At 40.7% G+C, this 144,179-nt stretch overlaps 5 protein-coding genes and 3 long non-coding RNA genes across 8 annotated transcripts; 5 read left to right on the top strand and 3 right to left on the bottom strand.

Moving 5' to 3' along the window:
* The first annotated feature begins 3,068 nt into the window (after positions 1-3,068).
* LOC124266508 lies at positions 3,069-5,574 on the top strand. Its single transcript, XR_006895782.1, has 3 exons — positions 3,069-3,411; positions 4,020-4,504; positions 4,682-5,574. It is a non-coding gene; the product is annotated as an uncharacterized LOC124266508 (long non-coding RNA).
* Positions 5,575-12,096: 6,522 nt separating this feature from the next.
* LOC124266493 lies at positions 12,097-15,423 on the bottom strand. Its single transcript, XR_006895778.1, has 2 exons — positions 13,752-15,423; positions 12,097-13,422 (listed from the first exon to the last, which is right to left on the bottom strand). It is a non-coding gene; the product is annotated as an uncharacterized LOC124266493 (long non-coding RNA).
* Positions 15,424-23,984: 8,561 nt separating this feature from the next.
* LOC124266492 (inositol-pentakisphosphate 2-kinase-like) lies at positions 23,985-32,364 on the bottom strand. The gene is made up of 7 exons (XM_046701290.1): positions 32,290-32,364; positions 30,288-30,379; positions 29,295-29,440; positions 27,660-27,798; positions 26,795-26,900; positions 25,823-25,896; positions 23,985-24,831 (listed from the first exon to the last, which is right to left on the bottom strand). Exons 1-7 carry the CDS (start codon positions 32,347-32,349, stop codon positions 24,654-24,656), a joined length of 795 nt encoding a protein of 264 aa, XP_046557246.1. The 5' UTR covers positions 32,350-32,364; the 3' UTR covers positions 23,985-24,653.
* A 9,624-nt stretch (positions 32,365-41,988) lies between these two features.
* Positions 41,989-46,733, top strand: LOC124266528 (protein mono-ADP-ribosyltransferase PARP14-like). The gene is made up of 5 exons (XM_046701323.1): positions 41,989-41,995; positions 42,778-43,034; positions 43,626-43,847; positions 46,106-46,222; positions 46,713-46,733. Exons 1-5 carry the CDS (start codon positions 41,989-41,991, stop codon positions 46,731-46,733), a joined length of 624 nt encoding a protein of 207 aa, XP_046557279.1.
* LOC124266490 (protein mono-ADP-ribosyltransferase PARP14-like) lies at positions 46,670-63,431 on the top strand. Its single transcript, XM_046701289.1, has 10 exons — positions 46,670-46,756; positions 50,711-50,947; positions 51,798-52,007; positions 53,435-53,519; positions 53,746-53,801; positions 54,410-54,643; positions 55,892-56,113; positions 60,252-60,312; positions 61,886-62,029; positions 63,295-63,431. The coding sequence occupies exons 2-9, from the start codon at positions 50,777-50,779 to the stop codon at positions 61,906-61,908; spliced, it is 1,062 nt and encodes a 353-aa protein (XP_046557245.1). The 5' UTR covers positions 46,670-46,756; positions 50,711-50,776; the 3' UTR covers positions 61,909-62,029; positions 63,295-63,431.
* Positions 61,919-64,653, top strand: LOC124266527 (protein mono-ADP-ribosyltransferase PARP15-like). The gene is made up of 3 exons (XM_046701322.1): positions 61,919-62,029; positions 63,295-63,469; positions 64,364-64,653. Exons 1-3 carry the CDS (start codon positions 61,919-61,921, stop codon positions 64,651-64,653), a joined length of 576 nt encoding a protein of 191 aa, XP_046557278.1.
* Positions 64,654-76,218: 11,565 nt separating this feature from the next.
* On the bottom strand, positions 76,219-89,555 carry LOC124266491. The gene is made up of 3 exons (XR_006895777.1): positions 89,361-89,555; positions 81,333-81,338; positions 76,219-76,231 (listed from the first exon to the last, which is right to left on the bottom strand). It is a non-coding gene; the product is annotated as an uncharacterized LOC124266491 (long non-coding RNA).
* Positions 89,556-110,285: 20,730 nt separating this feature from the next.
* Positions 110,286-143,453, top strand: LOC124266526 (protein mono-ADP-ribosyltransferase PARP15-like). The gene is made up of 15 exons (XM_046701320.1): positions 110,286-110,333; positions 111,277-111,345; positions 113,653-113,877; positions 114,304-114,557; positions 115,733-115,787; positions 117,599-117,835; positions 118,689-118,898; positions 119,994-120,078; positions 120,305-120,360; positions 120,969-121,202; positions 122,511-122,732; positions 128,441-128,501; positions 134,313-134,455; positions 135,713-135,887; positions 143,068-143,453. Exons 1-15 carry the CDS (start codon positions 110,322-110,324, stop codon positions 143,355-143,357), a joined length of 2,328 nt encoding a protein of 775 aa, XP_046557276.1. The 5' UTR covers positions 110,286-110,321; the 3' UTR covers positions 143,358-143,453.
* The last annotated feature ends 726 nt before the right edge of the window (positions 143,454-144,179 follow it).

The following is a 144,179-nucleotide window of genomic DNA, read 5'->3' as shown; positions in this document are numbered from 1 at the left end:
TAAGAAGACGTCCTGGTGGCAGAAGTGGACCTGGACGCAGGCAAACTGTCAGACATATTCCATATGCAGATCAGGGAGGCTTGCAGACTGCCAAGAAGACATCCCATAAACAGAGCGGCATTTTACTACTAAGAAGACGTCCTGGTGGCAAAAGTGGACCTTGAAATCCTTCAATAGCAGGCCAACAACCAAGAAATTATTCCACAGGCCGATCTGGATCAAGTACTCTTCTGGAGGCTTGCCGACTGCCAAGAAGACATCTCATAAACAGAGCGGCATTTTACTACTAAGAAGACGTCCTGGTGGCAGAAGTGGACCTAGAAATCCCTCAGAGGCAGGCAAACTGCCAAGGAGATATTCCATATGCAGATCTGGATCAAGTACTCTTCTGGAGGCTTGCCGACTGCCAAGAAGACATCTCATAAACACATTGGCATTTTACTACTAAGAAGACGTCCTGGTGGCAAAAGTGGACCTTGAAATACCTCATAGGCAGACCAACTGCCAAGAAGATATTCCATAGGCAGATCTGGATCAAGTACTCTTCTGGAGGCTTGCCGACTGCCAAGAAGACATCTCGTAAACAGAGCGGCATTTTTCTACTAAGAAGACGTCCTGGTGGTAGAAGTGGACCTTGAAATCCCTCATAGGCAGGCAGACCGACTGCCAAGAAGATATTCCATATGCAGATCTGGATCAAGTACTCTTCTGGAGGCTTGCCGACTGCCAAGAAGACATCTCATAAACAGAGCGGCATTTTACTACTAAGAAGACGTCCTGGTGGCAGAAGTGGACCTAGAAATCCATCAGAGGCAGGCCTACTGCCAAGAAGATATTCCATATGCAGATCTGGATCAAGTACTCTTCTGGAGGCTTGCCGACTGCCAAGAAGACATCTCATAAACAGAGCGGCATTTTACTACTAAGAAGACGTCCTGGTGGCAAAAGTGGACCTTGAAATCCCTCAGAGGCAGGGCAACTGCCAAGAAGATATTCCACAGGCAGATCTGGATCAAGTACTCTTCTGGAGGCTTGCCGACTGCCAAGAAGACATCTCATAAACAGAGCGGCATTTTACTACTAACAAGACGTCCTGGGGGTAGAAGTGGACCTTGAAATACTTCATACACAGACCGACTGCAAAGAAGATATTCCATAGGCAGATCTGGATCAAGTACTCTTCTGGAGGCTTGCCGACTGCCAAGAAGACAAACCGTAAAGAGGTTGTCATTTTTCTACTAAGAAGACGTCCTGGTGGCAGAAGTGGACCTTGAAATCCCTCAGAGGCAGGCCAACTGCCAAGAAGATATTCCATAGGCAGATCTGGATCAAGTACTCTTCTGGAGGCTTGCCGACTGCCAAGAAGACATCTCATAAACAGATCGGCATTTTACTACTAAGAAGACGTCCTGGTGGCAGAAGTGGACCTTGAAATCCTTCAATAGCATGCCAACTGCCAAGAAGATATTCCATATGCAGATCTGGATCAAGTACTCTTCTGGAGGCTTGCCGACTGCCAAGAAGACATCTCATAAACAGAGCGGCATTTTACTACTAAGAAGACGTCCTGGTGGCAGAAGTGGACCTTGAAATCCCTCAGAGGCAGGCCAACTGCCAAGAAGATATTCCATATGCAGATCTGGATCAAAGTACTCTTCTGGAGGCTTGCCGACTGCCAAGAAGACATCTCATAAACAGGAGCGGCATTTTTCTACTAAGAAGACGTCCTAAAAAGAGCGGCAGAAGTGGACCTTGAAATCCCTCAGAGGCAGGCCAACTGCCAAGAAGATATTCCATAGGCAGATCTGGATCAAGTACTCTTCTGGAGGCTTGCCGACTGCCAAGAAGACATCTCATAAACAGAGCGGCATTTTACTACTAAGAAGACGTCCTGGGGGTAGAAGTGGACCTTGAAATACTTCATACACAGACCGACTGCCAAGAAGATATTCCATAGGCAGATCTGGATCAAGTACTCTTCTGGAGGCTTGCCGACTGCCAAGAAGACATCTCATAAACAGAGCGGCATTTTACTACTAAGAAGACGTCCTGGTGGCAGAAGTGGACCTTGAAATCCCTCAGAGGCAGGCCAACTGCCAAGAAGATATTCCATATGCAGATCTGGATCAAGTACTCTTCTGGAGGCTTGCCGACTGCCAAGAAGACATCTCATAAACAGAGTGGCATTTTACTACTAAGAAGACGTCCTGGTGGCAGAAGTGGACCTTGAAAACCATCCTTCAGAGGCAGGCCAACTGCCAAGAAGATATTCCATATGCAGATCTGGATCAAGTACTCTTCTGGAGGCTTGCTGACTGCCAAGAAGACATCCGTAAACCAGAGTGGCATTTTACTACTAAGAAGACGTCCTGGTGGCAGAAGTGGACCTTGAAATCCTCCATAGGCAGGCCAACTGCCAAGAAGATATTCCATATTGCAGATCTGGATCAAGTACTCTTCTGGAGGCTTGCCGACTGCCAAGAAGACATCTCATAAACAGAGGCGGCATTTTGTCACTACTAAGAAGACGTCCTGGTGGCAGAAGTGGACCTTGAAATCCTTCAATAGCAGGCCAACACCCAAGAAGTTATTCCATATGCCAAGATCTCTGGATCAAGTACTCTTCTGGAGGCTTGCCGACTGCCAAAGAAGACATCTCATAAACCATAGTGGCATTTTACTACTAAGAAGCCGTCATTGGGGTTAGAGATGGACCATGAAATCCTTCATAATAAGGCCAACTGCCAAGAAGATATTCCATATGCAGATCTGGATCATGTACTCTTCAGAAGGCTTACTGACTGCCAAGAAGACATCCCGTAAACCATAGTGGCATTTTACTACTGAGAAGCCGTCATTGGGGTAGAAGTGGACCTTGAAATCCTTCATAATCAGGCCAACTGCCAAGAAGATATTCCATATGCAGATCTGGATCAAGTACTCTTCTGGAGGCTTACTGACTGCCAAGAAGACATCCCGTCAACCATAGTGGCATTTTAATACTGAGAAGCCGTCATTGGGGTAGAAGTGGACCTTGAAATCCTTCATAATCAGGCCGACTGCGAAGAAGATATTCCATAGGCAGTACTCTTCTGGAGGCATGCCGACTGCCAAGAAGACATCCTGTAAAGAGAGTAGCATTTTACTACCTAAATCACGTCCTGGAGGCAGAAGTGGACCTAGAAATCCTTCATAAAAAGGCCGACTGCCAAGAAGATATCCCACAGGCAGAAGTGAAGCAAGTACTCTTTTGGATCCAGACTACTGCTAAGAAGACATTTGGAGGCAAGTGGACGTTGAGGTTCCTCAGAGGCAGGCCAACTGCCAAAAAGATATCCCACTGGCAGAAATGGTGCAAGAACTCTTTTGAAAGCAGGACGACTGCCAAGAAGCAGACATAGGACTGGGCAGGTAAGATTTTTGAAACACCCCTTTGAGGAAGACATGCTTGTTCCCGATAATGTTCTTTGTATATATGGTGCACACGTATTTCCTCAAAGTATACAGACATGTTGAGATGGATGGGTATGGTGGATCGCAAGTATTCAAAATTAACACTATTTCTGTCGAAGTCTTTCATAAATTAATTGGCAGATCGCACTATTTCAGCAGTATTCACAGCAAAAACGGCTGTACCACTCAAACTGTATGTAGAGGTGAAGAAATATAAACAATATATGACATCATATATCAATTCCCTGGCACAAGGTGTCACAGGTAAAGATTTTTGTTGTCTTTAATACCTCACTCAACAATATTATCTGCCAGTATATGGCGGTACTATTTCCTGCATATAAACGTGGAGGTGGTGTTGACTGGTGGTTAAGGTGTTGACTCGCCATGCCGAGTGCCAGGGTTCGATTCCCCACTTAGGTACTATGTGTCACGCCCACTTCTGAGGTCCCCAGTTGGAATATTGCTAAAGCGGCATAAAACCACATTTACTCACTGTTATTAAACAAATCTACATACCTGCGAAGTGTGATTCCTGATGATTATGCATGACTCATTTCTTTCAGACGCGGGAACCCTGGTACATTCTGGATTTGCTGTTGCGTCCCTCCACCCACGGACTTCAGTACACTGCTTTTCCGAGAGACTGATGGGACGAGTTTTTGTCTAATGGTGGCTCCACAGTCTCTCCGCTTTCGCGTAGGTCCCCGCCGACTGTACTGTGGAGTAGGTTCGGTGCTAGGGCCTGGCTGTCCAGTCAGGAAGGTTGTTGCAGCAACATACCAGCTAGTTAGGGCTGTTACACTCTGTGGCTCCACGTCTTTCTCAGCATCCCCCAGTAAGCCAAATGCTGACTGCACTTGACTGGTAGATTTCAGGTGTTAGGCTAGATAGGGACCCCTCATGCATGCCCTGCATGATGCTGTCATACAGATGACATAACTTAGTGCTTACCCACCATCTATTCCTTCAGTAGGTAGTTCCCAGACAGAGCAAGTCCCGCATGGTCACTTTGGGATGCAGTGTACTGGCCGACTGGGGCCGCCAGCTGGTAAAGTATTGCAATATTTCAGTTCGATATTCAGGTTAAAACTTGTTTTTCACGAGCTAGGATTTCCTGTTATAATCAGTGTAGTGAGTATCAGTGTGAAATATTCTTTACCTTTACTTGTAACACCTCTACATAAGTGAGAAGTTTAATTCATGATGCTTGTCCATGATGTTTCAGACACATGGACGTCTGTATGTGCGCGCTGGGCCCCTCCCTCCTCCGTGACCATCTCGCCAAACGGATGCTAGGTGCTCTTGCAAAGGAGGACGCAGGCATGGAGCGGTCCACTTTAAGGAGGACGCAGGCGTGGAGCGGTCCACTTTTAGGAGGACGCAGGCATGGAGCGGTCCACTTTAAAGAGGACGCAGGCATGGAGCGGGCATGGAGCGGTCCACTTTAAGGAGGACGCAGGCGTGAAGCGGTCCACTTTAAGGAGGACAAAGCCTGGATCCAGGATGAAGATGTGTGCACTCCCCAACTCTGGGAGCTGGAGTTCAATGAATCTGTAGCTGTATCCATCTCCGGCCATGTACACACATGTATATCCTCTGTTGTGTATGTGACCCATGTGTCCCACGTGTACGGATATCAGGAAAGGATAACTGGATTTTGTACAAGCAACATAGCTGGTTATGCAGTGTTCTCATTGTTCATCACTTATCCATGTCCTGTTTCATGGGAAGGAGTGGAAATGCTGCTCACGTGTGTGTGTTCGTTGGCTGCATTATGTGTATGTTTAACTGTTGATATATTTTGTGACAATGTATTGTGTGTGTCTGCTACTGTAAACCCTCCAGTAGAGGAGGTAGTGATGCATACGTTGAGGGAACACGGTTCCAGAGTTTTTTCTCAAAAATGTTTTATCTCTGGTTTTACGTGTCGGGCTTCAGCTACCATTGACCGTTTTCAAATGTACGTCTAAAATATACTTACATACTGTGCAGCAACCGCCAAATGTCGGTGGTTTTTCGCAGTGTGTGTTGTTTATGTTCGTGCAAATAGAGAATTTGGTATTGTGCCATGTTGGGAATGATGACATTAAAAAGCCGTGAACCGCACAGCTGATCCAATTGTACTTGTTTTTGTTTTGTTTTTGTTGATTATGGGAGTGTTATGCTTTCTAGGAGAACTGTTTTGTCAACGGAAATGGGATGTGCTGGACCTTATCGTGGTGTAGGTGTCCAGTTTTTGGTTTTGCCATACACTGCCAACACAACAAAACGTCTCACTTTTGTTGCAATATTGTAACCGTTTAATATTCAAATTATTATAAAGGGGAAATAACGTACATGTATACCGATGCTAAATACAAAATGTTCAACTGGACAATTCATTCCACCTAATTTACCCACCAAAAAGGGAAATAAGACAAGACCAACATTCAAACAAAAATACATCATCAAAAGGACGTATTATGATATCAACAAACCAACAGTAACAAGACATAATACTATCAACATTACCAAATCACATCGCATAGACACTATCATTATAAAGCGATTTCTTGCTGTTATGTGTCCACATTAGCTGATTAGATGCTCATTGTAGAAAAGAAATTTTAAAAATAAATAATGAACATCTTTCATTTGCTGAACTTTCGACATGGTAGTGAGTGACATACATGCTATATATCTCATTCCCAGTAGACTATCCAGTGACGGAATATTTCCACTGATCCATAACTAAGGTCGAAGGACGCATGTCCCCATTGGTTTGGGGACCACCTCACCTGGACATGATATACAGTTTATCACGTACAGTTTTAATTGCTGTCAACTCCTTGTCTGTACTATCTTTTTTATACATTGTTCAAACGTCACATATGCCATCAAATCTATCGACATGATCGTGCAGAACAGTAAATACTACTTTACAGTGTCACAAATCGTGTTATTTTGAGTAGACCCTCGTTTAGTGAAAAATGTAGCTTTCCTTCACTTCCCTCCTTCTCCTGTTTGAAAAATTCTATGACGAACATTTGTGCATGCATTTCATGCATTAGAGTTTCATATAATATGGCCTCTATCGAAAGTGTGTTAATATGTGGTCTGTCCGCATTGAGTGAATGTGTTTAGTCTTACGTCGCTTTTAGCAATATTCCAGCAATATCACGGCGATGGACACCAGAAATGAGCTTCACACTCTGTACCCATGTGGGGAATCGAACCCGGGTCTTCAGCGTTACGAGCGAACTCTTTAACCACTGGGCTACCACACCGCCTCCTGTCTCCCTTGAACCGGACAGTTAAACGTTTCTAAAATCACACGTGTGTCACGATTGTATTTCAGGGCAAAGTCGGACTGAACACTTCTGATAGTTTTGCGTATAGGTAAAATGGCTTGACTTTGAGTTTTATATACCACGATCTTTGTCACTGAGAACACATTTGATAATGCAGCTGCGACGTTTAAGCTGATTATCACAGGTCAAGTTGGACCAAACACGTGACAGATTTTCCATAAATCTTCAGTTTATTCACAGTCGCCTCAGGCTGTGCTGCAGTGATCTAAATGCTGATGAGTTTAACAATAGACACATTTCCTAAACATCTACCTCTTCATGTTGTTATCACTGAAGACGCCCTAGATTATCTATTCACATGTCGGAAATATCATGTTATTAGGAAAATATGTCTTTTTACATTGAAGGTTATAACTCACTGACGCAGTTTTATACGGAAATACTTCGTTGCGTAACTCAAACAACATGGACAGTGTTAAATCTGCACACGAGTTTATCATAAAAGCCAAACATTTCAAGGATACTTATACTTTTTTTCTTATCGGCATTCACCCGTGAAGATCCGGGTTAGAATTGATCTTCAGTAACACATGCTTGTCGTTAGGGATCGGGTGGTCAGGCTCGCTGACTTGGTTGACACATGCCATCGTATCCCAATTGTTTAGATCGCTGCTCATGCTGTTGATCACTGGATTGTCTGGTCCAGACTCGATTATTTACAGACCGCAGCCATATAGCTGAAATACTGCTGAGTGCGGCGTAAAACTAAACTCACTCACTCACTCACTTTTCGGCATTCGCTGAACGCAAAATGAATTCCAGTCTGCAAATCCGCTTCACGTTGGCACCTACTAGTTCAAAGTCTTACATTTGTTGACTTTCATTACTTGAGTAAGTAAGTTTAGTTTTACGCGGCTTTTAGCAATCTTCCAGCAATAGCACGGCGGGGAACACCAGAAATGAGCTTCACGCGTTGTAGTCATGTGAGGAATCGAACCCGGGTCTACGGCATGACAAGCGAACGCTTTTAACACTGGGCTACCCCACCGCCCACTAATGTCACTTACGATGATTCATGTATTTTATTATTTTGTTCACAAACATAATATTCACAATACAGCTGAAGATGTGTCCGAGAAACACTCATACATTTTATACATTTACATTTTCGGCAATTTTAAAGTTTCTTATACCTGGTTGCTCTGGAGTAATATTTAACCCGATTTCAGGACAAATGTATAATTAGAGACCCAGCGTAATTTATGTACACCATAGGTATTCATATCCTGTATCCTTTCTGTTTTGCGTGAGTGAGTGAGTTTAGTTTTACGCCGCATTCAGCAATATTCCAGCTATATGACGGCGGTCTGAAAATAATCGAGTCTGGACCAGACAATCCAGTGATCAACAGCATGAGCATCGATCTACGCAATTGGGATACGATGACATGTGTCAACCAAGTCAGCGAGCCTGACCACCCGATTCCGTTAGTCGCCTCTTTCGACAAGCATGGGATCAATTCTAAATTGGATCTTAACGGGTTCTGTTTTGAAAGGATAACGCAGGATTCAATTGTACAAAAGACATGAGAATTCAGTAATAACAGCTGCAAACTATTATTATTATTATTATTATAGGATATTTACATAGCGCACATATCCAGGCAACTAGTGCATGCTCAATGCGCTGGAAAAAATTACATTTACAAACTATCACAGGGGCAGCGATGAAAACAAACAGCTGATTTGATGTTTATGCGTGTTATATTATAGTGAAAATATGACAAGGTGATCCTCAACGTAATTGAAACATCTAAACAGCACGTGTATTTTACAGGGGGGGAACAGGTTTGGCAATTTTCAGTTGTCGCGCCGTTTCTCGTACTTGACTGATATTCGTCACATTAAATGTATACTATTCACACTTTGCTAAGGATCAAAGAAAACTATGATGTGGGTTCAAATTTGGTTTAAATATCTAAGCTTATTGTAAGCATGGATCCTAGGTTTCAGTATGTCATTGCATCTTGTGGAACCCATACCTGCTATTGACAGGTGTTGTGTACTTGTCAATGACTCATTCCATGATTTCCAAATGGTTGACTGGTGCCATGAAAACCATTTTGATGGTTACTCATGTATCAGGTGCATAAGGCTAGATTAAAGTGACTGTTTGCCTAAAGAGGGGTTACCACAGTATTATTTATCCAGTTTTAAGTGGAAACAATTTCTCAAATTATGAATCTACGTTAAGTAAAGTTGTGAATTTTTGTGATCCTTAGCAAAGTGTGAGTAGTATATATTCAATGCATTTCTGCCAGTTAAGCCAGAATTGAGTTCTCAGTTTTCCGCTGCAGACACAGCCTAGCTCCTCCACACCTCTCTGAGATGTTGTCAACATATATGCCTGCCCGTTCTCTCCGCTCTCAGAATAAAGATCAAGATCATTTAAAATTTGAAGCATCAACCCTGTGGAACAGTCTTCCTTCTTCCATCAAAAATGCTTCGTCCTTAGAAGCATTCAGGTCGGGACTCAAAACTTACCTCTTCAAAACATTCTACAACCAATAACTGCCAAATATTCTGATGGTATTTTTGAGGAAATGTCATATTGTCCTCATGAACTCTGGAGACTCTTTCATATGTAGCGCTTTGAGCATGCTCTGGGTGGACCATGGCGCACAAGAGATATCCATTTATTATTATTTATTATTATTGTCGTGTCGTATTTATAAGTTCAGAATACACATGATACTCGGACGTCTTAAGTAGATTTCTGTCTTTCTTTACGCTACCCGTTCATGTCTATGTGATAAATTTAGACAGTTTATAAGTTAAGAGTCGGAAAACATTATTCAGAGATAACTCTTAACATTCCTCGATAGTGTGCATGCGCAGGTGACTATTTATACCTCGTATAATGTCAAAATATACACAATCCAGTAAAAGAACCTTCCAAGAATCATGGGTTTATTTTCAGGATCCACGCCCAGACAGACAGACAGAAATCCAGTCAGTCAGACAACCAGCCAGCCAGACAGACAGAAACCCAGTCAGTCAGTCAGACAGCCAGCCAGCCAGCCAGACAAAACCCAGTCAGTCAGACAGACAGACAGACAGAAACCCAGTCAATCAGACAGACAGACGGTTTATTCATTAAGAAAACCATACGCCTATACTACAGGCAATGTTTGGTTACATGAATCATGCATACGCCAGTGAAGTAATTGAGTAAGTTTCTCGTAGCTGTTGGGCCTTACATAAATATAGACATGTGCTATGTACAGCATCAAAGAATTCAGATTAAAGAGACCCGTGAAGGTCCGGATTAGAATGAACCTTCAGTAACCCATGCTTGTCGTAAGAGGCCACTAACGGGATCGGGTGGTCAGGCTCGCTGACTTGGTTGACACATGTCATCGGTTCCCAATTGCGCAGATCGATACTCATGCTGTTGATAACTGGATTGTCTGGTCCAGACTCGATTATTTACAGACGCCCGCCATATAGCTGGAATATTGCTGAGTGCTGTGTTAAACAATAATCCAACCAACCAACCTTGTCTGCACCTCACACTGGGTTGCCAAAATACCACAGACATCCTACCCCATTGTGACCACTCACTAACCTGGCTGACATTGTACCATCATGGATCTGGCTGATTGTGTGACATTGTACCATCATGGATCTGGCTTGATTGTGTGACATTGTACCATCATGGATCTGGCTGATTGTGTGACATTGTACCATCATGGATCTGGCTGATTGTGGGACATTGTACCATCATGGATCTGGTTGATTGTGTGACATTGTACCATCATGGATCTGGCTGATTGATCTGGCTGATTGTGTGACATTGTACCATCATGGATCTGGCTGATTGTGTGACATTGTACCATCATGGATCTGGCTGATTGTGTGACATTGTACCATCATGGATCTGACTGATTGTGTGACATTGTACCATCATGGATCTGGCTGATTGTGTGACATTGTACCATCATGGATCTGGCTGATTGTGTGACATTGTACCATCATGGATCTGGCTGATTATGTGACATTGTACCATCATGGATCTGGCTGATTGTGTGACATTGTACCATCATGGATCTGGCTGATTGTGTGACATTGTACCATCATGGATCTGGCTGATTGTGTGACATTGTACCATCATGGATCTGACTGATTGTGTGACATTGTACCATCATGGATCTGGCTGATTCATGGATCTGGCTGTGACATTGTTATCATGGATCATGGATCTGGCTGATTGTGTGACATTGTCTGGCTGATATTGTACCATCATGGATCTGACTGATTGTGTGACATTGTACCATCATGGATCTGACTGATTGTGTGATTGTGTGACATTGTACCATCATGGATCTGGCTGATTGTGTGACATTGTTCTCTCATGGATCTGGCTGATTGTGGTGACATTGTACCATCATGGATCTGGCTGATTGTGTGACATTGTACCATCATGGATCTGGCTGATTGTGTGACATTGTACCATCATGGATCTGGCTGATTGTGTGACATTGTACCATCATGGATCTGGCTGATTTTACCATCAATCACTGGGTTTTCTGGTCCAGACATTTGATTGTGTGACATTGTCATGGATCTGACTGATTGTGTGACATTGTACCATCATGGATCTGGCTGATTGTGTGACATTGTACTGTCATGGACCTGGCTGATTGTGACCGGGCTAGAACTGGTCTTCAGCAGCCCCTGTGAAGATCCGGTTAGAACTGGTCTTCAGCAACCACTGTGAAGATCTGGTTAGAACTGGTCTTCAGAAGATCCAGTTAGAACTGGTCTTCAGCAACCCCTGCTTGTCGTAAGAGGCAACTAACGGGATGTCATCTTATCCCATTTGATAGATCAATGCTCATGATCACTGGATTGTGTGGTCCAGACATGATTATTTACAGACCACCGCCATATAGCTGGAATATTGCTGAGTGCGGTGTTAAACAACAATCAATCCATCCTGGCACAGTGAACGATGACAAAGACAATGTATGTATATTCATATAGCTAGAATATTGGTGAGTGTGGTTCAGCAAACACCCACTCTTCCTGTGACTGTTCCCATGACTGTTCCAGTTTAGAATTGGTTTTCCACAACTCCTGCTTGTAGTAAGAGGCAACTAAGGGGGTGTCATCATATCCCAATTGCAGTAGAAACTTAGAGCGTAGAGCGATGCTTATAATTACTGGATTGTCTGGTCCAGACATGATTATTTACAGACCGCCACCATATAGGTAGCTGGAATATTGCCAAGTGCGGTGTTGAACAATCAATCCATCCTGAGACAGTAAATGATGACAAAGACAATGTATGTATATTCATATCTTTTATTCATTTGGTGAAAAATAGATCAACATTGGTCAAAATATGCCAGAAAATGAGAATTGGGCTACAAAGAGGCAACATGTAGCGGACACAGAACACTGGTGTTTCTCAACATCAAACAAGCAACCTTAACTCTAGATAATCAACAACACATGGAACTACAGAGAAAACAGTCATGTTCCGATGGAATAAATCTGGAAACAAATCCTAAACAATAACAGTAAGTCCTTTTCAAATGGTTTTGGATTTATCATTTCAAAGTATCATTCACCCATATGATATACATATACTGATCAAAAAATGTTGCGGTCATGAATATTTTTGGGTCATTTTTGTGTGTGAACACAGCACACAGCTTTATGGAAATATACTGAGAGAAATAAATAAAGGAACACAGGGCAAAATTCACGTGTTCCTTTAATATTTTCCAGTTTCCATCACCAGCTTATTTGTTTACCTCAGTATATCCCCAGCTTTTTTTTTCTTTTGTTTGGAACCCAGGAACATGAGATGACTGACTGAGTTTGGTTTTACGCCGCTTTTAGCAATATTCCAGCAACATCATGGCGGGGAACACCAGAAATGGGCTTCACACATTGTACCCATGTGGGCTATCGAACCCGGGTCTTCGGCGTGACGAGCCAACGCTTTAACCACTGGGCTACCCCACCGCCCCGAACATGAGATGTATTAACGAAGTAAGGTTGATGCCTTGATTTTAATGTAGTTGTTGCTTTTTGTTTAATTTAAAACTGTCAGTTGTCAAGTTCTGACATGGAGAACTTGGTGTAATATAATGAATACAGGAAGGCAGTGCTGTGTGTCTACTGTGTAAACCTTCCAAAACTTTGGTAGATCAGCTGAGACCATATTATGGGCAAATTATTAGAAATATTTGATTTTACATTTAATAGGTTGATCAAGAAATCCTGTATAACAGAGACAACTGACCATCTGTCATGTCAAACTTTCTCACAACAATAATCATATAAAATGTATTTAATCCGTAATTTTACACAACAAGTCTGTGTCAGGAATATATCTGAGAAAGGGGCACAAATATATGCCTGTAATGTAAGTACCGGTATCTTCTTTGGTGCAAGGAAAGTGAGGCTGTATCAAAATAGACATTAACAAATTATACATACAAATAACTTGGCGGTGACGCCATTATACACCGCTTTTAGCAATATTTCAGCAATATCGCGGCAAAGGACACCAGAAATGGTCTGCACATATTGTAATCATGTGGGGAAACAAACCCAGATTTTTGGCACTGAGCAAGCACTTTTACCTCTAGGCTACACCATCACTCCAGTAGGTGGGGAAGTAATCTGATGTCATGTGTTGTTACAGTATGATCCACTGAGACATCAACTGGAATTTTAAGTCTGACACCACGAGGTGAAAGTTTCGGGATTTCATTCCTCGGTTTGAAGTACAGGTTTGAAGTACAGGTTTGAAGTACAGGTTTGAAGTACAGGTTTGAAGTACAGGTTTGAAGTACAGGTTTGAAGTACAGGTTTGAAGTACAGGTTTGAAGTACAGGTTTGAAGTACAGGTTTGAAGTACAGGTTTGAAGTACATGTTCTCGTATCACTGTCATAATTTTGTCAAACAGACTGTTATCATTGTTCCCACAAGTCTACAAATTCTGCAGGACATAAAATTTTGATACTGGAATCAGTGAACAGGGGTGAAGACGACTCGCTCCTCTTTGTGTTGCTAAATGTCCTCTCAGACACATAAAAATGTCTATTAGAGGAAGTCTCACCATGTTTTCACACATTTATGACTCACAATCACACCCTGGCATTTATTGTTCCACTTTGGTGTCTTGAGAAGTATGTGTGTCAATTGGAGGAAATACGGTAAGCTCCCCCAGTTGAAATTAATCATACAGTTTCAAATTGTCACATATTTCTGTGAACTGCAATATTCTGAAAGTTGATAATTTCAGCCTACAGGGTCCATCTGAAGGCCAGTTTAATCCCATAATACTTATACCTCTCAAGGAAGACAGGAGCTATGATCTACAAACTTCTAAACAGGTTGTGATATTGAGTGTATTATGGTGATGGTGACATTATGCCAAACATCTCTTGAACCATTCAGAACCGTTGTGGAGAAATACAATCCTGTATGATATTTGCCAGTACAGTTAACAATTCATCACGATACTGCTGACATCTGGCATACAAGGGAGCATTATTACAGCTTTTCTAGTTAGGCAAAACAACAAAACAGTATAGCCCAGCAAAGTCTAGCTACACACTTGTCAAAAGGGGAAGTCCACACTCAAAAATCATTTATTTAAGCGTTTGAATCAAAACAACACAAAAAGGTTGATTTTCGCGTAAAACTTCCCCTTTTATGCACCATGGTGATAACTTCTAGAAATACAAAAGGGATAACACACTGTGAAACCTCATTAATCTGGACATGAGTGCCCCAGAAACCTTGGAAAACCAAACAGCAATATTCCAGCAGTAAATCAGACACTGAAACATAGAAGGAATTACCCCAGTCACTTCCATGTTTGGTTAAACCAAACATCCACCTCACATAGAGTTTGTATTGACATATGTCCACTTTAAAGAGGTTTCACAGTTTGAGGTCAGCAAATACAAACATACAAAATATAGTTCTGTACATTAAAGCTCCACGTAATAAGCATCATTATTTGATATGCAAGTAGCACCAAGCTAAGCAAGAATAGTGAAACCCTGTTAGCCCGGACCCTGACAATCTGGAAACCCTGCTTTCTGGACAATCTTGGTCCGGTACTGCTTCACACATGTATATATACAAAAGACATGATTCACTCATCCTGTCATGATCCAGGTTGGATCTGGTCAGTCACCCATGCTTGTCATGACTAACAGGATCAGCTGGACAAGCTCACCAATAGCATGTCATCGTATCCCAATTCAACAGATGGATGGTCATGCTGTTAGTCACAGGATTGTGTGGTCCAGACTCCATTATATAAAGACCACCATATTGAAACTGAAATATTCCACATTCATAGTCAAACAACAAAGATGATTCATTCATCCATACAAAATCTACTAATCAATATATATTAAGTGGGTACAGAAAAGACTGGATTAACAGGGTTTCATTGTGAATTCAACCACGATGAATTACTGATTCACAACAATGACTAGTTCAGACTGAATACCACATATACACAAGGAAAATAGTTAAGCATCATGTATGCCATATATTAGTATTCTCTATTTTCATAAACGTCATGGGTTACATGAAAATATCTATGTAACATATTGATCTCATTTTGATAAGTGTCTGCGATACCAGGGGTGGAAATAACTTTAAAATTGCTAGTGTACTTCGGTACAGTGGCACATGTAAAATCACTTGCCCTGATAATTTTTCCACTGTACTGGCCGTTTTCTTGTTGATTTTTAAATTAACAACATAATTAATATTGGAAAGTCAACTGGACACTGGTACAGTGTGATATACAAATTTGCTTGCCCGACAGAAAAAAACACTGAACTCGGACGTCGGGCAATGGGTTATTTCCACCCCTGTATACAGGTGCTGAGTGTTTCTGGGACTTGAGTCCTCCACCAGAACTAAGCACATGTGACAAATGTGATCTCACCTTAGGCGAGTGAGTTTGTTCATAAATTGCTTCTGTTCACCAAGCAGTGAATGGGTACCCGGTGGGACAACTCATATGACTGTTAGCAAGCAGCTTGGGTTATCCAAGGTAATGTGTTAGTGTGACTGAGCATGCAATGTGTTGGAAACAGTGCCTTTATAAACAGCCATTATTATACCGACACCATCAGTGTGGGGTACCCGGTGGGATTAGTCATATGACTGTTAGCAGCAGCTGCTAATCCAGGGTATGTGTTAGTGCACTGAGCATGCACAAGTGCATGGAAACAGGTGCTTTAGCCATCAGTGACTCCAGGGGTGCCGGTTTAGTTAATGTGTATGCACTGAGCATGCACAAGTGCATGGAAACAGGTGCTTTATAAACAGCCATTATTACACCGACACCATCAGTGACTCCAGGGGTACCCGGTGGGATTAGTCATATGACTGTTAGCAAGCAGCTTGGGTAATCCAGGGTAATGTGTTAGTGCACTGAGCATGCACAAGTGCATGGAAACAGGTGCTTTATTAACAGCCATTATTATACGGACACCATCTGTGTCTCCAGGGGTACCCGGTGGGATTAGTCATATGACTGTTAGCAAGCAGCTTGGGTAATCCAGGGTAATGTGTTAGTGCACTGAGCATGCACAAGTGCATGGAAACAAGTGCTTTATAAACAGCCATTATTATACCAACACCATCTGTGTCTCCAGGGGCTAAAGGCAGTGAAACAAGTCTTAGATTGTATTGTCACTGAACACATACAAAACCTGATTACCTGATCAATTTCTGTATGTTAATATTGGTAGGCACTTGGTAAACAAACATTGAATTTTGTCAGAGAACAAATCCAAGATACAGCTTAAAAATTCCATTTCAAATGAAATACATAGTAAGTGATACTTAATCATTTCCCACATGTACATTTTACACAACTGACATGAACTGTCAACAACTGTCTGAAAAAGGAATACATCTTCATATTTCTAGGCTCACTTGACATCCTTAATTTGATTATGTTAAATAAAACTGTTTCAGAGTTTCCACAGCCGCTTCAGTGAGAAAGGGACAAACAACTTGTATATCCATGTTTGTTGTACATTTCAAACCTGCAGCTCACATCATATGTATCACACTTTAAACCTACCACCTACCAAGACACTGAAGACAGCTGATACACTGAAGGGCAAAAGAAAGTATACGTCCATGTTGGATGATGACTACAGTAGACAAACAAGAAACAGTTATTCAATGGTTATGTAGTTGATATAGGTATAACAGCTGGGTTTTGATCCTTAAGTCACCAACTGTTTCAGCCTGGTTAAGTTTTCATAATGGCTGTAATTTATTTTTGTCAAGTCCAATTTTCCGACGTATATTTTCCCTTGCCAGGCAGTTTAGTTCATGCATGTCAAAATAAAACTGTAAATCTTATATTTTATTATGTGAGCATGAGAATTTGATTAATCATTAAATGCAAGAATTGTCTGTAAATATCAGCACAACACACTGAGGATATCACATGACACTGAAAAGTATTTTGATCACAAACAATTCTGTGTCAATTTCAAATTGAAATGTACACATCAACAAAAAATATTAAACTTTGTAACAAAACACAGATAGAACAATCACTAATCTAAGGTGTTGGGCACTGAACATCTATTTATCCTTTGCTCAAAACTGAAATTAAATTTAAACTGAACTGATTTGAGAGTCAACATTGTCTGACGTATTTTTTATAAATATTTATATTTTGCTTTTATCCAGTAATCTTACGTGATGTAAATCCTACTTCCTTCATAGCATATATTACTATTATTATTATCATTATTATGTTCTGTGAGCAATGTGACATGAAATAAACAAGTCAGAGCATCCTTCCCATAAATATTTGACAACCATGCACATGGAAATAAAACAACTAATACAAACATATCAATCATATAATAAAATATATATTGTGAGTATTACCATTATTGGAAACAAATGCCACATGTGTATTATGCCAATCAAACAACTTTTCACCCATACATTCTGCATGAAAATTATCTGTTGATGTAAATCATGTAATTAATGTTTCAATAACGAAATGCAACAGCGTGATGACAAATTCACAAAATTATTATTATTATTATTATTATTATTATAGGATATTTATATAGCGCACATATCCACACAACTAGTGCATGCTCAAGGCGCTGGTTGTTTTCCTCAATCATTGGATGTCAATTTCAACAGCACATCCAATTATCAATCTCAACTCCTTGGGGAGTATACAACTCTTGCAGCCACTAGGCACACCTCCAATCTGGTATTCATACATTGTGAAAGAGAGATTGTTGCTGGACACTGTCAGTAAGATTCTGGATATTTCACAGCACCATTTAAATAATCACGGGATAGTCGAACCACTGTCAAGGGGTGATGGGATATGATAATAGTGAGTGAGTGAGTGACTTTTGGTTTAACGCCGCTTTTAGCAATATTCCACCAATATCACGGCAGGTGGACACCAGAAATGGGCTTCACACATTGTACCCATGTGGGGAATCAAACCCGGGTCTTCGGTGTGACGAGCAAACACTTTAACAGCTAGGCTACCCCGTCGCCCCAGATATGATAATAATTTCTACATACAGACACAAGTATTACGCAGCTTCTAGTTAGTGAATTTGGTTTATTTCAGCTGCTTTTTGGTTCACTTATCATTGTTGGGATTTACACCTGTCTACTTAACGTCCATTGTGTTCTCACTGAAAAATATATCGACTAAGAATGAAGGTTATATTAATATTCTGTGAGGTTGTGTTTGTAATCTGCATTTAGAATAAACATGCAACAAGCCCAGTCACACTGCCTTACCACTCACTTCAACATCGTCCTTCCCTGCAAGTACTACATACTACATTCCTGACAACCTATTCTAACCCAGTCACACTGCCTCACTCACTCCAACATCATCCTTTCGTACAAGTGCTACACTTATACACTTAAAACTTATTTTAACCCAGATCTCCAGAGCATGTTTTGACTGAATGGAGATTTTACAAGTGCTTCAAGCTGATTCTGATTCTGAAAAAGAAGATCTTTTAACCCGGTCTTGATTTCAATCAAAGAAGTGAGCTATCAAGCCATTTTGGACGAGCAAAAATAGCAAAATCTTTACGGACACAACTTGTGACAACGTAAGCTAAAACATGATTTGATAAAGCATGTTAAACCTGAGATGATACTTTTGACAAACCTAGTTTACAGAGCCATAACATATAAACTATCTGTTAAGTGGGGAAATATAGTCGATGAAATTAAATCCGAAAATAAACAGAGCAAAACATGTTGGTTTTTTCATTTCATGTTTTTTCTATTCGTCCCAAAAGTTTGGTATCCTGCTATTATCATGACGCTTTTCATAAAAACTTAGAGATTCTAAGCTCCTCTTCATTCGATGTTATTAAGATACTAACTTACTGATCAGGATCCGTTGTATCATTGCTTCATTAACTAATGTCAACATTAAACCCTAATGGTACATTAAATCCTTAATGCATCATTAGTTAATGGCAATGTTAAAAACGGTTGTATCAATAACTTAATAGCGTATCATTATCTAATGACGTCCTAATGTAACTATTTTCATTAAATTCGGGGATTCCCCTAAATATTTCCCACAATCCGCGACGTTAACACGTAAGCGTTACTCTCGTTCGTCCGTCAAAATAGCATCTTTACGGCTAAACCTCGGAACAAAAACAAACATTTCGACTGCTGTGAAGAAACACATCTAAATAATTCTGAAACGTCGCCGATAAACCTAGAATCAGTTGGGATGTTTTGGAAAATACACGAACACGAACGCCGAAGTGAGTTTTCCGCCATATTGGATAGTGTTTACAAAATCAAGTTTCGCTAAGGCCGGTCATATGACGACTATTACATCACGTATATTTCATATTCAGTTGTGACAAATGCATCGCTGAATTCCTCATACATTTTAGAATCAACTTACAAATGGTCTTTGTCAGTAAAACCAAGTGTCTAGAAAAAAACGAAACATATTGGGTGTGAAAACGGAGCGTTGTGCTCATAACACAGCGCTTGCTAGAAAAGTAAACAAAGCGAAAATTAGATTTTATACTGGGCAGCATTTTCTCAAGTTTTAGGACATCAGTTTGTCTATTCGTAGCATGCATGAGCTCAATACTTTTAGAATATGCACGGAAAGAGTATCGTAGCAAGAACTAGAAAATTAAAAACAGATACAATACAGAATTTGATACACACCGTGACGCCATGCCAGACGCAAAATCATGGAGAACAACATAGGCAATTATCGGCATTTCTAACTTATTCAATGAAAACAATAAAAACAAATAACCATACGCAGATAGTCAGAATGTTTCCGATTACTTACATCATACATTTATGGACAAAGGTTCCCTCGCAAAATCGTGAGCACAGATATCCACAATGCCGCCAATTTCATGAGAAATCGGTCATCGGTAGTGATGTCATTACGTCAACATTGTTGGACATATGTGGCATATTTCTTTGAGGTGAAGGTCGGTTGAATAAGAATAAACACAATCACACTGTCCTGCGGATTACACTTTTATTATTAATGTACACTTAGCGTATCGTTTACATATGGTTTCATGAAACTAATTTCATTATCAACATTTAGTATTTAAACCTAAGTAAAACTGACATAATAAATAAAAATGATTTATTTATTTCATGAAATGTATATATGCACACGTTTTTAAAGGATATGTCTTGTTCATTGAATTTGTTTATGTTGTGCTATAGAGAAAACAATGGCGTATAATCATTGGCCAGGTGCACGTTTGTCACAAATGTTTCGAGTATCATTGTTTTCGATAATTCCGTGAACAAAACATCACGAAAACTATAGTGTCCTTATTCACAGCAAATTCTCTCCAAGTGATCTGAGTTACAATGACTTAGTATTAAGCATAGCGGAGCGATGCCCCCTTATCTTTATAAGCGTATGACCTTTTTGTAGCCATTTGACGTCATAGGGGAAATCCATTTTCAACACATATTGCGAGTCATTTTTAAGATTGAGTGTATAACGATATACATAGGCACACACACTAATTTAATACATACCTATGTCGTTCAGGTATCAGGCAGAATTTTGTTCACTCACACTTTCCATAAAGATGCCAAATTGAAAATATAGTACCACAGTACTTTTTATCAGTGCACGATAAAAAGCAGAGAAATTTACTGTTTTTAACGCATAAAAAAATTAGGGGTAACATTTGGCAGTGTCTACTTTGCAAACTGAGTTTATACCATGAGATAGGACATTTAATACTCTACATTTCTGTGTAATTTTATAGCTGTAGGTAGATCCAGTGCTGAGCAAACGAAATTCTGGCTCAACATTCACTTTTCCAGGAAGTTTAATAACGCTCTAATGATACCCCAGAACCTTCATTATAAGTGAATGATGTGCCAATGACAACACGACGTCATTAAAACGTTAGTACAACAGAATTTAACGATACATTAGTTAATGAACGTTTTATGTCACGTTATTGCTTCATTAAAGTTTGATACATCTGGGTCCAGGATAACAGCCTATCTTACACCATTTACACAACAAGTAACCAGTCTGTATCCATAGAGTATCCCTATGAAAGTTGAGCAGTATATTGACAAGCCACTATTTAAATTATTTTACAGGACTGACTGACTGACTGAGTTTGGTTTTACGCCGCTTTTAGCAATATTCCAGCAACATCACGGCGGGGGACACCAGAAATGGGCTTCACACATTGTACCCAAGTGTGGATTCGAACCCGGGTCTTCAGCGTGACGAGCCAACGCTTTAACCATTAGGGTACCCCACCGCCCCTATTTTACAGGAACTATTTAAATGACTTTACAGCATATATTCTCAAGCCAAGCTTCTCTCATCCTTCCAAAGTAAGGGAATTAACTGACTATAGAATAAGTTATCTCCCTTGCCCAGGGAGGAAGCGCTTCTCTTCACAAAACTTTAAATTACTTTGATTATTTAAATTGATTGGTGGGGATCACAAATAAGTGATGAACTCGATCACATTAAACAGTCAGTATCACAGATTTACATGATCAGGGTTCGAAATACCCCATATATTAGTGTGCCATGGCACGGTAAATATTGAAATGGCACGGCTAAAAAATGTTCACGGTGCCCTTTTGACACGCCTGATTTTTCAGAGACATAACTCACATTTAGTCATTTAATCCCCAAAACAATTATTTTTTTCCAAATTAAATAATACCATACATATTTGAATGCTCATAAACCCATTTCTTTATTTAACAATAAATTTCAAATGATCATCATCATTGTCATTTATTCTAAAAACATGTGGGCATACTTGATTTCTGAAAGGCACACCTAAAATATTTGTCTGGTGCCCTAAGGCACACTTAGAAAAAAAAGTATTTCTATTCCTGATGATGCTGTTAACGAGTTGTTCTAATGCCTATATTTCCACAGGATTATGTCAGCAATAATCCACATCCATTCATCCTTCCATACTGTCATGTGATTTGCAGTATTAGACTGCTCCTGTTGAAGAATAAATAAAATATTGTTGAAGTTTCAAATAAATATTTGTCATTATGTAGCCCGGAGCAGCACTACATTCGTTGTTTCCAAGTCTCAACATAAGTACACAGCCAGCCATTGTTGAGTATTCAGTTTCACCTATCCCTTAACCTGAGAAAGATTATATTCTTGAATTTTGATTAGTTTTATATAAATACATACCCCCTAACAAATCACACATAATTAAACAGGGGACATTTTCCATAACTTAAATTATCTCCCTTGTTCATCATACTGACTTCTGGATGCCATTTAAAGCAATCATTCACACAAAAAACTAAAAAGACATTTTCCTTTTTCACCAAGTACATAATTGATCACAAACTGAAAAAATGACCGTGACTATTGTGGTTGTGGAGAAATATGGCACACAGAAACACTACCTACTTACATATAAAGATAATAAAGCACATCGAAGGTCAAGGACAGTGACATGTTTACCAGTTATGGCACAAACAACAAATAACTACCAGAATCTCCACCAGAGACAGTTTGTACAGACTTTGTATTCAGTGGCACTGTGTTAATCTGGAGAATCTCGTCTCTGTGAACTGATCCAGATTAACAAATTTCAGGTATTTATTTATTTTTTAAACATTTTCTTCAGTTCAGAGGATCTACTAAGCATTGCAATAATATCAAAATAACCATTAAAGCTGCTTCCTGTGCATTTCTCTGCACTGGTCCTGTTTTCTGTCGCACACAATTTCCTCAACTGAGCCGTATCATTGGCCAGAATTTCATACGATATTTACATAAACTGAATTTTGGAATTTGAACTGACATTTGCTCTGGAGTTGAACCTCAGCTTCTGAGCAGGTCAACCTAAACCCTGTATTTCAGCATGACACAACTTTCCTGCAGTTTAATGTTGTCTGTCTGTTCAAGCGGGTTTCTGGATCAACCAGACAAGTGTGGACTGCTCTCACAGTCAGTTAACCTGAGGGTTCATTGTTTAAACACATGTAGCTGGAAGATTTGGTTTTGTATTGATACACAGAATCGTAACAGAAATACAATGATACAAATATGACACAGATTATTCAAGTCCACATTCAAAGTTCTTTCATTCTTCACATAACAAGATTATGACTTTCTACAACAAACATCAAGTTTGACACATTTTTGCATTGAAACTGTTTACATCTCACACCAGACTACATTTTCTCATCTCAGTATTCATTCATTAAGGTGTAGCGCTGACATTGTTGTCATGACAACTACAACTTGTATTCTCTATGACTGATCATAACCAGCCATGGTCTCAGAAAAATGCTATCATTTTAATGTATGTTCACAGTGTTGTAAACTCCCCAAAATTTCAGCCAGACAACAGGTCTGGTAACTCTCAAAAGTTACCAGACCGGCTGGAAAATTGCCAGTCCAGAATTTTCTGGATTAAGAAAAATATAAAGAAGGTTAATAAGAGGAGTTTAATGTCAGGTTATTGTCACAATAAAACACGTTTTCAAATGTTTTTCAGTCAAGGCTAGTTTATAACGATCTAACAGCCAGACCATCGGGCGTGCAATTTTTAAAACTGACCGTCCAGTCGCAAAACAGACCGTCCCAGACGGTTGGGCAGGCGGGAGTTTGCAACGCTGATGTTCATCATCAGTTACAATATGGCCAAAATAACTGCCAATGTGACATTAAATTTTAACTCACTACAACCATTTTAGTCCTAAGATCTACTCGTGCACAGTAAGATTATTATTACATACCAAAACCATCTCTAATGATCAGTGGTAATCGTGCACAGAGTGTAACTCACTGGAATCAGAACTTTGGTCTGGAATTCATAAACAGGAAACCAGTAAACATCTTTGCTTGATTAACTTTAAGATCAGATTTGCAAACATATTAAAAACAAATAATAAAATCATGTACCCATTGACTGTGTCAGTTGAAAAGACCCAAACAATTAATTCAAATTACGGAACTTGTAGGGGAAGAGCTTTAGAGTGATATTGTGTCCTTCACTGCGATTCTTCTCCTCCAACGAGAAGAAATGTTTAACATCACCCATCTGTTTGATGCCAGCATCTCCAATCTGGCATCTCCAATATGGCATCTCAACCCAACATTTGTTAGACGTTGGTGTTCACAACAGGAAGTACTGCCTTGAAGAGAAGTGTGAAGATAAAGTTACCCAAGTCAGTGAAGTGCTGTTGTTGACTTCAGTCCCCAACCAGGCCGTCGTCATTAGCAACCAATCCCAGGACAATCACAGAGGCTTTCAGATATGTAACATTGAGGAAGGCCTCCCAACGTCGGTGTCATACTGACTTGGTCCGCGACTTGCCGATGGTTTCCTGATATGCATGGACAATGTCCATATCCTGTCGGTAGTACTGCTCAATCTTGTCGAAGGGCTTGGGGTCAAGGTCGACCAGTTCGATGGAGTATTGGTAGTAAACGTCATTGAAATGTATGACGCTGTTTTCCTCAGACACCCTGGAAGTGGGGAGAATGGTTTGGTGAGAAGTGTGGTAAAAAGTCTGCTTTATATGAGACTATGAAAGTTTTGTCAAAAGATAATTCGAACGAGATGCGAATAGTATGTACAATTTCTTGGAGCAACCTTTCATCAGGTTTTGTCAGTTTCTTTGACACATAAATCAGAATCATGTCACATGTAAGCATCTGCCAAAGACACAAGTTGGGGAAACGTGAGCATCAAGAAAGGGTGATGCTTTACTTTTTTCCAAGTGTATAGTTGACTGCCTCAGACTCAACATACTTACCCTTGTTTGACAGGCTGCAGTGCCACACTGATCTCTGTATATAATCTATAATCAAGTCTGGACCTGACAATCCAGTGATTGACATCATGAGCACCTATCTACCACTCAACATACTAACCCTTGTTTGACAGGCTGCAGTGCCACACTGATCTCTGTATATAATTTATAATAAAGTCTGGACCTGACAATCCAGTGATTGACATCATGAGCATCTATCTACCACTCAACATACTTACCCTTGTTTGACAGGCTGCAGTGCTACAATGCACTCTGTAAATAATCAAGTCTGCACCTGACAATCCAGTGATTGACATCATGAGCATCTATCTACCACTCAACATACTTACCCTTGTTTGACAGGCTGCAGTGCCACACTGATCTCTGTATATAATCTATAATCAAGTCTGGACCTGACAATTCAGTGATTGACATCATGAGCACCTATCTACCACTCAACATACTTACCCTTGTTTGACAGGCTGCAGTGCCACACTGATCTCTGTATATAATCTATAATGAAGTCTGCACCTGACAATCCAGTGATTGACATCATGAGCACCTATCTACCACTCAACATACTTACCCTTGTTTGACAGGCTGCAGTGCCACACTGATCTCTGTATATAATCTATAATCAAGTCTGCACCTGACAATCCAGTGATTGACATCATGAGCACCTATCTACCACTCAACATACTTACCCTTGTTTGACAGGCTGCAGTGCCACAATGATGGAGCAATCCTGGACTGTCTTGGAAATCAGGAATCTCTTAACCTGAAAAGAAAATACATATGAAAAACAACTGTTCATAAAAAGTATACTACTTTCTTTCAAATACTGTATATGTTGGCAAAATCATAAAAAAACCTGAAAATTTTCAATGTCACAGTTTCACAAAATTATGGTACAAAAACCCACTTAACATGTTATTGATTGTATTCTTTCTTTTGAACACAGCATTATGATTTGGTTAGTTGGTTAGTTTGTTGTTTAACGCTGCACTCAGCAATGTTCCAGCTATCCCTGGGGCGGGGATTGGGTTTGGGTCAGGGTCAGGGTCTGGGTCTGGGTCTGGTCTGGGTCTGGGTCTGGGTCTGGGTCTGGGTCAGGGCTGGGCAGGGGCAGGGTGGGACTGGGTTTGGGACAGGGGCAGGGGGTCAGGGGCTGGGGGGTCTGGGGCAGGGGGCAGGGGCAGGGGGGGGCAGGGGCTGGGGGCAGGGTCTGGGTCTGGGTCTGGGTCTGGGTCTGGGTTTGGGTCTGGGGGTTTGGGACTGGGGCTGGGGCTGGGGCTGGGATTTGGATTTGGATTTGGATTTGGATTTGGGGCTGGGGTGGGGTTGGGTTTGGGGTTTGGGCTGGGGCTTTTGGCTGGGGGCTTTGGGGCAGGGTTTGGGGCTGGGGCTGGGGCGGGGCTGGGGCACTGGAGCTTGGGATTGGGCTGGGGTGGGGTGGGGCCTGGTCCCGGGCTGGGGATTGGAAGGATATGGGCACTAGGAGGGTGGTTAGAGGGGGTAGGGGGTGTCTGAGGACTAGGAAGTTTGCACTCAACACTAATCTCCTGTAGACCCTACCACCCTGACTTGGACTGAAACACCTGAGGAAATGATGAACAAGTGATGACGACAGAGGACAAAACTAAACACTGAACATGTTCATCTGTACATGTACTCACCTTATCTACAGCAAACTCCAGACTAGCTACAGCAACACTGGCCTTCACCTCTGAACCCATCATCCAGAGGTCACGAGTGTATGGACCATCTAGTCCCCAGTGATTTCTGAAACAGTCACAGATATTCTGGTCCCTAAAAAAACATACCAGACTGTTCAATATCTATCAGAATGACATTAATCTCGTGTTTTATGGTCCACATTGTAGTGACGGATCATTATCACAGGGTAGAAGGATGCAGATGAGATTAAGGAGTGGGGGGTGGGCTCTAGCTCGGTGGATAAAACCTAACACTGGACCCATAAAACCATGTATACCCCTCATCACAATGCTACAACTTATATTACATCAGGTGGCGATGAGTCTTATCTTACCCTTCTCCACTTTTGATTGGTCGAAAAATGTCACTGGGTATCAAGGTATGTAAATTGAGATCATGAGAGCCAGGTTGAGCTAAATACAAGCACTGGAGATACAGAGTATCAGCAGTTCTTGAGAAGGACCTTAACTGTCTGTGGGGTGGTCCTGGCACTGATTCACCTGTCTAAAGGTGGTCCTTGGGGTGGTTCTTGACATTGGCCTTATCTGTCTGTAACATGGCCTTGAGATTGGCCTTACCTGTCTGTGGGGTGGTCCTTCAAATGGGCCTTACCTGTCAGTAGGGCTGTCCTTACCTGTGTGTGGGGTGTCCTTCAGATGGGCCTTACCTGTCTGTGGGGTGGTCCTTCAGATGGGCCTTACCTGTCTGTGGGGTGGTCCTTCAGATGGGCCTTACCTGTCTGTAGGGCTGTTCTTACCTGTCTGTGGGGTGGTCCTTCAGATTGGCCTTACCTGTCAGTGGGGTGGTCCTTCAGATTGGCCTTACCTGTCAGTGGGGTGGTCCTTGAAGTGAGCCTGGAGTCTTTGATACAGGGGGTAGATGTTTTCTATGTCCAGGTCGTCCAGTTTCTGGATGGAACAGATCCGCTCCAGCACACAGCCATGAGGAAGATAACTGAGGGCCACTGTCAGACATAAGATGAACAACACTCAGACACATACAACAGTGTGGTTAAACATAACTGTAGAAGGTGTCCTGGTAAATTGTGCTTTAAAACTATTTAGTGGATCAGTAAATTTTAATGCCTTTAACAATATCACGCACCATGTGACAAAGAAGTGCTAGTTTGAGGTTTGATACAAGACTAAGTCAATACCATCTAGTTTGCATCTGAATACAGTAGGTCTTTTTTTGATAAGTCACAGAGCTCCAGATAAGATTTAGCTCATGTGGGTACTGTACCCACTGTATTTTTTTGGAGTGGGTATTATGAATGTTGAGTGGGTATTTCATTTTCCGTTACCCACTGCTTTCAAATATGTGCATATTTCAGTCATTTTACTAACCTAAGTATTATGTCATTGAGTAAGTTTACTAAGCAGGTATGTTCTGCCTTATGTCATACCTAATCAAAACCAACTTAAATATAAGGGAAATGATTTCATAGAAAATCACTCATCCTTTACTGACAGTACAACACTAGTCCTATACTAACAGTACAACTTGATAGCAATCGATGTCTTTTCAGTACACGAGCGATTTTTATAAATATATTCCGTACGCATTTGTTTTAAACTTTTTGCGATATCTAACATTTTAAATGCGTAATTGGTACGCAACAATTATTTTTCAATGCGTAATTGGAAATTTTCTATGCCTATTTTACCCGGATACGCAGCTTATCTAGGCCTCTGAGTCATTCATTTTAATTCACTAGCTCACACAATGTTATATTACCTTTCATAATAAAACAAGTGACAAACAAGCAAGTGCACTTAAAATATACACACTACACCATTTTACGACTGCTTCATCTAATACAGTTGAAAAACATGATTACTTCCCTTAGACCATGGTCATGCCCCTCGGAATAGTTGTTTTTACTTATTTCTATGAAAAACAGAGATGTTCACTGTGGATCAGATTAGCAGTGACACGTTTTTAAGACAAAGAGTTAATAAGGCATGAGATTTGACAAATAACACTGGTCAACTAGACTTCAATGTTTCATAACATAACATTTGTCATGATTTACTTCTTGGAATCAATGCATAATATTCTAACAGAAAAACAATAAATCCCAAACAGATATATAGTGACATTACCAAAACACAAGATACTACCCAGTTTTAACATGGACGCAATGAACTTGGCTGTCCATCATGTAGAGATGTTATTCAAGAAGTTTCTATAACTAATTCTTTAAACAGATTATCCCTCCATTTCAGTTACAACATTCCATGTCGCCATCTGACAACAGCTAATGCACTTCACACTGCTAATAAATCTGCTGACAAGGCACAAAAAGGAATTCCCTTAAAAACACAAGTAGCAACACAACACCTGTCATGTACACCTGATGCATAATTGTACTGGGACGAAAAAATAACTTATCAGTGACTCAAATCACAGATGGGAATAATGATCTTGAAAATGTTATGCATCAATAAACACACAAACCATCGCCATTGGTGTGTTCAAACTTGCTGTTCTGACATCGTTGTGGTTTAATGTGTCGAGGTGAGTTTGTGTGTGAGCAGTTACCTCCCCTTCCTCCAGGAGCAAGAAGGATTTTTATGACTAGATCTAATAACATATACTCAAATCTGAAATGGAAAAAAACAATTAATTAGCATACAAGAATTGGATTCATTAGGTACATATACCACATAAAAAAGTTCAGAACTGCACCAGAAGTTTTTCAAATATAGCCATACCACACATGGAGTGGTGTTAAGTTCCTTTGAGTAGCATATCTTCTATACTGTATGAATTCAAGTAAGGAGTCAATGTCTGCTGCCTGTATTCTTGCTAGTGAGTCTTTAATTATTAAAAAACATTGAGTACTTTGTATTCTGTATTGACAGTGTTTAGATAGTTATAAAAACACTGGAGTTTTACACAGGCTATAAATAAAGTTGGTCTGAGCCTGATTGTGACTGACTGACATGTAAATTGTTGTTGATACTCAAAAGTAGGGTGAGGTGATGAAAGGCTGTGGATCATAATCAGGTCGTACATGGGATTCAAACCCATGACCAGATCCTGGCATAGATAAGGGATCTAACTCTGCATGCATCATAATTGGAGTGAGTGAGTTCAGTTTTACGCCGCTTTTAACCCTATTCCAGCTATATCATGGCGGGGGACACCAGAAATGGGCTTCACACATTGTACCCAGGTGGGGAATCAAACCCGGGTTTTCGGCATGATGAGCGAACGCTTTAACCACTAGGCTACCCCACCGCCCCCATCATAATTGGGAGCATGACATACGAATACAGAGTCATGACTGCAGAGAAATAATACCACCATCTACCACCTTTGTAGGCCTTCCAGCCATACTGACATCAAAACGACATTTCTACACCCCATCAACATGTAATGGGGGAAACTACAACATCTACCCAGGTGAAAGACGAGGGTGAAGATGCACCTCTTCCATCCACCTACCTATGTTTCTTGTGTTGGCTTCCCTTGAAAAAGTCCTCTAGATCTTCACTGATGTCCTGCTTGACGCAGGCGCCATATATCTCTTGACCATTCTGGGACAGAACAAGTATAGAGTCAGTGACCTTGGGATAACTCTGGGTGTCTGGGAAACCTGGACTAGACAATCGACTGATTGGTGTGGGCATTGATCTACACAACTTGCAGACCATGTATCAAGCATTTCAGTGAGTCTTACCACCCCATCCTGTTAGTTGCCTCTCATGACAAACATAGTCCCCTGACACCATGGTTGTTGTAGGCCAGATATAACCCAGATTCTCCCAGATATTCAGTCACCCTCTGATGACAAACATAGTCCCCTGATACCATGGTTGTTGTAGGCCAGATATAACCCAGATTCTCCCAGATATTCAGTCACCCTCTGATGACAAACATAGTCCCCTGATACCATGTTGTTGTAGGCCAGATATAACCCAGATTCTCCCCTCTGAGATATTCAGTCACCCTCTCTGATGACAAACATAGTCCCTGACACCATATTCAGTTGTTGTAGGCCAGATATAACCCAGATTCTCCCAGATATTCAGTCACCCTCTGATGACAAACATAGTCTGATACCTGATACCAGTTGTTGTAGGCCAGATATAAGTTGTTGTAGAAGCCAGATTCTCCCAGATATTCAGTCACCCTCTGATGACAAACATAGTCCCCTGACACCATTGTTGTTGTAGGCCAGATATAACCCAGATTCTCCCAGATATTCAGTCACCCTCTGATGACAAACATAGTCCCCCATTGACACCATGACAAACATAGTTGTTGTAGGCCAGATATAACCCAGATTCTCCCAGATATTCAGTCACCCTCTGATGACAAACATAGTCCCCTGACACCAGATTCTTGTTTCAGTAGGCCAGATATAACCCAGATTCTCCCAGATATTCAGTCACCCTCTGATGACAAACATAGTCCCCTACCAGTTGATACCAGTTGTTGTAGGCCAGATATAACCCAGATTCTCCCAGATATTCAGTCACCCTCTGATGACAAACATAGTCCCCTGATACCAGTTGTTGTAGGCCAGATATAACCAGATTCTCCCAGATATTCAGTCACCCTCTGATGACAAACATAGTCCCCTGACACCATGGTTCTTGTAGGCCAGATATAACCCAGATATCCCAGATATTCAGTCACCCTCTGATGACAAACATAGTCCCCTGACACCATGGTTGTTGTAGGCCAGATATAACCTAGATTCTCCCAGATATTCAGTCACCCTTTGATGACAAACACAGTCACCTGATACCAGTTGTTGTAGGCCAGATATAAGCCAGATTCTCCCAGATATTCAGTCACCCTCTGATGACAGACATAGTCGCCTGATAACAGTTGTTGACAGCCAGTTCTAACCCAGATTCTCCCAGATATTCAGTCACCCTCTGATGACAAACACAGTCACCTGATACCAGTTGTTGGCGGCCAGTTCCAACCCAGATTCTCCCAGATATTCAGTCACCCTCTGATGACAAACACAGTCGCCTGATACCAGTTGTTGGCGGCCAGTTCCAACCCAGATTCTCCCAGATATGCAGTGAGCATGCAAGCCAAAGTGATTCAAACCAAGAACACAATCTGGATGAATCACGTGATACATACTGGTTTGTTGTTTTATTCGCCAATATTCCAACTATAATATCGCAGTAGTCTGCATATAATCAAGTCTGGATTAGACAATCCAGTGATTGACATCATGAGCACATCATGATGGATGTGATGACATAGGTCAGGTCCGTGAGTCACGACCTTGTTAGTCACATGTTACGACAAGCAATGTTTGCTGATTGTATACAGGGATGTGATGACATAGGTCAGGTCCGTAGTTTGTATACATGTTACGACAAGCAATGTTTGCTGATGACAGATCAATATTGCGTGAACAAATACAAAATAGACAACTACAAAATCGAATGTGAATCCAAGCATCCCAAGTAGTACTTACTTTGCATATCTTTAGATTATTCTGTGGAGTTTCCACTAAGGATAAGAGAGCATGTTTCATCTGATGGGGGTTTCTGGAAAATAAAAAAAGTGTGAGCTTAGATAGCAGTTCAAAATCCAACCTTGTGTTAACATCCTGATGTACATTATATAACTCTATACACTCTGTATTCTTGAAATACTTGACTTGACTTGAAATACCTCTGAAACTAGAGACATAATCCAACAAACAGGGATTTGAACCCAAAATGATCGGATCCTGTCCTGCCCAAGGGACATAACTCTGGAAAGCAAACTGTGTCAGATTAGACAACTGGGCCCCTTGTGTCTACTTTCAACTGTACAATAAATGAACCATATTTTGTGTGACAGACAGTCACTGTCATAGATTATAACATATATGTACCCCACATCAGATAACTGCCCAGCTATTGCCGACATCTTTGCCCTCATAGGCAATATAAACTACATTAGCTACAACTCTCTTGATCCATTTCAGAACATTTATCACTTCTGGTAAAAACAACATTTTAACTACTGCCCCCATAAATCCTGTGAGAGAGCTGACAAACAACCTCCCAAACAAACAATCAAATCAAATCCAAGCTAATTAAACTCTTGTGGTAGTGACTTTAAATACAGCCTGGCTATATGTTTGCATATATGCACTTTTCAAAAGGAAACTGAAGAATAATCATTTTGTTTACATTTACAGTCTCTTACCTTCACTAAAATGAAATCTGGTAAACATTGTAAACAGCAAAAGTAGAAGTTTTAATAAAGATAATTTATACTGTACAGGGAGGTGTTGGTACAGATATGTCACATTGTATGAATAAATGCATAATAGAGGCTAACTGATTATGCAAATATATTCAAAATGTTACTGTATGTGAATATCCACATATACTATAACTAAACTGACCCAAATCTATCACAAACTTCATCCAACAAATATTCCAAATGAATAACTACACAGTTTGTAGGGAACACTGAATAAAGACAAAAATCCCTACATTTGTTGTAAATATATTTCTAAGAGACAAGGTGTCTACAGTGACACTAGAAACACACATTGATCCAAATTACACTCAGTTATAGATCAAAGAATGTAAGACATCTTGGTCCCAAGAGTGAGGGAGTTCCATTTACGCCACTTTTAGTAATATTCCAGCAATATCACGGCTGGGGACACCAGAAATGGGCTTCACACATTGTACCCATGTGGGGAATTGAACCCGGGTCTTCTGGTCCCTTCAGCACGAGGCAAGCATTTATAACTGACACTTTAACCACTAGGCTACCCACTACAAATGCCACACATCTTGGTCCCTTCAGCATATATATATATATATGTATTAATGGCAAGCATTTATAAACATTTGGTATATAGAGTTACATTTAATAGTGAAATAACTTTATGAACTTTATTACTGATTAAGTACATTTCTGTAGTATCCCACACACTGACTCCTTCAGTGAGTGAATTATGTTTCATCCCACTGACAACGATATCCATTCCAACAATATCACCACAACCTTTATTATCAAGTTTGAAGCAGGCAAACCAATGGCTAATAGCACGAGCCACTCCTCCTGCCATAGAACACTTTGACCAAGTGATACTGCTCACGTGATACAGGCATTGGAGTTTGGCACTGTTGTAGGTGACTGGAGACCTTTCTGTCTCAGACATCCATTGGGGAGAACAATCGTTACTAGGTTATCATTATTATCAAGGTTTGAACCACACAAACAAATGGCTGATAGCACGAGCAACTCCACCAGCCATATCGTACACTTAGACAACGTGATACTGCTCTGGGCACTGGAGTCGGGGACTGAAGACCTTCTACCTCATACTCCTGTTGGGAAAGCAATGGTTACAAGGTCATCATTATTGAACTATTTCAGGCATTAAGTACCTCTCTGGTCTCTGTCCTTGATGATTACCATGGCAACCAACATGAATCCTGTCTGAACATAAGAGGTAACTTCAAGGATCGGGTGGTCAACTTCGCTGACTTGGTCATTGTGTATCATGGCCTCCCATCTCCATGGACAGATGGACCGGATGTCATAACTGGACTGTCTGGTCAACACCCATTGTTTTCACAGACCATCATCACATAATGAACAAATAAAGTTAAGGATCATGAATCTTTGGGGAAGGCTTGCTGAGTATTGGCAAACCTTTATCAAAGAGTGTTGATGTAGTGGATATCGCCTGGGTTTGATCCTATTTAACATCCATAATTGTTTTCTGTGCTGAGTGTAAAAAGAAGCACTAACAGCCTCACTGGCAGTGAGATTAGTGATGTCATGGTAACCAGTGATGTCATGGTCACCTGTGATGTCATGGTAACCAGTGATGTCATGGTAATCTGTGATGTCATGGTCATCTGTGATGTCACAATGTGATATTATCTCATTACAGTCATACTTGCTTGTAGATATGGTTTCATCTCACTAACAGTATCCCCAATGGGAATCAGTTCCGGAAGATGAAATGATTTGTATTCTCAATTTATCTGACAAATGTCCAGAAGCCACCATGCCCACGGGCTTAACCAAAGTGGTACATCTCATTATCAACTTGCTTATTACGTCAGGAAGAGTGGCTGATTCCAGAAGCACATCTCATCATCAACTTGCTTATTACATCAGGAAGAGTGGCTAATTCCAGAAGCACATCTCATCATCAACTTGCTTATTACGTCAGGAAGAGGGGCTAATTCCAGAAGCACATCTCATCATCAACTTGCTTATTACGTCAGGAAGAGGGGCTAATTCAGAAGCACAAGCACATCATCATCATCAACTTGCTTATCATCAACTTGCTTATTACATCAGGAAGAGGGGCTAATTCCAGAAGCACATCTCATCATCAACTTGCTTATTACGTCAGGAAGAGGGGCTCATTCTAGAAGCACATCTCATCATCAACTTGCTTATTACATCAGGAAGAGGGGCTAATTCCAGAAGCACCTCTCATCATCAACTTGCTTATTACGTCAGGAAGAGGGGCTGATTCCAGAAGCACATCTCATCATCAACTTGCTTATTACATCAGGAAGAGGGGCTAATTCCAGAAGCACATCTCATCATCAACTTGCTTATTACATCAGGAAGAGTGGCTAATTCCAGAAGCACATCTCATAAGCAACCAATTTACAACTATTCCACACTGAGACCTCCAACACTGAACCAAGAAGCATGAAGATCAATCTCACAACTTTTGCACCAAGAGGCAAAGCTCAATCTGGTGCAATCAAACGCCATCATAAAAGAAAGACAGTAAAAACAATTTCTTCGTCCCCTATTTGTGAAGGGATAGACATTTTCTTATAGTGGCTGCACTGACTATCACTAAAAGAAACAGCGGACGTCAAAAACCTCGGACACTGTCAACAGACATAGAAGGGTTTACAGAAGCATTTGCCCAAACTCCGTGAAGCAAACACAGACCGGGTGAGAATCAGGGTGATCTAAATAGTTGGATATATTCAAGGAGTTGACAGAGGTAGGCATGCATTCTGAAGCAGCAAAAAATGTACTGAGTTTATTTACATCTGGTCCTGCCACTTCGGTGTTACGATGAGCCAACACGGCGCCTTTCATGTCGGAGAAACACGTTCAAGGCATTGGCAACAACAGGACATTTTTCAAACCTGGCATATATTTGTCAGGTGTACGGTTTAGCCTCACACAAACAGTTCACACCTGGATATCAGTTTGTGATTATGTCGGGGGAATCAATACCGGGACATTTATTGGGTGTCATGTTCTTAGATATCAGAACTGTACCTGATGAACAAGGATCATTTTCACCATCGACAAGCTGGACATTGGACTTCAACATGGCAGGAGCCTTGTTATGTGTTGAATAATAAACCAGAGAATTATGTTACCCTTGCATCATAGATGTCGGTGGACTGGTTTTGTTCAGATGTATCTGACAATTGTTTGTGCATGTGGAAATGGGTGTCTATCTTTGACAAATGTACCCAGTGGACTGAGATCTTCACAATCATGTGAAATGGGTGTCTTCACATTTTGACAAATGCACCCCCATGCTAGAGGTCCCCAGTTTGAGTGTAGAGGTACTGAGATGTCTTCACAATCTGAATGTAGATGTACCCAAATGTCCTTCATATTTTGAAGACAAATGCACCCCCAAGCTAGAGGTCATCCCAGTTTGAGTGTAGAGGTACCCAAATGTTCTTCATATTTCAAGGGCAAATGTACCCAGCAGCCTGAGATCTTCACAATTTGAATGCAGATGTACCTAAATGTCCTTCATATTTTGAGGGCAAATGCACCCCCAAGCTAGAGGTCATCCCAGTTTGAGTCAGGAGGTACCGGTACCCACCAGCCTGATCTCTTCACATTTACTGTGTAGATAGATCCCCAGCCTCTGACACGTGACAGTAGTCTTTTTCCCTTCAGTGGACTTCTTGGAATTATCCTTTTCAAACATTAACTCTATCCTACACCAAATAGTACAAATCTCTGTGTAAGCCTAAGCTGAACGCCAACCAGTTGATCTCTGTGTAGATTGTGCTGTCCACTACACCCCCGGTGTGACTCAGCATCCACAATGGACCAATATGCCAGATTTATACACAAAGACAAAACCCAGAACTTTAAGTTACCATTTAATATTTATACTCCTCTCACAAAGGCAAACTATTTGTCAGACATATTTACATGTTCACACTTATGGTGTGAATATCTATTTTTACAGCCATACAATTCAAAAATATTTATCCTTAAAGTTCCTCCTTTATGATATTTACCTTATATAGAACAAACTTTATGGATAACAACTTCTTTATTCGTGAGTGCGACGTTTCGATACAGATTCTAGTACCGTTGTCATGCTTGACAACGGTACTAGAATCTGTATCAAAACGTCGCACTCACGAATAAAAAAGAAGTTGTTATCCATAAAGTTTGTTCTATATTGTACTTTCCAACTTCTAAAATGCCACTCAAAGATGATATTTACCTGTTCGATAACGAGTTGATATTCAAGGTGTGTTGTTGTTTAAGAAAGGTATACACAACTTCATAAACCTATTTTCAGCTTATCAAATATGTATCTCCCTCCATCCACATGAGTCTGGCAACACCTGACCCAAATGGCAAAGCTTTGAATGTTAATATTCCAATAAAATTTCAAAATTGACCTTCCATTTCAGCCACAGATGTGTATGAAACGTGAGATTGGTTGCACATTTCTCTGAATGTTTGTCTTGTATATTTACAACATTGTGTGTGTAGTAGCAAAAACTGTGTGTCATGAAAATATGTAAATCACTTAGAATTTATCAAATATGTACCAACAACTTGCTTTGAACTTCATGAAAGTGGTAGAATAAATGTGCATTACAACTATTAAATTCGTATTCCCTATTAATGTAAAAACAGCTATCATATAGACTCCTACAGCTGTGTATGTTTGTTTGCTGTTTACGCAGCACTCAGTATTATTCCAGCAAAAGGGGCCAGCGGTCCACAGCTGTGCTGGTTCTGTCTAACATGCATGATTGATAGCATTCAACATAGCTGCACTTTAAATATTAATAACTATATTATTGGTAGAGACAGTCTCATCTTTGATGTGGACAACTCATATGATGATTCCAATATCACTTGTTGATAAAACTGTGCTTCCAAAAACAAGTATGGCTTTTGTTTGCAGATACGACAGTTGAACAGTTAAATGAAACTCTTGGATTGTACCTTTTTTATATTTAACAGAGCATATAATAGAATTTTACTTTACTAAGAAGGTGTAATCCCAAATATAACATATGTTACGTCATAAATATTGCAGTTGTCTGTGTTCAACAAGTCACCCTAAGTGACCCACGTCCCTGTAGAAGTTCTATAATGTTGGAGACATTAAACCCCATATAATCTCACAATAAGGACATTATTCTGGATTAATTCTTCAATTTCAGTTTAAAACTTTAGTACTTTTTGGGGTTGAATCCCATCCGGGATTCGAACCCACACCCTAAGAGTCAGGCACCAAATCAAACTGAACTGGCAGTCTAGACTACCAGTTGTCCGACTTCCATTTTTGTGGAAGTAGCGGTGGCTGAACAGGTTAGGCGGCTGACTTTGTGTGCTGGCGATTTGGTGCCGGACTCTGAGGGTGTGGGTTCAAACCCCGGATGGGACTCCAGCCAAAAAAGTACTTGAGTTTGTACTTTACTAAGAAAGTGTAATCCCAAATATAATATATGTTACATTTGACCACTTTCTTAATGGCATTGTGTAATTATAACTGCAATATTCCTATGTAATGGACTTGAGACTAGACAATCCAATGATTGATCCATGTGTACATCCACACAACAACCACCAAGTCCCACCATCTGACTCATTCAGTTGCCACTAACACCATCATAAGGTAAGGATCAGTTCTAACTCAGAACACCAAAGTTTCCAGTTGACCAAGACAACAGGATGCAACAGGCCCAGTTAGGGGATAAGCTTAAATAACACTGTACGCATAGCCTCAAATTTCAATACAATAATCTTCAGTCTTGTTTTTTATTGAACTCCTACTGAAAGATTTTCACACAACACACACACACACACACACACACACACACACACACACACACACACACACACACACACACACACACACACACAAAACACACGCACACACACAAAACACACGCACGCACACACACACACACACATATATACCATGAATAAACTGAAATGATACACATGGTTAACAAAAACTATTCATAAATGAAAGCATCCAATTCTAATCATAAACAACCCAGAATTAAAAACATGTTAATTGAAAACACAACCTGTCCTGCTGGCAAACAGATACAGAGAACTTCAGTTCAAAACACAGCTACATCATCGGAGTCACCGGAATCACAAGGTACCCTACAATCCTTCATCAATCTAAAACTTGGCTAAACTAACAGCCAGGGCAATCATCCACAGCGGACAATCAATAGGGTGTGTAGGAATACCGCCATAGTTAGCGTGTTACGCCCGGGATAAAAACAATCCAAGTCAGACTTAAAGCCACAACGCTGCTGTGGTTGACGCTGCAGCTGTTGTCGTTATGGAGCTGTGTACACACTTATGTTTGTCATCCTCTCTGAAACAAAGTCCGCAGCAGCCCCAAGTCCAATAACTGACTTGTTCCAGAATGTTGTCACATTGGGCTTAATGTTATTTTCACATTGTTGTTAGCTATAGATCTGCTGGCAGTGGACACTGTGTACACAGCTTTTGCATAATTCAAATCACTGGGCAGAGGCAAAAAATGTGCATGTTTTTTACCTGTGTTTTACAGGGTGAGAATTATATGCCAACAGGTATGATGACTTTATATCTGTTATTTATTTTCTAATTTATTTTTTTGTGATCTGGGGTTTAAACTTTAAGTCAAAGAATGGCAAAAAGTCCAAGTCAAAGAAGAGCCAGAATTCAAACCAAACAAGGACAACTGTAAGAAATTGAAGTAGAGCTAGAGTGAGAGGCAAAGAAGGGCAAAGGAACAGAAACGTACATCGCAGTTCATTCAACATGCCTTTTTAGCACAGTTATTTCCCTTAAGACCATACTTACATCTTTCATTATAGCACAGTTGTATTTCCCTTAAGACCTACTTACATCTTCCCTTATAGCAGTTGTATTTTCCCTTAAGAACTTACCCACATCTTCCCTTATCACAGTTGTATTTCCCATAAGACTTTACATCTTCCCTTATAGCACAGTTGTATTTCCCTTTAGACTTACCCACATCTTCCCTTATAGCACAGTTGTATTTCCCTTAAGACCTACCCATCTTCCTATAGCACAGTTGTATTTCCCTTAAGACCTACTTACATCTTCCCTATAGCACAGTTGTATTTCCCTTAAGACCTACTTACATCTACCCTTACAGCACAGTTGTATTTCCCTTAGACTTATACACATCTTCCTTTATAGCACAGTTGTATTTCCGTTAAGACCTACTTACATCTTCCCTTATAGCACAGTTGTATTTTCCTTAAGACCTACTTACATCTTCCCTTATAGCACAGTTGTATTTCCCTTAAGACCTACTTGTGTGTTTCCTTATAGCACAGTTGTATTTCCCTTAAGACCTAATTACATCTTCCCTTATAGCACAGTTGTATTTCCCTTAAAACTTACTTACATCTTCCCTTATAGCACAGTTGTATTTTCCTTAAGACCTACTTGTGTCTTCCCTTATAGCACAGTTGTATTTCCCTTAAGACCTACTTTACATCTTCCCTTATAGCACAGTTGTATTTCCCTTAAAACCTTGTTTACATCTTCCCTTATAAGCACAGTTGTATTTCCCCTTAGACGTGCTTCTGCATCGTCCCACTTAAAAGCACAGTTGTATTTTCCTTAAAACCTACTTACATCTTCCACCTTATAGCACAGTTGTATTTCCCTTAAGACGTACTTGCATCGTCCCTTAAAGCACAGTTGTGTTTCGCTTAAAACTTCTACTTACATCTTCCTTATAGCACAGTTGTATTTCCCTTAAGACTTGCACGCACATCTTCCCTAATAGCACGGTTGTGTTTCCTTTTAAGACTTGCTTCCTTATAGCTTCCCTTAAGCACTTATGGCCTCTCCCTTATAACAGTTGTATTCCCTTAAGACCTACTTACATCTTCCTTAAAATAGCACAGTTGTATTTCCCTTAAGACCTACTTACATCTTCCTTTATAGCACAGTTGTATTTCCCTTTAAGACCTACTTACATCTTCCTTATAGCACAGTTGTATTTCCCTTAAGACCTACTTACATCTTCCCCTTATAGCACTTTGTTGTATTTCCTTTAAGACCTACTTACATCTTCTGCCTTATAGCACAGTTGTATTTTCCCTTAGGACCTATAGTATGATTTGTCAGAAATTATTGAGAATTTTAGGAATATGTTTAATTCGATTTCTAGCATAAACAACCTTGACCAGCTATCAAGTGCTTGGTTTTATTCAAAGAGACATCTCCGTTAATCCTTTTCATTCGTTTGTGAAGAGTTATCCCCTGCTAGCAGACGACATTTTCAGAGATGCCTCAGTATGGATGATTTAGAGAGAAGAGGAAGTTGATTTTAGAGTATTATGACAAGGGACATCAGATCAGCTAAAGTGATTTCCAAGTAGAACAGGCATCCCTTTGTTCCACTGTTTATCGTGTTTTGAATAATATTGCAAATGGATATGGCATTGAACACCAGGGAGGCGCAGGTAGGCCCAGAAAATTGACTGTCGGTGACAGGAGGCGGCTTGGTATTCTTGTTTCTAAAACAAACGAAGGAGTTTAGAAACTTAAAGCTGGATGCATGATTGATAGAGGAACTGTGGCTGTCTGTAAGGAGACAATTAGAACTGAGCTGTATGCAATGGGTTGGCAGAAAAAGTCGAGGGAATTCCATCACCAATCATGAAACCTGAACAAAATGAGCAAAGGTTGAACTGGTGCTTACAGCATAGAAATTTTAACTGGGACAATGTGATTTTCTCAGATGAAAGTTCTGTGTGGCTGTTTCCTAATACACTGAAATTCTGGACCAAACAAACTGAAAAATCTTGGTATCAGCGCCAAAAGTACAGTCTGAAAATTTAACGTGGGGAGTGGCATATCTATCTGTGTTAGGGGCAATGCCCTCTGTGTATTTAAAGGGAATATGAACAGTGAGCGGTCGCAAATATTCTCAAAGGGACATTTACTTCCATCTGCTCACATGTTATATGGAAAGTTTTGGATTTTCCAGCAGGACAACGACCCAAAACATCGTTCAAAGCATTCACAGGTCTGGTTTCAGACACAAAATATGACATTATTAGATTGGCGAAAATATAGTCCTGACCTTAAATCCAATAGAAAAAATGTTTGGGACTTATGAAGGAAAGTGTCAATAAGAAAAATCTGACAAATATTGCTGAAATGAAAGAAGAGGTGGTCCGATATTGGGACAGCATGGACCACGACTTTTAACTTCTTTGATCAGTAGAATGCCCCGCCGCATTGAAGCCTGCATTGCTGCCCATGGTGACTTGACAAAATACTAACTGTCTTTTTGAATCTGGAGTTATGTTCTGCTAATATTCACATTTAATATGTGAGTAATGGTGAAAAAAATATATATAAAATTACAATCTTTAAATTCTAAATAATTTCTGGTTGTACTGTACTTGCATCTTTCCTTATAGCACAGTTGTATTTTCCCTTAAGACCTACAAACATCTTTCCTTTGGACACAGTTGAATCTACTTGTAAGACCTACTTGCATCTACAGACACACCCATCCTTAGCACACATTTACAATTAACTGTAAAGACACAGATACATCTATCTCTCTTAACATTGGGGGATCAAAGGGTGTGTCAGGGTGTTCAGGGGATTATATCAACACTTAACACACAGTTTCATGTACCATTAAAGGTGAGAAATGTGTAGTAAGAATGCCTTCAAGTTTTTGCATTTCCTAATGTGTGTTCTCTACAGGTCAGTGTCCTGGTGAACACAACAACAAAGGACCTGAACCTGTCATCAGGGCCAGTGTCGAAGGCGATCCTCAGCAGGGCGGGGCAAGACATCCAGCAGCAGTGTCAGCATAACTGCCCCCAGGGGATTGGCTTCGGGGAGATCTGTGAGACGGATGGGGGCAGTCTCACCTGCAAGCAGATCTACCACACCTGTCTGCCTAATTGGGGTGCTGATGCTGAGCAGGTAATGCTTGGGCATGGGCATATGAACCAGTACACTAATGCTTTATCACCAAAAATATATCACTCTGAGAGAAACTAAGAACTCCATTAACGCCCCAGTGAAGATTCATAACCTGAGGTATTGACTTAAGCAAGTAGGGGATAAGTGTTGAAGAATTTGATTGTTGTTGAGGGTAGTGGAGGATAAGTGCTAGGAAATATTGACACAGGAGAGTTTTGGTAGATGTTTAAACTGATTAGGGATAACTGCTGGATGATACTGTTGAAGCAAATGTTGGATAAAATATTGACACAGGATAGTTTTGGTAGATGTTTAAACTGATTAGGGATAACTGCTGGATGATACTGTTGAAGCAAATGTTGGATAATATATTGACACAGGATAGTTTTGGTAGATGTTTAAACTGATTAGGGATAACTGCTGCATGATACTGTTGAAGGAAATGTTGGATAAGTGCTGAAGAATCTAGGATGATGTTAAACTTGATGTGGTATAAATTGTGATGAATATTGTTTGAGTTAAAGCAGGTGTTAGATGAATGCTGAACAAGTCAGAATGAGTTATAATTTTGATAAATTATTTTCTGTGCAGGTGCTGCGGAATCTCATTGAGATGTGTCTCACAGAAGCAGATAGGTGTAACTATGCCAGTATAGCTTTCCCTGCTGTTGGAACAGGTGTGCTGAAGTACCCCCCACAGACTGTCGCCAAGGCATTCTTTGAGACAATTCTTGACTTTGTCAATAACACGTCAAATATTAGCCTGACCCTAGTCCGAGTTGTCATTCACCCCTCCAATGATACAGTGATACAGGTGAGTCAGCGCTACTCTGGAAGTAGAAGCTGGTGTGTTGAATGGCAATGAAGTGCCTTGGTGTAACTGTGTAACTGTGTTTCATGTGGTGTGTACACACTATGGCATGAGGAAGTGGTGGTGGAAACAGTACAGCCATTCTGTCATTTTGTCCTGTGGTGGTCTTTGTCAGACCCTATCCAAGTATTGGATGTTTGGATGGGTGGGTGAGTAGATGGATGGATGGATGGGTGGGAGGGTGGGTGGATGGATGGGAGGTGGGTGGACAGATGGATGGATGGAATGAATGAATGGGTGGGTGGAGATGGATGGATGGGAAGGATAGATGGATGGATGATGGGTAGGTTGAAGGATGGATTGATGGGTGGGTGGATGGATGGATAGGTGGATGGATGGATGGATGGATGGGTGGATGGATGGATAGATGGATGGAATGGATGGATGGATGGATGGAATGGATGGATGGATGGATGGATGGATGGATGGAGTGAATGGATGGATGGATGGGAGGATGGGATGGATGGAAGGATGGGTGAATGGATGGATGATGGATGGGTGTGAATGGATGGATGGATGGAGTAGGTGAATGGATGGATGGATGGGTGGATGGATGGATGGATGGGTGGGTGAATGGATGGATGGAAGGATGGGTGAATGGATGGATTGATGGATGGATGGATGGATAGGATTGATGGATGGATGGAAGGATAGGTGAATGGAAGGATGGATGGATGGAAGGATGGGTGGATATGGAATGGATGGATAGGTGGAATGGATGGTTATGGAATGGATGGGTGGAATGGATGGATTGATAGGAATGGATGGATGGATGGAAGGATAGGTGGAATGGATGGATGGATGGGTGGATGGATGGAATGGAGGATGATGGATGGATGGACAGGTGGAGTGAATGGATGGATGGAAGGATGGATGAATGGATGGATGGATGGATGGATGGATGGATAGAGTGGGTGAATGGATGGATGGATGGAATGGGTGAATGGATGGATGGATAGGGTGATGGAATGGATGGATGGAAGGATAGGTGAATGGAATGGATGGATGGAAGGATAGAATATGGGTGGATGGATGGAAGGATAGGTAAGAATGGATGGATGGATAGATAAGGTGAATGGATGGATGGAATGGATAGGTGGAATGGATGGATGGATGAATGGATGGATGGAAGGATGGAATAGATGGATGGAAGGATGGGTGAATGGATGGAAGGACGGGTGGATGGATGGAGTGGAATGGATGGATGGATAATAGGTGGATGGATGGATGGAAGATAAGGTGAATGGATGGATGGAAGGATAGGTGAATAATGGATAGGTATATGGAAATGGATGGATGGAAGGGATAGGTGGATGGATGGATGGATAGAGGAATGGATGGATGGATGGATGGATGGATGGATAGATAATGATAAGATGGAAGGATGGATGGATGGATGGATGGATGAATGGATGGATAGATAGATGGACAGAATGGATAAGATAGAATGGATATGATGGATGAATAAGATGAATAAGATAGATGGATTGATGGATAGGTGAATAAGATAGAATAGGATAGGAATGAATAAGATAGATTGATATAAATTAGATAAGATGGAATAGATTGACATAGATAGAAATATGTAGGATAGAATGGATAGAATGAATAGATAGATGATATATGGAAAGATAGGTGAATAGATAGATAGGGTGAATAGATGGATGGATAGGTAAAATTGAATAGATGGAATAATAGATGAATGAATAGATGGAATGGATAGATAATAGATAGATAGATAGAGTACATTGGAATAAGATAGATGATAGATGAATAGATGGATGGATAGGATGAATGGATGGATAGGGTGAAATGGATGGATACATTGAAGAATGGAAGGATGGGTGGAATGGATGGAATGAATGGATGGATGGATGGGTGAATGGATGGATGGATATGAAGGATGAATGGATGGATGGATGGAATGGGTGAATGGATAGAATGGAAGATGGAAGGATATGGATTGATGGAAGGATGAATAGGTGAATGGATGGATGGAAGGATGGGTGGATGGATGGATGGAAGGATGGGTGAATGTATATGGATGATGGAAGTGAAGTTGAAGGATGGATGGATGGATGGATAGGTGAAAAGGATAGATGGATGGGTTGATGGATGGATGGGTTGATGGATGAATGGTTAAACAAACAAACAAATAGATAAACAAATACATAAATTTCATTCCTTTGTTGACAATGAAGGCATTTGAGACTGTGAAGACCAACTTTGCTCAGGAACTTACCATCAGCCAGCTCTCTAGAACAAAGTTCCAGTGTCTCAAGTTAAACCACAACCACAACCTCAGGCATCAATGTTTGGTGAGAGTCTCAGTTCACATCAAAGCCAGGCTGTTAGAAATACAGTTTATTAAGAGACAATGTAGTTTAATTTGTTACAAACTGTTCTCTCATGACAATGTAGTTTAATTTATTGTGCCTCAAATACATATAGCATAAGACTTCTTTAAAAACCAAATTTTATAGCAGTGTTCTGATTCTTTTAAATATATAGAGGACTTGGATGAGAGAGTAATTTTGAACGTTGATCCATGTCAAATACATTTAAAAAGTTCTGAGAGAGAATCACTTTGAAATAGATGGTTACAGAGTGTGATATAATGAAAAAGAAAGAGGGACAAAGTCACATTATATCAGAAATAAAGCTGTGGTGGTAAAAAGGTTCAGGGTACATCACATATAGATAGAATGATGATTAAGATGCCGGGCACCATTATTATGCCCTGGATAAGTGAAGATGATCTTAACGGTAAACTGTGCACCTGGTAATTGTTGACTTGCTTCTTTTCAGCGGTGGTGGTTTCCCAAATAACAGGGGACATTGAAAAACAAACAGTAAGATGTTATTTTCTCTCCAATACTATTGAAGTGTTTCACTGAATCAGAGACCATTTACCGATATATAGTATGACCAGAAATTATTGAGAATTTTAGGAATATGTTTAATTCGATTTCTAGTATAAACAACCTTGACCAGCTATCAAGTGCTTGGTTTCATTCAAGAGAGACAACTCCGTGGATCCTTTTTCATTAGTTTGTGAAGAGTTATCCCCCTTTGTTTACTTGCTAGCAGACGACATTTTCAGTGATCCTCAGTATGGATGATTTAGAGAAGAGGAAGTTGAGTATTATAACAAGGACATCAGGTCAGCTAAAGTGATTTCAAGTAGAACAGGCATCCCTTTGTCCACTGTTTATCGTGTTTTGAAAAATATTGTAAATGGATATGGCATTGAGCACCAGGGAGGCGCAGGTAGGCCCAGAAAATTGACTGTCGGTGACAGGAGGCGGCTTGGTATTCTTGTTTCTAAAAACAAACGAAGGAGTTTAGAAAACTTAAAGCTGGATATGATTGATAGAGGAACTGTGGCTGTCTGTAAGGAGACAATTAGAACTGAGCTGCATGCAATGGGTTGGCAGAAAAGTCGAGGAATTCCATCACCAATCATGAAACCTGAACAAAAAGGAGCAAAGGTTGAACTGGTGCTTACAGCATAGAAATTTTAACTGGGACAATGTGATTTTCTCAGATGAAAGTTCTGTGTGGCTGTTTTCTAATACACTGAAATTCTGGACCAAACAAACTGAAAAACCTTTGTATCAGCGCCCAAAGTACAGTCTGAAATTTAACATGTGGAGTGGCATATCTGTGTTAGGGGCAATGCCCCTCTGTGTATTTGAAGGGAATATGAATAGTGAGCAGTACACAGATATTCTTAAGGGACATTTACTTCCATCTGCTCACGTGTTCTATGGAAATGTTTGGATTTTCCAGGAGGACAACGACCCAAAACATCGTTCAAAGCATTCACAGGCCTGGTTTCGGACCCAAAATCTGACATTATTAGATTGGCCAAGCTATAGACCTGACCTAAATCCAATAGAAAATGTTTGGGGACGTATGAAGGAAAGTGTCAATAAGAAAAATCTGACAAATATTGCTGAAATGAAAGAAGAGGTGGTCCGATATTGGGACAGCATGGACCACGACTTTCTAACTTCTTTGATCAGTAGTATGCCCCGCCGCATTGAAGCCTGCATTTCTGCCCATGGTGACTTGACAAAATACTAACTGTTCACCTGTCTTTGAATCTGGAGTTATGTTCTGCTAATATTCACATTTAATACGTAAATAATGAGTGAAAAAATAATAAAAAATTACAATCTTTAAATTCTCAATAATTTCTGGTTGTACTGTAATATAATATATATATACCAGTGAGCTATCTCCTCTACGTCAGTCTATGACAAGTGATTACAATCTTTTCATGTCAGTTGTCGGTGATTGTGATATATGAAATTTCACTTTTGAAACTGCTGAGTCTTTGGATATCCCATGGAGATCATATCATGTATGACTTTATTTAGGATTGAACGTTTATTTGTTGTCGTGCCTTATGTGTGCAAATTCTATACTGCCATTAAAGGGAGGTCACTGGTGGGGGTAGGGCTAGCCTACAGGTTAAAGGGTTCACTCATCACACCGCTTGTAATGAGGAAGACCTGGTTCGATTCCCCACATGAGTACAATGTGGAAGTACACATATGTGGTGTCCCCTGCTGTGATATTGCTGGAATATTGCTAAAAGCGGCGTAAAACCACACTCACTTGTAACAGGGTGTACATGTATATTTCTTATCTACTGTTTGAAGCCTTAGATGTTTTGGTTTAAAGTAGACTTGCATTATACCTGTGTTTTCCCCAAACCAGAAGGGATATCCTTCATCTGGAAGTTATTTTATCATTATGGTAGCTGCAGGTTCTTTGCTGGCACATGTTTTCCTGACGTGTTTACATGGGACGGGACCCGTAAAGTTCCGGGTTAGAATTGATCTTCAGGAACCCATGCTTGTCATAAAAGGCAGTCTGGCTTGCTGACTTGGTTGACACGTGTCACCATATCCCAATTTGTGTAGATTTATGCTCATGCTGTTGACCCCTGGATTGTTGCAATATACTAGTAGCTGGAATATTGCTGAGTGCAGAGTAAAACTAAACTCACTCACTCACTACAAGCTTATGTTTGTTCCAAACTTCCACTCCATTGGTCAGATGTTATCCCAAACCTGGAGATGATTTGAGACATTTAACCACAAGTAATTTTGATTTTAATAATATCCAGGAATTTAGTTATTTTCATCCAACAGTGAAAGTTGGGTTTTCTGTGTTCTTAAATTTGACTTTTTTGTACACTGAGAGGTAATAAATTTAAATATTACATGTATATATACTGAGTCAAAAAAGAAACTTCACATTCTTTCTTCAGGGCACTATAAAAGAACAAGAGATGGTAAGATGGTTAAATTGTTATTATTTCATTGCTGAGATCTGTGTGATGTACTCGATACACTGACAGTGCCATAATCAGTTCCATTAGGCTACACCGCCATTCCAAAACATGGGTATACAGAATGTCAAGTCACAAGAATAAAAATGCGAAATTTCTCAGTTCAATATCGTGTATGGCCGCCCCGCGCATTCACCACTGCCAAATACCGTCTCCTCATCGACTGCCTGATGCTTGTGAACACGTGGTTGGGGATTCTGCGCCATTGCTCTTGCAACGCAGCGCCAAGTTCCTGCAAATTCTGAGGTTGGTTCCTAAGACCACGAAGCCTTCTCCCAAGTGCATCCCAAACGTGCTCTATTGGATTAAGGTCAGGGGACCTCGATGGCCAGTCCATGACGTTGATTCCAGCGTTTTGAAGGAAATTCCGTGTCAACATCGCGGTATGCAGCCGAGCATTATCATGCTGGAACTGTAGACCTGGGCCATGAGCCGCCATGAAAGGAACGAGTTCAGGGGTGAGCACCTGGTCGCGGTAAGCAGCAGCTGTGAGGTTTCACGAATGACCAGAAGTCGGGAACGGTTGTTCCCACAGAAAGCACCCCACACCATGCAACTTCCGCCCCCGAATCTGTCGACTTCCTGTACACAACATTGGGCATACCGTTCACGACGTCGTCTCCAGACTCTATGCCTGCCGTCCGCGAATCTGAGGGTAAACCTGGATTCATCGCTAAAGACGACTCGAGTCCAGTCACTCTGGGTCCATCGGAGGTGACGTTGGGCCCACAGCAGACGTTGACGTTGATGAAACGTCGTCAATATTGGCCCACGATATGGACGTCGAGAATGGAGATTGGCAGCCCGCAACCGATTTCGAATGGTCTGTGAGGACAGTCGACCTCTAAACATCTCAGCCCTGGTTCGTGTAGCCTGCAGAAATCTGTCACGTAGGTGACGTAGGACGATTTGACGGTCCACTGCTCGTGACGTCACACGTGGACGACCCGACCTTGGGCGATCAGAAGTGGTGCCAGTTTGTTGTAGACGACCTCGCAAGTCATACACAGTACGACGGCTGCATCCCATTGCTCTTGCGACGTCAATAACTGATCTTCCCGCTTGCAACATGCCAACGGCACGTTCACGTTGCGCATTTGACAATCGTGGCATTTCAAGTACCGTTAGAACTGTGGTTTAAAAGTGTTTTTTCAATTCTTGAGGCCAATGCAAACACGTGCATATGAAGAAAACTTCGATGCGAAGATCACGTGATCGACTGCATTTGCACGACGAATGGATGGGTTTGAGTGGGTTTTGCTAACGTTGTTCTAGAGTCGAAAGATTGGGATCCCATTTCGGATACATAGATGTATCATCAGAGAAAAATTATTCACTATTTTTCAAATTACATTTTGTGAAGATTCTTTTTTGACTCAGTATATATTTGTATGAACATTTTTTTAAAACTAAAATAATGTTGATGATTCTATGTGTTTAGACTGATGTGATCGTCAACACAACCAACCCAGGTCTGAATCTGGCAGACGGGGTAGTGTCCAAGGTCATGCTGAAAGCAGCTGGTGATGACCTTCAGGATGAATGTAAAACAAAGTATCCCTCAGGGGTCAAGGCCGGTGAAGTAGCAGTGACAGGGGGAGGTAATTTGTCCTGCAAGCAGGTGTATCATATCACGCTGACAGATGGCTGGAGTAGTGATCAGCCAGGGACTGAAAAGGTATGCTTTTATTACAGAAGGATTGGCATGTCTGCAGTATTCCTGTCTTAAAAATATATTTGAATTTAAATAATGTTTCGATCATTTAAGTTTGAGACCTTTGAAGATTAGAAATTTGAAAATAGTCCTCAGCAAACCATGCTTGTCGTAAGAGGCGACTAACAGGATCAGGTGGTCAGGCTCACTGACCTGGTTGACACATAATATCCCAATGGGGTAAATCGATGCTGATCACTGGTTTGTCTGGTCCAGACTCAGTAAGTTACCGACAGCGTCCATATAGTGCTGCGTTAAACAACCAACAAAACAAATATACATTAAAGGTTGACTCGGAGGCCCCAGTTAGTGCTGAAACATCATTCCAATAGCAAAGGAATGACTGGATACGGATTAGTATTATACCATTAGATACATGGCCCGCTAGCCAGTGGCCAGTAAAGATCCAGTTTTGCCAGTAAATCTCTAGTCACTGGCCTGACTAGTTAGTGTATTTTCATGGGGTCATTTTGTAAATATATCACTCTCTCCGACATGTTAAGGCCAAGATTATGGCCTGATAAAAATGTTCATCATATTAGCAGCTTAATAATGAAACCTGTGTCATGCCAACAATATCTTATTCTCATCATCTTTTGTTTAGCTTCTACATTCGAATTTCGGGCTAGTGAATTATTATGGGCTAGTAACTTTCAGGCATTTCTAGCCTGACTGGCTATCAAAATTTGGAAACTATTTGGCACACTGTACATTATGTATGGTGTTGAAGACCTGGCTTATTAAGTGTGGTATTAGTATCAAGCACCCGGTGTTAAACACAGAATGCCTGTCTCACATCATGATGATGTTCCAGCTGCTGAGGGGCACTATATTAAAGTGCCTGAAGACGGCCGACGACGCCGGACTGACCAGTCTCAGTTTCCCGGCCCTTGGAACAGGGAAGCTGAAGTATGACCCAGCGCGTGTGGCCGAGCTGATGTACAGCGTCTGTCTCAGCTTCAGGTCCAAAGGACTGAATAAGGTCATCCTCGTGATGCATGCTAGCTCCCCTGGAGTCAAGCAGGTACAATCACTCATAGTCCACTTACTATAGGTGACCTGTGAGTGAGTGAGTGCACTCAGCAATATTCCAGCTATAGTTTGGCATGAAATGCATGTGGACCGGGTTTTTTGTAAATATCTCTTCATCCAATGACCCAATCGATCTTAAACTGTGCAAGTGGATGTTTTGTCAGACAACCTAATCACATTGTAAATCACCGATTTCATGCATTTGTATTAAAGAATCTGTCTATGTAACTGTCAACAAAATAAACAGCAGAACGCAGAATGCGTGCAGAGGGCGGGAGCCAGACCCATTCTAGGTTGTCTGACAAAACATCCACTTGCACAGTTTAAGATCGATTGGGTCATTGGATGAAGAGATATTTACAAAAAAACAGGTCCACATGCATTTCAAACTATATATGGCGATGGTCTGTTAATAATCGAGTCTGGACCAGACAATCCAGTGAACAACAGCATGAGGATCAATCTACGCAGTTGGGATACGATGACATGTGTCAACCAAGTCAGCGAGCCTGACTATGACAGGCATGGGTTACTGAAGATGAATTCTAATTCTACCTGTTGATATATCTGTGTTAGAAATTGTCTTCAGCAACCCACGATTGTCATAACTGGTCACAGATGATTAGGTTGATGCATGGGATTGTATTCCAGTAGCAAGATGTTCATGTTGTCAAACACTAGATTGTCTGGTCCAGACACAAATATTTACAGACCACCATCAACCTGAAAACACCTTTTCACTAAATACTGATGGTAGTACTTTATGAGGTCAAGTCTCATCTGGGATTCAAACATGGAACATACGTTGCTTTTGACTACTTTTTAAAAGACATTGTGTATTCTTAACTTTCAACCATGGAAACCGTGCCAGTTTAAATTGCCAGAATGTGTTGGTCACCTGGCACGCCAGTTAAAGGCCTGTGTAGGTGTGTATAAAGATGAAATGAGTTAGTGAGTAAATACTGATGCAGGGTGATTAATGGTAACTATAATAGATTATCTTGTCAAAAATAATCAAAATTTGATCACCGATTCCCAGTTTCATTTTCAATATGAGCTCCACTATGGCCTTCTTGAAAATCCATTTAGTGGAAATCCCTTTTGTTGAAGTTACAGTGGCTGAGTGGGTAGAGTTGCTGACTTTGTCTCTAACCAGATTCTGTCAGTGTGAGTTCGAATTCTGAATGGGACTCAACCCCCCAAATGTTCTAGAATCAGTACTTTTTTCGAGAAAGTATAATCAGTGGAATGCATGTCCTTACTTAGTTACATTTGGGGGAATTTCAACTTTGATGCTTAAAACCTAAAACTTAAGTGGCACAAAAGTGATTTCTTATCTGAAGCCAAAACCTGAACCTTTGATATAAATTATTCCATACCTTTATTACTGTTAGACTTGTTGCTCGTAATTTTTTCCAGGCTTTCGATAACGAGTTGGCCAAACGAAAAAATGCCAAGTCAGCCAGATCATTCAAAGTGACCCCTTCACTAGCCAAGACAATAGGTAGGTGTAAGGATAGTAGTGTTACTCTTCGCTGCTTGCCACAACAATAGGTAAGTGTGAGGGAAATAGTATATTTCTGTTTCCAAGAAAACATGTATGTCATTGGTGGGAGGAATGAATAGTGCATAATGTCATTGCTGGAGGAAACTCAAGGTAGGTAAATCTGTATGGGAAAAGATAATGTGATAGTATCACATTTATTAACAAATTTTGGACTATTTTCCAGGGCAAGCGTCGTCTGTGAAGATCACCCTAGTGATTGGCAACGTTGTTGATCAAAAGGTTTGTCCTGTGAACTTATCTTGCTTGCCACTTAATGGTTTGGCATTTTGCAGATATTTCTCGCAAACATATTTTCAAAATTATTACCAAATTTATTGAGTTATCATTCATGTTCTCAAGTACAGTATCTTTGAAATGGACACGTCTGTGTTACTTAATAATATATACAGGTGCAGCTGAAGTAGAAATGGGCTTGTCTTCAAGGGTGCACCTTGCACTCACTAAATATTTTCTTTTGACAGCAGGAATCTATTTTGACTTTGAGCTGATTTTAACCATGATTTTAACCAGTAGCACACTGATACAAGGATATATATAGTCTGGCCGAAAACTTTTCGTGATGCTGTTTGGTCACTTTACTCAAAACTACAAGTACATTTGTTTTCTCATTTGGCATGATGCAATATAATTGTTCTACCATTGTGAATTTTGACTTTCATGAATTATGATTTAATAATAAAAAAGTTGTCTATAAAAGCTATCATATGAAAAGTTTTCTGCCTGACAATAAATGATGTATAAACTGATCAAGGGGAAATAACCCTGATTTCACTCACACCAGTACTCTCTATAGAGAACATATGCATACCTTTGTTCTCCAATTTCAGGTAGATGTGCTTGTGAACTCCTGCACTCCAAAGTTGAAGCTGTCCAGTGGCCCACTGACGAAGGTTGTATTGAAGGCAGCAGGGGAGACAATCCAGGATGAGTGCAGACAGAAGTACCCCAATGGAATCAAGCCAGGAGAGGTTGCCGTGACGAGTGGAGGCAGGATGACCTGTAAGCAGATTTTTCACATCACACTGACCGATTGGAAACCAGATGATGCAGACGTGGAAAAGGTAGGATGTTTGTGTGTGTGTTGGAAAACTTCTCATAGCATAGCCTCATTCTGTCGACACTGCAAGCATGGAATTATCTTTCAGATCCGAAACTCCTTTTGTTCTGCAAAAGAAGTTGATATCTATTTTTAGTCAATACCAAGGTGGGAGTGTCTCTTGTAAGTAGTGGTGGGTATTGCAGAGAATTTTCATATTGCGATATATTGCGATGCAAAAGAATTGTGATATGTATTGCGATATGTACCAAAAACTACTTATAATCAAGTTCATGCTTGATTTATAAAGAAAAAACACAACAAAATCACTATGCTTGACTAAATTTAATAAAAACAAGAAAACGAACAATTTAAGAAATGGAAATATCCGAAGATTTCCGAGCGTAACGAAGTTTTCCGAATACATGTCAAAATACTGTTTTTTGATCAGTGTATCGCAATACGTATCGTTTTCATGTCTGAACTGGTAAATAATGGTAAACCGGTTATATTGCTCGGCTCTGCTTGTAAGCCACTGGTGCTATACATGTATATTGTCTAAATATAGAGGGGCAGTAGGGTAGCCTAATGGTTGAGCGTCCGCTCGTTACACTGAAGATCAAGGTTCGATTCCCCACATGGGTACAATGTGTGAAGCCCATTTCTGGTTTTCCCCGCCGTGATATTGCTGGAATATTTCTAAAAGCGACGTAAAAGCATCCTCAGTCATTGACTCTAAAAATAGGTATCACTCACTTTTTGTGAACAAATGTAATTATTTAACAAATACCTGAGCTTGGAGAGCCCTTTCACTTAAAGCTTGATATCTGTTTACATTTTTCAGTAGTACATGTGATTTTAAAGATTTCACAAAGACACTACAATTAGGGCTGAGACCACACTATGTCACGATACGATACATATCGCGATATTTTACCTGCGATACGATGTGTATCACAATACATACACCTTGAAAGAATGACACAGTATTAAGATTTAAAATGATTTATTTTAAGGTATTTGTGTATAACAATAACACTACTGTAATAAACAAACAAGTAACTCTATCATGAATGCATATTTTTCTCTAAAAAAGTACTTTGTTTAACAAGTTTAAGATAATACTGTTTTGAAAAAATAGTGGTGTATCATTTTGTATCGATACACCAGTCAACGATATGATAGCTGTATCACACTTATATGTATCGTGATGTATCGGTGCTTCGGTGAATCGTCCCAGCCCTAACTATGATTGATGTTTCCCCTGATTTAGGCATTCAGGAATGTGATCCACTTATGTCTGAAGACAGCATGTCTGGGAATCCACTCGAGTATTGCCATTCCGATGCTTGGCACTGGAGCTTTGAAATATCCTCCAGCATCTGTCACAAAATGGATATTTGAGGCTATACGTAACTTTGGTGCCCGTAATCCAGCATGTTCATTGGCTGAAACCAGGATTGTTGTCAGTCCTACAGATCTGCTAAATATACAGGTGAGGCATTACATGATGTTGAGTTGTAATTACAGGTGGGCTACACTATGTTGAGGTGTAATTACAATATGTGTTTTGAGGTAAATCAGGAAAGGGACTGACTAAAATCACAAATATAATCCATGATCATAGGTAACACTAAGATGTATTTTAGCATTACAAACATCTGTTAATACTAGAAGCAGATGTATTAAATAGTGTATTACATTAAAGCAATACTATTGACAGCTAGGTGGAACTCTCACACTAACTCCCCCAACCAAGACCATGACTAGTACCGATCGCTGCGGAGGTACTAGTTGACAGTTTAATGAAGCGTGACCCTTTATTCAAAATGACATCATCAACTCGGAAGTGACGAATTATTGGCACAAATACTAGTGGACTTGCTGAATGTGAGAGTATAAAGCTGAAGGACCCAAGTGACATGATGACTGCTCGTTCCTGTTGCTAAGAAACCAATGATGCTATATACTTAACAAAGCTGAACTACCACTGATAATTTGTGACTGAGGACAGTTATGGTACTCAGCTGCAAAGATTTGAGAATAGACATAATTTGTAACCACTATAAAGAAGGCAACACTTTCTTTTATGATGTAACAATTCTGGATCTATCTCAATATTCCAAAAGCAAGTATAAAGTGCCAAAAAGTTCACTTCAAGTCAGGTGCTGGTTTTTCTCTCAAGGAAACAGTTGTTCAGGGGATTCAGTATATGCAGATAATAAACTACATTGTATTCCTCCAGCAAATTCAGGTATTTTCTAACTTGGTCACTAAAAACTTGAAATTTGAGGTGTGACATCACGAAACACAATGATCTACCATTTAAAGGGCCACTGATCCAGAGCGATTAATGTTTCTAGCCAACAGTCTAATTACGAAACCAAGCTGCAGGTTGATCACTATCTGCTCCCTCGATCGTGACAGACACGGGGACTGGGCTACTGTTTACCTTGGCAGAATTTCTTCAATTTAATTAGTGGGGCATTAGGAAGGGTGAATGCCCAACAGATGCCGTTATTTGAAAATATCGCCGGTAGTTCTTATCTGATTGTAATAAAGTATCCCAGCAGTGTAGGCTTTTTCAGATTTTCAAATACTTGGATGGTATAGTGACTGATCCAATTTGATCCTATTTCTGTGTTTTTTACCTCGATATTTGATGCTATGATATAAAAAACACACATTTGATATATTTGAATCCATAAACTAAACAACCCTACTTTGTCATTGCTAAAAAAATCTGAAATTTTACTTAGGTACATAGGTATATACAGTTTTTAACTAAGTACACAACAAATGCTTATATTTATTTCTTATGTAACAATGAAGTTCCGTTCATATCCTCAAAACAGTGTCCGCCCATAAGTTTTATTTTCAGGCAATCAAACTTGCGTGCAATAGAGTGATAACTACTCTCTGGCTGTAACCCTTGTTTGGTGGTAAACATACACATGTTATTTGTCATCATTCACTTGATGGTCAGTAAATGAATTTATAACAGGTATAATTAGCGATAACACCACTCTGATTACCGACAAAGGTTCCCATTTGGCATTTCTTGTGTCTGAAGTAAATACCCATCATTATAAATTGAGGTCTGATGTGGCAAATGTATTACATCTTATGTAATATGCGCATGGAAGTGCAGCAAGAGGAATTATCAGCTGAATTATCAAAACAAACATCGATCAAAGGATTAACCGATAACACGCTGATTGATTAATTGCATTTATCCTGCACAGCAGATTTGTCAAAAGGTAGGGTTTATGTATGTAGATTTACTAATCTATACTGAATACACCCTGTCGTAAAGTCTCTTTGTAAAAACGACGTCCTTCCTTCAAAGGATTAACCGCCAATTCATTGATTGATTGCTCATTATTGGCTAACGGAATTACTTTTTAAAGAATGGCAGACGTCATGCAATTAGTTGCCAGGTGCGCTATCTTGGGTGACCAATCGGACTAAACACCAGTGTGAAAAACCTGAAACGATAGATCACTTTTTCGCATATTAGATTGTTAAAAGACACATGACTTGGAACAGGATTCTTTGTCAGCTACAGATGAATGGCATCTCATTCCTTTATGTGGATATTGTTGGATACATTCCCCAAACAAGGTAATATCCTGATATCGTTGCTATAACTTTAGTCTGTTTTACTTTCAATATTTGCATTTTGTTTTTATATCTTTGTTATGGCATTCAACAGAATTAGTTTTTTTTGTGTGAAATATGATTCACGTTGGCAATCTATAAGATGCCTAGATATTACAGACATGTTATAAATTCACTAAGTGTAATCAGATCGTGTGCATTTATTAAGTTTCAAAATGCATACAACTATGATAATAAACTAATTCCAAAATAAATGGACTTGAACAACATCCCAGACTTATCTTTGACTATCCATCTCAGCTACATCATCCCCGGAACAAGAGTAGATAGACAGATTGCCTAGAGAGAAGGGTATCACCCAGACACCCTCAGGTAACAATTATAAGACAAAATATAAAGACGTACATTGACTTCGTTATTTCAGTCCTAACATTTTTGACCACTGGCAGATGGTTAAACTTACAATGTTTTCATTTGTTATCAAAATAATGCCATTTAATACAACATTCAGATTGACTAGAAGTGAACCCAAGCTCACTACTCTCCCCAAGACTCCCCATGTACTTCGTTAGCCTTACTTTCAAAACAATGCAATTGTATCAGGCTTCTCACCAAATTCATGGTCAAACTATTTCTTAAATCAAATTCTACATCCATTTACGTTAACATTTTTATAAAGTCAACATTACTATGAAATCAAAGTTTTTATCAGCATTTTTCTTAAAGTGAATACTTTTTATAAGAAACCAAATTATTCATCAAAGTCTACATAATTTTACAACAAAATCGACATAAGATGGAAATATTATCGAGTAAAAAAGATTTCATCTTTGTTGATCAGTCTATATTTATACAATCAATTGCACATGAGGGTGGCGCCTCAGAGGTAACGAACCAGTCATGAATTCTGGGATATCATCTGGGTATTCACGGGAGAAAAACAATAACAAAAGCAACAACCAGTACATGGAAATTGCTCTGGATCAGTGGCCCTTTAAGTGATAGCTTCTTGCGTCACAGTGTTAGTTTGTGAATAAAAATGTGTAATATAGGGGCTAGACAGTGATGGACAGTGGGGTTCTATATGTGTAATATAGGTGGCTAGACAGTGATGGACAGTGGGGTTCTATATGTGTCCTATAGTGCACAACTGATTCCTAAGTGTCAACTTTGGAATCAACATGTAACAATGTCCTGTTGTGCTAGGCATTGTTATACATGCAGAGATTGAGATTACAGTGTGGGTTGTCTCATTACAAAGCAGGAAATAGAAATCAGCTGTACATGTTTCCTCCTTGCTTAAAGCACCCAATAAATAACTTCAAACAAATTTGCATTGATCGGAATTTTTTATCATTAACTATTGTTTTAAGCAGAAATAAGACATTCAAGTATTGAACAGTTATTTTAGTTGTAAAATTCAATAAAGAACATTTAAGATAGTGATATGTATAGCACTTTGTTCAGCTGACCATTTGTTGTCAGATGTTTTACTTATTGAATTGTCTTTGGATGTTTACATGGAAGAAAGTACAGTATACTACAGCTATAAGTGACGACTAATTTTAGTTTATTATATGCATTTTGACTAAAATATACAGCAAGCAAAAAATATATAAGCTTTTTTATGAGCAATTTTGTTATAAATATAGTTTACTTTATATAAAATATCCACTTGGAAAATAGAAGCTGCTTATTCTTGAAAAACTATTCTTATGTTTTTGACAGCATGTTGGTTACAAGTGTTTCAAACATATTTTATTTCAAAAGAAAGAAAAGGGATTGACAAATAAGTCAATGGGCTTATATAAATGCCTCTCCCGAACATGTACATATTTCCAGAAGCTATTTACAACAAATCGATTGCCAATAAAGTAATAGAATGTATTGGTACCACACATTTGCTCGTTGAATAAAATATGGTATTTAATTGTTTAACTTTATGAATAATTTCTCAAGGTCTGTTACGTAGTTACAAGTACAAGTGTATGCTGCTGTTTGTGATGTTCCAGGCACTGGTGGGAGCCAGCAGTGCTGTCTGTCAGCCTGCTACAGCCACATCCTCAATTACAGGTATGTAGAAAGAAAGCCCAGAATAGAAGACTAGACAACTATTCATTTGAAACAAAAATCCTTTTATCATGATGATCTGAAGACAGAGTCTAAAGTTACTTTCATGAAAATGTCATCCAGTTATATCAGCTGTATTCTTGTACCGTAAAGGTTGTTGGCCATTGTGTGAAGGATAAATCTAATCAGATGATTTTTATGGAAAAGCATGTACAATGACTGTATGACACCCCCACCCCCAAATTTTATGTACAAATTAAATAACCCCGCTCTGCATGTCATGTACAAGATCAATAACCACCCCTCCCTTCTCATAATTTTTAAGCTTAATTTTTAAGTTACATCTTACAAAACTGATCACACACACCCTCCCCAGAACAAAATAGGTGCCCCTTAAAATCAACATCATCATTATACTGAAGATGGGCCCATTTGGATATGCTCATCAGGTCCTCGGTGGCCCATGATGTTGGCTGTGACACATATTTCTGGTATACATAATGATGCTTAGCAATTATTGGGTGTAAAGATGAAAAATAAGGAGAGTTGTATATGGAAACAGGAGTGTAACATAATGTAAATAAAGTAAACACATTGAATTAAAATGATTTAAAATGAAATTATAAGATTTATCAATGGGGTTCAGGCTACCTAAAGAAAAAAGTCAATTAAATTTTTTATCTGCTCAATCAATTGCCTTTAAATACAGTATGCGTCAGTTTCTTTAACTTAAATGATGATTTAAACTAATTATTTCACAATATATCCACAATGCAGCATCACAGAACTAACAATGCATATTTACCAGTTGAAGGCCTCCAGAAATGTAGTGTCGTCTGCTCTTTGAATATCAGGTGAAGCTATCAATGATGACAAGTTTGGTATTCAATTTCAAGCAAAAGCACTGTAAAATTCACCTCATCATAGTTGAAAAACATTGCTAAACATGGCCATATGCTCACTGGCAATGGGAGGGAAAACTCTTTTATTCTCAACATTGTGCCAATTGTGTGAAATAGATATAAAGTCAGGGAAATTAGGCAGAGTTTTGAAATGTTGGCCTACTGTTTGACCAATGTGTCCAAAGCCACCGTTACTTTTAAGTCATTAAGATAACGTTGGGCCAATGTTGTCAAACTGTAGGCCAGCCGACCAACCATAATATACCAATATTGGCCGAAGAAACCTTTGTTATCTGGGTTCCTGAAACTTGGAGCAGTGGGCTGCAATGTGTGAAACCTTTCAACATCATATTAATGGTCCCACACATTGACCCCTTCTTGAAATTTGGGGCAGTGGGGTAGCATTGAGGTTAAATTCTTTGCTCATCACGCCAGGTTCGATTCCCCAATGGGTACAATGAGTGAAGCCCATTTCTGGTGACCCCCGCCGTGATATTGCTGGAATACTGCCAAAAGGGGCATAAAACAAAACTCACTCACTCACTTCTTGAAATTGGTCCCCTGCACCTTCTGGTGGCCATACTTGTGACTTTATGATAAATCTGGAATGCCTCTGAAACAGGCAAACATTGTGGTATGATTTGAAAAACATCCCATGTTTCCTGTGATTTAAGAGAACCTGCTGCCCCCCTCCTGAGTGGACTCCCATGGCACCGGACAGCTACTTCGAGGTGATCCCGGTCAAGCCGGGAAGCCAGGAATATTACGATGTGGCGACTCACTTCGGTCAGTCGATGGGACCACATACCATCGTGTCTGTGAGTACAAAATAAAATGAATGATCAAGCATATCTTGGCAAGAGAATACAATAATAGACTTTACAGAGTGAGTGAGTGAGTAAGTGAGTATGGTTTTAAGCCACATCAAAATCACAGTATGGTGGACACAAGGTGGGCTTCACACATATTCTTAGGGGAATGTAACCAGGGCCTGTAATGTAAAGTGCAGATATTTCAGTCACTAAAGACAACCCACCAACCCTCGTACAGGTTGTATACTGTAGATACATGAAGATCCAGGTTTCCAACAAGCCCTGAGTGACGAAATAGGTAAGTAACAGGTAAGTAACGGATCGGGTGGTAAGGCTTGTTGATGCACATCATCATATCCCAACTGACCCAAGCAGCGATGCTGATACAGTACCGTTAATAATGATAATTCATAATAATTGTCCATTTGTATGGCGCTGTATCCATACACTAGTGTATGCTCATGGAGCCCCGTGTGTACAGCTAGAAACTGCAGCATTTGTACAAGTCACACGTAATATTTCCTGAAAAGATGTGTCTTCAATGAAGATTTGAATGAGTCAAGGGAGGTTGCTGTTTTGATGGTTATGGGAAGACTGTTCCACAGTGAAGAAGCAGCATAGCTGAATGATCTGTGACCATAGTTCTTGAGATGGACAGGGGGTGTTGTTAGGAGGAACTGTTGGTGTGATCTCAGCTGTCGTGGTGGTGTGTACACTAAGATGAATTCAGAGAGGTACTGAGGTGCTAGGTCATGTAGACATTTGAACACAATGGTCAAGGTCTTGAATTCGATTCTGGCTTGGATGGGCAACCAGTGAAGAGACGTTAGGACAGGGGTTATATGAGATCTTTTAGATGTTAAGGATACGATGTGGGCTGCTACGTTTTGGATTTTCTGGACTTTTGTCAAGTGTGCAGAGCTGAGTCCAAACAGAATGCTGTTTGAATAGTCCAGTCTAGATAGAACGAAAGACCTGACGAGAGTATGGGCTGCATCTGTTGTTAAATTGTTAAATATAACCAACTGGCTTGTAATCTCCAGATTTTCACCGAAAGGTATATTACAATATTAGCATCATGTTTAACAACATTCAAACAAATAAATCCTAAACGATTTTCAAGTGTGTTTTTTTTCTCATCAACAGAAAAAAGAAGCAGTAACCCCAAAAGACTGATGGATCTGTACATCAAAGAAAACAGACATAAACTAAAAGTAATAGGGATTTGAGCAAAATGGAAGATGAGTTTATCAGATTATGTAATGTTTCAGATTGAGCGGATACAGAACCAACACAAACACATACAATACATGGTGGAGAAACAGTCGATCGAAACAAAGAGACCTGGTCAGCAGAGTGAGAGGATGTTGTGGCACGGCACCAGTGAGGATGCCACCATCAGCATCAACATTAATGGATTCAACCGCAACTACTGCGGCAAGAATGGTAAGGCTACACACACAATAATAACTTCAAAAGGAAGTTGCAATTTTCAATGTGCTGCACGTTGTAAACATATCTGTCCTTGGATGCTATTTACCCATCAGAGATTTTCTCACCTCCACAAAATTAAAAGCTTTGAAATAATACAAGCAATTGCCTCATTATAATTTGCCTAAAGCCTTTTATCCTGATTATAAAACATGTCTGCCCTGTCCGCCATATTGAAAAATGTCATTTTCCTATTTTGGCCCTCTTTCAGCCATTCTTTACTGTAGCATTATGAAATATGATAAGGCCAGACCAATTTTATTTCTTGTTTTATGGATCCGTCGGATGTATTTTTTCAAGAATAAGAAAAAAATAATAATTAATTTTCCCTACTTAAAAAATAAAATCCTAATGTTTGTGTGATGTAAGTGAAACCTAAACTCACACAACTTATTTTAGTTGATATAAACAAACCAAAAGAGTTAACATGGAACTTACGTGGGTTTTTGCTTTGACTTGTGCTTTTATTTTTATATTTTTTTCCCTCCGGCTTTAAGATTTTCTGAGGACAAAATTCTGTAAAACAAGAAATAAAATTGGTTTGGCCAAAGCATTAAATATATGATATACCATTTAGGATGCCATTTTGAAAATTATAAACATTTATATACAGTTAGCTTTGTTGTATTAGTGTATAAATCCTTGTACATCTTCAAGATCATATTTTGCAAAAACAGTAATAAATATGTAGGTGAGCTACAGACTGCCCTGTCAGGTAGCCAACGGATTCACAAATCCAGGAACAAGAACAGTGTTTTGTGTAGAACTAACAAGTGATGTCGGACTAATGGTTTTCTTTAGATGCTTGTGCACATGAACGACTTGCTACAGTCTCCTATATTCTTTCAGCCGTGATGTATGGTGAGGGCGTATACTTCGCTCTCAACTCGAGTTACTCGGCCCAAGACACTTACTCAAAGAAGGATCAGCAGGGACACAAGCGGATGTACCAGGCTCGAGTGCTCACTGGGGAGTTTACCGCGGGGAATCCAGGGATGAAGCACCCTCCCCCTAGGGATCCCAAAACACCTCATGATACCTTCGACTGTGTGGTCAACAATGTCAGCAAACCAGAAATATTTGTGATATTCAGTGATGTACAAGCATACCCAGCATACCTGGTCACGTTTACTGACTGAGGTGGAATTATCGTAGGCACGTGTCTGGAATGTATAAGGCTTACAAACAAACAAATGTCCCAGGCAATGGATTTTGAAAAGAAAGCTGCAGGCAGATAGGGCTGGGACGGGTCCAAATTTTCCACCTGGGTACCCCACCCCCTATTACAGTACCCTTCCCCGGATACCCGTTATGTTAATTTTTTACATCAAATTTGTAAGGAATGGCAAGATATTCTTCAGCTCGGAGGCTACAATTTCGAGTTTTTCAATATCTTAACCATGTATCATAGTCAAAACAGGTGACTGTAAATTATGTCTAAAACTCAAAAGACAATACAGCCTTTTCATCATGAAAGAATAACATATTACATTGTTTAATCTATTAGTCACCTGATCAGAACGGGTGGTCACCATGGTAACTAATCTGAATGGGAGACCAAGGTTTCATATACATGTAGTTGTAAATCACACAACTAATTTCATATTATCCAGTGCATATATTTAGTGTGAACTATAAATATACAATGTATTCATATCTAACAACCAGTTAACCAGGTATGTGTTCTTAAACAGCAGATGTTCATCCATTTATACAGTCATCTTTGCTGAAAAAATTTAACATCTAGTGAATTATGTTTTATTTTATATATGCTATTGTACAATCCCAATATATAACAATGATTTTAAAAATGTGATCATGATCCCAAATTCTCATGGAGGACATATATTCCCCTAAACTACAAACAGGGTATTCTAGTCTACTAGTACAACACGGAAGGCGTTAATCAAACTGTAAATAGCATGAGAACAGAGTTCACTGGCAGACACATATTAGTCCTGTTATTTTCCTCTCTGCGTATTATGGGCCTGTCATCTGCTGTTCTTGGTAATATATCACACTTCAATAGAACACAGCGAAGTTTGTTATAAGTGGGAAAATGATGCAAACCAAAAGATATTTTTAAAAAAATAATGATAATGAGAAAATAATCTAAATTACCAAACATTATTCAAGTACTAAGATTAATCATTTGCCTTCTTTGCAAGATTTTCAGGGTTAAAAGTTAACGCAGAAAAAACCAGGCTAATATGGATAGGGTCAAAAAAAAGATCTAGGTATAAGATGTGCAAGGAATGGAATCTGGATTGGACACAATCAACTTTTAGGAATAGTTTTTGATGTTGAATTAAATAACATTGTAGACCTAAATTATAATGATAAATTTGAAAAAATCTACCAAGAAATGAATATTTGGTCTCTGAGATATTTGACACCAATGGGCAAAAATGTTATTCTAAAATCCTTGCTTTTACCAAAGTTAAACCATTTATTTGCATCCATCCCGAGTCCATCTGAAGACACATTACAAAAGTTTCAAAAAAAGTGTTTTAATTTTGTTTGGCAAGGGAAAATAGATAAGGTAAAGCGAGAAATTATGTATCTTAAACCAAAGGATGGAGGAATAAGTGTACCCATTGTAAGAACTACTATAATTGCTAAAAAAATAATGTGGATTAAACGGTTGTTGCTCAACAGTTCAAAATGTACATCTATTGCAAATGAAATCCTAGACAATGCAAATAAATTATGGTATGCTGATGCACAATATGTGTGCAATAATATTATCCCCCATCACAAATCATTTCTGGAGTGATGTGTTAATGGCATGGTGCCACTACTTAAAAAGGTGTTACACAAATGTGCAAGAAATATCAGATATTTTGAACCAGTCTCTATGGTTTAATAATAACATTAAAATAGAGGGAAAGTCAATCTACTATGAAAATATGGCAAAAAAAGGAATAATGTTAGTATGTGATATCTTAGATCAGAATGGAAACTTCTTACATAAAGTTGATATAGAAAAAAAATATGGAATTGCAAACATAAACTTCCTCCATCTAGAAGGTATAAAGTGTACTGTCTTAGCATATTGCAGACTCAGAAAAATACCCGATACAGCTTGGACCTATCAGGTTAAATACCCAACATTACCGTTTAATATATCTTGCATCTGCGGACAAAACCAAAGGAGTAAATCCTTTTATAACGTACTTTTACCTCTAGTTGAAAGTGGACCAACAAGCCAAAAAAAAGTGGGAACACATCCTCAACAAACAATATAACAAAGAAGACTGGTCTAACATATATTTAATGGCAAATAGATGTACAGAAAGTGTACAATTAAGATGGTTTCATTTCAAGATTACTCACAATATTTTAACGACTAAACATAAGTTACATTTGATGAATTACACAGACTCTTCAATGTGCACATTCTGTGAATCTGCTCCTGAAACAATTATTCATTTATTGTGTGAATGTCGATATACCGTGAAAGTATGGAAGGAGGTATCCGATTGGCTGGATATACTGTCTGAAGGAAATATTGATTTGTCACACGAAAATATTATCTTTGGTTTCAAAGGTAAAAACAATAACCCACTTAATCTGGTGTTTCTAATAGTGAAATACATGCTATATAAAACAAGCCGAAACAATATAAAGCCAGATTTTAGAGTGTTTCAAAGGGAAATACTCAACTACTATAAAGCTACCAAATATACAGCATTTTCTAATGCAAACCCAGCAAAATTTTATGCCTTCTGGTCTTCCTTCCATACACTTTTTGCTAATTATACCAATCTAGATGTTATATAAGTATAATAAAATTTGATAAGTGCATCTGAATACAAGTACTGGTATACACATTAGCCATGGGCAAGGATAACAGATACATTATAGCAAATTCACCCTGAACATACGATGATGTTTCTGTATTGATGTATTGACTGATTGTATTGATGGTGATGTTTGCACAATGTTTGATGACGAGGATGTGTTGTGTATGATGCTTTTGTACTACAACAACAAATGTACTCTGGGAAATAAAAATATTTAAAAACAAAACAAAAAAACCCATGAAAACTGGTATGCAAAAAGTAACAGTCTTTATCTTGAGAAAAGTAACTGGTTCTGCTGTCATTATCATAGACACATGATTTGTGACCCAAGAACCATGAACGAGGAGGATGAGAAATGTTGAAACCAGATTTTAAAAGTTGAAACCAGATTAAGAAAGTTAAAACCTTTAAGTGCCTTGCTTTAAGCTAACATAATGAATAATCTAAATGTTTTGGTTTACGAGTTTTGAGGATATGTCTAAGGAAATATAGAGCAATATATAAATGGCCTGGGGGTTTTCAGTCCAAAATCATCATCGGCTCTCTGAGAGAACACAAACTGATAACTTCAAATTAGAAACTCCAATCTTCTGGAGAAACTTGCAAGCATGTGCTGTTAAACAACACCGCTGCCAGTTTGTAAAAAACATGTTTACTGCAGGATGCTTTTCATAAGAAACTCTTTTGCCTTGCTATCTCCATAAGAAAGATATAAAATATGTACTTTCAGGTTTAATGACATTCCAGTTTGGAAAAACAAGTATTACATGGCATGGCATCTTAAAGTAGACCATTAAAGATTAATATCAACATAGGAATCCAGTGCTCAGGCACTGTAGCTCATCGTGGTATGGAGTTGATAGTTTAAAATGTCAACAATGACAGCCACTTCAAAGCAGTTCCCTTCAAGAACAATTCAAATACACCTGTGAAGATCCGGGTTAGAATTGGTCTTCAGTAACCATGCTTGTTTTAAAGATGACTAACGGAATCGAGTGGTCAGGCTCACTGACTTGGTTGACACACGTCATCGTATTCATATTGCGTAGATCAATGCTCATGCTGTTGATCCATGGATTGTCTGGCCAAGACTTGATTAAGTATTATACAAGTACAAGTATTATAAAATAGGACACAGGATCGTACTATGTACCAACAAAAAAAATTAATTTAGTACTGATTTCATGATTGTAGAACATTGTTGCAATACAGCTAATTTTACTTTAAAAAAATCTATGTTCTGAGCACCATAAATGTTCTTTGGAGAAAATAATTTGTAATGCCACATAATCTTCAATAATTATTTACAAAACCAGTAAAAGAGGTAATACTGAAATTAAGATTCTTGAACAAATTATGGCATAAAACGAAAGCATGAACAAACTGTTTCCTAAAGCCGAAATCTCTTTTGAGAAGCATACAGTGCATTAAGTATATTCACATGGTTCTAATTTTCCATGTGTGTCTTGCCCATTACATCATTGTTGAAACATTTATCAAATTGTAAGTTTATCTCGACACCACAGACTTGTTTTGACTGTCCCGTCATGATATTAAACCATTGGAACTAGAATACAAAAAATTTCACACCCGGATTGTATAAATGTAGTGTATAAAACATAGGTCGTCCCATCGTCCTTCATGATCTATTTTTGTGAAGGACAGTACATTGTATAATAATCTCTATCTTTTGCCATTGTTCCTCTGTAATGGTCTGATCTGTAAGTGTGACTTTTATTAATTAGTAGCAGTAATAATCTGGAAGTCAGAAAATGTCTATTTCTTTCATCCACCAACATAATTGTCTGTTTCTTTCATCCACCATTAAAATTCCTTCCCTAGACCTTTTTGCAAAAATAGCTTCTTGTCCGACTTTTGAACATGTTTTATCAACGTGCAAGAATAGTAATCTTTGCTAGAATACATGAAATTTGGTTTGTTTGTTTTTCTGTTTAACGCAACACTCAGCAATAAACCAGCTATATGACAACAGGCTGTAATAATCGAGTCTGAGCCAGACAATCCAGTGATCAACAGCATGAAGATCAATCTACGCAAATGGGATATGATTACATGTGTCAACCAAGCAAGCAAGCCGACCTCCCGATCCCATTAGTCACCTCTTACAACAAGCTTGGGTTGCTGAAGACCAGTTCTAACCTGAACCTTCACAGGTCACATGAAGTTTGTTATAAGCTAGCCCCTCATGTCAGTATTGTGGAGGTCCCAGATACAACGACACTGTACAGGTTTATCATTCTATCATGGTCTGTGGTATTATCAACTACACTAATAGATTCAATTACACATAAAAAACATTTCCTGTTGCAGTACCACAAAGTCCAGTATAGCTTATAAATATATGAACATCCATATTGCAAATAATGTTGATAAAAACTGATATTTGTGGCAGCCATGAGATGAATATGCTGAATGACAATGGGTTCAAATCCAAGATTCACTGTGGTCGTTATTGTTGGTTTGCCAGCACCATGTCCACCGTGTATGAAATAGCTGCCTGCCGGAACTATTTAACTTTCTGTCAGGCAAGAGAATTGGAAATGTCTCTAGCCCAACCACCTAGCCCGATTGGCAAGTGAAAATTTAAAATTTAATGGCAATTTGTTCCTTGCTATGTAATAATAATAATAATAATAATGTGTCCATTTATATAGCGCCAAACTCCACACTAGGTATGCTCATAGCGCTAACAATCAAGGCCATTATTACCCCGGATAACCCAAGCTGCCTGTTAGGCGCTAGAAGGTTATCGTCATATGACTTTTTCCACCGGGTACCCATTTTCCTGCTGGGTGAACAGAGACAATTTTGAACAAACTCACTTGCCTAAGGTGAGACCACATGTGTCACATGTGCTTCGTTGTGGGGCAGGACTCAAGTCCTAGAAACTCAGGAGTCAAGCTGCCACCCATCCAGCGGTCACCCATCCAAGGACTCTCCGAGCTCGACGCCGCTTAACTTCACCGATTTGTGACCTGAGCTTTAAGCACAGGACCACGCGCCACCACATCCCTTTGGGATAAGTCATGTGATTATAGCATACCTTCATGGCATGGAGACAGTGCAAATATAAATGCCATAATTATCATTATTATTATATCAGTGAACCTCAATTTCAAACTAGTGAAATGGGTTTTGGGGTTTTTTAATCACTTTATTTCTTTATGATGGGGACATAATTGTTGCGTTTGTGGTACATGTAAATATACAAGTGAAATGTTGGACAGTAATACTCAAAACCAGCTACCAGGTTGGTAAGATATTGAAATATTCTCACACACTTAATGTGCCTGTTTGGGAATTTCACTAACAAGATTAATGTTAAGACCTATATTATGCAGACTTTGCCCCAACATTTGGCTGAGACCATGGACCATATTATGTAACTAAAGGTGACCTCAAACACAATCACAGGCATTCACTGGGACAACTAGAATCCGCAATATTTTCATGTTAACTATATTCTGGATTATGAAAGTTTTGCATTGAAACCTGACTGACCAACTGACATCAAAACATTTTCATATTTATTTCATGTGGATGACATCTTAAGATACTGCAGAGAGTTATGGCTTTAAATGTTATGTTTTAAAATTGGCAATTGTACACATTTCAAAAACATATTACTTTAATAAATTATCAGTAATAATTGTAATAATATTTTGTGCTGATAATGAAATAGTGGAATCCTTTACCATACCTTTATGTCTATACTATATCTATACATAATTATTATCTCAAGAAATATATATACTGAGTATAGATCTATGTGTCACAATAATGAGAAATAATTCATGATCTTTTGAGCAAACTTGTTCCAAGTGGCTGGCTTATAGTAATTATCTTGAATTTACACTTCCTACAAATCGACCTCGCAGAATTAAATAGTCGTATCTGACACTTACAGCCAAAAACCTTTTTTGTTCTCTTTCTATTTGTATTGGAGTTGTGCATATTCTCAAAAAAATTGTGCATTTATCTCAAGTCATTTTTAAAATATATTGAATTTAACAAAGGTCGTATGTAATCATGCACTGTTGAACGGAGTATTAAAAGGCGTAAGTGACACCCAGAACTCAGTTACGACCTTCTGCTGTTAGGTTTATGATCTAGCGGAAAAACGAGGAGTCGTAAGTGGTACATCCGACAAAGTAGATATATTGTAATTGTACATGGTGAAATTATGTCAAATTTGAAGTTCTATGAAATTACAGTATGAACAGGATGGATCTAATATTACATTTCATTGACCAAAGTATCCATGTTTTGTTTTTGATGCATTTGCAATATCATACCGCCGAAACTACATCATCACGTGACCATCGAGCCCAGGAAACACGTAATGTGTGAACTGTGACAGAAATTAGGTATGTATACAGTTTACATGCAATGCAGGGACTTAAATAACTGACATATAAAGCTGTGTGTATGGTTGCTATTGCACATTTACACAAACATGTGGAATATATTTTGATATTATTGTACATTTTGTGAAGAAAGTTGTGATAAATAATAAGTTCGTAAGTGTAAGCCCTATGCTGATTCTCATATATCATATCAGGGTCGTAGCTGACACTTGCGACACTTTGTCACCTGATTTGGTAGTCATATAACAGTCATTTCATCAATACATTTACACTAATAATTTCATCTTCTTTGTTGCAGGACAATGCAAATGAAGAGTACGATATTCTAGGACACTGGTCTTTGGGACGAATTTATATATTTTCCCAAACGGACGTTGTAGGAACTGTGTGATAACTTTGGAAACACATGGATAACAAGTGACTCTTGCTTTTTGTATTCAACAGATCTGAAAGATTTAAAGTAGGCACACAAGCTGTTGAATGTAATTACAGTTACGTTTGTGCAGTCAAAAGGTTGTACGTTCGTCATCCTTATCGTTTTGGACGTATTGAGTGCTTATCCAGAATAGGTGCTAGTTAACAGATCAAAACAATGGGTCGGCGACGAAAGGGAAAACAGTCACGTGAGAAGGTTGAAACTAGTGTCATGGGTGAAGATGATATTTCATTGAATATTACTGATACCAATAACGGTGATACTGAAATGTCAGATGGCACTTGTGACGAAGCTAGTATCTGCATGAATGAAAAAGTTGACGTCAACATTAGTGAATCACCACCAGCCAATCTTTCACTACTGAATGACACTGTTGCCGCGAGTCATATTAATGAAGATGAGTTGTCAGATGATAGTTTTATTGAAGCGCTTGTGTCAAGTTTTGAGGAAATTGAAAACAGTATTTCTCAGGCTCTTGCCCGTAGAGTACAGGAACACAATGGAGCAGAGAAGTTTCTTGCCTGTGATGAGCAGCAGGTGGAAGACAGTGGAACACAGACGATTCTTACCAGTAAGGACCATCAGATGGATGAGAGCGGAGAAGAGAAGATTCTTACCTGTGAGGAGCAGCAGATGGATGGCAGTAGAACAGAGAAGATTCTTACCTGTGATGAGCAGCAGATGGATGACAGTAGAGCAGAGAAGATTCTAACCTGTGAGGAGCAGCAGGTGGATGACAGCAGAACAGAGAAGATTCTAACCTGTGGGGAGCATCAGGTGGATGACAGTAGAGCAGAGAAGATTCTAACCTGTGAGGAGCAGCAGATGGATGACAGTAGAACAGAGAAGATTCTTACCTGTGAGGAGCAGCAGGTGGATGCCTGTAAAGCAGAGAAGATTCTAACCTGTGAGGTGCAGCACGTGGATGACTGTAGAGCTGAGATGATTCTTACCTGTGATGAGCAGCAGATGGATGCCTGTAGAGCTGAGGAGATTCTTACCTCTAAGGATACGACATTCAGTGAATATTGTATCCAAGCTAGTACACATGAGCATGCAGAGCGTCCTGATCTGAGTCAGTTTCCAGTGCTTCATTCCAAGGCTGATAACATACCAAGCTTTACTGAGCAGAGTAGAGAATTGGATCAGCATTCTCTACCATTGGACAATCTGCAAATTCACAATTACTCCAGTCTCTCAAGCCATAGTCAGACATCTACATCAAAGAGTGACTTGATGAAAACCAATCCGTGTACAGTTGACATCAACCAGATCCCAGTTTCACATGTCATAGAAGTTTCCTCAAATGATGTCAATCTTCGGTCATCTGATGATGGAGATAACGCTTCTATCAGTCATTGTACACTGATGAAGGTAACCTCAAATAATGCTGACATCCAGTTTGACTCAGATGATGACATACCCCTGAGTCATCTGTTGTCCAATGCTCTATTTACATCCAACAATGATGGGTATCCTGTTACTTCCATGGAGTTATGCAGCGGTACATCAACACCTGAAGACACAAGTTTCAATTCCGATCTTCTTGAATCTAGTACTTGTGATCAAGCAACTCTTTCCAGCAAACCCACTTTGCTATCATCATTTGATAACACAACAGAAGGGGACACAACCGGCATTTGTAAAATGAAATCACCCCAGGATATCAGTGACTCATGTTCACAGGACGAGTATGAATCATCTGGTGATGAGTACAGACTACTAGATTCTTTATCTGATTCTACGGATGACAGTGACACAAATCTGAAAGAATTACTGAAGCGTAAACGCCAAAAGACATCCAAAACCAATACAAATCAAGTTTTGTCACCAGTCACTTCCGAAAACACAGAAAAAAACTTTGATACAAATGATGGAGATGACGGGGACCACAAATAGGCGATGATGATAGTGATAAGCAGCAGCCACGGATGTCAAGAAGTCGTTCTCGCAACCCTGAAAAATGGAAATCAAATGAACGGAAAAGAAAAAGAAACAATGGAGAGGGTACACAAATACACGATGAAAAAGAGTCCCAATGAGAGAATGCAAACAATGTCCATGTAAATGCAAATATTTCTGCAGAACATTCAAAGATGATGACAGACATCATGTTTTCTCATCCTATTGGAAATTATTTTATGAAAGACAACGTGACTTTTTGAAACGTCATGTAAAGGCAACTGAGAAAAACAGACGAACGAAAAAAGGGTCTGCTTCAAGACGTAGCCAGATGTATGAGTACCATCTCCCATCTGACACAAACATGCTGCAAGTGTGCAAAGCATTTTTCCTATCAACTTTAGGCATAGGTGAAAAGACCGTGCATTACACGATTATGAAAAGGAACACTATTCACTCTGTTGACCAAAGAGGGAAGATGAGTCCGAAGACAAAATTCCACAGGCAGAACGCAGTCGAGTTCGGGATCACATAATGTCTTTTCCTAAAGTAGACTCTCACTATTGCAGGCTAACTTCGCAAAGGCAATATCTTTCAAAGGATCTCTCAATTTCAAAAATGTATAGACTGTATAGAGAAGAATGCAAAATAAACAATCACCTTCCCGTCAAGCAGCACATATACAGCTCAATATTCAGAACTGAATTCAACCTAGGTTTCCATGTACCCAAAAAGGATAATTGCTCGTTTTGTTTCTCATACCAAAACATGTGTCAAGAAGACAAATTGATCAACAAACCCTAAATGGAGGATCACACACGTCGTAAAATGCAAGCAAGAACCTTAAAGGAAGCTGATAAGACAAGGGCAAAATCCAACAGTGCAATAAAAGTAGTAAATTTTGATTTGCAGAAAGTTCTCATCACTCCCAAATCTACAGTTTGCGAGTTTTATTACAGTAGGAAACTTGCAACTTATAACTTATCTGTCTATGACATGGCGACGCACAATGTTAACTGCTACATGTGGGATGAAACTAAAGCCACAAGAGGAAGTTGCGAGATTGCTTCTTGTCTGTTTGAATACAACAAAACCTTGGGACCTGTGGACGAACTTATCTACTACTCAGACAGTTGCACTGGCCAACAAAGAAACATTCAGTTTTCGACAATGTGTTTGCTTTCAGTTGCAAATCTTCCAATCAAGATGATAACACATAATTACTTTGAAAGAGGACATTCACAAATGGAAGGGGACTCTGTACATGCAACAATAGAGAGGTACACAAAATATGCAGAATTGTACACCCCAATGGAATGGATGGCTGCTGTTCGAAATACAAAGCAAAAAACCTCCTCATTACAAAGTGATTGAGGTTGACTGCAGGAGTGTCTACAACTTCAAATCTATTGTTGATACTCTGGTGACAAACTGAAACAGAGCCACTGATGGAACCAAAGTTGAGTAGACAAGGATTCACTCATTTCAGTACAGAAAGGATGAACCTGAGAACGTTTTCTTCAAATATGATTTTGGTGATGAATACCGCTCTTTCTCAATCAACAGAACCAATATCAGATATGCAACTGGACAACGTGCTAAATCCCTCAAAGGTGTTGAAGTTAGACCTTTGTATTCTGCAGCCATACCTATTAGCGATGCCAAGTACAGAGATTTGTCAAACTTGTGTTCCAAAGGCCTTATGCCAGATAATTGCATGCATTTCTACACATCACTGGCACATGGTGACCACAGCAAAGACAGACTTCCCGAGCCAGACGAAGAAGAGAGCTCTGATTCAGATATTTGAAATAAGTTGTTGAAATAAGTTCTGTTTCTCAGGAAATATGTTGTTGAAGTGCTGTTCTTTAATCATTCGTTTAATGTTTGAAAGAGGTTACCGTTATTTGAACAGATAATTGTGTAACTTGATTTAATTGGTGTGAGTGAAACCATAACCATGTCCATGGCTAGTTTATTCAGTTTCCTTAACTGAGTATCAGTTTGCATATGGCTAGGTATATTCCAGAAGAAAAATGCATTTAGGATATTTTTTTGCTCATGGATATTGAGGTTGGGAAGTCTTCTCGTAATCACGCAATTATGTTCAGTTGTGATTGCTCTTTTTTAAGTAACTGATGTTATAGATTGATATTGCTCAGTTGAGTAAAGATCCCTGCAAATACTAACCTGGAATTTGTTTTTCATCATAGGTTTGCAAAACATCAGCAAACATGCCATCCGTTCATCAAATAAGCTTTACAATATTTAAAACCTACCAGAGAAGAGATGTATTTGCAATTACTTCATTAAAAGTCCTGCACAGAGATCCCCCAATATGGCGTGCAAACAGAAATGCAAATCTGGACGTATCTATGCGTATAGGGTAGATTATCATGGTCACCTGAAAGGACGTAAGTGCCATTTACAGCCTTAGCGTAGATTTCTACAAAGTATCAAAAGGCAGCATGTGTCACTTACGACCATTCTTTGGGCGAACTTCAAGACAAATGTCAGGAGAAGAAAGTAATTAAACATTAAAAAGTGAATAATTCATCTTAAAATGGGCATACAATAAGGTACATAGTATTAAGATACTCCTTCCTTACGGCTTTGCTGATATGAAAAACTTCAAATCATCATCTCAAGAAGTACGTGTTTAAAACAGTTTTTCTTGATTATCTCAGAAGTTTAAAGATTTGCAGATCTGCAGATACAACCTTTTAATTCTGCGACGTCGAAATATTCATACACTTATACACTATATTCTTATTCATCTTTATTGATATATATATGTCAGTTGAAACGCAATTTAAATACATATTCAATTTATTTAAGTTGTTCCACATTTCGTTGCAAATATATTTCCGTGTCACTGAGTAAGGGTTGTCAAAAGTTACCTCCCTTTAACTAACAAAGGCGATGTTTAGTCGGGGGGCGACAGACTGTTCAGGGCTTCTAGTGGAACCTGTGTACACATCTGAAAGCTGACATGTATCGAACTCATCTGTCTTGAAGACATGTGCGTCACACTGATGAGTAATGTGTTCAAAATACGACACAATACACCCAACAGTATGAAGGATGCTTTTGCTAGGCCACGCAAACAGACATACTCGCTTTTCATAATAATCCACCAAACACAACTTCCACATGCGTCCAAAGTCGGACACGATTGACATTACACAATTCAGATTTATAAACAACGAAGCATGAAGATTGAAATAACGGCAATTAATGGCATTTCTTGGAGTTAGGCGGTTCCAACTTACCTATCTGAAGCCATTGTGAGAGGGCGCTACGAGCGGGCACTTTGGTGTGGCCTAGTTTCAATACCGACTCATAAAAACGCTTCGTGGTTTTTAGCTATTTTACTGAGACACAAGTTTATATTCTTCGAGTAAATGGTTCGAAACTTCCTCTCCTACACGATGGATCCATCTTTGACAACATTTGTTTTCTACTCATTGACCTTGACATTCAATAATATAACATTTCGAAATTATATACTGACCGAGTTATCATATGCATTTTAAATAACATCAACTGCAAAGTTCAAAGTAAATGATGTGCAGGTTGTCCATGTAATAGGCGCCTCCGCTGAGGGAGGTCACCCAGTGACAGTAAGGTTCATCTATCAAGGTTCGATGTTGTTATTTAACGCTCTCCGTTGAGGACTTTGCGTTGTGTATTTTTAATTAGATGTTAATCTTGTACCTGGAGAACGGAACCTTTCATGGACCTTATTTCAGGTTCTATGGTTGTTCAAAGCATTGTTAAAGATTCTTCACAAAATAAGAACAAAGTTCAGATTTCACCAAATAAATACAGTTTATTAATTAATAAAAACAAACTAAGCCAAACTTAACAAAATAAATAGAAGCCAGCATCACACACACTCACAACTAGCAGTCTATAAAACCCAGAGAAAAAGAAAGTCCTAACTAATTAATTCCTACATACAAAGCCTACTCTAATCCTATCGTTTCCCCCAACCCACTAAATATTCTCCTACTCTACATGCAAAATAATCCTATACAAAACCTAGGAAAGGAGGAAGACCTCCCGACTTACTGTTCGGTCAGGATGTCCTGAAGCAAGCGACTTCTCTGAGCGTTACAGGCCCTTAAATACCCAGCTAACTAACCTTTGACCCGGGAGAAGTAGCCTATCTCCCATTGGCCCGCAATGGAGTCAGCCGACCAATCACGACAGCTCTACCATACCGCACTCGGAATGCAAACAGAATACACACCGGGCCACGGCAATCCGAGCACGGCATGGCAGCGCATGCCGTGACTGTCAACTGTCCGGGAAAGGAATAATTCCAACGGAATTTTACAGCCAAACGAAGGTAAAAAGCGGAATTTTATTAACTACAAGCAACCTCTGGAGAAATCACTTACTCCCGGAAACTGCTACCTAAAACTTCCCACTAAATATATATATATTACAACCCCAATAATGTGAAAAGAAAATAACTTCTATTCCCAACAAAAACCCATTTTCCTACATTCCTCCCCCCTTAAGAGTAAAATTCCCAATTTTATTCCCATATTTTCTTTCACACACACATTCACACCTACAATAAATTACAACAAACAAAATGCGACAAATACAATAGAAATCCAATCACTGTTCAGTAGAGACGATTCAATTACTGTCCAAGGCAGCCATGGCCTCCAGTTCTTCTTCTTCTCTTTCCTCCCTGGACCTTCTTCGGGAAGAGAGAGGCGATGACGCCTCGAGGCTTCCTCCTGCTGAAGCCGTAGCCTCCGTGGAGAGAGACTCTTCTCGTGCGGCTTCGGGAGTCTTGGCAGGACATAAGGGCCAGGGTCAAAGAACTGTCTGTTGGCAACCTCTACCTTAGTGAATTACTGTGTGATCTAGCGTGCCATCGTGCCCGAAGAAAGTTTAGCAAATTCACGGGAACATCGGGAGCATCGATGACATGTAATTTTAGGCTTATGCTTTCTAAGCCAGTGGTCCACGAACTTGCCATATTTATGAAAGACATGTACCCCACATCCGGGGACTGGACAAGGCATTCCCGCTGCAGGCCAAATCGGTCTCGCACCATCTAGGAAGTCTTGTACCTCCTCTTCAGAGACCATAATTTCGAGCGTTTCAATCGCTGAAAGCGAGAAAAGGAAGGAAACTTCCCAATAAGCAGATTAACAAGCAAAAACGAAGCAAAGCAAAGAAAACAAGCATCAACGACTAAACAACTCAAACACGTTTTAAGAATTTATTTGGCAAAAAACACAAAACAACATACTGTAACCGCTATATATATATGTCTTGCATATACATCTGTATACCCCGAGGTTCTCCTCCTTTCCCATACCTAACTTGGTGAATACACAACCTTCGGCTTTACTGCCCTGCCTACTCTGGTACGTACTGGTGATTTCATTTCAGATGCCTTGTCAAGAGTGATTGCACCCTCATCAGACCCCTCCTCCTCATCCCTGGAAAACGACACAACTGGATTTGTGTCGTCCAGTGTCTTAGATAGAGATAACTCTGTATCCCTTAGCCAGTTCCAAGGAGCAGGTTGACCTTCAAAAGGCTTCAAATGATCAACGTGGACATTTGATACAGGTGAATTTTGTCTCTTCTGTATTCCATACGTTACTTCAGAGATTTTCCTGATAACCAGGTATGGACCATCCCAACCAAGACCTAGCTTTCGATTGGCCTTGGGAGGATACCATCTCCAAACAAAATCTCCAATCTGAAATGATCGAACTTTCAATCCATGGTCATAATTTCGCTTCTGTATTGCAGCAGCAACACCCAACTTGTCAGAAGCAAATTGAAAAATCTTCTGAAAAACATCCTGTAACCATTGAACATATGCAACAGGACACAGTGGATACTGAACACCTGGAGGATGACCTACCATCACGTCAATAGGCAACTGAATTTCCCTACCTAACATCATCAGGTTAGGAGTACAATTGGTGCTCTTGTGTTCACTAGCCCTATAAGCCATAAGGAGATATGGTAAGTGGTCGTCCCAGTCTAATGGTTCCTGATGGACATAAATTGAAAGCATCTGCTTCAAAGTACGGTTAAAACGTTCTACCAATCCATCAGACTGTGGTCGGTAAGGAGTCGTACGGGTTTTTTCCACACCTAACAAATCACAGATACCTGCAAACAAGTGTGACTCAAATTCCCTACCTTGATCGGTATGAATCTGTTCTCGACAACCAAATCTACACAATACCTCGGTGACTAGCTTATCTGCAACAGTAAGGGCTGTATGATCTCTAATAGCAAATGCCTCTTTCCATTTAGTGAAATAGTCCCCTACAACCATGATGTATTCATTACCATTCCGGGTAACTGGTAAAGGACCCACAATATCAATTGCCAAACATTGCCATGGATGTCGGACCTGAGACTGCCTCAACTTGGACTTGCCTTTACCTGGGCCAGGTTTGCAGCGAGCACAGAACAAACATGACTTACACCACAACACAATGTCTTTTGACATATTTGGCCAATAAAATCTTGACTTGATAGCAGATAATGTTTTGTCTCGACCAAAATGACCAGCACATCGTTTCACGTGTAACTGTTCAAAAATGCTATTTCGAACAAGTGATGGAGCAATCAGTGTCAACTGTTTATCAAAAATATCAGACTCTGATATTCGATACAACAGTCCATTCTCCACAACCAAACTATCCCACTGACCCCACAGAGTCTTTGCCTCTGTTGACCACTCAGTAATATCCTCCCTAACTGGACACTGCAATTCTTCCCTCATTAGTTTCAAGACAGGGGCAATACCTGGATCTGCTAATTGACCTTCTAACAGCTCGTCCCTAGTCCAAACCGGTATCCAGTTAGGTGTACTAGTAGAACCAACTCCAGAATCAGACAGGATGTTCCCATCAGTTGACACATCTAAACCTGCTGCACTGTCATGTGTAAGAGGTGATACTCTAACTAATTCTGTATTCCTGGCCCAACACCCTGAACAAACTGGCTTGACACTATCTCTCCTGTCACCATTGCAGTCTGGACACTGTTCAAAACTACACTTCCTTAACGGCTTCCTAGATAAACCATCAGCATTAAGATGTTTTGTGCCAGGCCGATACTGAATCTGGAAGTTATAAGTCTCAATGATGCTTAACCATCGAGCTAGAATTCCCTCTGGATCTTTGAAATTTTTCAACCAGAACAACGGAGCATGATCAGTCCTTAGCAAAAACTTTCTCCCAAACAAGTAGTGTCGAAAAGATTTCAAAAATGTGACAACTGCCAACAACTCCCTTTTTGTGGTACAATAATTTCTCTGTGCTGGACCTAGAGTTTTACTGGCATAAGCAAGTACTTTTTCTTCACCATCCTGAATCTGTGAAAGAACAGCTCCCATACCAAAAGCACTAGCATCAGTATCCAAAATAAACATATCCTCATCTTTTGGAAATGCTAATACTGGAGAAGTCACAAGACACTTTTTCAACTGGTTGAATGCTTCCTGGCATTGCTCTGTCCATACAAAAGGAACACCTTTTCGTGTTAGTCTAACCAAGGGAAATGCAATGTGAGAGAAACCTGACACAAAATGCCTGTAATATCCCACCAGACCTAAAAAACTTCGAACTTCAGTACGACTTCCGGGAATTGGCCAGGTTTCGATAGAACTGATCTTATCAGGATTGCATCTGATCCCTTCTTCTGACACAATGTGACCTAGAAAAGCAACTTCTGTTTGAAAGAGTGTACACTTCTTAGGCTTCAACTTAAGATTTGCATGACGTAACTGTGTGAAAACCAACCTCAGATTTAGTAAAGCAACACTGAAATCTGACCCAAAAACAATAACGTCATCAAGGTAACACAGGCATTTCTTCCACCTAAGTTTTCCAAGAACTTTGTCCATCAACCTCTAAAATGTAGCTGGTGCATTAGTTAAACCAAACGGCATGACATTGAAATGGTACAACCCCATATGCGTGGCAAACGCAGTTTTGTGCTTATCTCTTGGATCCATCTTTACTTGCCAATATCCACTAGCCAAGTCCAGCGTGCTGAACCACTTGGAACCTCCCAGAGTCTCGAGAGTCTCATCAATACGAGGTAAAGGATATGCGTCCTTTGTACTGACAGAGTTCAACTTTCTAAAGTCCACACAAAACCTACAACTGCCGTCCTTCTTAGTCACTAAGCAAACTGGAGCTGACCACGGACTATCACTAGGCTCTATGACACCATGTTCCAACATTTTGTCTACTTCATCCTCTATCACCTGTTTCCTACTCAAAGGCACTCTTCTAGCAGGAAGCTTAATGGGAACCACTCCAGGAGTGTCTATCCTATGAGTTTCCACACTGGTTTGTCCTAATCTCCTGTCCTCACCAACAAAAATATCCTCAAACTCAGAAACTAAGTGAGTCAAAGCTTGTCTCTGTTCAACCGAAAGGGTTTCTGAACTTTTATCAATCAAAGGCTGCAAGTGAGAAGGAAGTTCCTGTTTGACTGTTTCAACTTCTTGATTTTGACACTCAACCACCTGTCTAATAGCACTGATGTTACCAACTAATGACGAGCTGTTCAATGATACTCCCTTGTTACTGAGGTTTAAAACTGAAACCACAACCTTATCATCCTTAGGTCTAACTAAACTCCTAGCCACAAAAAGACCTCTACTACGCAGCTGGTTATTTGGTTCAATCAAACCATGTTCATATGAAAAGGGACCTACCATTTTACACTCAATAAATCTTTCTGCACCTTCAGGAACAACAACTTTGTCCTGCACAAGAATACGAGAACAGCTGTATGTTTTCTGACTGTAAAGCTTGAGCTTACCCTGTGAAGTACTAAGCACCTTCTTTCTGATCTTGATTTCACAATCATACGTCTCAAAGAAATCCATACCAATGATACTACTCAAATGTCCTAGGTCTGCAACCACAAACTCTTGCACAAACTGTGCTCTACCAACAGTAAACTCAAATGTTGCACAACCATACACATTAACAGGAGTACCATTCGCTGTGAAAATGTCCCTACCAACGACACTCAAAGTGGAATCACTGAGACCCAACTTCTGGAAATCCTGATATGACAGTATTGAAACAGGAGAACCTGTATCCACAAGTACTGTACATATGTCTGACCCAAGCTCAATATCCAGAAAAAGACATGATTTACCACTAGTACTAGCACGCAATACTACTTGCTCTCGCATATTCGAACACATTTCTCCAACATGTGATGACATCTTCCCTGCAGTGCAACTTTCAGTCGGCCTAACATTCTGCTTGACACTGGCTGGAATCTCGGCCTGACTTAGTTTCCCCCATTTGGTTTTGCTGCAGCAGGTCCAGGTAAGTCTAACTTAGCTAGATGTGGACATTTATCTCTCATATGTCCAGGATCCTGACAAACATAACATGCAAATTTCCTTGGCCTCTGGAATGATTTCGCAAATATTTCTAAACGCTGATCTATCAACTTGACAACAGCATCCACAGTCAAACCCTCATTTGACACTGGTTCGGAAACCCTGGCAATCCGCTCACACGTTTCAGGTTTCCTGCTTTTTTGTCCCTCAACTGCCTCAAACTCTACACCATGAGCAATTGCTTCCTCTAATGTTTGGGGATGTGCAAACGCAATGTGTTTCTTCATATTGAAATTCAACAACCCCGTCAAAAACTGGTCTATGACATGTGGCTCAAGCGAAACAAAGGTGCCATCTGGATACGCCAAAAGTGCCAATCTCCGCAACTGGTAACCATAGTCAGCCACCGACTCATCCTTGCCCTGTCTACGGTTCCTAAACTCAGTCCGAAAAGCTACACCTCTTTCTCTAGGATTGAACCTCTGAGTTAGTACACCTTTAATTGCACTGTAATCACTCAACTGTAATAGCGTAAGGCTACTGAGAAGCTTTTGAGCTGTACCTCGTAAACACATAGTTAACTGTTGTGCTTTTTCTCCACTAGACCACCCATTCCATGCAGCAACTTGTTCAAAATGAACAAGAAAATCCGGCCATTCACAACTTTTACCATCAAAAGTATCCGGTCTAACTTCACGATGGGTAGGTTTCGTCATGAATGGTTGCACAAATGAGCTATCCCCATCACTATGATAAACCCTATCACCTGTCCAGTTAGAATCCATCAAAGAAGTATTCGACATCGGACCAGGAACCAACCCTGCTGCTGAAGGTGCCCTCTGATTGTATCCACAGAATTCATTCTGCCTATCAAAGTGTCTATCTACAAATGGAACACCAAAATGTACAGAACGTCTATCCTGTCTATCGCTTCTACCATAAGCAGACCCTTTGCTGAAAATTCAGCATTGCTTCATTCACAGATGATGGAATACCCATTATCTTACTATTACCGGCTTGTGTACTAACACTTGGGAGTGGATGAGATGAACCAATGTTTTCAACCGAACGACAAACATTAGGTGTAGAGGTTGCAAATCCCACTTGACCTAAATCTGACAAGTCAATAAGAGCATGGTCCAGATTATCTGGAGGGGACTCAACCCGATCATGTGCCATGGAATATAAATCATGTGTCTCCCCTGATGCCATTTTGTTTGACTATAGATGCTGCAAAACCAAGAACTTTACAATTCTGCTTCTAAACGTACTCTATGAATGTACTTTATGACCTCCAATCAGTTTCAACAGGATATACCTGTATGATGAAACAGACCTTGATTCACATAATAAAACTGCAAAATGTAATACTTTACTTGTTTTGGGGATTTTTATTTTTTTCTTACTTGTTACTTATTCTGTCAAGAATCAATTAGTTTTCACCAAAAAATGACAAAACAATCCTGGTCACGGCACCAAATCTGTAATAGGCGCCTCCGCTGAGGGAGGTCACCCAGTGACAGTAAGGTTCATCTATCAAGGTTCGATGTTGTTATTTAAAGCTCTCCGTTGAGGACTTTGCGTTGTGTATTTTTAATTAGATGTTAATCTTGTACCTGGAGAACGGAACCTTTCATGGACCTTATTTCAGGTTCTATGGTTGTTCAAGTCATTGTTAAAGATTCTTCACAAAATAAGAACAAAGTTCAGATTTCACCAAATAAATACAGTTTATTAATTAATAAAAACAAACTAAGCCAAACTTAACAAAATAAATAGAAGCCAGCATCACACACACTCACAACTAGCAGTCTATAAAACCCAAAGAAAAAGAAAGTCCTAACTAATTAATTCCTACATACAAAGCCTACTCTAATCCTATCGTTTCCCCCAACCCACTAAATATTCTCCTACTCTACATGCAAAATAATCCTATACAAAACCTAGGGAAAGGAGGAAGACCTCCCGACTTACTGTTCGGTCAGGATGTCCTGAAGCAAGCGACTTCTCTGAGCGTTACAGGCCCTTAAATACCCCGCGCGCTAACCTTTGACCCGGGGGAGTAGCCTAACTCCCATTGGCCCGCAATGGAGTCAGCCGACCAATCACGACAGCTCTACCATACCGCACTCGGAATGCAAACAGAATACACACCGGGCCACGGCAATCCGAGCACGGCATGTGACTGTCAACTGTCCGGGAAAGGAATAATTCCAACGGAATTTTACAGCCAAACGAAGGTAAAAAGCGGAATTTTATTAACTACAAGCAACCTCTGGAGAAATCACTTACTCCCGGAAACTGCTACCTAAAACTTCCCACTAAATATATATATATTACAACCCCAATAATGTGAAAAGAAAATAACTTCTATTCCCAACAAAAACCCATTTTCCTACACTACCTTAAAATGACTTAGATTGCCGATGTTATCCAATGAAAAGCACAACAGAAAATGCAAATTGTGTTTATATTTTGGAATAAACTTAGGCCTAGATTCACGATAAGCACTCTTTTCGGAAAACATATATTTCATTACCTCTTCTTAAGATGGGCATAAGTGAGGTATTAGTATTTTTATAATATATCAAATGTGTTCATGTCGCGGAAGTACAGAAGCGCTGAAGGGACCTGATGAAATAAAGTTGGCTAATATCTTGAGCGCACAAGTTAGTATTTTGAGCGCACAAGTTCATATCTTGAAAGCACAAGTTAGTATCTTGAGCGCACAAGTTAGTTATCTTGAATGCACAAGTTAACAAGGTCCCACGACCTATTTAATATCAAATTCAAGTTCACAAGTCATTAATTGTTCCACTCCCTATCAATCTACTGTAAAATAAACACTTAAATAGTCACACTATGAATTATTCGAGGTGACTGTATGATATTAATATGTATTATTTCACGAATCGCACGAGACATTCTGAATGGCGATAACGGGCTGGACACATGAATAGCTAATTAAGTATCATAATTAATTTTGTTTCATTAATTTAACGAACGTCGGGGTAATTTTGCAAATACATGTACCGCTAAAATATGGCGATAACTGTTCGTTATCCAGTACAAACTCATATCCTTTTTGGAAGATATCAAACGATGCAAAGTCGGAGTTAAGTAGGTGTTTATGATGAGACTTAGACTAACAACTAGTCTCTGAAATGAACATATTTTACTGAAAAAAGTTCATAGTAAAAAAATATATATATAATGAAAAGCAGCCCTGAGACTTTCTTCATTTTCAGACTTGCCACATTTTCTAGACTTGTGTGGGCTTTCTTGGATATATTTGCTTCAGGGTCTGTACGAGAGACTAGATGCGCCTGTAAAAGTATGCAAATTTATCATGAATATTGATCATGTTTATGTAAACGTTCATCGTCTTTAAGCTTGTCAATACTGTTCTTTGTAACTGATTTGACCATTTTTTGCTTTATTACATAAAGCAGGCCCAGGTATGTGTAATGTCATAATAAGAATTAATACATAAACATGAGTAGTGGTTTTACTGACTTCTAATGTTGGTACAAAGTATTATGAACACTAGCGTAAAGCTTGGATAGCTTGTTTTGTGCTACGGCTTTATTATGTATATATTGTATTACATGACGATGAGAAATGGAAACACTGAGTGTTATACTTAATGATAAAACTGATGTCTGATGTATTGGAAGTAAAGTCGACCTCTTTCAGGGAACTATAGTCTGTAGTCTTTGTTTGCATGTATTGATCAGTAACTGTTTCCTACCTTGGGTACAATTGCAGTTTAACTCTGTTCCTAAATTTCGCACCTCAATTCTCCAAAAGTCATTTATTTATGATTCTGCAAGTTTATGGAATGCTCTCTCCTCTACAACAAAATGTACAAATTCATTATCATCTTTTAAATCAAAGTTATCTGGAAATAATGACAAGGTTCCAAAATATTTTCTATTTGGTGAAAGAAAGACTAATATACTACACACGAAGTTAAGACATTCGTGTAGTTCATTACAAGCAGATCTGTTTGGTGTTAATCTATCAGCGAGTAGAGCTTGCAATTGTGGTGCTCCGGTGGAAGATGCTAACCATTTCTTCTTAAAATGTCCACAATTTGTCAGTTGCCGTTTTGATCTGAAGAAAGACTTTGAACTATCAAAAGTTCAGTTAGACATTGATACCATACTTTACGGCAACCCTGCCCTGCCAAATACTATCAATGAAAATATCTTTAGACATGTGCATAAATACATTGTACGAAGTAAGCGCTTCAATTAATCAATAATGTCTCAATATTATTATGTCCATCCATTACGTCCAATCATTATTGTTCATTATTGTTCATGTTTCTGATGGGAGCGGGCGGTAATAAGTTACACTGACAACTTGTGCCCAATCCATTTCAACACTGAATAAAATATGTTCAAACAAACAAACTCTGTACAATATCATATAAAACCGGCCTGATTTATTTGAGCCATTAGTATGTTATTATCATTATCGACCATAACGCCTGATGTGATTTCGCTGATACTTTCATCAATAATAGCCTTAAAGCAACTGAGATCTAATGTCAATAATATGGCGATATCTGCCAAAGCAAAGATGAGATGACCCCAAAACTTAATAGAAATACTTTAAATCGTGATATGGAAGATTTAGAACATTGTGAGATAAGTCATTTTCAGTCCAGTGCAGCTGTAGAAAGCATGCTAATCAGCATTTTGATATCTTTCGAGTTTTGGAGCGCTGAAAGCGGATATTTTCTTTGCATATATTGGCAAACGTCCAAGGGCAATGCTATTTTGCTATGAAACACATATTGCTATGAAACACATAACTATACTTTACTACGGAAGCACTGTAAGGACCTGATGAAATAAAATTTATCTTGAGCGCACGAGTTAATATCTTGAGCGCACACGTTAGTATGTTGAGCGCTCAACTTAGTATCTTGAGATACACTACTCCATAAGCAGTTCATGTGGAAGCAAGGAGGAGCGGAAACGCGAGCTGATTCATGCTTATTTTAGTCTTGGATTCCGATACAAACACATAACACATCCTCTTGTCAAAAATCGTTGTATAGTGTAGTACGCCACTTGAAGCGTATTCTGAGGTGTATGTCCCTCTTTCGCACCAAATACCAGATTTGCTGATGTTACAGTGAGTGGGTACAGTTTACACCGCTTTTAGCAATATTCCAGCAATATCACGGCGGGGAACACCAGTAATGGGCTGCACACATTTGTACCCATGTGGGGAATCGAACCCAGGCGTGACGAGCGGACGCTTTAACCACGAGGCTACCCCACCGCCCCGCTGATGTTACAGACTTTATTGCGGACAACTTCGACGATCTGGACAAAGACATGGTTATCGTTGATGCATCAAAAATGTATCCAATCCGGTGTAACAGGATACTGTACGGTCGTTGTTGGACCCGGATGGTGTTGAATTTCGCTCAGGAAACTGTCTTCATCGACGTGTTTATTCTTCAACTTCCTGTGTTGTTAAAACATGTTAAATAAACTACACCACACATACGTATACATAAGGGATTGAAACGGAGGAAGTGAAAACGAGGAATATGGTATTTTAGTAAGAAATAAAGTCGGTATATGTGCTATTCGTGTACATACTAATGGATCAAATATATAAGGCCGGTTTTATATTATATTGTACAGAGTTAACTGCAATTGTACCCAAGGTAGGAAACAGTTACTGATCAATACATGCAAACAAAGACTACAGACTATAGTTCCCCGAAAGAGGTCGATTTTACTTCCAATACATCAGACATCAGTTTTATCATGAAGTATAACACTCAGTGTTTCCATTTCTCATCGTCATGTAATACAATATATACATAATAAAGCCGTAGCACAAAACAAGCTATCCAAGCTTTACGCTAGTGTTCATAATACTTTGTACCAACATTAGAAGTCAGTAAAACCACTACTCATGTTTATGTATTAATTCTTATTATGACATTACACATACCTGGGCTTGCTTTATGTAATAAAGCAAAAAGTGGTCAAATCAGTTACAAAGAATAGTATTGACAAGCATAAAGACGATGAACGTTTACATAAACATGATCAATATTCATGATAAATTTGCATACTTTTACAGTTTTATCATAAGCACCTAGTTAACTCCGACTTTGCATCGTTTGATATCTTCCAAAAAGGATATATGTTTGTACATTTTAGCCAGCAGTCAAGCAAACGTGCGTCCCATTAATGTCATTAGATCCTAAACACGAAGTTGAGTGCTCAACAGACTAACTTGTGTGCTAAAGATATTAACTTGTGCGCTCAAGATAACTAACCTCAGCGCTCAAGGCATTAACTTGTGCGCTCAACATACTGACTCGTGCGCTGAAGATATTAACTTGTGAGCTCAAGATATTAACTTGTGAGCTCACGGCATTAACTACTAACTGTGCACTCAACATACTAACTTGAGCGCTCAACATACTAACTTGTGCGCTGAAGATATTAACTTGTGCACTCAACATACTGACTCGTGCGCTGAAGATATTAACTTGAGCGTTCAACATACTGACTCGTGCGCTGAAGATATTAACTTGAGCACTCAAGATAACTAACTCTGAGCACTCAAGATATTAACTTGAGCGTTCAACATACTGACTCGTGCGCTGAAGATATTAACTTGAGCACTCAACATACTGACTCGTGCGCTGAAGATATTAACTTGAGCGCTCAACATACTAACTCGTGCGCTGAAGATATTAACTTGAGCACTCAACATACTGTCTCGTGCGCTGAAGATATTAACTTGAGCGCTCAACATACTGTGACTCGCGCGCTGAAGATATTAACTTGAGCGCTCAACATACTAACTCGTGCGCTGAAGATATATAACTTGAGCATTCAACATACTGACTCGTGCGCTGAAGATATTAACTTGAGCTCTCAACATACTGACTCGTGCGCTGAAGATATTAACTTGAGCGCTCAACATACTGACTCGTGCGCTGAAGATATTAACTTGAGCGCTCAACATACTGACTCGTGCGCTGAAGATATTAACTTGAGCGCTCAACATACTGACTCGTGCTGAAGATATTAACTTGAGCTTAACTCAACATACTGACTCGTGCGCTGAAGATATTAACTTGAGCACTCAACATACTGTCTCGTGGCGCTGAAGATATTAACTTGAGCACTCAACATACTGACTCGTGCGCTGAAGATATTAACTTGTGCACTCAACATACTGACTCGCGCGCTGAAGATATTAACTTGTGAGCCAAACATACTGACTCTCGCGCGCTGAAGATATTAACTTGAGCACTCAACATACTGACTCGCGCTGAAGATATTAACTTGTGCACTCAACATACTGACTCGTGCGCTGAAGATATTAACTTGAGCACTCAACATACTGACTCGTGTGCTGAAGATATTAACTTGAGCGCTCAACATACTGACTCGTGGCGCTGAAGATATTAACTTGAGCCAACATACTGACTCGCGGCGCTGAAGATATTAACTTGAGCGCTCAACATACTGACTCGCGGCGCTGAAGATATTAACTTGAGCTGCTCAACATACTGAACTCGCGGCTGAAGATATTAACTTGAGCGCTCAACATACTGACTCGTGCGCTGAAGATATTAACTTGAGCTTCAACATACTGACTCGTGCGCTGAAGATATTAACTTGAGCACTCAACATACTGACTCGTGCGCTGAAGATATTAACTTGAGCGCTCAACATACTGACTCGTGCGCTGAAGATATTAACTTGAGCGTTCAACATACTGACTCGCGCTGAAGAAGATATTAACTTGAGCGCTCAACATACTACTGACTCGTATGCTGAAGATATTAACTTGAGCGCTCAACATACTGACTCATGCGCTGAAGATATTAACTTGAGCGCTCAACATACTGACTCGCGCTGAAGATATTAACTTGAGCACTCAACATACTGACTCGCGCGCGCTGAAGATATTAACTTGAGCCAACATACTGACTCGCATATTAACTGAAGATATTAACTTGAGCGCTCAACATACTGACTCGCGCTGAAGATATTAACTTGATATTAACTTGAAGATATTAACATACTGACTCATACTGCTCGCGAAGATATTAACTTGAGCACTCAACATACTGACTCGCGCGCTGAAGATATTAACTTGAGCACTCAACATACTGACTCGCGCTGAAGATATTAAGATATTAACTTGAGCACTCAACATACTGACTCGCGCGCTGAAGATATTAACTTGAGCACTCAACATACTGACTCTCGCGCTGAAGATATTAACTTGAGCTCAACATACTGACTCGCGCGCTGAAGATATTAACTTGAGCACTCAACATACTGACTCGTGCGCTGAAGATATTAACTTGAGCACTCAACATACTGACTCGTGCGCTGAAGATATTAACTTGAGCACTCAACATACTGACTCGTGCGCTGAAGATATTAACTTGAGCTCAACATACTGACTCGTGCGCTGAAGATATTAACTTGAGCACTCAACATACTGACTCGCGCGCTGAAGATATTAACTTGAGCAACTCAACATACTGACTCGCGGCGCTGAAGATATTAACTTGAGCACTCAACATACTGACTCGCAACATACTGCTGAAGATATTAACTTGAGCACTCAACATACTGACTCGTGCGCTGAAGATATTAACTTGTGCACTCAACATACTGACTCGTGCGCTGAAGATATTAACTTGAGCACTCAACATACTGACTCGTGCGCTGAAGATATTAACTTGAGCACTCAACATACTGACTCGCGCTGAAGATATTAACTTGAGCACTCAACATACTGACTCGCGCGCTGAAGATATTAACTTGAGCACTCAACATACTGACTCGCATGCTGAAGATATTAACTTGAGCACTCAACATACTGACTCGTATGCTGAAGATATTAACTTGAGCTACTCAACATACTGACTCGCATGCTGAAGATATTAACTTGAGCCGCTCAACATACTGACTCGCATGCTGAAGATATTAACTTGAGCTGCTCAACATACTGACTCGCGCGCTGAAGATATTAACTTGAGCGCCAACATACTGACTCGCGCGCTGAAGATATTAACTTGAGCGCTCAACATACTGACTCGCGCGCTGAAGATATTAACTTGAGCACTCAACATACTGACTCGCGCTGAAGATATTAACTTGAGCCTCAACATACTGACTCGCGCCTGAAGATATTAACTTGAGCACTCAACATACTGACTCGCGCTGAAGATATTAACTTGAGCACTCAACATACTGACTCGCGCGCTGAAGATATTAACTTGAGCACTCAACATACTGACTCATATTAACTTGAGCAAGATATTAACTTGAGCACTCAACATACTGACTCGCGCGCTGAAGATATTAACTTGAGCACTCAACATACTGACTCGCGCTTCTGAAGATATTAACTTGAGCACTCAACATACTGACTCGCATGCGCGCTGAAGATATTAACTTGAGCTACTCAACATACTGACTCGTATGCGCTGAAGATATTAACTTGAGCACTCAACATACTGACTCGCGGCGCTGAAGATATTAACTTGAGCCAAACATACTGACTCGCGTGCTGAAGATATTAACTTGAGCCTCAACATACTGACTCGCATGCTGAAGATATTAACTTGAGCACTCAACATACTGACTCGCGTGCTGAAGATATTAACTTGAGCACTCAACATACTGACTCGCATGCTGAAGATATTAACTTGAGCACTCAACATACTGACTCGCGGCGCTGAAGATATTAACTTGAGCACTCAACATACTGACTCGTGCGCTGAAGATATTAACTTGAGCACTCAACAACATACTCATGCGCTCGAAGATATTAACTTGAAGATATTAACTTGAGCACTCAACATACTGACTCGTGCGCTGAAGATATTAACTTGAGCACTCAACATACTGACTCGTGCCGCTGAAGATATTAACTTGAGCACTCAACATACTGACTCGTGCGCTGAAGATATTAACTTGAGCGCTCAACATACTGACTCATGCGCTGAAGATATTAACTTGAGCGCTCAACATACTGACTCGTGCGCTGAAGATATTAACTTGAGCGCTCAACATACTGACTCATGCGCTGAAGATATTAACTTGAGCGCTCAACATACTGACTCGTGCGCTGAAGATATTAACTTGAGCACTCAACATACTGACTCGCGCGCTGAAGATATTAACTTGAGCACTCAACATACTGACTCGCATGCTTGAAGATATTAACTTGAGCCAACATACTGACTCATGCTGAAGATATTAACTTGAGCACTCAACATACTGACTCGCGCTGAAGATATTAACTTGAGCACTCAACATACTGACTCGGCGCTGAAGATATTAACTTGAGCACTCAACATACTGACTCATGCTGAAGATATTAACTTGAGCGCTCAACATACTGACTCGCGGCGCTGAAGATATTAACTTGAGCTGCTCAACATACTGACTCGCGCGCTGAAGATATTAACTTGAGCACTCAACATACTGACTCGCTTGCATGCTGAAAGATATTAACTTGAGCACTCAACATACTGACTCGCGGCTTCGAAGATATTAACTTGAGCACTCAACATACTGACTCGCGCTGAAGATATTAACTTGAGCACTCAACATACTGACTCGCGCGCTGAAGATATTAACTTGAGCACTCAACATACTGACTCGCGGCGCTGAAGATATTAACTTGAGCACTCAACATACTGACTCGCGGCGCTGAAGATATTAACTTGAGCACTCAACATACTGACTCGCGGCTGAAGATATTAACTTGAGCTGCACTCAACATACTGACTCGCGGCGCTGAAGATATTAACTTGAGCACTCAACATACTGACTCGCGCGCTGAAGATATTAACTTGAGCACTCAACATACTGACTCGCGCGCTGAAGATATTAACTTGAGCACTCAACATACTGACTCGCGGCGCTGAAGATATTAACTTGAGCACTCAACATACTGACTCGCATGCTGAAGATATTAACTTGAGCACTCAACATACTGACTCGCGTATTAACTGAAGATATTAACTTGAGCACTCAACATACTGACTCGCGCGCTGAAGATATTAACTTGAGCACTCAACATACTGACTCTCGCGGCGCTGAAGATATTAACTTGAGCACTCAACATACTGACTCATGCTGAAGATATTAACTTGAGCACTCAACATACTGACTCATGCGCTGAAGATATTAACTTGAGCACTCAACATACTGACTCGCGCTGAAAGATATTAACTTGAGCACTCAACATACTGACTCGCGCTGAAGATATTAACTTGAGCACTCAACATACTGACTCGCGTATGCTGAAGATATTAACTTGAGCACTCAACATACTGACTCGCATGCTGAAGATATTAACTTGAGCTTTCAACATACTGACTCGCGCGCTGAAGATATTAACTTGAGCCAACATACTGACTCGCGGCGCTGAAGATATTAACTTGAGCACTCAACATACTGACTCGCATTCTGAAGATATTAACTTGAGCACTCAACATACTGACTCGCGGCGCTGAAGATATTAACTTGAGCACTCAACATACTGACTCGCGGCGCTGAAGATATTAACTTGAGCACTCAACATACTGACTCGCATGCTGAAGATATTAACTTGAGCACTCAACATACTGACTCGTATGCTGAAGATATTAACTTGAGCACTCAACATACTGACTCGCGGCGCTGAAGATATTAACTTGAGCACTCAACATACTGACTCGCATGCGCTGAAGATATTAACTTGAGCACTCAACATACTGACTCGCGCTGCTGAAGATATTAACTTGAGCACTCAACATACTGACTCGCATGCTGAAGATATTAACTTGAGCACTCAACATACTGACTCGCATGCTGAAGATATTAACTTGAGCCTCAACATACTGACTCATGCTGAAGATATTAACTTGAGCACTCAACATACTGACTCGTGCTGAAGATATTAACTTGAGCTACTCAACATACTGACTCGCGCGCTGAAGATATTAACTTGAGCCAACAACATACTGACTCGCGCGCTGAAGATATTAACTTGAGCACTCAACATACTGACTCGCGGCGCTGAAGATATTAACTTGAGCCAAACATACTGACTCGCGCGCTGAAGATATTAACTTGAGCACTCAACATACTGTGACTCGCGCGCTGAAGATATTAACTTGAGCACTCAACATACTGACTCGCGCTGAAGATATTAACTTGAGCACTCAACATACTGACTCGCGGCGCTGAAGATATTAACTTGAGCACTCAACATACTGACTCGCGCGCTGAAGATATTAACTTGAGCACTCAACATACTGACTCGCGCTGAAGATATTAACTTGAGCACTCAACATACTGACTCGCGGCGCTGAAGATATTAACTTGAGCACTCAACATACTGACTCGCGCTGAAGATATTAACTTGAGCCAACATACTGACTCGCGCGCTGAAGATATTAACTTGAGCTGCTCAACATACTGACTCGCGGCGCTGAAGATATTAACTTGAGCGCTCAACATACTGACTCGCATGCTGAAGATATTAACTTGAGCTGCTCAACATACTGACTCGCGGCGCTGAAGATATTAACTTGAGCACTCAACATACTGACTCGCATATGAAGATATTAACTTGAGCCGCTCAACATACTGACTCGCGCGCTGAAGATATTAACTTGAGCACTCAACATACTGACTCGCGCGCTGAAGATATTAACTTGAGCCAACATACTGACTCGCGCTGAAGATATTAACTTGAGCGCTCAACATACTGACTCGCGCGCTGAAGATATTAACTTGAGCTACTCAACATACTGACTCGCGGCGCTGAAGATATTAACTTGAGCACTCAACATACTGACTCGCACTCAAGATATTAACTTGAGCACTCAACATACTGACTCGCGGCGCTGAAGATATTAACTTGAGCACTCAACATACTGACTCGCATGCTGAAGATATTAACTTGAGCTACAACATACTGACTCATGCTGAAGATATTAACTTGAGCCAACATACTGACTCGCGGCGCTGAAGATATTAACTTGAGCTACCAACATACTGACTCGTATGCTGAAGATATTAACTTGAGCACTCAACATACTGACTCAACGCGCTGAAAGATATTAACTTGAGCACTCAACATACTGACTCGCATGCTGAAGATATTAACTTGAGCACTCAACATACTGACTCGTGCGCTGAAGATATTAACTTGAGCGCTCAACATACTGACTCGACGCATGCTGAAGATATTAACTTGAGCGCTCAACATACTGACTCGCGCTGAAGATATTAACTTGAGCACTCAACATACTGACTCGCGGCGCTGAAGATATTAACTTGAGCACTCAACATACTAACTCGTACTCGCTGAAGATATTAACTTGAGCACTCAACATACTGACTCGCGCTGAAGATATTAACTTGAGCTGCTCAACATACTGACTCGCGGCGCTGAAGATATTAACTTGAGCCAACATACTGACTCGCGGCGCTGAAGATATTAACTTGAGCGCTCAACATACTGACTCGCATGCTGAAGATATTAACTTGAGCCTCAACATACTGACTCGCATGCTGAAGATATTAACTTGAGCTGCTCAACATACTGAACTCGCGCGCTGAAGATATTAACTTGAGCTGCTCAACATACTGACTCGCATACTGAAGATATTAACTTGAGCACTCAACATACTGACTCGCGCTGAAGATATTAACTTGAGCACTCAACATACTGACTCGCGGCGCTGAAGATATTAACTTGAGCCACTCAACATACTGACTCATGCGCTGAAGATATTAACTTGAGCACTCAACATACTGACTCGCGCGCGCTGAAGATATTAACTTGAGCACTCAACATACTGACTCGCGCGCTGAAGATATTAACTTGAGCACTCAACATACTGACTCGCGGCTGAAGATATTAACTTGAGCAACATCAACATACTGACTCATACTACTGAAGATATTAACTTGAGCACTCAACATACTGACTCGCGCGCTGAAGATATTAACTTGAGCACTCAACATACTGACTCTCGCGCGCTGAAGATATTAACTTGAGCGCTCAACATACTGACTCGCATGCTGAAGATATTAACTTGAGCGCCAACATACTGACTCGCGGCGCTGAAGATATTAACTTGAGCGCAACATGCTCGCTGCTGAAGATATTAACTTGAGCGCTCAACATACTGACTCGCGCTGAAGATATTAACTTGAGCCAACATACTGACTCGCGGCGCTGAAGATATTAACTTGAGCACTCAACATACTGACTCGCATGCTGAAGATATTAACTTGAGCACTCAACATACTGACTCGCGGCGCTGAAGATATTAACTTGAGCACTCAACATACTGACTCGACTCGCGGCTGAAGATATTAACTTGAGCACTCAACATACTGACTCGCGGCTGAAGATATTAACTTGAGCGCTCAACATACTGACTCGCGCGCTGAAGATATTAACTTGAGCCTGAAGATCAACATACCGTGACTCGCGCTGAAGATATTAACTTGAGCACTCAACATACTGACTCGCGGCGCTGAAGATATTAACTTGAGCACTCAACATACTGACTCGTGCGCTGAAGATATTAACTTGAGCACTCAACATACTGACTCGCGCTGAAGATATTAACTTGAGCACTCAACATACTGACTCGCGGCGCTGAAGATATTAACTTGAGCGCTCAACATACTGACTCAACATGCGCTGAAGATATTAACTTGAGCGCTCAACATACTGACTCGTGCGCTGAAGATATTAACTTGAGCGCTCAACATACTGACTCGCTGCGCTGAAGATATTAACTTGAGCGCTCAACATACTGACTCGTGCGCTGAAGATATTAACTTGAGCACTCAACATACTGACTCGCGCTGAAGATATTAACTTGAGCTTCAACATACTGACTCGCGCGCTGAAGATATTAACTTGAGCCAACAACATACTGACTCGCGGCGCTGAAGATATTAACTTGAGCACTCAACATACTGACTCGCGCGCTGAAGATATTAACTTGAGCACTCAACATACTGACTCGCGGCGCTGAAGATATTAACTTGAGCACTCAACATACTGACTCGCATGCTGAAGATATTAACTTGAGCTGCTCAACATACTGACTCGCGCGCTGAAGATATTAACTTGAGCTGACTCAACATACTGACTCGCGGCGCTGAAGATATTAACTTGAGCCAACATACTGACTCGCGGCTGAAGATATTAACTTGAGCTGCCAACATACTGACTCGCGCGCTGAAGATATTAACTTGAGCACTCAACATACTGACTCGCGCGCTGAAGATATTAACTTGAGCTACTCAACATACTGACTCGCGGCGCTGAAGATATTAACTTGAGCACTCAACATACTAACTCGCGGCGCTGAAGATATTAACTTGAGCACTCAACATACTGACTCGCATGCTGAAGATATTAACTTGAGCACTCAACATACTGACTCGTGCGCTGAAGATATTAACTTGAGCACTCAACATACTGACTCGCGGCGCTGAAGATATTAACTTGAGCGCTCAACATACTGAACTACTGTGACTCGCAAAGATATTAACTTGAGCGCTCAACATACTAACTCGCGCGCTGAAGATATTAACTTGAGCACTCAACATACTGACTCGCGGCGCTGAAGATATTAACTTGAGCGCCAACATACTGACTCGCATGCTGAAGATATTAACTTGAGCTACTCAACATACTGACTCGCGGCGCTGAAGATATTAACTTGAGCCAACATACTGACTCGCGCGCTGAAGATATTAACTTGAGCGCTCAACATACTGACTCGCGCGCTGAAGATATTAACTTGAGCCTCAACATACTGACTCGCATGCTGAAGATATTAACTTGAGCACTCAACATACTGACTCGCGCACTGAAGATATTAACTTGAGCACTCAACATACTGACTCGCATGCTGAAGATATTAACTTGAGCCTCAACATACTGACTCGCGGCGCTGAAGATATTAACTTGAGCCTCAACATACTGACTCGCGGCGCTGAAGATATTAACTTGAGCACCAACATACTGACTCGCATGCTGAAGATATTAACTTGAGCGCTCAACATACTGACTCTCGCGCGCTGAAGATATTAACTTGAGCTGCTCAACATACTGACTCGCGCGCTGAAGATATTAACTTGAGCCAACATACTGACTCGCGGTTAACTGAAGATATTAACTTGAGCTGCTCAACATACTGACTCGCGCTGAAGATATTAACTTGAGCCAACATACTGACTCGCGCGCTGAAGATATTAACTTGAGCACTCAACATACTGACTCGCATGCGCTGAAGATATTAACTTGAGCACTCAACATACTGACTCGCGCTGAAGATATTAACTTGAGCACTCAACATACTGACTCGCGCGCTGAAGATATTAACTTGAGCACTCAACATACTGACTCGCATGCTGAAGATATTAACTTGAGCACTCAACATACTGACTCGCGCGCTGAAGATATTAACTTGAGCCTCAACATACTGACTCGCATGCGCTGAAGATATTAACTTGAGCTGCTCAACATACTGACTCGCGCGCTGAAGATATTAACTTGAGCCAAACATACTGACTCGCATGCGCTGAAGATATTAACTTGAGCACTCAACATACTGACTCGCGGCGCTGAAGATATTAACTTGAGCGCTCAACATACTGACTCGCATGCTGAAGATATTAACTTGAGCTACTCAACATACTGACTCGCGCTGAAGATATTAACTTGAGCGCTCAACATACTGACTGACTCGTGCGCTGAAGATATTAACTTGAGCACTCAACATACTGACTCGTATGCTGAAGATATTAACTTGAGCACTCAACATACTGACTCGCATGCTGAAGATATTAACTTGAGCGCTCAACATACTGACTCGCGCGCTGAAGATATTAACTTGAGCGCTCAACATACTGACTCGTGCTGAAGATATTAACTTGAGCGCTCAACATACTAACTCGCTGACTCGCGCTGAAGATATTAACTTGAGCACTCAACATACTGTGACTCGCATGCTGAAGATATTAACTTGAGCATACCAACATACTGACTCGCATGCTGAAGATATTAACTTGAGCCAAACATACTGACTCGCGGCGCTGAAGATATTAACTTGAGCTACCAACATACTGACTCGTGCGCTGAAGATATTAACTTGAGCCTCAACATACTGACTCGCATGCTGAAGATATTAACTTGAGCACTCAACATACTGACTCGCGCGCTGAAGATATTAACTTGAGCTCGACTCGTGCGCGCTGAAGATATTAACTTGAGCGCTCAACATACTGACTCGTGCGCTGAAGATATTAACTTGAGCGCTCAACATACTGACTCGTGCGCTGAAGATATTAACTTGAGCGCTCAACATACTGACTCGTGCGCTGAAGATATTAACTTGAGCGCTCAACATACTGACTCGCGGCGCTGAAGATATTAACTTGAGCACTCAACATACTGACTCGCGTGCTGAAGATATTAACTTGAGCTGCTCAACATACTGACTCGCGCTGAAGATATTAACTTGAGCGCCAACATACTGACTCGCGGCGCTGAAGATATTAACTTGAGCGCTCAACATACTGACTCGCGCGCTGAAGATATTAACTTGAGCTGCTCAACATACTGACTCGCATACTGAAGATATTAACTTGAGCACTCAAGATAACTAACCTGAGCACTCAATGATATTAACTTGAGCACTCAACATACTAACTCGCATGCGCTGAAGATATTAACTTGTGCACTCAACATACTGACTCGCGGCGCTGAAGATATTAACTTGAGCGCCAACATACTGACTCGCGCGCTGAAGATATTAACTTGAGCCAACATACTGACTCGCGCGCTGAAGATATTAACTTGAGCCAACATACTGACTCGCGGCGCTGAAGATATTAACTTGAGCGCTCAACATACTGACTCGCGCTGAAGATATTAACTTGAGCCAAACATACTGACTCGCATGCTGAAGATATTAACTTGAGCCAACATACTGACTCGCGGCGCTGAAGATATTAACTTGAGCGCTCAACATACTGACTCGCATGCTGAAGATATTAACTTGAGCCAACAACATACTGACTCGCGGCGCTGAAGATATTAACTTGAGCCAACATACTGACTCGAGCTGAAGATATTAACTTGAGCACTCAACATACTGTCTCGCGCTGAAGATATTAACTTGAGCGCTCAACATACTGACTCATGCTGAAGATATTAACTTGAGCCGCTCAACATACTGACTCGCTCTGCTGAAGATATTAACTTGAGCACTCAACATAACTGACCTGAGCACTCAATGATATTAACTTGAGCACTCAACATACTGACTCGCGCTGAAGATATTATATTAAACATACTGCGCTGAAGATATTAACTTGAGCAAACATACTGACTCGCGCGCTGAAGATATTAACTTGAGCCAACATACTGACTCGCATGCGCTGAAGATATTAACTTGAGCCAACATACTGACTCGCGGCGCTGAAGATATTAACTTGAGCGCTCAACATACTGACTCGCGCTGAAGATATTAACTTGAGCACTCAACATACTGACTCGCGGCGCTTGAGCGAAGATATTAACTTGAGCTCAAGATATTAACTTGAGCTCAACATACTGACTCGCTGCTGAAGATATTAACTTGAGCCAACATACTGACTCGCGGCGCTGAAGATATTAACTTGAGCGCCAACATACTGACTCGCATGCTGAAGATATTAACTTGAGCCAACATACTGACTCGCGCTGCTGAAGATATTAACTTGAGCGCTCAACATACTGACTCGCGCGCTGAAGATATTAACTTGAGCCAACATACTGACTCGCGCGCTGAAGATATTAACTTGAGCACTCAACATACTGACTCGCGGCGCTGAAGATATTAACTTGAGCCAACAACATACTGACTCGCGCGCTGAAGATATTAACTTGAGCTACTCAACATACTGACTCGCATGCTGAAGATATTAACTTGAGCTGCTCAACATACTAACTCGCGGCGCTGAAGATATTAACTTGAGCGCTCAACATACTGACTCGCGGCTGAAGATATTAACTTGAGCACTCAACATACTAACCTCGTGCGCTCAATGATATTAACTTGAGCACTCAACATACTGACTCGCGGCGCTGAAGATATTAACTTGTGCACTCAACATACTGACTCGCGGCGCTGAAGATATTAACTTGAGCCAAACATACTGACTCGCATGCTGAAGATATTAACTTGAGCTACTGACTCGCGGCGCTGAAGATATTAACTTGAGCCAACATCAACATACTCGACTCGCATGCTGAAGATATTAACTTGAGCTACCAACATACTGACTCGCGGCGCTGAAGATATTAACTTGAGCGCCAACATACTGACTCGCGCGCGCTGAAGATATTAACTTGAGCGCCAACATACTGTGACTCGCGGCGCTGAAGATATTAACTTGAGCGCTCAACATACTGACTCGTGCGCTGAAGATATTAACTTGAGCGCTCAACATACTGACTCATGCGCTGAAGATATTAACTTGAGCGCTCAACATACTGACTCGTGCGCTGAAGATATTAACTTGAGCGCTCAACATACTGACTCGCGGCTGAAGATATTAACTTGAGCGCTCAACATACTGACTCGCGCGCTGAAGATATTAACTTGAGCCAACAACATACTGACTCGTGATATTAACTTGAAGATATTAACTTGAGCACTCAACATACTAACTCGCATGCTGAAGATATTAACTTGAGCACTCAACATACTGACTCGCGGCGCTGAAGATATTAACTTGAGCCAACATACTGACTCGCGCGCTGAAGATATTAACTTGAGCCTCAACATACTGACTCGCGCGCTGAAGATATTAACTTGAGCCAAACATACTGACTCGCGCTGAAGATATTAACTTGAGCTGCTCAACATACTGACTCGCGGCGCTGAAGATATTAACTTGAGCCAACATACTGACTCGCATGCTGAAGATATTAACTTGAGCGCTCAACATACTGACTCGCGCTGAAGATATTAACTTGAGCCACTCAACATACTGACTCGCATGCTGAAGATATTAACTTGAGCCAACATACTGACTCGCGGCGCTGAAGATATTAACTTGAGCTGCTCAACATACTGACTCGCGCTGAAGATATTAACTTGAGCCAACATAACATACTGACTCGCATGCTGAAGATATTAACTTGAGCCAACATACTGACTCGCGAAGATATTAACGCTGAAGATATTAACTTGAGCGCTCAACATACTGACTCGCGTACTGAAGATATTAACTTGAGCCAAACATACTGACTCGCATGCGCTGAAGATATTAACTTGAGCGCCAACATACTGACTCGTATGCTGAAGATATTAACTTGAGCGCTCAACATACTGACTCGTATGCTGAAGATATTAACTTGAGCTCAACATACTAACTAACTCGTGCGCTGAAGATATTAACTTGAGCACAACATACTAACTCGCGGCTGAAGATATTAACTTGAGCCAACATACTGACTCGCGCTGAAGATATTAACTTGAGCGCCAACATACTGACTCGCGGCGCTGAAGATATTAACTTGAGCACTCAACATACTGACTCGCGGCGCTGAAGATATTAACTTGAGCCAACATACTGACTCGCGCTGAAGATATTAACTTGAGCCAACATACTGACTCGCATGAAGATATTAACTTGAGCACTCAACATACTGACTCGCATGCTGAAGATATTAACTTGAGCGCTCAACATACTGACTCGCGGCGCTGAAGATATTAACTTGAGCGCTCAACATACTGACTCGCGGCGCTGAAGATATTAACTTGAGCGCCAACATACTGACTCTCGCATGCTGAAGATATTAACTTGAGCGCTCAACATACTGACTCGTGGCGCTGAAGATATTAACTTGAGCCACTCGATGCTGAAGATACTTGAGCTACTGACTCGCATGCTGAAGATATTAACTTGAGCGCTCAACATACTGACTCGCGCGCTGAAGATATTAACTTGAGCTACCAACATACTGACTCGCGCGCTGAAGATATTAACTTGAGCTGCTCAACATACTAACTCGCGGCGCTGAAGATATTAACTTGAGCTGCTCAACATACTGACTCGCGCTCTGAAGATATTAACTTGAGCACTCAAGATAACTAACCTGAGCACTCAATGCATTAACTTGAGCACTCAACATACTAACTCGCGGCTGAAGATTAACTTGAAGATATTAACTTGTGCGCAACATACTCAACTCGCTCTGCTGAAGATATTAACTTGAGCCAACATACTGACTCGCGCGCTGAAGATATTAACTTGAGCCAACATACTGACTCGCGGCGCTGAAGATATTAACTTGAGCCAACATACTGACTCGCGGCGCTGAAGATATTAACTTGAGCGCCAACATACTGTCTCGCGGCGCTGAAGATATTAACTTGAGCCAACATACTGACTCGCGGCGCTGAAGATATTAACTTGAGCGCTCAACATACTAACTCGCGGCGCTGAAGATATTAACTTGAGCCAACATACTGACTCGCGGCGCTGAAGATATTAACTTGAGCCTCAACATACTGACTCGCGGCGCTGAAGATATTAACTTGAGCGCTCAACATACTGACTCGCGGCTGAAGATATTAACTTGAGCTGCTCAACATACTGTCTCGCGCGCTGAAGATATTAACTTGAGCCAACATACTGACTCGCGGCGCTGAAGATATTAACTTGAGCTACTCAACATACTGACTCGCGTGCTGAAGATATTAACTTGAGCACTCAAGATAACTAACCTGAGCACTCAATGCATTAACTTGAGCACTCAACATACTAACTCGCGCTGCTGAAGATATTAACTTGTGCACTCAACATACTGACTCGCGCTGAAGATATTAACTTGAGCCAACATACTGACTCGCGGCGCTGAAGATATTAACTTGAGCCAACATACTGACTCGCGCGCTGAAGATATTAACTTGAGCCAACATACTGACTCGTGCGCGCTGAAGATATTAACTTGAGCCGCTCAACATACTGTCTCGCGCGCTGAAGATATTAACTTGAGCCCAACATACTGACTCGCGCGCTGAAGATATTAACTTGAGCTCAACATACTGACTCGCGGCGCTGAAGATATTAACTTGAGCGCTCAACATACTGTCTCGCGGCGCTGAAGATATTAACTTGAGCTGCCAACATACTGACTCGCGGCGCTGAAGATATTAACTTGAGCGCTCAACATACTGACTCGCGCGCTGAAGATATTAACTTGAGCGCTCAACATACTTGAGTCATGCTCCGAAGATATTAACTTGAGCGCTCAACATACTGACTCGCGGCCCTGAAGATATTAACTTGAGCACTCAACATACTGACTCGCGGCGCTGAAGATATTAACTTGAGCACTCAACATACTGACTCGCATGCTGAAGATATTAACTTGAGCTGCTCAACATACTGACTCGCGGCTGAAGATATTAACTTGAGCGCTCAACATACCGTCTCGCGGCGCTGAAGATATTAACTTGAGCCAACATACTGACTCGCGCTGAAGATATTAACTTGAGCCAACATACTGTGACTCGCGCGCTGAAGATATTAACTTGAGCCAACATACTAACTCGCGCGCTGAAGATATTAACTTGAGCGCCAACATACTGACTCGCGTGCGCTGAAGATATTAACTTGAGCCAACATACTAACTCGCATGCTGAAGATATTAACTTGAGCGTGCTCAACTCAACATACTGACTCGCGGCGCTGAAGATATTAACTTGAGCAGATATTAACTTGAGCATAACAACCTGACTCGCTCAAAGATATTAACTTGAGCACTCAACATACTGACTCGCGGCGCTGAAGATATTAACTTGAGCACCAACATACTGACTCGCGCGCTGAAGATATTAACTTGAGCCTCAACATACTGACTCGTGCGCTGAAGATATTAACTTGAGCTAACAACATACTGACTCGCGCGCTGAAGATATTAACTTGAGCTCAACATACTGACTCGCGGCGCTGAAGATATTAACTTGAGCGCTCAACATACTAACTCGCGCTGCTGAAGATATTAACTTGAGCTACCAACATACTGTGACTCGCGCTGAAGATATTAACTTGAGCGCCAACATACTGACTCGCGCTGAAGATATTAACTTGAGCCTCAACATACTGACTCGCGCGCTGAAGATATTAACTTGAGCCGCTCAACATACTGACTCGCGGCGCTGAAGATATTAACTTGAGCCAACAACATACTGACTCGCGGCGCTGAAGATATTAACTTGTGAGCTGCTCAACATACTGACTCGCATACGCTGAAGATATTAACTTGAGCCGCTCAACATACTGACTCGCTGAAGATATTAACTTGAAGATATTAACTTGAGCACTCAAGATAACTAACCTGAGCACTCAATGATATTAACTTGAGCACTCAACATACTAACTCGCGCGCTGAAGATATTAACTTGTGCACTCAACATACTGACTCGCGCGCTGAAGATATTAACTTGAGCCAACATACTGACTCGCGCGCTGAAGATATTAACTTGAGCCACTCAACATACTGACTCGCGGCGCTGAAGATATTAACTTGAGCGCCAACATACTGACTCATGCGCTGAAGATATTAACTTGAGCCAACATACTGTCTCGGCGCTGAAGATATTAACTTGAGCGCAGCATACTGACTCGCGCGCTGAAGATATTAACTTGAGCTACCAACATACTGACTCGCATGCTGAAGATATTAACTTGAGCGCTCAACATACTGAGCTCATACTGCTCGGCGCTGAAGATATTAACTTGAGCTGCCTCAACATACTGACTCGCGGCGCTGAAGATATTAACTTGAGCGCTCAACATACTGACTCATGCGCTGAAGATATTAACTTGAGCCAACATACTGACTCGCGGCGCTGAAGATATTAACTTGAGCCTCAACATACTGACTCGCGCGCTGAAGATATTAACTTGAGCGCTCAACATACTGACTCGCGGCGCTGAAGATATTAACTTGAGCTACTCAACATACTGACTCATGCGCTTGAAGATATTAACTTGAGCACTCAACATACTGACTCGCGCGCTGAAGATATTAACTTGAGCGCAACATACTGACTCGTGCGCTGAAGATATTAACTTGAGCCTCAACATACTGACTCGCGCGCTGAAGATATTAACTTGAGCCAACATACTGACTCGCGGCTGAAGAAGATATTAACTTGAGCGCTGAAGATATTAACTTGAGATATTAACTTGCTCAACATACTGACTCGCGCTGAAGATATTAACTTGAGCCAACATACTGACTCGCGTGCGCTGAAGATATTAACTTGAGCACTCAACATACTGACTCGCATGCTGAAGAAGATATTAACTTGAGCCAACATACTAACTCGCGCTGAAGATATTAACTTGAGCACTCAACATACTAACTCGCGGCGCTGAAGATATTAACTTGAGCACTCAACATACTGACTCGCATGCGCTGAAGATATTAACTTGAGCGCTCAACATACTGTCTCGTGCGCTGAAGATATTAACTTGAGCATTCAACATACTGACTCGTGCGCTGAAGATATTAACTTGAGCGTCAACATACTGACTCGTGCTCTGAAGATATTAACTTGAGCACTCAACATACTAACTCTGAGCACTGAAGATATTAACTTGAGCACTCAACATACTAACTCGTGCGCTGAAGATATTAACTTGAGCACTCAACATACTGACTCGTGCGCTGAAGATATTAACTTGAGCGCTCAACATACTGACTCGTGCGCTGAAGATATTAACTTGAGCGCTCAACATACTGTCTCGTGCGCTGAAGATATTAACGTGAGCGCTCAACATACTAACTCGTGCGCTGAAGATATTAACTTGAGCGTTCAACATACTGACTCGTGCTCTGAAGATATTAACTTGAGCACTCAAGATAACTAACCTGAGCACTCAATGCATTAACTTGAGCACTCAACATACTAACTCGTGCGCTGAAGATATTAACTTGTGCACTCAACATACTGACTCGTGCGCTGAAGATATTAACTTGAGCTCTCAACATACTGACTCGTGCGCTGAAGATATTAACTTGAGCGCTCAACATACTGACTCGTGCGCTGAAGATATTAACTTGAGCGCTCAACATACTGTGACTCGTGCGCTGAAGATATTAACTTGAGCGCTCAACATACTAACTCGTGCGCTGAAGATATTAACTTGAGCGCTCAACATACTAACTCGTGCGCTGAAGATATTAACTTGAGCGCTCAACATACTAACTCGTGCGCTGAAGATATTAACTTGAGCGTTCAACATACTAACTCGTGCGCTGAAGATATTAACTTGAGCACTCAACATACTGACTCGTGCGCTGAAGATATTAACTTGAGCGCTCAACATACTGTCTCGTGCGCTGAAGATATTAACGTGAGCATTCAACATACTAACTCGTGCGCTGAAGATATAACTTTTAACATACTGACTCGTGCGCTGAAGATACATACTCAACATACTGACTCGTGCGCTGAAGATATTAACTTGAGCGCTCAACATACTGACTCGTGCGCTGAAGATATTAACTTGAGCGCTCAACATACTGACTCGTGCGCTGAAGATATTAACTTGAGCGCTCAACATACTGACTCGTGCGCTGAAGATATTAACTTGAGCGCTCAACATACTGACTCGTGCGCTCATTATATTTTTATTTGATCAGGTCTCTGAAGCACTTCCGTAGCGAAGAATGTGATGAGTAATGTCTCGTCAATGATTTTCAATGATTCGTTCTTATAATCTTCTTCACTGTTTTGCCTTTTACTCCCGAAAAAGGTGAATCTGTTGATAATCGAGGCTGGTTATTCTCTGAAGTTGACGTAAACCAACGAAGATCCGGGTTAAAACTGATCTTCAGTAACCCATGACTGTCGTAAGAGGCGACTAAAGGGGTCGGGTGGTTAGACTCGCTGACTTGGTTGATGTCAGTCGCCGGATTCTTTGGTCCCTACGCGATTATTTGCAGACCGACTTTCTGTTGCGGCAATGACGCTGAGTGTGTCGTATATGTCAAGCGGCTCTCGCTAGCAACATGGGAACGTGTTCGCTTGTCACGCTGTAGGGCCGAGTTTTATCCCAAGTGTGAAGTGCAGGTTGAGTGTCCTGCTGTGATAATGTCATAATCTTACAAGTGCCGTAAATAATCAGCTCCATATTTATCAGTTAGATTGGGGTATTCTCGGGGTTCATTCTCAGGACGACGTTGTACCTTTGATGTCGTCTGTTGTTTTTGTAAGGGATAACTGGACTGGAAGTATTAAAAAAGTGTTCTAAAAAAGCAACACAAAATACACAGTAAATCATCAATCAAATTTAACTGACAACCATGTATAAACCCAGACTATATACAACGATCAAAATCACACAAAATCAATTGAGGAGGAAAATAATAATCAAACCATAGACACATATAAATTAAGAAGACAGTACCTCTTATATCAACTAACATTAACTACAACGAGTGAGTGAGTATGATTTTACGCCGTTTTTAGCATATTCCAGCAATATCACGGCGGGGGACACCAGAAATGGGCTTCACACATTGTACCTATGTGGGCAATCGAACCCGGGTCTTCGGCGTGACGAGCGGACGCTTTAACCACTAGGCTACCTCAACGCCCGTTATCTCCAACGAACATGATTACATTAAATAAAACAACAATAAAAACAGCAAAGGCAATACATAGTAGGATGTGCCCTACTTTACATGGCGGATCAAACAACACAGTGAATTCCGTTCATGACCACGTGACATGTCCGCCCCAAAACCGAAAGTAGCTGACACGGTACTTCCGCCGTGGGAAATGGCAAGACGTGTACGTATAAATTTTCTGTTGTGTAGCGAGTGTCTGCAGACTCTCCTTTTGAAATATTTCTTGAATGATGTTACGAAAAGTCATTACCTCCAACACGTGTGTCTTTATCTTTATAGGTAATGTGATCAATTACATGACAATACGACCAAGTCAGCGACAACACATACCCGGAAGTGGCTGTTTGATGAAATAATTTGTTTCTGTGGTAAGGTAAGCACGAATGTGGGGTTGTGTATGACTTCAACAACTATTTTTTTAACGCCGCCCGCAATCTTCATTCAGTCTGTGGTAGGCTGTGCCCAATTCGATAAAAAAACGAAAAGAAAGAGACCAAATCTGCATTTTTTTGTCTGGTGAAATGTTTGATAACATGACTGAAACGGCGTGACATGGCCACGCAAAAATACATGACATATCATATTTAATATAAATAAATTAAAACTTAAGTTAAATTAAATATTAAGTTAAATATATTTATTTGTATTTAACAAAGAAAGTAATGATTTGTCACAGGCTCAGGAGTCTTAGGTACAGGAGGATGTGGGAAGTATGATAAGATGGCAGCTGGTGTGAATATAAGTATTTAGTATGCAAACATTACCACACAAAAAAGACTTCCTCATCCTTCCCAGATAATTCTTCCCCCACCCACAGCCAACCAGCCCCATCCCAAGAAAAGGTATCCCTGTCCTGCTGAAACACTTCTTGCTCCTGTCGAAGCCATCCAGCCCACCCCGAGAAATATGTCCCACATTTGCTATCTCTTTCTTCTACCCCACCCCCTTCCTCAATAATGACCCCTCCCACCTACCAGCCTGAACCCACTCTCCCTATAACTGAGTCCTATAGGGTCCTTCAATGCACTATCAGTTTACAATTTCCAGTTTGATGGATGTGGTACTGTGTAGGAGAAGCATTGAGGTGGCTGTCCGATATATTTCAGTTGAAGTCACCAGGTAATTGGGCAGCCATGAAGGTGGAGCTTGTGACAGGTAGCATCGCTGACCAGCAGGTAAGTGTATTATTCTTCACATGTACACACAATTTAACATCACTCACTCACATCACTCACCCACCCACCTACACACCCACCCACCCACTCACTAGTATCTTCCCTTAAGACCTACTTACATCTTCCCTTATAGCACAGTTGTATTTCCCTTAAGACCTACTTGCATCTTCCCTTATAGCACAGTTGTATTTCCCTTAAGACCTACTTACATCTTCCCTTATAGCACAGTTGTATTTCCCTTAAGACCTCCTTACATCTTCCCTTATAGCACAGTTGTATTTCCCTTAAGACCTCCTTACATCTTCCCTTATAGCACAGTTGTATTTCCCTTAAGACCTACTTGCATCTTCCCTTATAGCACAGTTGTATTTCCCTTAAGACCTACTTGCATCTTCCCTTAAAGCACAGTTGTATTTCCCTTAAGACCTCCTTACATCTTCCCTTATAGCACAGTTGTATTTCCCTTAAGATGTACTTACATCTTCCCTTATAGCACAGTTGTTTTTCCATTTAGACCTAGTTACATCTTCCTTTATAGCACAGTTGAATTTCCCTTAAGACTTACTTACATCTTCCCTTATAGCACAGTTGTATTTTCCTTAAGACCTACTTACATCTTCCCTTATAGCACAGTTGTATTTCCCTTAAGACTTACTTACATCTTCCATTATAGCACAGTTGTATTTCCCTTAAGACCTATAGTATGACCAGAAATTATTGAGAATTTTAGGAATATGTTTAATTGGATTTCTAGTATAAACAACCTTGACCAGCTATCAAGTGCTTGGTTTCATTCAAGAGAGACATCTCTGTTAATCCTTTTTCATTAGTTTGTGAAGAGTTATCCCCCTTTGTTTACTTGCTAGCAGACGACATTTTCAGTGATCCTCAGTATGGATGATTTAGAGAAGAGGAAGTTGATTTTAGAGTATTATAACAAGGACATCAGATCAGCTAAAGTGATTTCAAGTAGAACAGGCATCCCTTTGTCCACTGTTTATCGTGTTTTGAAAAATATTGTAAATGGATATGGCATTGAGCACCAGGGAGGCGCAGGTAGGCCCAGAAAATTGACTGTCGGTGACAGGAGGCGGCTTGGTATTCTTGTTTCTAAAAACAAACGAAGGAGTTTAGAAAACTTAAGGCTGGATATGATTGATAGAGGAACTGTGGCTGTCTGTAGGGAGACAATTAGAACTGAGCTGCATGCAATGGGTTGGCAGAAAAGTCGAGGAATTCCATCACCGATCATGAAACCTGAACAAAAGGAGCAAAGGTTGAACTGGTGCTTACAGCATAGAAATTTTAACTGGGACAATGTGATTTTCTCAGATGAAAGTTCTGTGTGGCTGTTTCCTAATACACTGAAATTCTGGACCAAACAAACTGAAAACCTTTGTATCAGCTTCAAAGTACAGTCCTGGGTTAACGTGTGGGGTGGCATATCTGTGTTAGGGGCAATGCCCTCTGTGTATTTGAAGGAATATGAACAGTGAGCGGTACACAGATATTCTCAAGGGACATTTACTTCCATCTGCTCACATGTTCTATGGACATTTTTGGATTTTCCAGCAGGACAACCACCCAAAACATCGTTCAAAGCATTCACAGGCCTGGTTTCGGACCCAAAATATGACATTATTAGATTGGCCAAGCTATAGCCCTGACCTAAATCCAATAGAAAATGTTTGGGACTTATGAAGGAAAGTGTCAATAAGAAAAATCTGACAAATATTGCTGAAATGAAAGAAGAGGAGGTCCGATATTGGGACAGCATGGACCATGACTTTTTAACTTCTTAGATCAGTAACATGCCCTGCCGCATTGAAGCCTGCATTGCTGCCCATGGTGACTTGACAAAATACTAACTGTTCACCTGTCTTTGAATCTGGAGTTATGTTCTGCTAATATTCACATTTAATATGTGAGTAATGGGTGAAATTTTATATAAATATTACAATCTTTAAATTCTCAATAATTTCTGGTTGTACTGTACTTGCATCTTTCCTTATAGCACGGTTGTATTTTCCCTTAAGACCTATAAACATCTTTCCTTTGGACACAGTTGAATCTACTTGTTAGACCTACTTGCATCTACAGACACACCCATCCTTAGCACACATTTACAATCAACTGTCAGACACAGATACATCTTCTCTTAACATTGGGGGATCCAAGGGGTGTGGTCAGGGGGTTCAGGGGATTATATCAACCCTTAACACACAGTTTCATGTACCATTAAAGGTGAGAAATGTGTAGTAAGAATGCCTGCAAGTTTTAGCATTTCCTAATGTGTGTTCTCTACAGGTCGATGTCCTGGTAAACACTACAACAAAGGACCTTAACCTGTCATCAGGGCCAGTGTCGAAAGCGATCCTCAGCAGGGCGGGGCAAGACATCCAGCAGCAGTGTCAGCATAACTGCCCCCAGGGAATTGGCTTCGGGGAGATCTGTGAGACGGATGGGGGCAGTCTCACCTGCAAGCAGATCTACCACACCTGTCTGCCTAATTGGGGTGCTGATGCTGAGCAGGTAATGCTTGGGCATGGGGATATGAACCAGTACACTAATGCTTTATCTCCAAAAATATATCACTCTGAGAGAAACTAAGAACTCCATTTACGCCCCAGTGAAGATTCATAATCCTGAGGTATTGGTATTGACTTAAGCAAGTAGGGGATAAGTGTTGAAGAATTTGATTGTTGTTGAGGGTAGTGGAGGATAAGTGCTAGGAAATATTGACACAGGAGAGTTTTGGTAGATGTTTAAACTGATTAGGGATAACTGCTGGATGATACTGTTGAAGGAAATGTTGGATAAGTGCTGAAGAATCTAGGATGATGTTAAACTTGATGTTGTATAAATTGTGATGAATATTGTTTGAGTTAAAGCAGGTGTTAGATGAATGCAGAACAAGTCAGAATGAGTTATAATTTTGATAAATTATTTTCTGTGCAGGTGCTGCGGAATCTCATTAAGATGTGTCTCACAGAGGCAGATAGTTGTGACTATGCCAGTATAGCTTTCCCTGCTGTTGGAACAGGTGTGCTGAAGTACCCCCCACAGACTGTCGCCAAGGCATTCTTTGAGACAATTCTTGACTTTGTCAATAACACGTCAAATATTAGCCTGACCCTAGTCCGAGTTGTCATTCACCCCTCCAATGATACAGTGATACAGGTGAGTCAGCCCTACTCTGGAAGTAGAAGCTGGTGTGTTGAATGGCAATGAAGTGCCTTGGTGTAACTGTGTTTCATGTGGTGTGTACACACTATGGCATGAGGAAGTGGTGGTGGAAACAGTACAGCCATTCTGTCATTTTGTCCTGTGGTGGTCTTTGTCAGACCCTATCCAAGTATTGGATGTTTGGATGGGTGAGTGAGTAGATGGATGGATGGGAGGGTGGGTGGACAGATGGATGGATGAATGAATGAATGGGTGGGTGGATGGATGGAAGGATAGATGGATGGATGATGGGTAGGTTGAAGGATGGATTGATGGGTGGGTGGATGATGGAAGGATAGATGGATGGATGATGGGTAGGCTGAAGGATGGATGATAGGTGGATGGATGGATGGATGGATGGATGCATGGTTGGGTGAATGGATGGATGGATGGAAGGATGGGATGGATGGATGGATGGATGGATGGATGGATGGATGGATGGAATGGATGGATGGATGGATGGATGGAATGGATGGAATGGATGGATGGAAGGATGGAAGGATGGATGGATGGATGGATGGATGGAATGGATGGATGGAAGGATGGATGGATGGAATGGATGGATGGATGGATGGATGGATGGGGATGGATGGATGGATGGATGGATGATGAAGGATGGAAGGATGAATGGATGGATGGAATGGAATGAATGGATGGAATGGAATGGAAGGAATGGAAAGGAATGGAATGGAATGGAATGGATGGATGGAAGGAAATGGATGGATGGAATGGATGGATGGATGGAATGGATGGAATGAAGGAATGGATGGATGGATGGATGGGATGGAATGAAATGAAGGATGAATGGAAGGATGGATGGAATGGATGGATGGAATGGAAGGAATGGAATGGATGGATGGAATGGAAATGGAATGGAATGGATGGAATGGAATGGATGGAAGGAAGGAATGGATGGAATGGATGGATGGATGGAATGGAATGGATGGAATGGATGGATGGATGGAAGGATGGAATGGAATGGATGGAATGGAATGGAATGGAATGGAATGGATGGATGGAATGGAATGGATGGAATGGAATGAAATGGAATGGAAGGAAGGAATGGAATGGAAATGGAATGGATGGAAGGATGGAATGGATGGAATGGATGGAATGGAAGGAATGGAAGGGAATGGATGGATGGAATGGAATGGAATGGAAGGAAGGGACAGCGTGTGGTGGTTTCCCAAATAACAGGGGACACTGAAAAACAAACAGTAAGAGGATGTTATTTTTCTCCAATACTATTGACGTGTTTCACTGAATCAGAGACCATTTCACCGATATATAGTATGACTAGAAATTATTGAGAATTTTAGGGAATATGTTTAATTTGATTTCTAGTATAAACAACCTGACCTGTGCTATCAAGTGCTTGGTTTCATTCAAGAGAGACAACCTGTTAATCCTTTTCATTAGTTTGTGAAGAGTTATCCCCCTTTGTTTACCTTGCAAGCGCTAGAGCAACATTTTCAGTGATCCCAGTATGGATGATTTAGAGAAGAGGAAGTTGGATTTTAGAGTATTATAACAAGGACATCAGATCAGCTAAAGCGTGATTTCAAGTAGAACAGGCATCCCTTTGTCCACCGTTTATCATCGTGGTTTTGAAAAATATTGTAAAATGGATATGGCACTGGAGGCACCAGGGGAGCTTTAGTATCAGAAAAATTAACTCTTGGTGACAGGAGCGGCTTGGTATTCTTGTTTCTAAAAACAAACGTAAGGAGCCGAAACTTTAAAACAGCTGATATGATTGATAGAGGAACTGTGGCTGTCTGTAAGGAGACAATTAGAACTATTGAGCTGCATGCAATGGTTGGCAGAAAAGTCGAGGAATTCCATCACCCATCATGAAACCTGAACAAAAGGAGCAAAGGTTGAACTGGTGCTTACAGCATAGAAATTTTAACTGGGACAATGTGATTTTCTCAGATGAAAGTTCTGTGTGGCTGTTTCCTAATACACTGAAATTCTGGACCAAACAAACTGAAAACCTTTGTATCAGCTTTTCGCAAAGTACAGTCTGAAATTTAACGCGTGGAGTGGCATATCTGGGCAGGGGGCAATGCCCCTCTGTGTATTTGAAGGAATATGAACAGTGAGCGGCATGATATTCTCAAGGGACATTTACTTTCCATCTGCTCAAAAGTGTTCCTATGGAAATGTTTGGTTCACCCAGCAGGACAACGACCCAAAACATCGCTCTCAAAGCATCTGTTGTAGGCTCCGGTTTCGACCCAAAATATGACATTATTAGACTGGCCAAGCGTATGTAGACCTGACCTAAATCCTAGTTAGAAAATGTTTCATGGACTTGCGAAGGAAATCATATAAAGAAAAATCTGACAAATATTGCTGAAAATGAAAGAAGAGGAGGTCCGGATATTGGGACAGCAAGGACCGTCGACTTTCTAACTTCTTTGATCAGTAGTATGCCCCGGCCGCGCTTCATCTGGAAGTTACTTTATCATTATGGTAGCTGCAGGTTCTTTGCTAGCACATGTTTTTCCTGACGGTTAAAGTTGTATGGAGGACCTGAACCCCATATGAGTAAAGTTCGGGTTAGAATTGATCTTCAGGAACCCATGCTTGTCATAAAAGGCAGTCTGGCTTGCTGACTTGGTTGACACGCATTGTCACCGTATCCCAATTTGTGTAGATTGGTGCTCATGCTGTTGACCCCTGTATTGTTGCAATATAGCTGGAATATTGCTGAGTGCGGAGTAAAACTAAACTCACTCACTCACTACAAGCACAGGCTTATGTTTGTTCCAAACTTCCACTCCATTGGTCAGATGTTATCCCAAACCTGGAGATGATTTGAGACATTTAACTACAAGTACTTTTGATTTTAATAATATCCAGGAATTTAGTTATTTTCATCCAACAGTGAAAGTTGGTATTCTGTGTTCTTAAATTTGACATTTTTGTACACTGAGAGGTAATAAATTTAAATATTACATGTATATATTTGTATTAACATTTTTTGAAAACTAAAATAATGTTGATGATTCTATGTGTTTAGACTGATGTGATCGTCAACACAACCAACTCAGGTCTGAATCTGGCAGAAGGGGTAGTGTCCAAGGTCATGCTGAAAGCAGCTGGTGATGACCTTCAGGATGAATGTAAAACAAAGTATCCCTCAGGGGTCAAGGCCGGTGAAGTAGCAGTGACAGGGGGAGGTAATTTGTCCTGCAAGCAGGTGTATCATATCACGCTGACAGATGACTGGAGTAGTGATCAGCCAGGGACTGAAAAGGTATGGTGTTATTACAGAAGGATTGGTATGTCTGCAGTATTCCTGTCTTAAAAATATATTTGAATTTAAATAATGTTTTGATCATTTGAGTTTGAAGATTAGAAATTTGAAAATAGTCCTCAGCAAAACCGTGCTTGTCGTAAGAGGCGACTAACAGGATTAGGTGGTCAGGCTCGCTGACTTGGTTGACACATAATATCCCAATGGGGTAAATCGATGCTCATGATGCTGATCACTGGTTTGTCTGGTCCAGACTCAGTAAGTTACCGACAGCGTCCATATAGTGCTGCGTTAAACAACCAACAAAACAAATATACATTAAAGGTTGACTCGGAGGCCCCAGTTAGTGCTGAAACATCATTCCAATAGCAAAGGAATGACTGGATAGGGATTAGCATTATACCATTAGATACATGGCCCGCTAGCCAGTGGCCAGTAAAAATCCAGTTTTGCCAGTAAATCTCTACAGTCACTGGCCTGACTAGTTAGTGTATTTTCATGGGGTCATTTTGTAAATATATCACTCTCTCCGACATGTTAAGGCCAAGATTATGGCCTGATAAAAATGTTCATCATATTAGCAGCTTAATAATGAAACCTGTGTCATGTCAACAATATCTTATTCTCATCATCTTTTGTTTAGCTTCTACATTCGAATTTCGGGCTAGTGAATTATTATGGGCTAGTAACTTTCAGGCATTTCTAGTCCAACTGGCTATCAAAATTTGGAAACTATTTGGCACACTGTACATCATGTATGGTGTTGAAGACCTGGCTTATTAAGTGTGGTACTAGTATCAAGCACCCGGTGTTAAACACAGAATGCCTGTCTCACATCATGATGATGTTCCAGCTGCTGAGGGGCACTATATTAAAGTGCCTGAAGACGGCCGACGACGCCGGACTCACCAGTCTCAGTTTCCCGGCCCTTGGAACAGGAGGGCTGAAGTATGACCCAGCGCGTGTGGCCGAGCTGATGTACAGCGTCTGCCTCAGCTTCAGGTCCAAAGGACTGAATAAGGTCATCCTCGTGATACATGCTAGCTCCCCTGGAGTCAAGCAGGTACAATCACTCATAGTCCACTTACTATAGGTGACCTGTGAGTGAGTGAGTGCACTCAGCAATATTCCAGCTATATGGCGATGGTCTGTTAATAATCGAGTCTGGACCAGACAATCCCGTGATCAACAGCATGAGGATCGATCTACGCAGTTGGGATACGATGACATGTGTCAACCAAGTCAGTGAGCCTGACTATGGCAAGCATGGGTTACTGAAGATGAATTCTAATTCGATATATCTGTGTTAGAAATTGTCTTCAGCAACCCACGATTGTCATAACCGGTCACATATGATTAGGTTGATGCATGGGATTGTATTCCAGTTGCAAAGCACGATGCTCATGTTGTCAAACACTAGATTGTCTGGTCCAGACACAAATATTTACAGACCACCATCAACATGAAAACACCTTTTCACTAAATACTGATGGTAGTACTTTATGAGGTCAAGTCTCATCTGGGATTCAAACATGGAACATAGGTTACTTTTGACTACTTTTTAAAAGACATTGTGTATTCTTAACTTTCAACCATGGAAACCGTGCCAGTTTAAATTGCCAGAATGTGTTGGTCACCTGGCACGCCAGTTAAAGGCCTGTGTAGGTGTGTATAAAGATGAAATGAGTTAGTGAGTAAATACTGATGCAGGGTGATTAATGGTAACTTTAATAGATTATCTTGTCAAAAATAATCAAAATTTGATCACCGATTCCCAGTTTCAGTTTCAATATGAGCTCCACTGTGGCCTTCTTGAAAATCCATTTAGTGGAAATCCCTTTTGTGGAAGTTACAGTGGCTGAGTGGGTAGAGTTGCTGACTTTGTCTCTAACCAGACTCTGTCAGTGTGAGTTCGAATCCTGAATGGGACTCAACCCCCCAAATGTTCTAGAATCAGTACTTTTTTCGAGAAAGTGTAATCAGTGGAATGCCTGTCCTTACTTAGTTACATTTCGGGGAATTTTAACTTTGATGCTTAAAACCTAAAACTTAAAGTGGCACAAAAGTGATTTCTTATCTGAAGCCAAAACCTGAACCTTTGATATAAATTATTCCATACTTTATTACTGTTAGACTTCTTGCTCGTAATTTTTTCCAGGCTTTCGATAACGAGTTGGCCAAACGAAAAAATGCCAAGTCAGCCAGATCATCCAAAGTGACCCCTTCACTAGCCAAGACAATAGGTAGGTGTAAGGATAGTAGTGTTGCTCTTCACTGCTTGCCACAACAATAGGTAAGTGTGAGGGAAATAGTATATTTCTGTTTCCAAGAAAACATGTATGTCATTGGTGGGAGGAATGAATAGTGCATAATGTCATTGCTGGAGGAAACTCTAGGTAGGTAAATCTGTATGGGAAAAGATAATGTGATAGTATCACATTTATTAACAAATTTTGGACTATTTTCCAGGGCAAGTATCGTCTGTGAAGATCACCCTAGTGAAAGGCAACATTGTTGATCAAAAGGTTTGTCCTGTGAACTTATCTTGCTTGCCACTTAATGGTTTGGCATTTTGCAGATATTTCTCGCAAACATATTTTCAAAATTATTACCAAATTTATTGAGTTATCATTCATGTTCTCAAGTACAGTATCTTTGAAATGGACACGTCTGTGTTACTTAATAATATATACAGGTGCAGCTGAAGTAGAAATGGTCTTGTCTTCTAGGGTGCACCTTGCACTCACTAAATATTTTCTTTTGACAGCAGGAATCTATTTTGACCTTGAGCTGATTTTAACCATGATTTTAACCAGTAGCACACTGATACAGGGATATATATAGTCTGGCCGAAAACTTTTTGTGATGCTGTTTGGTCACTTTACTCAAAACTACAAGTACATTTGTTTTCTAATTTGGCATGATGCAATATAATTGTTCTACCATTGTGAATTTTGACTTTCATGAATTATGATTTAATAATAAAAAAGTTGTCTATAAAAGCTATCATATGAAAAGTTTTCTGCCTGACAATAAATGATGTATAAACTGATCAAAGGGAAATAACCCTGATTTCACTCACACCAGTACTCTCTATAGAGAACATATGCATACCTTTGTTCTCCAATTTCAGGTAGATGTGCTTGTGAACTCCTGCACTCCAAAGTTGAAGCTGTCCAGTGGCCCACTGACGAAGGCTGTATTGAAGGCAGCAGGGGAGACAATCCAGGATGAGTGCAGACAGAAGTACCCCAATGGAATCAAGCCAGGAGAGGTTGCCGTGACGAGTGGAGGCAGGATGACCTGTAAGCAGATTTTTCACATCACACTGACCGATTGGAAACCAGATGATGCAGACGTGGAAAAGGTAGGATGTTTGTGTGTGTGTTGGAAAACTTCTCATAGCATAGCCTCATTCTGTCGACACTGCAAGCATGGAATTATCTTTCAGATCCGAAACTCCTTTTGTTCTGCAAAAGAAGTTGATATCTATTTTAGTCAATACCAAGGTGGGAGTGTCTCTTGTAAGTAGTGGTGGGTATTGCAGAGAATTTTCATATTATGCGATATATTGCGATGCAAAAGAATTGTGATATGTATTGCGATATGTAACAAAAAACTACTTATAATCAAGATCATGCTTGATTTATAAAGGAAAAACACAACAAAATCACTATGCTTGACTAAATTTAATAAAAACAAGAAAACGAACAATTTAAGAAATGGAAATATCCGAAGATTTCGAAATGTAACGAAGTTTTCGAAATACATGTCAAAATACTGGTTTTTGATCAGTGTATCGCATAATGCATTATCGTTTTCATGTCTGAACTGGTAAATAATGGTAAACCGGTTATATTGCTCGGCCCTGCTTGTAAGCCACTGGTGCTATACATGTATATTGTCTAAATATAGAGGGGCAGTAGGGTAGCCTAATGGTTGAGCGTCCGCTCGTTACACTGAAGATCAAGGTTCGATTTCCCACATGGGTACAATGTGTGAAGCCCATTTCTGGTTTTCCCCGCCATGATATTCCTGGAATATTGCTAAAAGCTACGTAAAAGCATCCTCAGTCATTGACTCTAAAAATAGGTATCACTCACTTTTGGTGAACAAATGTAAGTATTTAACAAATACCTGAGCTTGGAGAGCCCTTTCACTTAAAGCTTGATATCTGTTTACATTTTTCAGTAGTACATGTGATTTTAAAGATTTTACAAAGACACTACAATTAGGGCTGGGACCACACTATGTCACGATACGATACATATCGCGATATTTTACCTGCGATACGATGTGTATCACAATACATACACCTTGAAAGAATGACACAGTATTAAGAGGCCAGCCCTGATAAGTTGTTCATTGTTACATATGCATACATATACATGCATATGGTTGTCATTTGCAGGTTTTAATAAGTTTGGATAAGTAAAATACCTGATAAGTAAACAATTTTGGCGAGTCCATTGAAATTTTACTTATCAGGTTTCCACTGTACTTTGTTTAACATGTTTAAGATAATACTGTTTTGAAAAAAAAGTGGTGTATTATTTTGTATCGATACACCAGTCAACGATATGATAGCTGTATCACACTTATATGTATCGTGATGTATCGGTGCCTTGGTGAATCGTCCCAGCCCTAACTATGATTGATGTTTCCCCTGATTTAGGCATTCAGGAATGTGATCCACTTATGTCTGAAGACAGCATGTCAGGGAATCCACTCAAGTATTGCCATTCCGATGCTTGGCACTGGAGTTTTGAAATATCCTCCAGCATCTGTCACAAAATGGATATTTGAGGCTATACGTAACTTTGGTGCCCGTAATCCAGCATGTTCATTGGCTGAAACCAGGATTGTTGTCAGTCCTACAGATCTGCAAAATATACAGGTGAGGCATTACATGATGTTGAGTTGTAATTACAGGTGGGCTACTCTATGTTGAGTTGTAATTACAGGTGGGCTACTCTATGTTGAGTTGCAATTACAGGTGGGCTACTCTATGTTGAGTTGTAATTACAGGTGGGCCAACGCTCTATGTTGAGTTGTAATTACAGGTGGGCTACTCTATGTTGAGGTGTAATTACAATATCTGTTTTGAGGTAAATCAGGAAAGGGACTAACTAAAATCACAAATATAATCCATGATCATAGGTAACACTAAGATGTATTTTAGCATTACAAACATCTGTTAATATTAGAAGCAGATGTATTAAATAGTGTATTACATTAAAGCAATACTATTGACAGCTAGGTGGAACTCTCACACTAACTCCCCCAACCAAGACCATGACGAGTACCGATCGCTGCGGAGGTACTAGTTGACAGTTTAATGAAGCGTGACCCTTTATTCAAAATGACATCATCAACTCGGAAGTGACGAATTATTGGCACAAATACTAGTGGACTTGCTGAATGTGAGAGTATAAAGCTGAAGGACCCAAGTGACATATGACTGCTCGTTCCTGTTGCTAAGAAACCAATGATGCTATATACTTAACAAAGCTGAACTACCACTGATAGTGTGTGAGTGAGGACAGTTATGGTACTCAGATGCAAAGATTGGAGAATAGACATAATTTGTAACCACTGTAAAGATGGCAACACTTTCTTTTATAATGTAACAATTCTTGATCTATCTCAATATTCCAAAAGCATATATAAAGTGCCAAAAAGTTCACTTCAAGTCAGGTGCTGGTTTTTCTCTCAAGAAAACAGTTGTTCAGGGGATTCAGTATATGCAGATAATAAACTACATTGTATTCCTCCAGCAAATTCAGGTATTTTCTAACTTGGTCACTAAAAACTTGAAATTTGAGGTGTGACATCACGAGACACAATGATCTACCATTTAAAGGGCCACTGATCCAGAGCGATTAATGTTTCTAGCCAACAGTCTAATTACGAAACCAAGCTGCAGGTTGATCACTATCTGCTCCCTCGATCGTGACAGACACGGGGACTGGGCTACTGTTTACCTTGGCAGAATTTCTTCAATTTAATTAGTGGGGCATTAGGAAGGGTGAATGCCCAACAGATGCCGTTATTTGAAAATATCCCCGGTAGTTCTTATCTGATTGTAATAAAGTATCCCAGCAGTGTAGGCTTTTTCAGATTTTCAAATACTTGGATGGTATAGTGACTGATCCAATTTGATCCTATTTCTGTGTTTTTTTACCTCGATATTTGATGCTATGATATAAAAAACACACATTTGATATATTTGAATCCATAAACTAAACAACCCTACTTTGTCATTGCTAAAAAAATCTGAATTTTTACTTAGGTACATAGGTATATACAGTTTTTAACTAAGTACACAACAAATGCTTATATTTATTTCTTATGTAACAATGAAGTTCCGTTCATATCCTCAAAACAGTGTCGGCCCATAAGTTTTATTTTCAGGCAATCAAACTTGCATGCAATAGAGTGATTACTACTCTCTGGCTGTAACCCTTGTTTGGTGGTAAACATACACATGTTATTTGTCATCATTCACTTGATGGTCAGTTAATGAATTTATAACAGGTATAATTAGCGATAACACCACTCTGATTACCGACAAAGGTTCCCATTTGGCATTTCTTGTGTCTGAAGTAAATACTCATCATTATAAATTGAGGTCTGATGTGGCAAATGTATTACATCTTATGTAATATGCGCATGGAAGTGCAGCAAGAGGTTATCAGCTGAATTATCAAAACAAACATCGATCAAAGGATTAACCGATAACACGCTGATTGATTAATTGTATTTATCCTGCACAGCAGATTTGTCAAAAGGTAGGGTTTATGTATGTAGATTTACTAATCTATACTGAATACACCCTGTCGTAAAGTCTCTTTGTAAAAACGACGTCCTTCCTTCAAAGGATTAACCGCCAATTCATTGATTGATTGCTCATTATTGGCTAACGGAATTACTTTTTAAAGAATGGCAGACGTCATGCAATTAGTTGCCAGGTGCGCTATCTTGGGTGACCAATCGGACTAAACACCAGTGTGAAAAACCTGAAACGATAGATCACTTTTTCGCATATTAGATTGTTAAAAGACACATGACATGGAACAGGATTCTTTGTCAGCTACAGATGAATGGCATCTCATTCCTTTATGTGGATATTGTTGGATACATTCCCCAAACAAGGTAATAGCCTGATATCGTTGCTATAACTTTAGTCTGTTTTACTTTCAATATTTGCATTTTGTTTTTATATCTTTGTTATGGCATTCAACAGAATTAGTTTTTTTGTGTGTGAAATATGATTCACGTTGGCAATCTATAAGATGCCTAGATATTACAGTCATGTTATAAATTCACTAAGTGTAATCAGATCGTGTGCATTTTATTGTTTCAAAATGAATACAAATATTATAATAAACTAATTCCAAAATAAATGGACTTGAACAACATCCCAGACTTATCTTTGACTATCCATCTTAGCTACATCATCCCCGGAACAAGTGGATAGACAGATTGCCTAGGGAGAAGGGTATAACACCCAGACACCCTCAGGTAACAATTATAAGACAAAATATAAAGACGTACATTGACTTCGTTATTTCAGTCCTAACATTTTTTACCACTGGCAGATGGTTAAACTTACAATGTTTTCATTTGTTATCAAAATAATGCCATTTAATACAATATTCAGATTGACTAGAAGTGAACCCAAGCTCACTACTCTCCCCAAGACTCCCCATGTACTTCGTTAGCCTTACTTTCAAAACAATGCAATTGTATCAGGCTTCTCGCCAAATTCACCAAACTATTTCTTAAATCAAATTCTACATCCATTTACGTTAACATTTTTATAAAGTCAACATTACTATGAAATCAAAGTTTTTATCAGCATTTTTATCAAAGTGAATATTTTTTTATAAGAAACCAAATTATTCATCAATTTTACAACAAAATCAACATAAGATGGAAATATTATCGAGTAAAAAAGATTTCATCTTTGTTGATCAGTCTATATTTATACTATCAATTGCGCATGAGGGTGGCGCCTCAGAGGTAACAAACCAGTCATGAATTCTGGGATATCATCCGGGTATTCACGGGAGAAAAACAATAACAAAAGCAACAACCAGTACATGGAAATTGCTCTGGATCAGTGGCCCTTTAAGTGATAGCTTCTTGCGTCACAGTGTTAGTTTGTGAATAAAAATGTGTAATATAGAGGCTAGACAGTGATGGACAGTGGGGTTCTATATGTGTAATATAGGTGGCTAGACAGTGATGGACAGTGGGGTTCTATATGTGTAATATAGGTGGCTAGACAGTGATGGACAGTGGGGTTCTATATGTGTAATATAGGTGGCTAGACAGTGATGGACAGTGGGGTTCTATATGTGTAATATAGGTGGCTAGACAGTGATGGACAGTGGGGTTCTATATGTGTAATATAGGTGGCTAGACAGTGATGGACAGTGGGGTTCTATATGTGTAATATAGGTGGCTAGACAGTGATGGACAGTGGGGTTCTATATGTGTAATATAGGTGGCTAGACAGTGATGGACAGTGGGGTTCTATATGTGTAATATAGGTGGCTAGACAGTGATGGGCAGTGGGGTTCTATATGTGTAATATAGGTGGCTAGACAGTGATGGGCAGTGGGGTTCTATATGTGTAATATAGGTGGCTAGACAGTGATGGACAGTGGGGTTCTATATGGGTGGCTAGACAGTGATGGGCAGTGGGGTTCTATATGTGTAATATAGGTGGCTAGACAGTGATGGACAGTGGGGTTCTATATGTGTAATATAGGTGGCTAGACAGTGATGGACAGTGGGGTTCTATATGTGTAATATAGGTGGCTAGACAGTGATGGACAGTGGGGTTCTATATGTGTAATATAGGTGGCTAGACAGTGATGGACAGTGGGGTTCTATATGTGTAATATAGGTGGCTAGACAGTGATGGGCAGTGGGGTTCTATATGTGTAATATAGGTGGCTAGACAGTGATGGGCAGTGGGGTTCTATATGTGTAATATAGGTGGCTAGACAGTGATGGACAGTGGGGTTCTATATGTGTAATATAGGTGGCTAGACAGTGATGGGCAGTGGGGTTCTATATGTGTAATATAGGTGGCTAGACAGTGATGGACAGTGGGGTTCTATATGTGTAATATAGGTGGCTAGACAGTGATGGACAGTGGGGTTCTATATGTGTAATATAGGTGGCTAGACAGTGATGGGCAGTGGGGTTCTATATGTGTAATATAGGTGGTTAGACAGTGATGGGCAGTGGGGTTCTATATGTGTAATATAGGTGGCTAGACAGTGATGGACAGTGGGGTTCTATATGTGTAATATAGGTGGCTAGACAGTGATGGACAGTTGGGTTCTATATGTGTAATATAGGTGGTTAGACAGTGATGGGCAGTGGGGTTCTATATGTGTAATATAGGTGGCTAGACAGTGATGGGCAGTGGGGTTCTATATGTGTAATATAGGTGGTTAGACAGTGATGGGCAGTGGGGTTCTATATGTGTAATATAGGTGGCTAGACAGTGATGGACAGTGGGGTTCTATATGTGTAATATAGGTGGTTAGACAGTGATGGACAGTGGGGTTCTATATGTGTAATATAGGTGGCTAGACAGTGATGGACAGTGGGGTTCTATATGTGTAATATAGGTGGTTAGACAGTGATGGACAGTGGGGTTCTATATGTGTAATATAGGTGGCTAGACAGTGATGGACAGTGGGGTTCTATATGTGTCATATAGTGCACAACTGATTCTTAAGTGTCAACTTTGGAATCAACATGTAACAATGTCCTGTTGTGCTAGGCATTGTTATACATGCAGAGATTGAGATTACAGTGTGGGTTGTCTCATTACAAAGCAGGAAATAGAAATCAGCTGTACATGTTTCCTCCTAGCTTAAAGCACCCAATAAATAACTTCAAACAAATTTGCATTGACCTGAATTTTTTATCATTAACTATTGTTCTAAGCAGAAATAAGACATTCAAGTATTGAACAGTTATTTTAGTTGTAAAATTCAATAAAGAACATTTAAGATAGTGACATCTATAGCACTTTGTTCAGCTGACCATTTGTGGACAGATATTTTACTTATTGAATTGTCTTTGGATGTTTACATGGAAGAAAGTACAGTATACTACAGCTATAAGTGACGACTAATTTTAGTTTATTATATGCATTTTGACTAAAATATACAGCAAGCAAAAAATATATAAGCTTTTTTATGAGCAGTTTTGTTATTAAATATAGTTTACTTTATATAAAATATCCACTTGGAAAATAGAAGCTGCTTATTCTTGAAAAACTATTCTTATGTTTTTGACAGCATGTTGGTTACAAGTGTTTCAAACATATTTTATTTCAAAAGAAAGAAAAGGGATTGACAAATAAGTCAATGGGCTTATATAAATGCCTGTCCCAAACATGTACATATTTCCAGAAGCTATTTACAACAAATCAATTGCCAGTAAAGTAATAGAATGTATTGGTACCACATTGCTTGTTGAGTAAAATATGGTATTTAATTGTTTAACTTTATGAATAATTTCTTAAGGTCTGTTACTTAGTACAAGTGTATGCTGCTGTTTGTGATGTTCCAGGCACTGGTGGGAGCCAGCAGTGCTGTCTCTCAGCCTGCTAGAGCCACACCCTCAATGACAGGTATGTAGATAGAAAGCCCAGAATAGAAGACTAGACAACTATTCATTTGAAACAAAAAATCCTTTTATCATAATGATCTGAAGACAGAGTCTAAAGTTACTTTCATGAAAAAGTCATCCAGTTATATCAGCTGTATTCTTGTACCGTAAAGGTTGTTGGCCATTGTGTGAAGGATAAGTCTAATCAGATGATTTTTATGGAAAAGCAGGTACAATGACTGTATGACACACACACACCCCACCCACTGAAGATGGGCCCATTTGGATATGCTCATCAGGTCCACGGTGGCCCATGTGATGTTGGCTGTGACACATATTTCTGGTACACATAATGATGCTTAGCAATTATTGGTTGTAAAGATGAATAATATGAGATGAGAGTTGTATATGGAAACAGGAGTGTAACATAATGTAAATAAAGTAAACACATTAAATTAAAATGATTTAAAATGAAATTATAAGATTTATCAATGTGGTTCAGGCTACCTAAATAAAAAAGTCAATTAAAGTTTTTATCTGCTCAATCCGACCCCTTCTTGAAACTTGGAGCAGTGGGCTACAATGTGTGAAACCTTTCAACATCATAGTAATGGTCCCTCACATTGACCCCATCTTGAAACTTGGAGCAGTGGGCTACAATGTGTGAAACCTTTCAACATCATAGTAATGGTCCCACACATTGACCCCATCTTGAAACTTGGAGCAGTGGGCTACAATGTGTGAAACCTTTCAACATCATAGTAATGGTCCCACACATTGACCCCTTCTTGAAACTTGGAGAAGTGGGCTACAATGTGTGAAACCTTTCAACATCATATTAATGGTCCCACACATTGACCCCATCTTGAAACTTGGAGCAGTGGGCTACAATGTGTGAAACCTTTCAACATCATAGCAGTGGGCTAATGGTCCCACACATTGACCCCTTCTTGAAACTTGGAGCAGTGGGCTACAATGTGTGAAACCTTTCAACATCATATTAATGGTCCCACACATTGACCCCTTCTTGAAACTTGGAGCAGTGGGCTACAATGTGTGAAACCTTTCAACATCATATTAATGGTCCCACACATTGACCCCTTCTTGAAACTTGGCAGCAGTGGGCTACAATGTGTGAAACCTTTCAACATCATATTAATGGTCCCACACATTGACCCCATCTTGAAACTTGGAGCAGTGGGCTACAATGTGTGAAACCTTTCAACATCATAGTAATGGTCCCACACATTGACCCCATCTTGAAACTTGGAGAGTGGGCTACAATGTGTGAAACCTTTCAACATCATATTAATGGTCCCACACATTGACCCCATCTTGAAACTTGGAGAAGTGGGCTACAATGTGTGAAACCTTTCAACATCATAGTAATGGTCCCACACATTGACCCCATCTTGAAACTTGGAGCAGTGGCTACAATGTGTGAAACCTTTCAACATCATATTAATGGTCCCACACATTGACCCCATCTTGAAACTTGGAGCAGTGGGCTACAATGTGTGAAACCTTTCAACATCATATTAATGGTCCCACACATTGACCCAATCTTGAAACTTGGAGCAGTGGGCTACAATGTGTGAAACCTTTCAACATCATAGTAATGGTCCCACACATTGACCCCATCTTGAAACTTGGAGCAGTCATAGGGCTACAATGTGTGAAACCTTTCAACATCATAGTAATGGTCCCACACATTGACCCCATCTTGAAACTTGGAGCAGTGGGCTACAATGTGTGAAACCTTTCAACATCATATTAATGGTCCCACACATTGACCCCATCTTGAAACTTGGAGCAGTGGGCTACAATGTGTGAAACCTTTCAACATCATATTAATGGTCCCACACATTGACCCCATCTTGAAACTTGGAGCAGTGGGCTACAATGTGTGAAACCTTTCAACATCATATTAATGGTCCCACACATTGACCCCATCTTGAAACTTGGAGCAGTGGGCTACAATGTGTGAAACCTTTCAACATCATATTAATGGTCCCACACATTGACCCCTTCTTGAAACTTGGAGAAGTGGGCTACAATGTGTGAAACCTTTCAACATCATATTAATGGTCCCACACATTGACCCCATCTTGAAACTTGGAGCAGTGGGCTACAATGTGTGAAACCTTTCAACATCATATTAATGGTCCCACACATTGACCCCATCTTGAAACTTGGAGCAGTGGGCTACAATGTGTGAAACCTTTCAACATCATATTAATGGTCCCACACATTGACCCCATCTTGAAACTTGGAGCAATGGGCTACAATGTGTGAAACCTTTCAACATCATATTAATGGTCCCACACATTGACCCCATCTTGAAACTTGGAGCAGTGGGCTACAATGTGAAACCTTTCAACATCATATTAATGGTCCCACACATTGACCCCATCTTGAAACTTGGAGCAGTGGGCTACAATGTGTGAAACCTTTCAACATCATATTAATGGTCCCACACATTGACCCCTTCTTGAAACTTGGAGAAGTGGGCTACAATGTGTGAAACCTTTCAACATCATATTAATGGTCCCACACATTGACCCCATCTTGAAACTTGGAGCAGTGGGCTACAATGTGTGAAACCTTTCAACATCATATTAATGGTCCCACACATTGACCCCATCTTGAAACTTGGAGCAGTGGGCTACAATGTGTGAAACCTTTCAACATCACATTAATGGTCCCACACATTGAATGGTCCCACATCTCTGAAACTTGGAGCAGTGGGCTACAATGTGTGAAACCTTTCAACATCATAGTAATGGTCCCACACATTGACCCCATCTTGAAACTTGGAGAAGTGGGCTACAATGTGTGAAACCTTTCAACATCATATTAATGGTCCCACACATTGACCCCTTCTTGAAACTTGGAGAAGTGGGCTACAATGTGTGAAACCTTTCAACATCATATTAATGGTCCCACACATTGACCCCTTCTTGAAACTTGGAGAAGTGGGCTACAATGTGTGAAACCTTTCAACATCATATTAATGGTCCCACACATTGACCCCTTCTTGAAACTTGGAGAAGTGGGCTACAATGTGTGAAACCTTCAACATCATATTAATGGTCCCACACATTGACCCCTTCTTGAAACTTGGAGCAGTGGGCTACAATGTGTGAAACCTTTCAACATCATATTAATGGTCCCACACATTGACCCCTTCTTGAAACTTGGAGAAGTGGGCTACAATGTGTGAAACCTTTCAACATCATATTAATGGTCCCACACATTGACCCCATCTTGAAACTTGGAGCAGTGGGCTACAATGTGTGAAACCTTTCAACATCATAGTAATGGTCCCACACATTGACCCCATCTTGAAACTTGGAGCAGTGGGCTACAATGTGTGAAACCTTTCAACATCATATTAATGGTCCCACACATTGACCCCTTCTTGAAACTTGGAGAAGTGGGTTACAATGTGTGAAACCTTTCAACATCATATTAATGGTCCCACACATTGACCCCATCTTGAAACTTGGAGCAGTGGGCTACAATGTGTGAAACCTTTCAACATCATATTAATGGTCCCACACATTGACCCCTTCTTGAAACTTGGAGCAGTGGGCTACAATGTGTTAAACCTTTAAACATCATATTAATGGTCCCACACATTGACCCCATCTTGAAACTTGGAGCAGTGGGCTACAATGTGTGAAACCTTTCAACATCATAGTAATGGTCCCACACATTGACCCCTTCTTGAAACTTGGAGCAGTGGGCTACAATGTGTGAAACCTTTCAACATCATATTAATGGTCCCACACATTGACCCCATCTTGAAACTTGGAGCAGTGGGCTACAATGTGTGAAACCTTTAAACATCATATTAATGGTCCCACACATTGACCCCATCTTGAAACTTGGAGCAGTGGGCTACAATGTGTGAAACCTTTCAACATCATAGTAATGGTCCCACACATTCACCCCATCTTGAAACTTGGAGCAGTGGGCTAGGCCTACCTTTAGAATACAGCACCACAAACTTTAAAAATACGTCATAATACCCTTTTACGTAATGTAATGTGATTTTGTTCGAAAGCACGTTCTCGATACAATGCCCTATGACGCCTGCATGGCAACACGGTTGTCTGGCTCAGCGAGTGTGTATAAGCTCCGCTCACTGGTGTTTCATCTCTACGAGCTATGTCATTGCATAAGCCCAACGATGTTGAGAGTTTCCAGTAGTTGTATACCGGCGGATGCTCAATATTTTGCAAGCACCAGTTTGAAATATTTTTCTTTTTTCACTAATACGCTCATATTTATTTGTATTACGGGCTGCTGAGGTGTTATGTTTTGTGTATTTTGTATTTTGTATTTTTTTTAATTTACATATATATTTTTGTCATTCAGTAATTTGCACCATTACATAGAAAAGTGTTTTATTAGTATTTTATTTTTCGAAGCGGTAATAATGCATTACACTAGACACGTCAGTCGTGTTTGTGCCGGTTCGGTCAATGCATTCTATTTATTAGGAATATTTCAAGGGGTTAGGGTTAGGGTTAGGGCTGAGGGTTTAGGGTTTAGGGTTTAGGGTTTAGGGTTAGGGTTAGGGACCTAATCCAATATAGCAGGTACATGTCCGGTGTAATACGTGAGTACCATTGTTGTTCTTCCTTTTTGCATTTTAATACTTTTTTTTCACACAAAAACGGGAAACCAAAAACGTCGAAAGTACATTATGAAATGGGTTAATGTTGAAATTTTGGGCTAATGGAAATTGGCCTGGAATTTGCACTCAAGCCTCTTTCACACGCAACATAAAATTTTGTTCAGTAATCATTCAAGGCTAACTCACCCTCGCGTCACCGCCACTACACATGCTCATGTCTCCATCGCTCCTTAGTGCAATCCACATTATCCTTACAGTGTTCCCTACATCACTTTTCTGTCACAAAATCACAGATTTATATAAATGCGCCGTCATTCATGCATGCACCGTGGAAATCTACGCCTGACGCCTGACGCCAACAACCCTTTTCAGTTTGAGGCATATCGGCTCATTCCACGCCACACGCTTAATTTGTAGATTACGGAATGGGACGAAAGTGTGCCAAATGGCATCGGATCCATTCGCAATTGTCCGGAGAATAAAATCACGAGGCACCAAGTCTACCCGTAACCTTCGTAATTGTCCGTGACCTATTCGACTCTTTCCGCTGATTTCCGTGACGTCACAGGAATGACTCGATAAATTTGCACATTGTGCAACAGTGTGGACGTAGCTCAGTCGGTTAGCTGTCGAAGCTAACAATCCGAAGGTCGCGGGTTCGCGTCCGACGGGTTCTCACAAACTGGTTGCTTGTCTTAATGACATGTGACCTACGGCAGAGATCGTCCTCACGAGAAGTTGTGGTGCTGTATTCTAAAGGTGCTCCGTGGGCTACAATGTGTGAAACCTTTCAACATCATAGTAATGGTCCCACACATTGACCCCATCTTGAAACTTGGAGCAGTGGGCTACAATGTGTGAAACCTTTCAACATCATATTAATGGTCCCACACATTGACCCCTTCTTGAAATTTGGGGCAGTGGGGTAGCATTGTGGTTAAATTCTTCGCTCATCATGCCAGGTTCGGTTCCCCACATGGGCACAATGTGTGAAGCCCATTTCTGATGACCCCTGCCGGGATATTGCTGGAATACTGCCAAAATGGGCATAAAACAAAACTCACTCACTCACTCACTCACTCACTCACTCACCATACTTGTGACTTTATGATAAATCTGGAATGCCTCTGAAACAGGCAAACATTGTGGTATGATTTGAAAAACATCCCATGTTTCCTGTGATTTAAGAGAACCTGCTGCCCCCTCCTGAGTGGACTCCCATGGCACCAGACAGCTACTTCGAGGTGATCCCGGTCATGCCGGGAAGCCAGGAATATCACGATGTGGCGACTCACTTCGGTCAGTCGATGGGACCACATACCATCGTGTCTGTGAGTACAAAATAAAATGAATGATCAAGCATATCTTGGCAAGAGCATACAATAAGAGACTTTACAGAGTGAGTGAGTGAGTAAGTGAGTGAGTATGGTTTTAAGCCACATCAAGATCACAGTATGGTGGACACAAGGTGGGCTTCATGCATATTCATAGGAGAATGTAACCAGGGCCTGTAATGTAAAGTGCAGATATTTCAGTCACTAAAGACAACCCACCAACCCTCGTACAGGTTGTATACTGAAGATACATGAAGATCCAGGTTTCCAACAAGCCCTGAGTGACGAAATAGGTAAGTAACAGGTAAGTAACGGATCGGGTGGTAAGGCTTGTTGATGCACATCATCATATCCCAACTGATCCAAGCAGCGATGCTGATACTACCGTTAATAATGATAATTAATAATAATTGTCCATTTGTATGGCACTGTATCCACACACTAGTGTATGCTCATGGCGCCCCATGTGTACACCTAGAAACTGCAGCAGTTGTACAAGTCACACGTAATATTTCCTGAAAAGATGGGTCTTCAATGAACATTTGAATGAGTCAAGGGAGGTTGCTGTTTTGCTGGGAAGACTGTTCCACAATGAAGGAGCACCATAGCTGAATGATCTGTGACCATAGTTCTTGAGATGGACAGGGGGTGTTGTTAGGAGGAACTGTTGGTGTGATCTCAGCTGTCGTGGTGGTGTGTACACTGAGATGAGTTCAGAGAGGTACTGAGGCGCTAGGTCATGTAGACATTGGAACACAGTGGTCAGGGTCTTGAATTCGATTCTGGCTTGGATGGGCAACCAGTGAAAAGACGTTAGGACAGGGGTTATATGAGATCTTTTAGATGTTAGGGATACGATGTGGGCTGCTACGTTTTGGATTTTCTGGACTTTTGTCAAGTGTGCAGAGCTGAGTCCAATCAGAATGCTGTTTGAATAGTCCAGTCTAGATAGAACGAAAGACCTGACGAGAGTATGGGCTGTATCTGTTGTTAAATTGTTAAATATAACCAACTGGCTTGTAATCTCAAGATTTTCACCGAAAGGTATATTACAATATTAGCATCATGTTTAACAACATTCAAACAAATAAATCCTAAACGATTTTCAAGTGTGTTTTTTTTTCTCATCAACAGAAAAAATAAGCAGTAACCCCAGAAGACTGATGGATCTGTACATCAAAGAAAACAGACATAAACTAAAAGTAAAATGGAGCAAAATGGAAGCTGAGTTTATCAGATTATGTAATGTTTCAGATTGAGCGGATACAGAACCAACACAAACACATACAATACATGGCGGAGAAACAGGCGAAGGAAGCAAAGAGACCTGGTCGGCAGAGTGAAAGGATGTTGTGGCACGGCACCAGTGAGGATGCCACCATCAGCATCAACATTAATGGATTCGACCGCAGCTACTGCGGCAAGAATGGTAAGGCTACACACACAATAATAACTTCAAAAGGAAGTTGCAATTTTCAATGTGCTGCATGTTGTAAACATTTCTGTCCTTGGATGCTATTTACCCATCAGAGATTTTCTCACCTCCACAAAATCAAAAGCTTTGAAATAATACAAGCAATTGCCTCATTATAATTTGCCTAAAGCCTTTTATCCTGATTATATAAGATGTCTGTGCTGTCCCCCATATTGAAAAATGTCAATTTTCCCTTATCCTGACTCATGCTTATTTGCTTGTCTCCTTCCTCTTGCGAACGTTAGTGGAACACTTGTTTCTCCTATTGAAGCTCCCTTCAATGAAAAACAGACGTAAAATCACTACTCACCAAGAGTTATCTGTTGAGCCGTTTGGGCGGGAAACTGTGGCGCCACCGTTCCCACATGCTTCACTCTCTCCTTCTTCGCCCTAGTGAGCGGTTGGGAGAGCGCCTGGGTCTCCTATACGGCACTATATCCTTTTATTAATTAGTTATTACCCTTTATTTTACCTTTATAGAGGTTTAGGAAGTATCTTACTACAATATGGGTTGAAATTTATTCGTATTTTGCACTGTTTATTCACGGTTTGTCTGTGTTTGTTCAGTTGTTTACATTTCATGAAATCCTGTTTTCGTTGTAGACTCAGATTCTCTGCTGCAGACCCGCATCAACTGTGCCCTAGCTGCACTACGCCATGTACTTCCAGCTCACCCTGCATTTATTGTCAGCATTTAACCAATTTTGCATTTAATAAATACCTTCTTTGCGTACTTAGACGTGCTGCAGACAGGTCAAGACGCCTTTTTCAAGTCATGGATAAGCCGGCTGGTCCCTCACGGGTCAACTGATGTCAGACGACCTCTTCCTTCAAGTGATGCCGGAGATTTCCTCGGGGGACGGGCGTGGGACGTTGTCCGCCACCTCCAAGAAGAGGGCTGCCGCTCCGGACATCCCGTCATCGCAGACTAAGAAAAAGAAGCCATCCTCTACCCAGAAAAGGCTACACACCCCTAAGACGACAACCAACTCTACGGGGACGTCTGCGCAGACTACCAGGACTTTCTCGGCCGAGATTGTCCGGATGTCGGAAAGAGGACTCTATGATGAGCCGCCACTCATCATCCCCGAGATACATCACCGCAAGAAGCGGGCCTCAGCAACGGTAACATCAGCGCAGTTGTCTACGCAGTCCGAGGTATCTACACTGACGGCAGATGAGCGATCCCTGGGCCATATCGCTACCAACGCAGAGAGGGCAGCTCATCTCTCACCGCAGACATTCAACCCGGGGGACTTCATGCAGGAGTTCTCACAGCAGATCATGGAGATGATGGAGAGGCGCTTCGCACTGGAAAGGGCATCGCTTGATCAACAACCAGCCCACAGAGCGGACCCGGACCTTCGCGAAGGTTCCAACGCAGACATCACTTCGGAGAGGCCCTCCAGCAACGTGACGACCGGGAACAGATCTTCACGCCAACCAGCCTGCGCCGGCGGACACACTATCCCCAGATGCCGAATCAGATGATCAGCACTCGCGAAGGCATTCGCGAAGGGCTTTGGACACAGCCTCAAAGACATCTTCAACATCGCATAGATCGTCGAGGGATTCACCGAGGCATTCACGAACCAAGAGACGCTCACCTCCGCGCAGGTCTCCACGCAGGTCGCCTTACAGACGCAGTTCACCGGGCTCCTCTCCACGTCGATCTCCACGAAGGTCTCCACGCAGGTCCCCACGCAGGTCTCCGCAGCCGCAGCGAAGGTCACCACACAGATCACCATCGGAGGAGGATCAACACTCCCTGATCAGCGCACCTGTCACAGAGGACGACGGTGGGATCATCGTCTTGGACTCGGAGATCAGATGGCCAACGGTCTGGACTTAGCGTCACCCTCTAAGGAAGAGAATGTAGGCCAGACTTACCTGATGCAGGACGATGACGTCGACACGATCACTCTACCACCAATTGATCCCATCTCGGAGGTTCCGGAGAACTTAGACGCAGCCTTCAAGAAGGCCACGAAATCTCAGGCGCCGCATCCTCCACAGTTCAACGCCAAGAAGTTCTCGCTCCCCAACATGGACCCATTCCTGAAAGCGCAGGAGATTGACGATAACTACAAAGTCATCAACGACTCCAAGGTCAAGTCTTATAAGATCGACGACAAGAAGTTGGCTCAAATAGAGACGATGACCAGGCAGATGTTCTTCGGCCTCAACAGATCCAGGACAGTAAACAAGACGCTCATCGCTAAGTTCAGGGACTCTACTGCGGAAGAAGACCGGATGATCTACTCTGCGCTACTCATGCAGAAGAAGGACCAGCAGTTTTTGACGGACCATCTATCATCCATCTCCGCAGCTTTGACTTTGGCAAGACGACAAGGTCTCCTCGCATCCTGCAACTGGAGTGAACGCTTCACTCAGTCCCTCTACAGAGCCCCATGGTCGACTCCATCCATCTTTGCTGGAGAGATTGACGACGTCGCCAAGGAAGTTACCAAAGACTCCAGAGAAGTCCTTATGATAAAGTCCATCGATACACTGGCCAGTGCCATCAGGCAGACATCCCAGCTCTACTCGGGCAAGTCGAAGTTCGCCGGTCTCCAGAAGGCAAGAGACAAAAAAATGAGCACCTATAGGGCCGGGAAGGACTTTTCGTCGCTTCAGCCGCAACTATAGAGGACGACTTGACGAGGCAGGGCACCCAGAGGCTTCAGGGATCATCGACGATGAAAGAGGGGTTCGAACGACTGGAGTCTTCCACCCCAGCCGCTCCCGCATGCACAACCTTCACAAGTGGGTGGACGCCTTCAACTATACTTGGAGAACTGGGGACTACTTCAAGATCCATTTGTATCCCGCATCCTAAGAGACGGATATCGCATACAACTACAAGCAGCTCCGCCGCTAACAGTCGACCCTCACAAGTTCGACTTCAAGACCCATCGGACAGAGAGGCTACGAGAGGCGGTTACATCTCTACTAGAGAAGAAAGCCATAGAAGTGGTGGATCAAGACCACATCACACCAGGGTTCTACTCCCCAGTTTTCCTAGTACCCAAGAAAAACTCCAAAGAAAAGTTCTGACTCATCTACAATATGAGGGCGTTCAACAGAGATTATCTACGCAGACCTCCCAAGTTCAGCATGATACATCTACCTAAATTACTCCACCTCGTCCGTCCGATGGATTACATGGCCAGCATAGATCTACAGGACGCCTACCTGCATATTCCTGTACATCCAGACTCGAGGAAGTACCTCAGGTTTACACTGGACGGACAACACTACCAATGGAAGGTCCTGCCATTTGGAATGTCATCGGCCCCCTGGTTGTTTACAAGGGTGACGAAGCCCATAGTCACATATCTACATCATCAATGTCTACGCAGTGCATTCTACCTAGACGACGGGATTCAAGTACATCAAGATCCCAGGCATCTCAGACTACAACTGGACTTCACCATCAGAGTGCTTACACAACTGGGGTGGCTAGTGAATCTCCTCAAGTCTACCTAGAACCTACAGGACCTGCAGTTCCTAGAAATCTGGTTCCTCACGACACAGAACCGCATAGTAGTAGCAGAGGACCGATGGCTCAAGATACAACAGACAATCTCGCAAGCTCTACTCTCTCCGTGGCCACTACGACAATGGCAGAGTCTGTTGGTCTCCCTCACGCCAGCACAAGACATGACAGCCAGAGGGAGGTTACAACTACGCCACTACAGGTCTTCGCCAATGCTCATCTAGACGATCCGAATCCTTCGACTCCCCGGACGCACTACGCACCACATCTACTATGGTGGACCCAGAGATCGAATGTTCTGCGGAGGCACCTATTTAGCAGAGCCGGAGTGCAAGACACATCTTTACGCGGACGATCACCCAAGGTTGGGGAGCACACCTCGACAACGACGCGTCGGCCGACATGGACCAAAGAGGAGGAAGGTCTGCACATCAACATGCTGGAAATGAAAGCAGTCGTAAAACGCCATACTCCACTGGACCACCATTCTACAGAATGCTCATCTGATGGTGCACACGGACAACTCCACAGTGGCGTTCTACATAAACAAGCAAGGATCAACACGGTCATCGAACCTCCTGGACCTCTGCTTTCAACTGTTCGACCTAACAGACGATCTGAACATCCACATAAGAGCATGCCACATTCCGGGAGCCAAGAATGTGATAGCAGACGCCCTCTCCCGTCCGAACGCAACCATCTCCAACAGAATGGATGCTACATCCAGCGATCTTCAAGCAGATCATCCAAGAGATGGAAGTACCGCTAATAGACCTCTTCGCCACGAGATTCAACAATCAACTGACAACATTCGTCTCACCAGTACCAGATCCACAAGCATGGGCAACGGACGCTCTAAGCATATCCTGGGAAGGACTAAACGCGTACGCGTTTCCACCGCCAGCTCTAATACCGAGGGTGTTGCAGAAAATCAGCCAGACGAAGGACCTCCAACTGATTTTGGTCGCGCCCTACTGGCCAGCGAGAGTATGGTTCCCCATTCTCATACAAGAACTAGGACCACCTCAACTGCAACTACCAGAGTGGACGAATCTACTAGTACATCCTCACACAAAGCAGGCGCACGGCAACCCAGGGGTGTTCCGACTACACGTGTGGACTGTATCAAGGCGTGCTTGAACAAGAGAGGATATTCCGCCAGGGCAGCGAAAGCAGTCACACTAGCTCTACGCAAGTCTACACGCAACTTGTACGACGACAAGTGGCGAAGCTTCGAGATATACGCTGCAAGGAACGGTTTTACAGCCATAAAAGCGACACACACTCAAGTGGCGGACTTCCTTTGTCACCTACGGCAAACAAAGCGATTAAAAGGGTCAACACTCTCAACATACCTAGCGGCATTGAGCTCAGTCATCACCATGAGGACAGGTGCCAAGCTGACGAAAGTACCAGAGTTACTGGCCTTACTTCGCTCTTATAAATTGGAGGACCAACAACAGAGATTTAAAGCTCCGGCGGGGACTCAACGTTGTTCTACGACATCTCACCAGTGACGCTTACTAAACCATTAGAGAGGACATCCTTCAATTCTTGACACATAAGACGCTGTTCCTGCTAGCCCTAGCAACAGCAGCAAGGATGTCGGAAATACATGCTCTGACTACTTTAGAGAACACGATTTGATGAAAATCAAAACACCGGTATATGGGACTGAGATGGGACTTCATAGCAAAGAATCAACTGCCAGGTCAACCGGACAGACAATTCCACGCCCCAGCATTATCATCCGCCCTTGGACCACAAGATACGCAGGGACTCTATCCTTGTGCCCAGTCAGAGCATTGAAAGTATACCTACAAAGATCCAGGATCAGGAGACAGAAATTCAAGCCGCCTCTTCATCCCCGATATCAACAGCGCCACAGACAGAGGTCTCCCCGCACTACGATATATCAATCTGGATCAGAACTGTCATACTACGGGCCTACAAAGCAGCAGGACTTGATCCTCCAAAAGCCTCCAACCCACACAAAGTTAGAGCTCTGGCGCCAACACTCGCTTCTACATGGGAATTGCTCGATCACGACGATAATGGAGGGCTGCTTTTGAAATCGGACATGGTGTTTGCAAACCACTACCTGAGGGACATCGCCACCGAGGACATCTCCGGCATTCACCATTTCGGCCCGCTGGTTGTAGCACAACAGCTGACAGTCCCTCAAAGGCGTTGAGACAAAGTCTCGCCCTTTTATCACATGACTTGAAAAAAGCCTACACTCCGGAGAGTTCTGCTTAAAGTCTAAATGCACGTCTAAGGACAAGCATAAGTGATGGGACCCAGTACTTGTAAGGATACTCGTACAGGAAAGGGTCGCTTCTCCACTTGGTGCTTGCATCAAGAGATGGAGTCTCAAAATCCACATAAAATGTTAACAGAAGAAAGGACCAAACGTTAACTATTGTGGTCCCCACCATCTAAAGGCAGCTGGAAGTACAGGGTCGCAGCAGCAGCAGAGACTAGCAGTAAAATAGAAGTGCCAATAAGAAGTTCCCATAGGGGGGTATATATGACGTAAATCACTACATGAAATCCAGAAGTAGCTTCACCCACCACCAAATCCGACGGATTCTACAAGCAAATAAGCATGAGTCAGGATAAGGGAAAATATGTAATTTTCTGAATAAAATAGATATTTTATACTTATCCTGACTCATGAGGTAAGCCCTCCCAACCTCCCCACCAGACACTTTGGATTTCCCTGCAAATTTTAGTGTCGGGCTCATAATCAGGAGAGAGTGAAGCATGTGGGAACGGTGGCGCCACAGTTTCCCGCCAAAACAGCTCAACAGATAACTCTTGGTGAGTAGTGATTTTACGTCTGTTTTTTATTGAAGGGAGCTTCAATAGGAGAAACAAGTGTTCCACTAACGTTCGCAAGAGGAAGGAGACAAGCAAATAAGCATAAGTCAGGATAAGTATAATATATCAATTTTATTCAGAAAATTACATTTTTCCTATTTTGGCCCTCTTTCAGCCATTCTTTACTGTAGCATTTTGAAATATGATAAGGCCAGACCAATTTTATTTCTTGTTTTATGGATCTGTCGGATGTATTTTTTCAAGAATAAGAAAAAATAATAATTAATTTTCCCTACTTAAAAAATAAAATCCTAATGTTTGTGTGATATAAGTGAAACCTAAACTCACACAACTTATTTTAGTTGATATAAACAAACCAAAAGAGTTAACATGGACACTCACGTGGGTTTTTGCTTTGACTTGTGATTTTATTTTTTTATTTTTTTCCCTCCGGCCTTAAGATTGGCTGAGGACAAAATTCTGTAAAACAAGAAATAGAATTGGTTTGGCCAAAGCATTAGATATATGATATACCATTTAGGATGCCATTTTGAAAATTATTTACATTTGTATACAGTTAGCTTTGTTGTATTAGTGTATAAATCCTTGTACATCTTCAAGATCATATTTTGCAAAAACAGTAATAAATATGTAGGTGAGCTACAGACTGCCCTGTCAGGTAGCCATCGGATCCACAAATCCAGGAACAAGAACAGTGTTTTGTGTAGAACTAACAAGTGATGTCGGACTAATTGTTTTTTTTAGATGCTTGTGCACATGAACGACTTGCGACAGTCTCCTTTTTTCTTTCAGCCGTGATGTATGGTGAGGGCGTATACTTCGCTCGCAACTCGAGTTACTCGGCCCAAGGCACGTACTCAAAGAAGGATAAGCAGGGACACAAGCGGATGTACCAGGCTCGAGTGCTCACTGGGGATTTTACTGCGGGGAAGTCAGGGATGAAGCACCCTCCCCCTAGGGATCCCAAAACACCTCATGATACGTTCGACTGTGTGGTCGACAATGTCAGCAAACCAGATATATTTGTGATTTTCAGTGATGTACAAGCATACCCAGCATACCTGGTCACGTTTACTGACTGAGGTGGAATTATCGTAGGCATGTGTCATATCTTCCTACGAACCACTGTTCTAATACGGCCATATTTCCCGGTTCTCGTAAAATCCCCTAGCGGCAAAAGATCGCAACACGAATTATCTCCCTTCTTTCTATCCAATCTGAACACGTGTTACATCGACTTAGATTCAACTTGACTAACACAAGCAAATGTGGGGCCACAAATATCCCCCATCTGCCGGGGAATTGTGTTGATGTTACACACAAGACGTTTAATGACTAGCTTGTCCGTTGTCAACGAGGGCGATGGAGACGCCACTGATCCGACATAACATGACTGAGTTCTGTCTAGAAGAAACGTTTGCGCTTGCGCAGGGGAAGAAATTGAGTTTTTCTCGAAGCATACGGAAATTACCGAGACCTTGCGAATGATCACTTTTGAAACAACGTCGCTGATTGCACAACTAAATCTGATTGCCTCCAATCACGAGTCTTGAACGTCACACCATGAAAGGGTCGTATTAGAACAGAGGTTACGTAGGAAGATATGACAGGAGTAACCTCTGTGGGAAGAGAATGGTGTCTGAAATGTATAAGGCTTACAAACAAACAAAAGTCCCAGGCAATGGATTTTGAAAAGAAAGGTGCAGGCAGATAGGGCTGGGACGGGTCCAAATTTTCCAACTGGGTACCCAACCCCCTATTACCGTACCCTTCCCCGGATACCCGTTATGTTAATTTTTTTAACCAATATCTTAACCATGTATCATAGTCAAAACAGGTGACTGTAAATTATGTCTAAATCTTAAAGACAATACAACCTTTTCATCATGAAAGAATAACATATT

Source organism: Haliotis rubra, unplaced genomic scaffold (assembly GCF_003918875.1).
Source record: "Haliotis rubra isolate DU_JTF1 unplaced genomic scaffold, ASM391887v1 Scf126, whole genome shotgun sequence".
Lineage (NCBI taxonomy): Eukaryota > Metazoa > Mollusca > Gastropoda > Lepetellida > Haliotidae > Haliotis > Haliotis rubra.
This window is presented reverse-complemented; position numbering and strand designations above follow the sequence as displayed.

Bases quoted from the DNA above. Each gene is read 5' to 3' on its own strand.
- LOC124266492 (XM_046701290.1), bottom strand. From the start codon at position 32,349: ATGAAACATGCTCTCTTATCCTTAGTGGAAACTCCACAGAATAATCTA. The intron at 30,380-32,289 runs GTAAGTACTACT...GTTCTGTCCCAG, and splicing joins ATAATCTAAAGATATGCAAA to AATGGTCAAGAGATATATGG. The intron at 29,441-30,287 runs GTAGGTGGATGG...TTTCCATTTCAG, and splicing joins AGCCAACACAAGAAACATAG to ATTTGAGTATATGTTATTAG.
- LOC124266528 (XM_046701323.1), top strand. The intron at 43,848-46,105 runs GTGAGTCAGCGC...TTGACAATGAAG, and splicing joins CCAATGATACAGTGATACAG to GCATTTGAGACTGTGAAGAC. The intron at 46,223-46,712 runs GTGAGAGTCTCA...GCTTCTTTTCAG, and splicing joins ACCTCAGGCATCAATGTTTG to CGGTGGTGGTTTCCCAAATA.
- LOC124266490 (XM_046701289.1), top strand. From the start codon at position 50,777: ATGCTGAAAGCAGCTGGTGATGACCTTCAGGATGAATGTAAAACAAAG. The intron at 53,520-53,745 runs GTAGGTGTAAGG...ACTATTTTCCAG, and splicing joins TTCACTAGCCAAGACAATAG to GGCAAGCGTCGTCTGTGAAG. The intron at 54,644-55,891 runs GTAGGATGTTTG...CCCCTGATTTAG, and splicing joins ATGATGCAGACGTGGAAAAG to GCATTCAGGAATGTGATCCA.
- LOC124266527 (XM_046701322.1), top strand. From the start codon at position 61,919: ATGGCACCGGACAGCTACTTCGAGGTGATCCCGGTCAAGCCGGGAAGC. The intron at 62,030-63,294 runs GTGAGTACAAAA...GTAATGTTTCAG, and splicing joins GACCACATACCATCGTGTCT to ATTGAGCGGATACAGAACCA. The intron at 63,470-64,363 runs GTAAGGCTACAC...ATATTCTTTCAG, and splicing joins CAACTACTGCGGCAAGAATG to CCGTGATGTATGGTGAGGGC.
- LOC124266526 (XM_046701320.1), top strand. The intron at 117,836-118,688 runs GTATGGTGTTAT...ATGATGTTCCAG, and splicing joins ATCAGCCAGGGACTGAAAAG to CTGCTGAGGGGCACTATATT. The intron at 118,899-119,993 runs GTACAATCACTC...AATTTTTTCCAG, and splicing joins GCTCCCCTGGAGTCAAGCAG to GCTTTCGATAACGAGTTGGC.